The sequence below is a fragment of the Symphalangus syndactylus genome, chromosome 12 (genome assembly GCF_028878055.3).
Source record: "Symphalangus syndactylus isolate Jambi chromosome 12, NHGRI_mSymSyn1-v2.1_pri, whole genome shotgun sequence".
NCBI classification, from domain to species: domain Eukaryota; kingdom Metazoa; phylum Chordata; class Mammalia; order Primates; family Hylobatidae; genus Symphalangus; species Symphalangus syndactylus.
The window spans coordinates 117,261,315-117,405,493 of record NC_072441.2 but is presented as its reverse complement, the minus strand read 5'-3'; positions in this window follow the sequence as shown (position 1 = coordinate 117,405,493).

Genomic DNA, 144,179 nt, shown 5'->3' with positions numbered 1-144,179 from the left:
TATCATGCCTTACCTATGGCGAGGAAATAATAACTTATAATGATTTATCTACGAAAACCTGTTTTTAAAAGCTTTGGTCCTAGTCTATTGATTAAAGTTTTGGTATATTCCAGATAAATTTCATGTCCTTGATGCTAACACATTGTGCACAGTAGATGGCCTTTTTAAAATAGTACTGCATAAAGGAATATTTAAGGTTGTCTGGACAATAGAAAAGGAACTTTAGTTGCTATGCCACAAAAGGCCGGATTTCTGCACATTACACCTCCTACCAGTGCACACATGTGCCAAACTCCTTCCTGAAAGCCTGGTTTATGTTTCCTATGTGCTTAGCAATAGTTTTACTCTCACGACTGTTTATATTAAGTCCTATTTTTTAAAGCATATCCTCATTTGTTTGTTTTCCTGAGCCTCTGAACTGGATTTCATCTGGTATGTATTGCACAGGTTTGCACACTTGATTGTACGCTACCTAAAAGCATCCTCTTGTGTTCTGGACACGGTTATTTTTCTCCATGGTAAGGTGATAAGTGACTTCTCTGAGGACTTGCCACCTTAGAATGCAGTGGTGACATCACCTGCTCAGGCTCTGTCTGCAATGTGGAATTTAGTATTTTCCAACTTCTGGTCTAACTTGAACTTCATAATTAAGCAGAGCCGCCTTTTGAGGGAACAGTAGGGTGTCTGCCCCTAAACGTCTGTGTAAATGCAGAGACACATTTGGGAACATAACTGACTTTTACGTACAGAAGCCAGATGCATATCATGACCATGCATGCTTAGGGAAGCAAGTTCATCTCATCTATCACAATAAGCATCTGTGCCACTAAATTCCACTGCAGGATACTTTTCACACTTAGACAACAAAACATTTAAGGAAATAAAAGCTCTTTCCAATAAAAATGTGCATCAAATACTGTGTGTATGTTTAAAAAAAAACCTTCCTCTATAAGATAAGGCCACAGGAACTACTAAAAAAGCATTCTTGAAATACATTTTCTGATAGGAATCTAGGCCCTTGCCTTATATAAGATTTAAGGAAAGTGATGTGTGTGTCTTTATACTTGAAAGGCTGTTTTCAACAGCAAAGGGTATGCTTTGAGGTATCAATATAGTTTTGAGAATGCAAAAGTTTAAAAGAAATGGAATGCATATTCTCCAGGTATGAATATGCAATTGTCATTATTTTCCTACCATCTACTAGATTAGAAACAGAAGAAAAATTATGGAAATGTCTGTTTTCCCTCAATAGGAGTACCTATTTATTAAAGTTAATTAATTACTATTCTTTAAACATTTTCAAAATAGACTCATAAGTGACAACTTTCAGAGAAAACAAGGGTTTTTGGATGTAAATATTTACTTATAACATGGATAAAATAATTTTGTTAAATATTAACTCCATATTCATAATGTTCTCTATTGTTTTTGCATTTTGTTTAACAATAGAGAATCTAAGACATTTAGTGTTCATGAGTTTCATACAGTTTCCTGTCAATGTACTTTGTCTTTTTTTTATTGGACTACTAATCATTTATTTATGATTTGTTGGAACTACTCATATTTTAAATATGTCAAGTGAACTGCAAGCACTTGTTGCTGATTTGATATTTGCTTTTTACACATATTCATTGTATCCTCTGAAAAAGAAAAGTTTTATATTTTAACAAATTCCAATCCATAATTTTTTTTTTAAATTTTCTGTTATTGGTTAGGGCTATGTTTGGATATTTAATTTTAACCGTAATGTTGCAAGTGATATTTGTCTATGGTATTTTTTCTTTATATTTTGGAAAAGTGTATTTGACATCCACTATGGAATTAATATTTATTAATGACATATTATACCTTTGTGCAACTATAAAATACATATAGCCAATTATCTGAACACCATTTTATGAACTGTTTATCACTTATCCACTGATTTGAAACACTATCTTTATCATATATTGGATTTTAGGTTTATCGAGATTATGTAACATGAAATTATTTAATTATGAAATTATGTGAATTCAAGCATGACAGTCAGCTCTTCTTCCCCACCACTACCCTGTAAAAGGATGGATGGAATAATTGCTTCCCTATGGCTTAAGTGTATGAGAGGTATACAACATGGTCTTGATGAAGTGGGAACTACACAGAAACTGTTTTTGGTCCTGAAATGTACTCCAGCTTTACCAATTTGTTCTACACATATACCATTGAGGGTAGAAGCTGAATTTTGCTAATGATTATATTTACACTACTTAACATTGTGCCAGATACTGAGTAGATGCTTAGAAACATGTTTAATGACTTGTTTTATTGATAGAGACCTAATTATCTGCTGTAGTGGTGCTATCTCATTCAGAATCATTTTGACCAGCCTTTCTCCATCATGAATAAAACACTTATTTACACACTTGTGTACATGCACATGTGCATAGAAACACACACACCCTTTGCAGAGACAAACTGCATCGAAAGCATGTACAAACATTATAGTATTTTTGTTGATTCTGACCTGATTCTGATTCTATTGTATACATTTTCATTCTGATCACAATAACAATAAAAATAGAAAACTATAAGTTGTGAAGCTGGAAGATGCAGAACATGAAAGATCGAATTACCATTTTTTTTTCTATTTTCTTTAGTTGGCTGCTGATAAAATCAGAAAAGAAATGGACACAAAAATGAAAGTATGCAATGTGTGTGCGTGTGTGTGTGTGTGTATCACATGCACTCGTTTCCATGATGTACATATGGAATTTCATAACCAGCCAAACTAAGCTTCATAAGTGAATGAGAAATAAAATCCTTTACAGACAAGCAGATGCTGACAGATTTAGTCACCATCAGACCTGCCTTCCAAGAGCTCCTAAAGGAAGCACTAAACATGGAAAGGAAAAACCAGTACCAGCCTCTGCAAAAACACACCAAAATATATAAACCAATGAAACTAGGAAGAAACTGCTTCAACTAATGTGCAGAATAACCAGCTAACATCATGATGACAGGACCAAATTCACACATAACAATATTAACGGTAAATATAAATGAGCTAAATGCCCCAATTAAAAGACATACACTGGCAAATTGGATAAAGAGTCAATACCCACAGGTGTGCTGTATTCAGGAGACACATCTCACTTGCAAGGTCACACATAGGCTCAAAATAAAGGGATGGAGGAATATTTACCAAGCAAATGGAAAGAAAGAAAAAAAAAGCAGGAGTTGCAATCCTAGTCTCTAATAAAACAGACTTTAAACCAACAAGGATAAAAAAGGACAAAGAAGGGCATTACATAGTAGTAAAGGGATCAATGCAACAAGAAGAGCTAAGTATCCTAAATATATATATATGCCAAATACAGGAGCACCAGGATTCATAAAACGAGTTCCTAGAGACCTACAAGGAGACTTAGACTCCCACACAATAATAGTGGGAAACTTTAACAACCCACTATCAATATTAGACAGATCAACAAGAAAGGAAATTAACAAGGATATTCAGACTTGAACTCAGCTCTGGTCCAAGTGGACCTAATAGATACCTACAGAACTCTCCACCCCAAATCAACAGAATATACATTCTTCTCAGCACCACATAGCACTTATTCTAAAATCAACCACATAATTGGAAGTAAAACACTCCTCAGCAAATGCAAAAGAATGAAAATCATAACAAACAATCTCTCACACCACAGTGTAATCAAATTAGAACTCAGAATTAAGAAGCTCACTCAAAACTGCACAACTACATGGAAACTGAACAACCTGCTTATGAATGACTACTGGGTAAATAGCAAAATTAAGGCAGAAATAAATAAGTTCTTTGAAACCAATGAGAACAAAGACACAACATATCAGAATTTCTGGGATACAGTTAAAACAGTGTTTAGAGGGAAATTTACAGCATTAAATGTCCACATTAGAAAGTGGGAAAGATCTAAAATAGACACCCTAACATCACAATCAAAAGAAGCAATGGAAAACACATTAAAAACCTAGTATAAAACAAGAAATAACTAAGATCACAGCAGAACCGAATGGGAGAGAAACACAAAAAAACCTTCAAAAAAAAAATCAATGAATCTAGGAGTGGGTTTTTTGAAAAGATTAACAAAATAGATAGACCGGTAGCCAGACTAACAAGGAAGAAAAGAGAGAAAGATCAAATAGACACATTAAAAAACGATAAAGGGGATATCACCACTGATCCCACAGAAATACAAACTATTATTAGAGAATACTATAAACACCTCTACACAAATAAACTAGAAAATCTAGAAGAAATGGATAAAGTCCTGGACACATACACCCTCCCAAGACTAAAGCAGGAAGAAGTCAAATCCCTGAATAGACCAATAACAAGTTCTGAAATTGACTCAGTAATTACTAGCCTACCAACCAAAAAAAGCCCAGGACCAGATGTCTTCACAGCCGAGTTCTACCAGAGGTACAAAGAGGAGCTGGTACCATTCCTTCTGAAACTATTCTGAACAATAGAAAAAGAAAGACTCCTCCCTAAATCATTTTATGAGGCCAGCATCACTCTGATTCCAAAACCTGGCGGAGACCCAATAGAAAAAGAAAATTTCAGGCCAATATCACTGATGAACATCGATGCGAAAATCCTGAATAAAATACTGGCAAGAGAATCCAGCAGCACATCAAAAACTTATCCACCACGATCAAGTTGGCTTCATGCCTGGCATGAAAGGCTGGTTCAACATATGCAAATCAATAAACATAATCCATCACATAAACAGAACCAATGACAAAAACCACATGATTATCTCAATAGATGCAGAAAAGGCCTTCAATAAAATTCAACACCCCTCATACTAAAAACTCTCAATAAACTAGGTATTGATGGAACATATCTCACAAAAATAAGAGCTATTTATGACAAATGCATAGCTAATATCATGCTAAATGGCCGAAAGCTGGAAGCATTACCTTTGAAAACTGGCCCAAGAGTAGGATGCCCTCTCTCCCCACTCTTATCAACATAGTATTGGAAGTTCTGGCCAGGGCAATCGAGTAAGAGAAAGAAATAAAAGCATGCAAATAGGAAGAGAGGAAATCAAATTGTCTCTGTCTGCAGATGACATGATTGTATATTTACAAAACGCCACCACCTCAGCCCAAAAATTCCTTAACCTGATAAGCAACTTTGGCAAAGTCTCAGGATATAAAATTAATGTGCAAAAATCACAATCATTCTTATATACCAATAACAGACAAGCAGAGAGCCAAATCATTAGTAAACTCCCATTCACAATTGCTATAAAGAAAACAAAATACCTAGGAATACAACCTACAAGGGATGTGAAGGACCTCTTCAAAGAAAACTACAAACCAGAGCTCAAGGAAATGACAGGACACAAACATATAGAGAAACACTCCATCCTCATGGATAGGAAGACTCAATATCATGAAAATGGCCATATTGCCCAAAGTAATTTATAGATTCAATGCTATTCCCATCAAGCTACCATTGACTTTCTTCACAGAACTAGAAAAAAACTATGTTAAATTTCATATGGAAGCAAAAAAGAGCCTGTGGAGCCAAGGCTAACCTAAGCAAAAAGAACAAAGCTGGAGGCATGACGCTGCCTGACTTCAAACTATATTACAAAGCTAAAGTAACCAAAACAGCATGGTGCTAATACCAAAACAGATATATAGACCAATGAAACAGAATAGAGGCCTCAGAAATAACACCACACATCTACAACAATCTGATCTTCAACAAACCTGACAAAAGCAAGCAATGGGGAAAAGATTCCCTATGTAATTAATGGCGCTGGGAAAACTGGGTAGCCATATGCAGAAAAGAGAAACTAGACCCCTTCATTATACCTTATAAAAGAATTAACTCAAGGTGGATTAAAAACATAAATGTAAAACCTAAAACTATAAAAACCCTAGAAGAAAACCTAGGCAATATGATTCAGGACATAGGTGTGGGCAAAGACTTCATGACTAAATCACCAACAGCACTTGAAACAACAGCCAAAATTGACAGATGGAATCTAATCAAACTAAAGAGCTTCTGCTCAGTAAAATAAACTATCACAAGAGTGAACAGGCAACCTACAAAATATGAGAAAATTTTTGCAATCTATCCATCTGACAAAGGTCTAATATCCAGAATCTAGAAGGAACTTAAACAAATTTACAAGAAAAAAAAAACAAACAACCCCATCAAAAAGTGGGCAAAGGATATGAACAGACACTCCTCAAAAGAAGATATGTATATGGCCAATAAACATATGAAAAAAGCTCATTATCACTGTTCATTAGAGAAATGCAAATCAAAACCACAATGACATACCATCTCACACCAGTTAGAATGGTGATCATTAAAAATTCTGGAAACAGCAGATGCTGGAGAAGATGCAGAGAAATAGGAACACTTTTACACTGTTGGTGGGCTTGTAAAATAGTTCAACCATTGTGGAATACAATGTGGTGATTCCTCAAGGATATAAAACCAGAAATACCATTTGACCCAGCAATCCCATTACTGGGTATATACCAAAGGATTATACATCATTCTACTCTAAAGACACATGTACATATATGTTTATCATGGGACTATTTACAATAGCAAAGACTTGGAACCAACATAATGCCCATCAATGATAGACTGGATGAAGAAAATGTGGCACATATTCACCATGGAATACTACACAGCCATAAAAAAGGATGAGTTCACGTCCTTTGCGGGGATATGGATGAAGCTGGAAACCATCATCCTCAGCAAACTAACACAGGAACAGAAAACCAAACACTGCATGTTCTCACTCATAAGTGGGTGCTGAACAATGAGAACATGTTGACACAGGGAGAGGAACATCACACACTGGGGTCTGTAGGTGGGTGTGGGGAAAGGGGAGGGAGAGCATTAGGACAAATAGCTAATGCATGTGGAGCTTAAAACCTAGATGACGGGTTGATGGGTGCAGCAAATTACCATGGCACAAGTATACCTATGTAACAAACCTGCATGTTCAGCACATGTATCCCAGAACTTAAAGTAAAATTTTAAAAAATGAAAGTATGCAATATGTGTATGTGTGTGTATACATACATATAAAACAAGCACTCATTTTCATTTTGTACATATATGCACATTATGAGTGTGAATATATGTTAAATAATATCCTATCAGTTTTGTATTTGTAACACATATATGTACATGCATATACAACAAATAGAGGTGTTTTGCATAATAATTTCATTTATATTCATTTCATCAGCTAAGAACTAAAAAGAATTTAAATCAAAATCAATTATTCATTTACAGGTGTTTTTAACCATCATCTCCCCCTTTATCTTCAGTTTTATGCCTCTTTGTATTGCCATTTTGTGACTTTTTTGCCATAAATTATACATATTTGGAACAGTCACTTTAAGAAATTCAATCTTTGGATAAGATCTCTAAGATTGATTTAGTATGAATACGTGTGTGGGCACACACTTGACAAAGAAAGGTCAGTTATAAATATATGTGTACACTTATCAAAATAATTCACATAAAATCTCTGAATAAAATTATCTGTATGCTTTTTCTGTCAATAAAAGCAATATAGTATAATTCTTGGTAGTAAACCTGTTTGTTTTCATTCTGTTGCCTACCATGTGAGCTGCCATGTTGGTATAAAACATCGATCATTTGATATTTTACTACAGCAAATAATAGTGATCCCCACGAAATAATAAATAAATCAGTGAGTTTCACGGAAATAAGTTTTTGGATGGATCAGATAATTTGAAGTTGTTAGTTTATTCTCCAGCAAGGTGAAAGAAAAAAGCTGTTAGTTTGTTCTCTATCAGGTGATCGAAGATGAAAACTAAAGTTCTCAAGGCCAGTGCATAATAATGGTGCCGTATTCTGTGCATCAATCACCATTACCAAATACCTATATTGCCAAATATTTCATGTACCGCTTTAGTGGTGATTAATCAATGTGCCATGGCACTGAAACTGAAACGAGACTTTGTAGTACAAGTGATATTCAAAGGGTTTTGAAAATTTATCAGCTCTATAGATATAGATGAAAATTTATCATCATCTATCTAGAAATCCTGTTTTTATAAATGTTACCTAGCCAAATATTGGTTTTATTTACTTAATATTTAGAAAACATGAGTTTAGTAAAAATTGTTCAGATTTTCTTAATGTAGTGTGTGAAATTACTATGTAATTATACAAGAAATATGCTACACAGCTGAATACACAAAGAGGTCAGCAGAGGGAGCAAAAGGTGCCTTTCCCCTATAATCCACAGCAACATCACCCGCTCTTCTCTCTACATCATCGATGTATGTTATCTAAAGTCCTGTGCAAATGCCACCTCAACACAAGTCCTCTAGCCTTGCCTTCTTATCAGAAGCAGCTCGAAAGCCCCGATAATTCTAGAACCACTGAAAAATACACACTTGTTGCAAGGATTGAAAAGCCTCATATTGCAAATTCAGAATTCACAGTACTGAAAAAATTCATAATTTTTTAAAGTTACAATACTGTGAACTATACAAAATGAATTATGCTGGGATCCGATGACTCTCTTCATTCCAGCCTATCTTATATTTTCTCATTCATTTCTCCACATAGTCACAACAACAGACTCACTATTACATTTCATTAATGGCTATTTTATAATAAATGATCTCAATAGCATTTCTGAAACCTCTGCTGTTCTGGTTTTACAGAACTCTTGAATTTTTGAATGAGTTAGTTTTTGATTGAAAAAGACCTGACTCTTATGCTTAGAAAAGCCATCATTTCTTTCTGTAAGCTTTCCGTCTTCTATAAGCTTTACATGTTCCATAAGCAAACATTCGCTGGTTTTGTGATCAAACTAGAGAGGCAAATTCAGTTAATAATAACAACGTCATTTATCATCCTCAAATCTAGTGTTATGGATAATACGATCTCCACAAGGAGACGGTTGCACGAGCGACAAGAGAAAGACAATCAACAGTCTTTTACTCATACCAAGATATGTCCACACACACTTGTTTCAACAGTCAAAGTAACGCCATATGTCCCCAGTGATGTGGGTGGGCAAAAGGAACAGTTGGCCTGCTAATGAGGGCCATATGTACACGCAGCCTATCGTACCATCCTTCTTACTTATGGTTGCTGAAAACTCAGTGGAAGAGCTTGCTCTGAGGAATGGCATGGCTGGAGGAGGAGAGGCTTCCTTAAGAGCAGGAAAGGACCATTTGTTGTACAACTACTGTATCTCTGAAACTGGGAGCTAAAGATATGCATGTACGTTACTCATTCTTATTAAGAGTTACTTACGCATCCGTAGAGTTCTTTACTCCAGTTTCACCTTCTTTCACTAAATTCTTTTGCATTTATGTGCAAAGGGATTTTGGGCCCTTTTCAAAAATTACTTTTCCTAATCAATCTTGTTAATTTGATGTTCATTTACATCGGCTTCTCTTTATTTTTAGCTTGATTTCCAGAAAAATTATACTTTCTTTGACATTGTTAAATGTTACAATATTAAAAGAAATGAAAAAGACTTAAAAACTTAGAATATTTGAATGAGGGTTTCTGGAAGGCAGAGAGAACAATAAGGCAAAAGTACTTACTGCACTACTGTTCCAAAGTAAAAGAAAAACAAAGATTTTAAAAATGATTATAGCAGCTTTGTATCTCAACCAGGGTTTCCTTTGAAATTTCTACAACTGCAAACACTATTCAGCAATTTGCACTGATTATAAAATTTATTGTTTTAAGGTCAATTGTGATACTATGATCAGATAATATAATTTACTTTACTCTTAATGGCTTCATTTTGACAACTGAGGGAGCTTTCAGGAAGGACAACGCTTCCTGCACAACAACCAGTAAAGCAGGTCACATCCATTTTCAATCTAATTTTAAGAAAAATGAAGGACAAACTACTTGTGAGGCAGCAAGAATTCATTTGCATTAAATTAATTTGAACAGGGCATTTCAAGTTCTCTCTGGCAACAATGGAATAAAGGGGAAAATGAATCTATCTTATGCAATGATCCTCTTCTAGGTTACAGAAAGATTTGAAAGGCTGACATGACCATTGCTAAATTTCTTCTAGAAGTCTATGATTAGTGTCATAGATATAACTCATGAGATAAAATATTCACAAAGAATGTCTGTGAACTGCATCAATTGTGATGGAACTACTGTCTAACATCCCTTTGAAAAGTTATATTCTGCAAAGGTTAAAAAAACACCAACCTTTCGATGCTTTCTTATATGGATGAGCTTTTGTCAACAAGAACTAAGCTTCACAATTAAGCACTATGGAAGATAATGTTCTAGGTTAATTTAAACCTAACTAATCCAGGACTTGGCCTTGATAAATAATGGGTTTAATTAATATTTTTGACCCTAGCAGTGCAAATACTTTTACTTATATTTTACTAAAGCTAGTTTTGACAAATCTAAGGGTATTTAATTTATCAGTATCTGTTGTCAGATGAAAACTTCCCCATCAATACCTTCTAATGGTTCAAAAATAAACTGTTACCCCCACAGATACATTGTTTTTCCATGCGTAAGCAAGTACATTAATTTCAGGGTCTCAAGGCATAAAAGTGATATTACCACTTGTGATAGGCTGCATAATAGTCCCAAAAGATGTTCTTCACCTAATCTCCCGGCCCTGGGAATGTGCTGCCTTACACAGCCAAAGGACTTGTAGATACGATTCATTTAAGGATCTGGAGACAAGGTGATTATCCCAGATCATCCACGTGAGTCCAAAGTAATCACAGGAGTCCTTAGATGAAGTGGAGAGAAGGACTCAAAGTTAAAGGAGGAGACAGCGCGGAGACAGAAACAGAAATAAAAGCAACGCACCTTGAAAATGGAGGAATGGGGAAAAGACAATGAAGACAGGTGCCACCAGAAGCAGAAAATGCAAGAGAATGGATTCTCCCCTCAGCACCTCCAGAAGGAACCCACACTGCAGACACATTGACTTAGCCATATTAAAGTGATTTTGGACTTCTGACCTTTGAAACTGCAAGACAATAAATATGTGTTAAGTTATGTAAATGTGTCGTAATTTGTTATAGCAGCAGTAATACAACTAATACACCACTACAATAAGCAAAGGAAATAAAGTGCAATAGTGACAAACTTAAGGGTTTCCAGGAAAGAGAAACGAAGTGGTAAACTCAATCACAGGATTATATTAGTAACTGTAGTATATGTTACTTGCTTACCCTTTCAATCACATTATTGCTGTAATTATCATTATCATCCAATCAATATGATTACACCAGTATGTATAACTTAGACATGAAAATTTTTTTCTATTTCACTCTTCCCATAATTCCATGCAGCTACCCCTAAGCAACTATGTATCTGATGAAGCTAATATTTTCAGGGAAAATCTTCCATGTTAAGCAGAAAATTTACATCTAAAATTAAATTCTTTTAAGCCAGTCTGGGGACAATACCTAGAAAATTCAAACATTACTTCTCAAGAATACCACTAGCAGTGAGTTTGTGACGCTATCTTCCACCAACTGAATCAAAATTAATTTTAAATATTTTCAAAGCAATATTTTAAAAAATCGTGTACACATTTTTTCCTCTTGGTAAAAATAAACCACTTCTCAACCATCCATTATATTTATGTTAGTTACATGAAGTCCATACATGAATTATCATACCACAAATAGAAAACTATTTAAATAGAAAAATCTCACTTGGTGCTGACAGAATGACAGCATAAAACTGTTAAGCATGAGGAGAAAGTTGTTTGCAGTGTAAATAGTTCCCTTTTCCTATCAAAGTGTGTCCTGTGATCTAGCGCTCTTCTCTCCACATGATTAAGTACAGCAAAAGTTATAAAAACACTCATTCTAGTTTTCTATACTTTAATGGTTGTAGAACATCAGAAGAGAATTGGGAGATGGGAATGTTTTGTGCTTGACATTGCATTTGAGGGGAAAATAAAAACTTGGACATAATATGTGGGATGTCTCCACAGTAATACTTGGGAGGGCAAGAAAAAAATGCTATCAAATTTCTACCATGCGCTGAGCCCCTTATATCAACAAATATCCAGCCTTTCTAATGTACTAACAACCACTCTTCATAGCAAGTATTCTATTCCCAGCTTGTAGGTAAGAAACAAAGCTTCAGAAAGGGATCTTCACCAATTTCACACAGTCAATAAAAGGCAGAACTAGGGCAAATATCAATAATAAAAATAGCAATCTAATCCTAATTGGACCTGGCACTGTTCTAAGAAGAAAATCATTAACAAAGGATTTTGAGTTACCACACTCTTAGTCTCCCCGTTTTACAAAAGAAGCAACTGGGGTAAAGTGAAGCTATGCCGTTTCTTTTCAAGCTCATATACCTAACAAGATACCACTTTAATCATGGGTCTCTGATAGATCGTGTACCTCATTTCTAGCGTTTGCTGAGATTTTTCTTATTAACCCTAAGCAAGTATTTGATCCCTGGTAAGTATGCTGTAATTTTTTCACCGCTCATTCTTATCACGGTTCTTCAAGAAAAGTACAGTTCAACACATTTGTCCTATTTGGTTACAAATTTTGAAATTCAAAATATGTATCACACTAAGCTGTTAGCTCCATTTGGAATTTTAAAAAACTAAATTTTTCACTCAGTTAAAAAAAATTGCATTGTTTACTCCCATATCTACAATATAGCTTATAAGTGTATATTTGTATTGAAAACATAATTTTCTACAACTTTTATAATATTTAAATATTATTTAAGGTTTTAATAATATTTAAATATTTAAATAATACATTTAAAAACATAGTTCAACAAGTCCGAATAATCCATCACTTACTTATGACAGAATATTTGTTCAGTATCTTCTGTTTGTTCACTCTTGTGTAATATATCCTATTTTAAGAATCAAAAACTTCTCTTAATGTCAACACTACAGCCTCTTCACAATTCCTACTTATTCCTAATTACCCTTCAGGAGCAAATAAAATGAATTTATCCCAAATTTCTTTGCTTTGAAACAACTTCAGTGAAAATGGTGGTTGTCAACCATATCTACCATTCATATATCCCATTGTTTTCTGCATTAAATTTCATCTAATACTCCTTATGCCATCAGTGTCACTACAAAGGGGGACAGGGGATGAATCTCATCATGAACAAAGGTATATACACTAGATCTTAGGATGTTCAATCATTTCCTTACTCTATTATGTCCCATCTGAACTACTCATATTAAAATGAGCAACTATATGAACATGGTACTTTTAAGAAAGGATGTTCAAAAATTAATTCATATCTTGTACAAATTGGTATCCAAGAAATCATGACCTAATAGGCATCACATATGTGAATGAAAAAATTCACTTTCAGCAATGAATGTTGATGACACTCCTTTAGCAAGAGTTGTACCGAGCTACCCACAACTCCTCAGCACTCACTATTCTCATACATGCGGTCGGACAATGTCCAAGGGTGCAGTGATTCTGTCCAGAGGCTTTTCTGGGCCGTTAGAGCTGTCTCAGCCTGTGTACAGGGTTATACAGACACTCTAGGGCATTCATGACTCTGATCACTGGAGCAGCCCTGTACTAACTGCAAATTTATGGAGGAAACTTTCAAGTCCTCTTGCCCCCCAGTTGGGGTAACTCTGTTACCTATTTCATGTGGTCTCAGTTCTCCAACAAAAATGATCTCGGCCTGCTCATCTTACTTCCATTTCACTACATGGCATAACTAGAAGTTGACTAGGTATTCTGCTTTAATGTATATGCAAAGCCCTCTTGTTCAGGAATGTTTGTAGAATAATATTTCTAAATTAGGAATACAATTGGTCTTGTTCTTTCCTGAGGGATAAAATGTCATCTCTCTTCTTCTCTCCCTCTCTCCTTTCTTCCTAACTCAGCTAACCCTCTATCTGAAAGAATTACAAAGGAAGAAATCTAGGGCATTGTTTAGCATTCTCAGGAGGATTGGAAATGTTGGAATGACAGCGAGTATCACACATACACTGCTTGAAGTATTTTGTAGGATCCAAGGGAAGAGAAAATTTTGACATTCCAGAAAATTTAAGTCATCCTTTTAATATCAGGACCAGAAAGAAACAGGTCACACGGGCAAGAGCCATAAAACTAATTATCTTGACTCTTTCCAGAATACCTGAGCTATAAATGTACAGGGAATCCTGTAATCAGATGCAAAGTTGTGTATAATATACTTAGTTCCCAAATGTAACTAGGAATTTTATGTATATAATGTGAAAAATCGTTCCAAAGTATTTGAGACTCCAAAAACTTTCCTAGCTAGCATTCAATATTCTTGCTTAACTTCTCCTTATACCCCTAACTGTATTGAGCATGCATAGACACACAAAAGCTAGGATCAACTATTACCGCTTAAGAAAGAAAAGGAGGAAAAAGGCTGTATTATAGGGATTTAGTTTTCTTCCTCAACTCTTGAAGAAGCCTATTTGTATCAGCCCGTGTCAGACAACAAAGTACTTATCAATAAAGTTTTATGAATGTGGTCACATATGAAATATAAGAGCATTCAGTTTCTACCTCTCCTTTTCTCATAAATCCTACATCAGATAGACATTAGCTATATCTGCCAATGTTTCCACGGAATCTTAAAGACTATTCACTGCAAAGCTGGCAGTGTAGCCTGAAAGCAAGTTATGTCTGCGTTGCAACTTCACACTAAGTGGTTTAAAAATACAACTAAATGTGGCCTGTCTTTATCTTGATTATAAGACATAAATTATCCCAAGAATATTCTTAGTAAAAATTGGGTCTCCCGGTCAAGCCACTTCTATTAAGAAGGACACAGGTCAGTTTTTAGGAGTTTAGGTGTTATTTGGAAGTTAGGAGCATCTAAATATGGAATATAACTCCATTAAATTATAGTATATTTTATATCAAAGAGAAACGACAAAAATAAGAAATGTTTTAAGTATTTTTTCGTATAGCGTGTTCATATATAATTACTTCAGTAGTCTCAATGTAGTCATGCAATTGTTTGGGTAAAGAACTAAACTTGAAGTTAAATAGCATAGGTCTGAATTCTTATGGTTTATAACATTCATATATTTTATATGTTCCAGAATAATATGTAATTTCTAAGTTTATAACATAATAATTACAGAAATCTAGGTAAAGTAATACTTCTGTGACACAGTCTCTTCATCTACAAAATGGAATATTGCTTTTCTCCTTAAATTTATATTAAAAATTGGAGAAGTAATATATGTGAAAGAACCTTACATTAAATATGCAAGTTTTATTTGTTGAATTCAAACAGTCATTAAAGAACAAAATAAAACATTACATTTGGATTAACAAAGTAGATACATATATCTCAATCTGAGAAACCTTTAAGCTCTCTTGACCATAAAATGACATTGGATCCTATAAGAGAGTTTGGTAAATATTTGAAAGATATTTCAATTTCACACCTAAATGTTGATTCTGACATTTATTTCCTAAACTTATCATTTGTATACTTACCTGCTATTAAATCCACAGGGGTCATGTCACTAACTGTATGCCCACCGATTTTATTGAGAGGTATTCAGCAAGGCCCACAAAGTAAGTATTGAATTTTTTTAAAAAACAGACCCAAAACACCTAAAAGCAAAACACTTAGTAAATTCTTATAATCATGAAGATCACAAATTAGTGCTATTAGTAAGAAAGAAACTTCTAAACCAAATAAAGTCCTAATACCTCCAACGAATTTTGTCTCTCTGATACACACACACACGATTAAAAAAAAAATGAAGGAAATGTAAAAAAATAAATAAATGAAGGAAGTTCTGTGGGAAATGTCCATAATTTCATGCCCAGAATTTCCCTATCAATCTCTTTCCCCAAAGTTCTTCCGAGAAAATAAAGTTGCCTTTCTCTCAACGTTAACTCATCACTTTTCTCATAGCATTTTCAAAAGAAATATTTCCTGTCAGCCGGCCACTTAAACTTTGTGCTGTTAAAGAAATCCAAAAAGGTATCAATTTTGCAACAAAGGATAAAGAGGAGACGAAGTGAACCAACATGGCTTTTAAGCTAAATTGCCGTCACCTGTCACAGGTTGTCTAGCGAGCCTCAAGTTCCCTCTAATAAGCTTATGGAGGGTGCGGAGCAAAGGCACCTCAAGGTGCTCTGCGGGTTTTCCCCTGGTAAATTAGGCTGAAAGGAAAAGAGTCCCACCCCCCACCCCCAAACTTGGAGACCAGGGCTGCCCTGCCGAATGCTGTGCCCAGACCTCCTACTTCCACGCCCTTCCAGTCCTTTCCTCGGCTTGGAAAATTGGGCATGAGGCAAGCAAAAGGAAGGACAGAAGGCCAAAACGGGCATCCGGGAAGCCAAATTTCTGTCTCAAAAGCTCGTCTAGAAACGCGTACATAGCGCGTGCCTTGCGGACATCTCCTAAAACCCCGTTCACTGAAGCTAATTCCTCCCGAACGCCCCCACGCCGGCTGAGGATCGCAACCGCCCATCCGCCCCTCCAGCCTGTGCAGCCGCCCCCAAAACCTCCCGTGAATCGGGAAATATCAAGGCAGCAGCGCTTGGGGAGCCGAGCAGCCTCGCCAGTTCCAAGTCTCTGGTTCGAGACCCCTCGCTTCGCCTCTTTGGGGAACTCACCTGGAGTCAGGTTTAGATGGCAGCCTCCACCCAGGGGACCGGGAAGCGGCCCCGGGAAGCGCCGCCGCGTCCTGTGAATAACGAGCGCAGCGCAGCGGAGCAGCTCCCCCTGGACTGGCCGCTCCCCGATTCCTCCCGCTCTGTCCGGGAACCGTCCCTCCGTTCTTTCCTCTCCCTCCCCTGCCTGCAGCCGCCGCGCTCCCTCCTCCTGCTGGCGGCTCAGGGCTGTGCTTCCGCCTCCCTCCTGCGGGCGCACGAGCTGCCCGCGCTGCTAATGAGCAGGCTCCAGGCTCCGCCCGGCCAGGGGTGCGCACACACCCCACGCCGGAGACGAGCTCCCGGGAGCGGAGCTATGGATACGCCTGGTGCGGCCGCTGGAGAAATGAACTGGAGGAGGCATCCAGCATCTCACACTTTCTGGCCACTCAGCTTAACTAAGCCATAACCCCAGACTTCTTCCTAAATCTCCAGTAATTTACAGGTGCTGAAAAGTCAATGAGGGGTTTGAGCACAATCTGTGTTAACAGTATTGCCAGTATAGACATGCTAATCTGGCTAGATTCTAGGGATGAAATGTTCAAGGGACGGTATATGATTCTTTCTGGTGGTTATTTTGACATATTTTGGCTATACTTACAGATCTGTAAAATAAACCAGCAATCTTCTAATCATGACAACACAGATTCCTAATTGAAGGCAGCTGATACTTATTAAATACCAGGCTCTGTTTAATAGGCTCTTCTTTCCCAGCTGATCTTTACTACAATTCTGTGAGCACTACTAGCACCCCTATTCTATATTTTAAGAATTTGGGTTTAACTTTTAAAACAAGACGGTCTTAAAACAAGACTAAGGATCATGTCCAACCTTGCAGAGATTCTAAGTTTCTGAGCCTAAATAATAACTGAAATCTGTAGCTCCCACAACCCATAGCCTGTGTATAATGTGTTGCAGCATCTTGGATGGTACTGTGTAACTGAACCAACAAAGATAATAGGACCATCAGCAAATACACACCACGAGACTAATGAATACCTAGAATCCTAGTGAGACTTGTAAATAGTCAAGCACCCTAAGTAACAATAGTTCAAGTGCATGCTAAACATGGTGATTACTTATAAAAGAACAGCAACCAGTATGAGTGAAGACAGGCAAATAATGTTCAAAATGTTCAGAATCAATGTCCAGCCACTTATGAGTTGAATTCCCCACTCTAAAAAGGAGGCCAGATGTGATGTATTCTAAGAAGTCTACAATGGGCGTGGTCTTTTCGCAACCAAAAAGGGCTTTTTAAACACTTATTTCCCATTAAGAATATGCAATAGCTAATTAATATTAAATCTGAAAATCAGTGATAATTTATTTCAACTAACCTTACATGAAAAAATCATTACTCATTCAAGCTTTTAGAATTAGATTAAATAGCATTGAGTATCAAATTTACTTCAACCCATAGAAATAATAGACAGTTAATTAATAAAGTAAGTAATTTAATTAACTTTACTTTTGTGTCATGATGTATTTTTCCTTAGGAAAAGGATAAGACATTTTTTCCATGGTATAAAATACTAGAATATGACTTTTATATTTTTCTTCATGAAGATTAAAGAATTAATAAAATAAGTACAGACATATTGTCAACAAATCTATCCAGATCATTCATTCTCCACTCAAGAAATTATGCTAGGCAAGCTTTATTTCTCCATATGTACAAGGCAATTCAGAGGTCAAAAATTTGAAAACACTTCAATGAACATCAACCATTAATTAACTAAGAGTAGATTTTATTTATAAACAACTTTAAAAGACTATAAAAAAGGTATAACAAACTTCTACTTTATCAGTACTGCTACTCCTGTTGAACACAAAGATATATAATTATAGTTTTCTCCCTATTTAAAATATTTATTGATTCTGGCATAATAATGTCATACTCATCCCTCAATAATCAGTGTACATGGAACCAGAAATCTTTTCTTTCACCTAGTCAATTTAAGTATTTCTGTGTTTTGCATGTTAACACTCTATTTATTCTGTGTTTCTAGTGCTTATCCTCAAAATTTTTATAGTTCCGTTCACATATGAATTCTACCAATCAGCACTATATATAAATAATGCAACGTATAAAATGTGTTAAATAAATGGATGTAAGATTTATGCTAAATTTTTCACATAGTAAGTACTTCAAAACCCTTATTATTTTTCCTTAAGCTTTTATGTGCATATATTTTATCTCTCCAACTAAAGAATAAACTTCTAAATAAGAAGAGTTTTGTCTATAAATTTTACGCATTTTAATACATTATTAATCTAAAACCTTGGACTAGAGTTTGGAATTCTTTTATGTATTCATTTATTGATTCAAAAAATAGGTGTCCATGCCATTTTTTCTAAACCTTGTGCAAGATGTAGGGTATACAATGATGTCCAGACTTTAGAGTCCTTGACCTCATGGCGTTTAAAGTGCAGTAATGTACAGTAATTTTAAAATCTATTTATTATTATTTAAAACAATCAATGAATACATTCTTGTCGAAAATAACTGAAAAGTCTGTCTGAATTCCCTGGCCAAGGCCAAAACATGAAAGCAAAAGAGCTGCCTGAAAACAGTGCAAGCCACTCTCCAGAGGGTTTCTCTGTTGAAACAGCACATCGCATTATGGAAATAATGAGAAAAATTAGTAACTGTGCAAACGACAACACATATGCATCTTTGTGGTTTCTGACCTTTTAGCATCGTCGAAGCAAGACCACAAACCTTTCAACACCAGGCGTGGTATTAATCTTGCACAGAATATAATGTTTTCACATATTTTATTCTGATTTCCTACAAAGTAATTTCAATTTCTAGCTAAAGCTAATGGATTTTTCTAGTGAAAACATTGTGTACCGAATGACTTTCCAGTGAGATCCGCGTACCATGCGCCATTTTCATGTTCGTGCTCATTTCTCTGAAGTCTGTTTGCCTTTAATTCACCATAATGAAATTCCTTGTGTACTTTTATTGGCTACCATTGCATAGTGACACTTGCATCCAAATGTAATTCCATTTGAGCTTGGCAGTGTTTGCTTTTTTATCAGAAGAGGAAAGTTAGAGGGAACAAGGGGCAAAGATGTGTGTAAGAATATCTGAGGGACCATCACAGCATCATCACAAATTCAAGATTTTTTTGAAACATTAGACAAGGGACTCACAGCCATGCCCTGGGATGGCTGAAACACTTCACAACCTGCTCATGTTTATGACCAAAATCATCACCTAAAATGAATTCAATGTGTCAATATCATAATATTGTTTGTGTATAAGTAATCATGAAGCAGTTAGGGAAGGGAGTATAATCTAGTAAGAAATTGGAACAAAAAGTGTTAGACAAAATTCAAGAAGATTTAAAAGAAGAAAATTAACCTGTCTGATCTGAACAGAATTGGAAAAGCACATCAATCATAGCTCTATACATTGACCATAGACTTAAAGCATAACATAAAAATAAAGAAGGCAGATAACTCAGGAAAACATTTCTATTAAATCTACTCCGTAAAGTTTTCCCATACTTTTATTTTACTAACAGGAGCATACATTTAAATCTGACAAAATCATATATATTTTGTTGATTCAATTTGTAGCAGATAGAGGAGCATGTCCCAGTGCTATGACAGTGAGTTGTCACTATAACATACCACTGCTTTACATCTTACCCACAGGCTAAAATGTTTACCCCTAGAGTCGTGACTTTGTATATGACAGGAGATTGCTACTAAAAGTAAATATATTTGGCTGAAGGGTAGATACAACTTTAGGCCATTATATCATTCACTAAAATTTAGCTGGCATTTACATATTTACCTGCTTAGTTCATATGACAAATATGTTTGAGAGACTGCCATATACAAAAAAAAAAGATGGAACCATCTTACAAATTTAGAGATTACTTAAAGAAATGGAACTGAAGGGTTAACTGTGATGGCAAGAATGAAGAGAGCAAAACCAGAGGGTACTTCAAGGAGAACAGGCATGAGAGAGGCATTATAATTTGGAGGGTGCTATGATTTGAACCTATGTGCCCATCCAAAGTTTGTATGTTGAAACTAAAATCCCAGGACAATGACATCAAGAGATGGGGCTTTTGGTTAAGTGATTAAATGAAGAAGGATCCACCCTCATGAATGAGATAAACGTCCTCGTAAAAGATGCTTTAGAGGAATGCCGGGCTCCTCAGTCTCTTCTGCCATGTCGTTACATTGTCCGTTTTTGCCCACTTTTGTCACGTGAAGACGAAGCAAGAAGGTGCCACCTCGGGACCAACTGCCAAATCTCCACTGCCTTGATTTCGGACTTCTCAGCCCCAGAACTGTGAGAAATACATTTCTGTTTTTTATGAATTACTCAATCTGTGGCATTTTGTTATAGCAGCATACAGACAAAAACAGGGTAAACAGCCTGGTGAGAGTGGATATTTTAGAAACTTGAGATGATTCAATGTCGCTGATTCTCCATTTTCTCATATGTAAAATGAAGGAAATAATGCTGATTACTTCATAGTTCATTGTACAAATTAAATTAACTATGTAAATAAAGCAATATAGTTCCTTTTATCTAGTATACATTGTTTAAGTGTTGTTGTCATTACATGAGGAAAACAAGAACTTCCCCAAACAGAAGGATGTGGGAACCAAAACTAAGATATAAGAAAGGACCAAAGTTCACTGTGACAATCTGGTCAAGCGCTGGTTAGGGAAGATAGCATAATGTTACGCATAGATATTATTATAGGATAATTTTCCTCCACCCCGAACTCCTCTAGCACTTTCCCTACGTCTTTCATTGCACTTCTTCATTTGTCTCTTTAATTACGGTTATTTATATAAATCTTTTAGCTTCCTACAAAAATAAGCTTGTAGTGGGACAGATTCTTGAGGATCTATGTCAAAGCAATTTTTCTATTTCCTACAGCAAGTAACCCAGTAGTAATCACACAGAATTTGTTAAAAGAATAAACATAGGAAGATTAATTTCCATTTTTTTCTTTGCTAATTTTTAATCAGAATTATACCATTGTTAGGGAGGGAGAAATTATAAATTGAGGACATGAGTATTAACATTTAAATCTGTTATTCTGCTTTATTTTAGAGCTTGCCATGTTTTGTGATTAAAAAAAGAAACAGGACATTCTATATAGCTGTTGCAAAACGTGTGGTCTGTTGGTGAACTAGCAGCACCAGCATTATCAAGATTTCCTTAGTTTGCAGGGCTACTGAGTCAGAATTCGCATTTTGACAAAACTCCAGGTGATTCATGCTCTGCATTTAAGTTGGAGAAGCACTGTTCTATAGTTCTCCTTATGTCCTAAATGCATTGTCAGTGAAAGAAAATACTATACGTATGATAATAATAACGGTAATATTAACAAAAATGTAACTATTAGTAATTTTCTATGCTCTCCCAGATACTAAGTCCTTTATTTAATACTTGTGATATTTCTGCGAAGTTGCAATTGATATCACCTACTAAACTGATACTCAGAAATCTGAAGTAATTCTCCAAGGTCACAAAGCTAGTGAATCACAAACCAGATTTTTAAACTCTTGCTGCTTCATTCCAAAGACTAAACCGTTTCTAACTCACGGTTAATACATTTGCTTCTGCCTTCCATTTCCTAAATATGGTTTCCTTTCTATTTCATTAGCTTTACTTATACATGACTGATTTTTAACCCTCTCTAACATTTGCAGAATATGGTGTACTATGGTTAATAAGGACAATACCAAGTAATATCATGTTGAGAAAGCGTGCAGAAGTAGCATCAAAAAACAGACTTTTTCCAAAATGTTTACTAAAAACTTTCAATAAAAACAAGATTTTCTACTTAGAATTTCTACCTTGCATAACTCAAATGGAGCATGATTATTAAAATGACAAAAAGATTCCGTAATTGCCTAAGAGCTAAGAATAAGAATTGCTATATAAAAAAGCATAAATATGCCATATGAATGACATGTATAAGAATCATGGGAGTGCTATTTGGTATTTAGTATTTAGTTCCATTCTGCAGCATGATCAAAAAGAAGCATCTGTATAGTTCACTGTGCATTATAGCACAATAAATCACCTCATTAGGCTCAGATATATGTAAAGATTTACAGTCTGGGAAAGTCCACTAGATATTCTTAATCACTTCTTAGACTGTACTGTCCCCCATATTTCTCTTTTTCTATAGAAAGGTTGCACATGGAAAGGCTTTATTTGAAATCCAGCAATGAATGGAATGTCTGTGAAGCAAGAAATAGATGGAAATTGACATTTTAAAAGAAAGTTTGGCTTCTGAAGAGATACAGCTGTGACCTTGGTCTTTTTGTTGGAGAGAAGTATTCCCTAGCCTTACTGTACTATTTTTCCCAAAGCACCCTCTCTATTGTTCTCCCTTCATCTCTGGCTCGTATCATATGGCCCCTCCCTCATTCTATCTGGTGAGTTCTGAGAAAAATGCTTAAATTCTGCAGAGAAGATTGAGAACAATGCTAAATATTCCTCAGAGAAGCAAAATATTATGTTAACAGTTTATATTTTCACATGAAATTGTCTATCTCTTCTCTCTGTCTCATGTGTGTATGTGTGTATGTGTGTATGTGTATATATATATCTACATATAATATACAGTAGATATGTATATATAGAGTATAATATTCAGTATATATGTATATATAGTATAATATACCGTATATATGTATATATATACAGTGTGTGTGTGTATATATATATACATATATATATATATATGTATATATATACTACCATTTACCTCCCAGGCTATACGTCCTGACATCTTAAAAGTAGAAAGCCCTCACAGGCCGCGGTTGCTCATGCCTGTAATCCCAGCACTTTGAGAGGCCGAGGCGTGCAGATCACCTGAGGTCGGGAGTTCAAGACCAGCCTGACCAACATGGTGAAACCCCATCTCTACTAAAAATACAAAAAATTAGCTGGGCGTTGTGTTGCGCACCTGTAATCCCAGCTACTCAGGAGGTGGAGGCAGGAGAATCACATGAACCCGGGAGTCAGAGGTTGTGTGAGCCGAGACCATGACATTGCACTGCAGCCTGGGCAATGAGAGCAAAACTCCATCTGAAAAATAAAGGTGGATAGGCCTTAAAAGACTTTTGAAAATGAGATTTGTCAAATATTTATTAGAGATGAAGAAAATAAGTGCGGACCCACACGTAACTTGTCTGAGGTCACAGAAGTAGGGACCCACACGTAACTTGTATGAGGTCACAGAGGTAGTCATGCTGCAGCAGCCTTATTGGTTTTCCTCTATGACATGCATTATTATTGTTTTTGATCATTTCAAGAGGTTTCTAGTCGATAGTGGGACAAAATTTCTAATTTGGGAACCTAATTTTCTCTGCAAATCTTCTTTACATCTCTAGCTTATTAATACACCTCAGAAGTGTTACAGGAATTAATTCGCAGGATTTTGAAGAATATTTTGAGGTATGCTGGGAAAAATCATGTCAAGTATCAATGATTAGAAACTAAACAATCAATATTAGATATTGTAAAATTATATTTAATCTTCCATATGGCATAAATAAGTTATTTTAATGTACAGTCGTTGTACTTTGTAAATTTGCATATAAAATATTTGAAAAAATAACTTTCAATATGTAAAATGTAAATATACAAAGGAAAGGATCGGAAAAAATAGATAAAAATAATGAGGCTAAGAAAACACTACAGTGTCACCCTCAGAAGACTATAGAAGGATTCTCACCCTCGAGAAACAGAGGAACTTGAACATGGAAATGACCCTCTGCTGGCCATACTGATTATGGTACATAATTTTAAAAGGCTTTTAGAGAGAAGGGAAATGTTTTATTATGCATTCAGCACAGTGTTATGGTGATGTTTCTTAACTATCAGCTATTTTTAAAATTCTTATAATCTTTCTATAGATGACAAAGTTACATAAATATGAAGGATAAGAAGGGCCCCTGCAAACCTGATAATACAATTCTCTTTTCAATGATAACGTATTTCTAAGCGCGCATCTCCTAATCATATTGATGTGCATTAAGTGTTCTTTTACCTACACCTGTCAAAGTGGCTAAAGTAATATTTCATGAGGAGAAAATTTTTTCCTTTAGGTGATTTTTTCCGCATAATACTCTAACATTTCCAATTCCATCTTTCTCGAAAAAGTTTACATGATATACATATACAATTACTAAAATTTTGGCGGCATAAATAATTTAAATGGACTTTACTTCAAAGATAATATTTACTTTTAAAGTTGTAAACCTTTGAATCATCAATTAATTAGAATTATCTTTTTCTTTATAAATAAAGTTTTTTGTCCCTACATATTTATGATTTGGAAATTTTCACCTGGAAAATTTCATTTTCAGTTGTATGCCTTGTCTTTAGTATAAAATTCAGTATTTCAATTTCAATATAATTTTTTGATTGATTTTAATGCAGAGAACAGAAAGGAATATCTTCAAATATAAACTACACAGAATCATTCTGTGAAACATCTTTCTGATCTGTGCATTCAGCTAACAGAGTTAAACCGTACTTTTGATTGAGCAGTTCTGAACACTCTTTCTGTAGAAAATGCAACTGGACATTTGCAGCGCTAAGAGGGTAGTAGTGGAAAAAGGAATATATTCAAATATAAAGAAAACAGAAGCATTCTGTGAAATTTCTTTCTGTTCTCTGCAACTTCTTTCTGTTCTCTGCCTTCAACTAACAGAGTTGAGCCTTACTTTTGAAGGAGCAGTTCCGAAACGCTCTTTGTGTAGAAACTGAAATTGGACATTCGGAGAGATAAGAGGATAAAAGTCGAAAAAGGAATATCTTCAGCTAAATACTACACAGAAGCATTCTGTGAAACTTATTTCTGATATGTGCATTCAACTAACAGAGTAAAACCATACTTTTGATTGAGCCATTATGAACACTCTTTCTGAAGAAAATGCAAGTGGACATTCGGAGCACTAAGAAGGTAATACAGGAAAAAGGAATATATTCAAATATAAACTACACAGAAGAATTCTGTGAAACTTCTTTCTGTTCTGTGCATTCAACTAACAGAGTTGAACCTTACTTTTGATTGAGCCGTCCTGAAACACTCATTCTGTAGAAACTGCAATTGGACATTCTGAGCGCTAAGTGGCCTATATTGGGAAAAAGAATATCTCCAAATAAAAACTACTCAGAAGAATTCTGTGAAACTTATTTCTGATCTGTGCATTCAGCTAACAGAGTTAAACCATACTTTTGATTGAGCAGTTATTAAACACTGTTTCTGTAGGAAATGCAAGTGGACATTAGGAGCGCTAAGATTGTAATAGTGGAAAAAGGAATATCCCCAAATAAAAACTACACAGAAGCATTCTCTGAAACTCCTTTCTGTTCTCTGCATTAAATTAACAGAGTTGAGCCTTACTTTTGAAGGAGCTGTTCTGAAACACTCTTTGTGTAGAAACTGCCAGTGGACATTCGGAACGCTAAGAGGGTAATAGTCGAAAAAGGAATATCTTCAACTAAATACTAAACAGAAGCATTCTGTGAAACTTCTTTCTTTTCTGTGCATTCAACTAAAAGAGTTGAACCTTACTTTTTATTGAGCCGTTCTGAAACACTCTTTCTGTAGAAAATGCAAGTGGTGATTCGGAGCGCTAAGAGGGTAATAGAGGAAAAAGGAATATCTTCAAATATAAACTACACAGAAGCATTCTGTAGAACTTCTTTCTGTTCCTTGCATTCAACTAACAATATTGAACCTTACTTTTGATTGACCAGTTCTGAAACTCTCTTTCTGTAGATAATGCAATTGGAAATTCTGAACGCTAAGAGTCCTATATTGGAAAAAGGAATATCTTCAAATAAAAACTAGACAAAAGAATTCTGTGAAACTTCTTTCTGATCTGTGCATTCAACTAACAGAGTTAAACCATACTTTTGATTGAGCAGTTCTGAACACTCTTTCTGTAGAAAATGCAAGTGGACATTCGGAGCTCTAAGAGGGTAATAGTGGAAAAAGTAATATCGTCAAATAAGAACTACAGACAAGCATTCTGTGAAACTACTTTCTGTTCTGTGCATTCAAATAACAGAGTTGAACCTTACTTTTGATAGAGCCATTCTGAAACACTCTTTCTGTAGAAAATTCAATTGGACAATCTGAGCGATAAGAGGCCTATATTGGGAAAAAGAATATCTTCAAATAAAAACTACACAGAAGCATTCTGTGACACTTTTTCTGATCTGTGCATTCAGCTAACAGAGTTAAATCATACATTTGATTGATCAGTTCTGAACACTCTTTCTGTAGAAAATACAACTGGACATTTGGAGCGCTAAGTGGGTAGTAGTGCAAAAAGGAATATATTCAAATATAAACTACACAGAAGCATTCTGTGAAACTTGTTTCTGTTCTGTGCATTCAACTAACATAGTTGAACCTTACTTTTGATTGAGCCTTTCTGAAACACTCTTTCTGTAGAAAATGCAATTGGACATTCTGAGCGCTAAGAGGCCTATATTGGTAAAAAGAATATCTTCATATAAACACTACACAGCAGCATTCTGTGAAACTTCTTTCTGATCTGTGCATTCAGCTAACAGAGTTAAACCATACTTTTGATTGAGCAGTTCTGAAACACTCTTTCTGTAGAAAATGCAACTGGACATTCAGAGCGCTAAGTGGGTAATAGTGGAAAATGGAATATCTTCAAATATAAACTACACAGAAGAATACTGTGAAACTTATTTCTGATCTGTGCATTCTCCTAACACAGTTAAACCATACTTTTGATAGAGCAGTTCTGAACACACTTTCTGTAGAAAATGCAAGTGGACATTCGGAGATCTAAGAGGCCTATATTGGTAAAAAGAATATCTTCATATAAACACTACACAGCAGCATTCTGTGAAGCTTCTTTCTGATCTGTGCATTCAGCTAACAGAGTTAAACCATACTTTTGATTGAGCAGTTCTGAAACACTCTTTCTGTAGAAAATGCAACTGGACATTCAGAGCGCTAAGTGGGTAATAGTGGAAAATGGAATATATTCAAATATAAACTACACAGAAGCATTCTGTGAAACTACATTCTGTTCTGTGCATTCAACTAACAGAGTTGAAACTTAATTTTGATTGAGCAGTTCTGAAACACTCTTTCTGTAGAAAGTGTAATTGGATTTCTGAACGCTAAGAGTCCTATATTGAGAAAAATAATATCTTCAAATAAAAACTACAGAGATGCATTCTCTGAAACTACTTTCTGATCTGTGCATTCAGCTAACAGAATTAAATGATACATTTGATTTAGCAGTTCTGAAACACTCTTTCTGTAGAAAATGCAAGTGGACATTCGGTGCGCTAAGTTGGTAATTGTGGAAAAAGTAATATCTTCAAATAAAAACTACACAGAGGCATTCTCTGAAACTTCTTTCTGTTCTCTGCATTCAACTAACAGAGTTGAGCCTTATTTTTGAAGGAGCAGCCCTGAAACACACTTTCTGTAGAAACTGCAAGTGGACATTCCGAGCGCTACTAGGGTAATATTGGAAAAAGGAATACCTTCAAATAAATACTACACAGAAGCAATCTGTGAAACTACTTTCTGTTCTGTGAATTCAACTAAAAGTGTTGAACCCTACTTTTCATTTTGCCGTTCTGAAACACTCTTTCTGTAGAAACTGCAATTGGATATTCGGAGCGCTAAGAGGCCTATATTTGAAAAAGGACTATCTTCAAATAAAAACTACACAGAAGCATTCTGTGAAACTTCGTACTGATATGTGCATTCAGCTAACAGAGATAAACCATACTTTTGATTGAGCAGTTCTGAACACTCTTTTTGTAGAAAATGCAGGTGGACATTCGGAGCGCTAAGAGGGTAATACTGAAAAAAGGAATATATTCAAATATAAACTACACAGAAGCATTCTGTGAAACTTCTTTCTGTTCTCTGCATTCAACTTACAGTGTTGAGCATGACTTTTGACGGAGCAGTTCTGAAAAACTCTTTGTGTAGAAACTGCCAGTTGACATTCGGAGCGCTAAGAGGTTAATATTCAAAAAAGGAATATCTTCAACTAAATACTACACAGAAGCCTTCTCTGAAACTTATTTCTGATATGTGCATTTAACTAACAGAGTAAAACCATATTTTAGATTGAGCCGTTCTGAACACTCTTTATGTAGAAAATGCAAGTGGACATTCGGAGCGCTAAGAGGGTAATAGTGGAAAAAGGAATATATTCAAATATAAACTACTGAGAAGCATTCTGTGAAACTTCTTTTTGTTCTGTGCATTCAACTAACAGAGTTGAACCTTACTTTTGATTGAGCCGTTCTGAAACACTCTTTCTGTAGAAACTGCAATATAACATACTGAGCGCTATGATGCCTATATTGGGATAAAGAATATCTTAAAATAAAAACTAAACAGATGCATTCTGTGAAACTTCTTCCTTATCTGTGCATTCAGCTAACAGAGTTAAACGATACTTTTGATTTAGCAGTTCTGAAACACTCTTTCTGTAGAAAATGCAAGTGGTCATTCGGTGCGCTAAGATGGTAATTGTGGAAAAAGGAATATCTTCAAATAAAAAATACACAGAGGCATTCTCTGAAACTTGTTTCTGTTCTCTGCTTTCAACTAACAGGGTTGAGCCTTATTTTTGAAGGAGCAGTCCTGAAACACTCTTTCTGTAGAAACTGCAAGTGGACATTCGGAGCGCTAAGAGGGTAATAGTGGAAAAAGGAATATATTCAAATAAATACTACACAGAAGCATTCTGTGAAACAACTTTCTGTTCTGTGCATTCAACTAAAAGAGTTGAACCCTACTTTTGATTGAGCCATTCTGAAACACTCTTTCTGTAGAAACTGCAATTGGATATTCGGAGCGCTAAGAGGCCTATATTGGAAAAAGGACTATCTTCAAATAAAAACTACACAGAAGCATTCCGTGAAACTTCGTACTGATCTGTGCATTCAGCTAACAGAATTAAACCATACTTTTGATTGAGCAGTTCGGAAACACTCTTTCTGTAGAAAATGCAAGTGGACATTCGGAGCGCTTAGAAGGTAATAGTGGAAAAAGGAACATCTTCAAATATAAACTACACAGAAGCATTCTATGAAACTTCTTTCTGTTCCGTTCATTCAACTAACAGAGTTGAACCTTACATTTGATTGAGCAGTTCAGAAACACTCTTTCTGTAGATACTGCAATTGGACATACTGAGCGCTAAGACTCCTATATTGGAGAAAGGAATATCTTCAAATAAAAAGTACACAGAAGCATTCTGTGAAAATTCTTTCTGATCTGTGCATTCAGCTAACAGAGTTAAACCATACTTTTGATTGAGCAGTTCTGAACACTCTTTCTGTAGAAAATGCAAGTGGACATTCGGAGCGCTTAGAGGGTAATACTGAAAAAGGGAATATATTCAAATATAAACTACACAGAGGCATTCTGTGTAACTCCTTTCTGTTCTCTGCATTCAACTAACAGAGTTGAGCCCTACTTTTGAAGGAGCAGTTCTGAAACACTCTTTGTGTAGAAACTGAAATTGGACATTCGGAGAGCTAAGAGGATAATAGTCGAAAAAGGAATATCTTCAACAAAATACTACACGGAAGGATTCTGTGAAACTTATTTCTGATATGTGCATTCAAATAACAGAGTAAAACCATACTTTTGATTGAGCCGTTCTGAACACTCTTTCTGTAGAAAATGCAAGTGGACATTCGGAGCACTAAGAGGGTAATACTGGAAAAAGGAATATATTCAAATATAAACTACACAGAAGCATTCTGTGAAACTTCTTGCTGTTCTGTGCATTCAAGTAACAGAGTTGAACCTTACTTTTGATGGAACCGTTCTGAAACCCTCTTTCTGTAGAAAATGAAAGTGGACATTCAGAGCGCTAAGATGGTAATAGTGGAAAAAGGAATACATTCAAATATAAACTACACAGAAGCATTCTGTGAAACTTCTTTCTGTTCTGTGCATTCAACTAACAGAGTTGAACCTTACTTTTGATTGAGCCTTCTGAAACACTCATTCTGTAGAATCTGCAATTGGACATTCTGAGCTCTAAGTGGCCTATATTGGGAAAAAGAATATCTCCAAATAAAATCTACTGAGAAGCATTCTGTGAAACTTATTTCGGATCTGTGCATTCAGCTAACAGAGTTAAACGATACTTTTGATTGAGAATTTATGAGACACGCTTTCTGTAGAAAATGCAAGTGGACATTCGGAGCGCTAAGATTGTATTAGTGGAAAAAGGAATATCCCCAAATTAAAACTACACAGAAGCATTCTCTGAAACTCTTTTCTGTTCTCTGCATTCAACTAACAGATTTGAGCCTTACTTTGAAGGAGCTGTTCTGAAACACTCATTGTGTAGAAACTGCCAGTGGAAATTCGGAACGCTAAGAGGGTAATAGTTGAAAAAGGAATATCTATAACTAAATACTACACAGAAGAATTATGTGAAACTTCTTTCTGTTCTGTTCATTCAACTAAAAGAGTTGAACCTTACTTATGATTGAGCCGTTCTGAAACACTCTTTCTGTAGAAAATGCAAGTGGTGATTCGGAGCGCTAAGAGGGTAATAGTGAAAAAAGCAATATCTTCAAATACAAACTACACAGAAGCATTCTCTGAAACTTCTTTCTGTTCCGTGCATTCAACTAACAGTATTGAACCTTACTTTTGATTGAGCAGTTCTGAAACTCTCTTTCTGCAGATACTGCAATTGGACATTCTGAGCGCTAAGAGACCTATATTGGAAAAAGGAATATCTTCAAATAAAAACTACACAGAAGAATTCTGTGAAAGTTCTTTCTGATCTGTGCATTCAACTAACAGAGTTAAACCATACTTTTGATTGAGCAGTTCTGAACACTCTTTCTGTAGAAAATGCAAGTGGACATTCGGAGCTCTAAGTGGGTAATAGTGGAAAAAGTAATATCGTCAAATATGAATTACAGAGAAGCATTCTGTGAAACTACTTTCTGTTCTGTGCATTCAAATAACAGAGTTGAGCCCTACTTTTGAAGGAGCAGTTCTGAAACACTCTTTGTGTAGAAACTGCAATTGGACAATCTGAGCGCTAGAGGCCTATATTGGGAAAAAGAATATCTTCAAATAAAAACTACACAGAAGCATTCTGTGCAACTTCTTTCTAATCTGTGCATTCAGCTAAGAGAGTTAAATCATACATTTGATTGAGCAGTTCTGAACACTCTTTCTGTAGAAAATGCAACTGGACATTTGGAGCGCTAAGAGGGTAGTATTGGAAAAAGCAATATATTCAAATATAAACTACACAGAAGCATTCTGTGAAACTTCTTTTTGTTCTGTGCATTCAACTAACATAGTTGAACTTTACTTTTGATTGAGCTTTTCTGAAACACCCTTTCTGTAGAAACTGCAATTGGATATTCTGAGCGCTAAGAGGCCTATATTGGTAAAAACAATATCTTCATATAAACATTACACCGCAGCATTCTGTGAAACTTCTTTCTGTTCTGTGCATTCAGCTAACAGAGTTAAACCATTCTTTTGATTGAGCAGTTCTGAAACAATCTTTCTGTAGATAATGCAACTGGAGATTCAGAGCGCTAAGTGGGTAATAGTGAAAAATGGAATATCTTCAAATATAAACTATGCAGAAGAATTCTGTGAAACTTCTTTCTGATCTGTGCATTCACCTAACAGGGTTAAACCACACTTATGTTTGAGCAGTTCTGAACACTCCTTCTGTAGAAAATGCAACTGGACATTTGGAGCGCTAAGAGGTTAATAGTGGAAAAAGGAATACCTTCAAATAAATACTACACAGAAGCATTCTGTGAAACTTCTTTCTGTTCTGTGAATTCAACTAAAAGAGTTGAACCCTACTTTTCATTGAGCCGTTCTGAAACACTCTTTCTGTAGAAACTGCAATTGGATATTCGGAGCGCTAAGAGGCCTATATATGAGAAAGGACTATCTTCAAATGAAAACTACACAGAAACATTCTGTGAAACTTCGTACTGATCTGTGCATTCAGCTATCAGAGTTAAACCATACTTTTGATTGAGCAGTTCGGAAACACTCTTTCTGTAGAAAATGCAAGGGGACATTCGGAGCGCTTAGAAGGTAATAGTGGAAAAAGGAATATCTTCAAATATAAACTACACAGAATCATTCTCTGAAACTTCTTTCTGTTCTGTTCATTCAACTAACAGAGTTGAACCATACGTTTGATTGAGCCTTTCTGAAACACTCTTTCTGTAGAAACTGCAATTGGACATTCTGTGCGCTAAGAGGCCTATACTGGTAAAAAGAATATCTCCATATAAACACTACACAGCAGCATTCTGTGAAACATCTTTCTGATCTGTGCATTCAGCTAACAGAGCTAAACCATACTTTTGATTGAGCAGTTCTGAAACACTCTTTTTGTAGAAAATGCAACTGGACATTCAGAGAGCTAAGTGGGTAATAGTGGAAAATGGAATATCTTCATATATAAACTACACAGAAGAATTCTGTGAAACTTATTTCTGATCTGTGCATTCACCTAACAGAGTTAAATCATACTTTTGATAGAGCAGTTCTGAACACACTTTCTGTAGAAAATGCAAGTGGACATTCTGAGCTCTAAGAGGGTAACAGTGGAAAAAGGAATATCTTCAAATACAAAATACACAGAAGCAATCTGTGAAACTACATTCTGTTCTGTGCATTCAACTAACAGATTTGAACCTTAGATTTGATTGTGCCGTTCTGAAACACTCTTTCTGTAGAAAATGCAAGTGGAGATTCGGAGCGCTAAGAGGGTAATAGTGGAAAATGGAATGTCTTCAAATATAAACTGCACAGAATGATTCTGTGAAACTTCTTTCTGATCTGTGCATTAAGCTAACTGAGTTAAACCATACTTTTGATTCAGCAGATCTGAACACTCTTTCTGTAGAAAATGCAACTGGACATTTGGAGCGCTAAGAGGGTAGTAGTGGAAAAAGGAATATATTCAAATATAAACTACACAGAAGCATTCTGTGAAACTTCTTTCTGATCTGAGCATTCAGCTAACAGAGTTAAACCATACTTTTGATTGAGCAGTATTGAAACACTCTGTCTGTAGAAAATGCAACTGGTCATTCGTAGTGCTAAGTGGGTAATATTGGAAAAAAGAATATGTTCAAATATAAACTACACAGAAGCATTGTATGAAACTTCTTTCTGTTCTGTGCATTCAACTAAAAGAGTTGAACCTTACTTTTGATTGAGCCGTTCTGAAACACTCTTTCTGTAGAAACTGCAATTGGACATTCTAAGCGCTAATAGGCATACATTGGGAAAAATAATATCTTCAAATAAAAACTACACAGATGCATTCTGTGAAACTTATTTCTGATCTGTAAATTCAGATAACAGAGCTAAACCATATTTTTGATTGAGCAGTTATGAAACACTCTTTTTGTAGAAAATGCAAGTGGACATTCGGAGCGCTAAGATTGTAATAGAGGAAAAAGGAATATCTCCAATTAAAAACTACACAGAAGCATTCTCTGAAACCCCTTTTTGTTCTCCGCATTCAACTAAGAGAGTTGAGCCTTACTTTCGAAGGAGCAGTTCAGAAACACTCTTTGTGTAGAAACTGCCAGTGGATATTCGGAGCGCTAAGTGGGTAATAGTCCAAAAAGGAGTATCTTCAACTAAATACAACAGAGAAGCATTCTGTGAAACTTCTTTCTGTTCTGTGCATTCAACTAAGAGAGTTGAACCTTACATTTGATTGAGCCGTTCTGAAACACTCTTTCTGTAGAAACTGGAATTGGACAATCTGAGTGCTAAGAGGCCTATATTGGGAAAAATAATATCTTCAAATAAAAACTACACAGAAGCATTGTTTGAAACTTATTTCTGATATGTGCATTCAGCTAACAGAGTGAAACCATACTTTTGATTGCGCAGTTCAGAACACTCTTTCTGTGGAAAATGCAAGTGGACATTCGGAGCGCTATGAGGGTAAGAGTGGAAAAAGGAATATATTCAAATATAAACTACACAGTAGCATTCTGTGAAACTTCTTTCTGTTCTGTTCATTCAACTAAAAGAGTTGAACCTTAGTTTTGATTGAGCCGTTCTGAAACACTCTTTCTGTAGAAACTGCAATTGGACATTCTGAGCGCTAAGAGGCCTATATTGGGAAAGAGAATATCTACAAATAAAAACTACACAGAAGCATTCTGTGAAACTTCTTTCTGTTCTGTTCATTCAACTAAAAGAGTTGAACCTTAGTTTTGATTGAGCCGTTCTTAAACACTCTTTCTGTAGAAAATGCAAGTGGAGATCCGGAGCGCTAAGAGGGTAATAGTGGAAAAAGGAATGTCTTCAAATATAAACTACACAGAATCATTCGGTGAAACTTCTTTCTGATCTGTGTATTCAGCTAACAGAGTTAAACCATACTTTTGATTGAGCAGATCTGAACACTCTTTCTGTAGAAAATGCAACTGGATAATTGGAGCGCTAAGAGGGTAGTAGTGGAAAAGGAATATATTCAAATATAAACTACACAGAAGCATTCTGTGAAACTTCTTTCTGATCTGAGCATTCAGCTAACAGAGTTAAACCATACTTTTGATTGAGCAGTTTTGAAACACTCTGTCTGTAGAAAATGCAACTGGACATTCGTAGCGCTAAGTGGGTAATAGTGGAAAAAAGAATATGTTCAAATATAAACTACACAGAAGCATTGTATGAAACTTCTTTCTGTTCTGTGCATTCAACTAACTGAGTTGAACCTTACTTTTGATTGAGCCGTTCTGAAACTCTCTTTCTGTAGAAAATGCAATTGGACATTCTGAGCGCTAAGAGGCCTATATTGGGAAAAATAATATCTTTAAATAAAAACTACACAGAAGCATTGTGTGAGACTTATTTCTGATATGTGCATTCACCTAAAAGAGTTAAACCATACTTTTGATTGCGCAGTTCCGAACACTCTTTCTGTAGAAAATGCAAGTGGACATTCGGAGCGCTAAGAGGTTAATAGTGGAAAAAGGAATATATTCAAATATAAACTACACAGTAGCATTCTGTGAAACTTCTTTCTGTTCTGTGCATTCAACTAACAGAGTTGAACCTTACTTTTGATTGAGCCGTTCTGAAACACTCTTTCTGTAGAAACTGCAATTTTACATTCTAAGGGCTAGGAGGCCTACATTGGGAAAAAGAATATCTTCAAATAAAAACTACACAGATGCATTCTGTGAAACTTATTTCTGATCTGTAAATTCAGTTAAAAGAGCTAAACCATATTTTTCATTGAGCAGTTATGAAGCACTCTTTTTGTAGAAAATGCAAGTGGACATTCGGAGCGCTAAGATTTTAAAGAGGAAAAAGGAATATCTCCAATTAAAAACTACACAGAAGCATTCTCTGAAACCCCATTCTGTTCTCCGCATTCAACTAACAGAGTTGAGCCTTACTTTTGAAGGAGCAGTTCTGAAACACTCTTTGTGTAGAAACTGCCACTGGATATTCGGAACGCTAAGTGGGTAATAGTCCAAAAAGGAGTATTTTCAACTAAATACTACACAGAAGCATTCTGTGAAACTTCTTTCTGTTCTGTGCATTCAACGAAGAGAGTTGAACGTTACATTTGATTGAGCCGTTCTGAAACACTCTTTCTGTAGAAACTGCAATTGGACATTCTGAGCGCTAAGAGGCCTATATTGGGAAAAATAATATCTTCAAATAAAAACTACACAGAAGCATTGTTTGAAACTTATTTCTGATATGTGCATTCAGCTAACAGAGTTAAACCATACTTTTGATTGCGCAGTTCAGAACACTCTTTCTGTAGAAAATGCAAGTGGACATTCAGAGCGCTAAGAGGGTAATAGTGGAAAAAGGAATATATTCAAATATAAACTACACAGAAGCATTCTGTGAAACTTCTTTCTGTTCTATGCATTCAATTTCCAGGGTTGAACCTTACTTATGATTGAGCCGTTCTGAAACACTCTTTCTGTAGAAACTGCAATTGGACATTCTGAGCGCTAAGAGGCCTATATTGGGAAAATGAATATCTACAAATAAAAAGTACACAGAAGAATTCTGTGAAACTTCTTTCTGTTCTGTTCATTCAACTAAAAGAGTTGTACCTTAGTTTTGATTGAGCTGTTCTGAAACACTTTTTCTGTAGAAACTGCAATTGGACATTCTGAGCGCTAAGAGGCCTATATTGGGAAAAAGAATATCTACAAATAAAAACTACACAGAAGCATTCTGTGATACTTATTACTAATCTGTGCATTCAGCTAACAGAGTTAAACCATACTTTTGTTTGTGCAGATCTGAACACTCTTTCTATAGAAAATGCAACTGGACATTTGGGGAGCTAAGAGGGTAGTAGTGGAAAAAGTAATATATTCAAAAATAAACTACACAGAAGCATTCTATGAAAATTCTTTCTGATCTGAGCATTAAGCTAACAGAGTTAAACCATAGTTTTGATTGAGCAGTTTTGAAACACTCTGTCTGTAGAAAATGCAACTGGACATTCGTAGCGCTAAGTGGGTAATAGTGGAAAAAAGAATATGTTCAAATATAAACTACACAGAAGCATTGTATGAAACTTCTTTCTTATCTGTGCATTCAACTAACAGAGTTGAACCTTACTTTTGATTGAGCCGTTCTGAAACACTCTTTCTGTAGGAACTGCAATTGGACATTCTGAGCGCTAAGAGGCCTATATTGGGAAAAAGAATATCTACAAATAAAAACTACACAGAAGCATTCTGTGAAACTTCATTCTGTTCTGTTCATTCAACTAAAAGAGTTGAACCTTACTTTTGATTGAGCCGTTCTGAAACACTCCTTCTGTAGAAACTGCAATTGGACATTCTGAGCGCTAAGAGGCCTATATTGGGAAAAATAATATCTTCAAATAAAAACTACACAGAAGCATTGTGTGAAACTTATTTCTGATATGTGCATTCAGCTAACAGAGTTAAACCATACTTTTGATTGCGCAGTTCCGAACACTATTTCTGTAGAAAATGCAAGTGGACATTCGGAGCGCTAAGGGGGTAATAGTGGTAAAAGGAATATATTCAAATATAAACTACACAGTAGCATTCTGTGAAACTTCTTTCTGTTCTGTGCATTCAACTAACAGAGTTGAACCTTACTTTTGATGGAGCCGTTCTGAAACACTCTTTTTGTAGAAACTGCAATTGGACATTCTAAGCGCTAAGAGGCCTACATTGGGAAAAAGAATATCTTCAAATAAAAACCACACAGATGCATTCTGTGAAACTTATTTATGATCTGTAAATTCAGTTAACAGAGCTTAACCATATTTTTGATTGGGCAGTTATGAAATACTCTTTTTGTTGAAAATGCAAGTGGACATTCGGAGCGCTAAGATTGTAATAGAGGAAAAAGGAATATCTCCAATTAAAAACTACACAGAAGCATTCTCTGAAACCCCCTCTGTTCTCCGCATTCAACTAACAGAGTTGAACCTTTCTTTTGAAGGAGCAGTTCTGAAACACTGTTTTTGTAGAAACTGCCAGTGGATATTCGGAGCGCTAAGTGGGTAATAGTCCAAAAAGGAGTATCTTCAACTAAATACTACACGGAAGCATTCTGTGAAACTTCTTTCTTTTCTGTGCATTCAACTAAGAGAGTTGAACCTTACATTTGATTGAGCCGTTCTGAAACACTCTTTCTGTAGAAACTGCATATGGACATTCTGAGCGCTAAGATGCCTATATTGGGAAAAATAATATCTTCAAATAAAAACTACACAGAAGCATTGTTTGAAACTTATTTCTGATATGTGCATTCAGCTAACAGAGTTAAAACATACTATTGATTGCGCAGTTCAGAACACTCTTTCTGTAGAAAATGCAAGTGGTCATTCGGAGCGCTAAGAGGGTAATTGCGGAAAAAGGGATATATTCAAATATAAACTACACAGAAGCATTCTGTGAAACTTCTTTCTGATCTGAGCATTCAGCTAACAGAGTTAAACCATACTTTTGATTGCGCAGTTCAGAACACACTTTCTGTAGAAAATGCAAGTGGACATTCGGAGCGCTAAGAGGGTAATTGCGGAAAAAGTGATATATTCAAATATAAACTACACAGTAGCATTCTGTGAAACTTCTTTCTGTTCTGTGCATTCAACTAACAGAGTTCAAACTTACTTTTGATTGAGCCGTTCTGAAACACTCTTTCTGTAGAAACTGCAATTGGACATTCTAAGCGCTAAGAGGCCTACATTGGGAAAAAGAATATCTTCAAATAAAAACTACACAGATGCATTCTGTGAAACTTATTTCTGATCTGTAAATTCAGCAAACAGAGCTAAACCATATTTTTGATTGAGCAGTTATGAAACAATCTTTTTGTAGAAAATGCAAGTGGACATTCGGAGCACTAAGATTGTAACAGAGGAAAAAGGGATATCTCCAATTAAAAACTACACAGAAGCATTCTCTGAAACCCCTTTCTGTTCTCCGCATTCAACTAACAGAGTTGAGAATTACTTTTGAAGGAGCAGTTCTGAAACACTCTTTGTGTAGAAACTGCCAGTGGATATTCGGAGCGCTAAGTGTGTAATAGTCCAAAAAGGAGTATCTTCAACTAAATACTACACAGAAGCATTCAGTGAAACTTCTTTCTGTTCTGTGCATTCAACTAAGAGAGTTGAACCTTACATTTGATTCAGCCGTACTGAAACACTCTTTCTGTAGAAACTGCAATTGGACATTCTGAGCGCTAAGAGGCCTATATTGGGAAAAATAATATCTTCAAATAAAAATTACCCAGAAGCATTGTTTGAAACTTATTTCTGATATGTGCATTCAGCTAACAGAGTTAAACCATACTTTTAATTGCGCAGTTCAGAACACTCTTTCTGTAGAAAATGCAAGTTGACATTCGGAGCGCTAAGAGGGTAATAGTGGAAAAAGGGATATATTCAAATATAAACTTCACAGTAGCATTCTGTGAAACTTCTTTCTGTTCTGTGCATTCAACTAACAGAGTTGAACCTTACTTTTGATTGAGCCGTTCTGAAACACTCTTTCTGTAGAAACTGCAATTTTACATTCTAAGGGCTAGGAGGCCTACATTGGGAAAAAGAATATCTTCAAATAAAAACTACACAGATGCATTCTGTGAAACTTATTTCTGATCTGTAAATTCAGTTAAAAGAGCTAAACCATATTTTTCATTGAGCAGTTATGAAGCACTCTTTTTGTAGAAAATGCAAGTGGACATTCGGAGCGCTAAGATTTTAAAGAGGAAAAAGGAATATCTCCAATTAAAAACTACACAGAAGCATTCTCTGAAACCCCATTCTGTTCTCCGCATTCAACTAACAGAGTTGAGCCTTACTTTTGAAGGAGCAGTTCTGAAACACTCTTTGTGTAGAAACTGCCACTGGATATTCGGAACGCTAAGTGGGTAATAGTCCAAAAAGGAGTATTTTCAACTAAATACTACACAGAAGCATTCTGTGAAACTTCTTTCTGTTCTGTGCATTCAACGAAGAGAGTTGAACGTTACATTTGATTGAGCCGTTCTGAAACACTCTTTCTGTAGAAACTGCAATTGGACATTCTGAGCGCTAAGAGGCCTATATTGGGAAAAATAATATCTTCAAATAAAAACTACACAGAAGCATTGTTTGAAACTTATTTCTGATATGTGCATTCAGCTAACAGAGTTAAACCATACTTTTGATTGCGCAGTTCAGAACACTCTTTCTGTAGAAAATGCAAGTGGACATTCAGAGCGCTAAGAGGGTAATAGTGGAAAAAGGAATATATTCAAATATAAACTACACAGAAGCATTCTGTGAAACTTCTTTCTGTTCTATGCATTCAATTTCCAGGGTTGAACCTTACTTATGATTGAGCCGTTCTGAAACACTCTTTCTGTAGAAACTGCAATTGGACATTCTGAGCGCTAAGAGGCCTATATTGGGAAAATGAATATCTACAAATAAAAAGTACACAGAAGAATTCTGTGAAACTTCTTTCTGTTCTGTTCATTCAACTAAAAGAGTTGTACCTTAGTTTTGATTGAGCTGTTCTGAAACACTTTTTCTGTAGAAACTGCAATTGGACATTCTGAGCGCTAAGAGGCCTATATTGGGAAAAAGAATATCTACAAATAAAAACTACACAGAAGCATTCTGTGATACTTATTACTAATCTGTGCATTCAGCTAACAGAGTTAAACCATACTTTTGTTTGTGCAGATCTGAACACTCTTTCTATAGAAAATGCAACTGGACATTTGGGGAGCTAAGAGGGTAGTAGTGGAAAAAGTAATATATTCAAAAATAAACTACACAGAAGCATTCTATGAAAATTCTTTCTGATCTGAGCATTAAGCTAACAGAGTTAAACCATAGTTTTGATTGAGCAGTTTTGAAACACTCTGTCTGTAGAAAATGCAACTGGACATTCGTAGCGCTAAGTGGGTAATAGTGGAAAAAAGAATATGTTCAAATATAAACTACACAGAAGCATTGTATGAAACTTCTTTCTTATCTGTGCATTCAACTAACAGAGTTGAACCTTACTTTTGATTGAGCCGTTCTGAAACACTCTTTCTGTAGGAACTGCAATTGGACATTCTGAGCGCTAAGAGGCCTATATTGGGAAAAAGAATATCTACAAATAAAAACTACACAGAAGCATTCTGTGAAACTTCATTCTGTTCTGTTCATTCAACTAAAAGAGTTGAACCTTACTTTTGATTGAGCCGTTCTGAAACACTCCTTCTGTAGAAACTGCAATTGGACATTCTGAGCGCTAAGAGGCCTATATTGGGAAAAATAATATCTTCAAATAAAAACTACACAGAAGCATTGTGTGAAACTTATTTCTGATATGTGCATTCAGCTAACAGAGTTAAACCATACTTTTGATTGCGCAGTTCCGAACACTATTTCTGTAGAAAATGCAAGTGGACATTCGGAGCGCTAAGGGGGTAATAGTGGTAAAAGGAATATATTCAAATATAAACTACACAGTAGCATTCTGTGAAACTTCTTTCTGTTCTGTGCATTCAACTAACAGAGTTGAACCTTACTTTTGATGGAGCCGTTCTGAAACACTCTTTTTGTAGAAACTGCAATTGGACATTCTAAGCGCTAAGAGGCCTACATTGGGAAAAAGAATATCTTCAAATAAAAACCACACAGATGCATTCTGTGAAACTTATTTATGATCTGTAAATTCAGTTAACAGAGCTTAACCATATTTTTGATTGGGCAGTTATGAAATACTCTTTTTGTTGAAAATGCAAGTGGACATTCGGAGCGCTAAGATTGTAATAGAGGAAAAAGGAATATCTCCAATTAAAAACTACACAGAAGCATTCTCTGAAACCCCCTCTGTTCTCCGCATTCAACTAACAGAGTTGAACCTTTCTTTTGAAGGAGCAGTTCTGAAACACTGTTTTTGTAGAAACTGCCAGTGGATATTCGGAGCGCTAAGTGGGTAATAGTCCAAAAAGGAGTATCTTCAACTAAATACTACACGGAAGCATTCTGTGAAACTTCTTTCTTTTCTGTGCATTCAACTAAGAGAGTTGAACCTTACATTTGATTGAGCCGTTCTGAAACACTCTTTCTGTAGAAACTGCATATGGACATTCTGAGCGCTAAGATGCCTATATTGGGAAAAATAATATCTTCAAATAAAAACTACACAGAAGCATTGTTTGAAACTTATTTCTGATATGTGCATTCAGCTAACAGAGTTAAAACATACTATTGATTGCGCAGTTCAGAACACTCTTTCTGTAGAAAATGCAAGTGGTCATTCGGAGCGCTAAGAGGGTAATTGCGGAAAAAGGGATATATTCAAATATAAACTACACAGAAGCATTCTGTGAAACTTCTTTCTGATCTGAGCATTCAGCTAACAGAGTTAAACCATACTTTTGATTGCGCAGTTCAGAACACACTTTCTGTAGAAAATGCAAGTGGACATTCGGAGCGCTAAGAGGGTAATTGCGGAAAAAGTGATATATTCAAATATAAACTACACAGTAGCATTCTGTGAAACTTCTTTCTGTTCTGTGCATTCAACTAACAGAGTTCAAACTTACTTTTGATTGAGCCGTTCTGAAACACTCTTTCTGTAGAAACTGCAATTGGACATTCTAAGCGCTAAGAGGCCTACATTGGGAAAAAGAATATCTTCAAATAAAAACTACACAGATGCATTCTGTGAAACTTATTTCTGATCTGTAAATTCAGCAAACAGAGCTAAACCATATTTTTGATTGAGCAGTTATGAAACAATCTTTTTGTAGAAAATGCAAGTGGACATTCGGAGCACTAAGATTGTAACAGAGGAAAAAGGGATATCTCCAATTAAAAACTACACAGAAGCATTCTCTGAAACCCCTTTCTGTTCTCCGCATTCAACTAACAGAGTTGAGAATTACTTTTGAAGGAGCAGTTCTGAAACACTCTTTGTGTAGAAACTGCCAGTGGATATTCGGAGCGCTAAGTGTGTAATAGTCCAAAAAGGAGTATCTTCAACTAAATACTACACAGAAGCATTCAGTGAAACTTCTTTCTGTTCTGTGCATTCAACTAAGAGAGTTGAACCTTACATTTGATTCAGCCGTACTGAAACACTCTTTCTGTAGAAACTGCAATTGGACATTCTGAGCGCTAAGAGGCCTATATTGGGAAAAATAATATCTTCAAATAAAAATTACCCAGAAGCATTGTTTGAAACTTATTTCTGATATGTGCATTCAGCTAACAGAGTTAAACCATACTTTTAATTGCGCAGTTCAGAACACTCTTTCTGTAGAAAATGCAAGTTGACATTCGGAGCGCTAAGAGGGTAATAGTGGAAAAAGGGATATATTCAAATATAAACTTCACAGTAGCATTCTGTGAAACTGCTTTCTCTTCTGTGCATTCAACTAACAGCGTTGAACCTTACTTTTGATTGAGCCGTTCTGAAACACTCTTTCTGTAGAAACTGCAATTGGACATTCTAAGCGCTAAGAGGCCTACATTGGGAAAAAGAATATCTTCAAATAAAAACTACACAGATGCATTCTATGAAACTTATTTCTGATCTGTAAATTCAGTTAACAGAGCTAAAACATATTTTTGATTGAGCAGTTATGAAACACTCTTTTTGTAGAAAATGCAAGTGGACATTCGGAGCGCTAAGATTGTAATAGAGGAAAAAGTAATATCTCCAATTAAAAACTACACAGAAGCATTCTCTGAAACCCCTTTCTGTTCTCCGCATTCAACTAACAGAGTTGAGCCTTACTTTTGAAGGAGCAGTTCTGAAACACTCTTTGTCTAGAAACTGCCAGTGGATATTCGGAGCGCTAAGTGGGTAATAGTCCAAAAAGTAGTATCTTCAACTAAATACTACACAGAAGCATTCTGTGAAACTTCTTTCTGTTCTGTGCATTCAACTAAGAAAGTTGAACCTTACATTTGATTGAGCCGTTCTGAAACACTCTTTCTGTAGAAACTGCAATTGGACATTCGGAGCGCTAAGAGGCCTATATTGGGAAAAATAATATCTTCAAATAAAAACTACACAGAAGCATTGTTTGAAACTTATTTCTGATATGTGCATTCAGCTAACAGAGTTAAACCATACTTTTGATTGTGCAGTTCAGAACACTCTTTCTGTAGAAAATGCAAGTGGACATTCGGAGCGCTAAGAGGGTAATAGTGGAAAAAGGAATATATTCAAATATAAACTACACAGAAGCATTCTGTGAAACTTCTTTCTGTTCTGTGCATTCAACTACCAGGGTTGAACCTTACTTTTGATAGAGCCGTTCTGAAACACTCTTTCTGTAGAAACTGCAATTGGACATTCTGAGCGCGAAGAGGCCTATATTGGGAAAAAGAATATCTACAAATAAAAACTACACACAAGCATTCTGTGAAACTTCTTTCTGTTATGTTCATTCAACTAAAAGAGTTGAACCTTAGTTTTGATTGAGCCTTTCTGAAACACTCTTTCTGTAGAAAATGCAAGTGGAGATTCGGAGCGCTAAGAGGGTAATAGTGGAAAAAGGAATGTCTTCAAATATAAACTAAACAGAATCATTCTGTGAAACTTCCTTCTGATCTGTGGATTCAGCTAACAGAGTTAAACCATACTTTTGATTGAGCAGATCTGAACACTCTTTCTGTAAAAAATGCATCTGGACATTTGGAGCGCAAAGAGGGTAGTAGTGGAAAAAGAATATATTCAAATATAAACTACACAGAAGCGTTCTGTGAAACTTCTTTGTGATCTGAGCATTCAGCTAACAGAGTTAAACCATACTTTTGATTGAGCAGTTTTGAAACACTCTGTCTGTAGTAAATGCAACTGGACATTCGTAGCACTAAGTGGGTAATAGTGGAAAAAAGAATATGTTCAAATATAAACTACACAGAAGCATTGTATGAAACTTCTTTCTGTTCTGTGCTTTCAACTAACAGAGTTGAACCTTACTTTTGATTTTTGCCGTTCTGAAACACTCTTTCTGTAGAAACTGCAATTGGACATTCTGAGCGCTAAGAGGCCTATATTGGGAAAAATAATATCTTCAAATAAAAACTACACAGAAGCATTTTGTGAAACTTATTTCTGATATGTGCATTCAGCTAACAGAGTTAAACCATACTTTTGATTGCGCAGTTCCGAACACTCTTTCTGTAGAAAATGCAAGTGGACATTCGGAGCGCTAAGAGGGTAATATTGGAAAAAGGAATATATTCAAATATAAACTACAGAGTAGCATTCTGTGAAACTTCTTTCTGTTCTGTGCATTCAACTAACATCGTTGAACCTTACTTTTGATTGAGCCGTTCTGAAACACTCTTTCTGTAGAAACTGCAATTGGACATTCTAAGCGCTAAGTGGCCTACATTGGGAAAAAGAATATCTTCAAATAAAAACTACACAGATGCATTCTGTGAAACTTATTTCTGATCTGTAAATTCAGTTAACAGAGCTAAACCATATTTTTGATTGAGCAGTTATGAAACACTCTTTTTGTAGAAAATGCAAGTGGACATTCGGAGCACTAAGATTGTAATAGAGGAAAAAGGGATATCTCCAATTAAAAACTACACAGAAGCATTCTCTGAAACCCCTTTCTGTTCTCCGAATTCAACTAACAGAGATGAGCCTTACTTTTGAAGGAGCAGTTCTGAAACACTCTTTGTGTAGAAACTGCCAGTGGATATTCGGAGCGCTAAGTGGGTAATAGTCCAAAAAGGAGTATCTTCAACTAAATACTACACAGAAGCATTCAGTGAAACTTCTTTCTGTTCTGTGCATTCAACTAAGAGAGTTGAACCTTACATTTGATTGAGCCGTTCTGAAACACTCTTTCTGTAGAAACTGCAATTGGACATTCTGAGCGCTAAGAGGCCTATATTGGGAAAAATAATATCTTCAAATAAAAATTACACAGAAGAATTGTTTGAAACTTATTTCTGATATGTGCATTCAGCTAACAGAGTTAAACCATACTTTTGATTGCGCAGTTCAGAACACTCTTTCTGTAAAAAATGCAAGTGGACATTCGGAGCGCTAAGAGGGTAATAGTGGAAAAAGGGATATATTCAAATATAAACTACACAGTAGCATTCTGTGAAACTACTTTCTCTTCTGTGCATTCAACTAACAGTGTTGAACCTTACTTTTGATTGAGCCGTTCTGAAACACTCTTTCTGTAGAAACTGCAATTGGATATTCTAAGCGCTAAGAGGCCTACATTGGGAAAAATAATATCTTCAAATAAAAACTACACAGATGCATTCTGTGAAACTTATTTCTGATCTGTAAATTCAGTTAACAGAGCTAAACCATATTTTTGATTGAGCAGTTGTGAAACACTCTTTTTGTAGAAAATGCAAGTGGACATTCGGAGCGCTAAGATTGTAATAGAGGAAAAAGGAATATCTCCAATTAAAAACTACACAGAAGCATTCTCTGAAACCCCTTTCTATTCTCCGCATTCAACTAACAGATTTGAGCCTTACTTTTGAAGGAGCAGTACTGAAACATTCTTTGTGTAGAAACTGCCAGTGGATATTCGGAGCGTTAAGTGGGTAATAGTCCAAAAAGTAGTATCTTCAACTAAATACTACACAGAAGCATTCTGTGAAACTTCTTTCTGTTCTGTGCATTCAACTAAGAAAGTTGAACCTTACATTTGATTGAGCCGTTCTGAAACACTCTTTCTGTAGAAACTGCAATTGGACATTCTGAGCGCTAAGAGGCCTATATTGGGAAAAATAATATCTTCAAATAAAAATTACACAGAAGCATTGTTTGAAACTTATTTCTGATATGTGCATTCAGCTAACAGAGTTAAACCATACTTTTGATTGCACAGTTCAGAACACTCTTTCTGTAGAAAATGCAAGTGGACATTCGGAGCGCTAAGAGGGTAATAGTGGAAAAAGGGATATATTCAAATATAAACTACACAGTAGCATTCTGTGAAACTTCTTTCTCTTCTGTGCATTCAACTAACAGTGTTGAACCTTACTTTTGATTGAGCCGTTCTGAAACACTCTTTCTGTAGAAACTGCAGTTGGACATTCTAAGCGCTAAGAGGCCTACATGGGGAAAAAGAATATCTTCAAATAAAAACTACACAGATGCATTCTGTGAAACTTATTTCTGATCTGTAAATTCAGTTAACAGAGCTAAACTATATTTTTGATTGAGCAGTTGTGAAATACTCTTTTTGTTGAAAATGCAAGTGGACATTCGGAGCGCTAAGATTGTAATAGAGGAAAAAGGAATATCTCCAATTAAAAACTACACAGAAGCATTCTCTGAAACCCCTTTCTGTTCTCCGCATTCAACTAACAGAGTTGTGCCTTACTTTTGAAGGAGCAGTTATGAAAAACTCTTTGTGTAGAAACTGCCAGTGGATATTCGGAGCGCTAAGTGGGTAATAGTCCAAAAAGGAGTATCTTCAACTAAATACTACACAGAAGCATTCTGTGAAACTACTTTCTGTTCAGTGCATTCAACTAAGAGATTTGAACCTTACATTTGATTGAGCCGTTCTGAAACACTCTTTCTGTAGAAACTGCAATTGGACATTCTGAGCGCTAAGAGGCCTATATTGGGAAAAATAATATCTTCAAATAAAAAGTACACAGAAGCATTGTTTGAAACTTATTTCTGATATGTGCATTCAGCTAACAGAGTTAAACCATACTTTTGATTGCGCAGTTCAGAACACTCTTTCTGTAGATAATGGAAGTGGACATTCGGAGCGCTAAGAGGGTAATAGTGGAAAAAGGAATATATTCAAATATAAACTACACAGAAGCATTCTGTGAAACTTCCTTTTGTTCTGTGCTTTCAACTACCAGGGTTGAACCTTACTTTTGATTGAGCCGTTCTGAAACACTCTTTCTGTAGAAACTGCAATTGGACATTCTGAGCGCTAAGAGGCCTATATTGGGAAAAAGAAAATCTACAATAAAAACTACACAGAAGCATTCTGTGAAAGTTCTTTCTGTTCTGTTCATTCATCTAAAAGATTTGAACCTTAGTTTTGATTGAGCGGTTCTGAAACACTCTTTCTGTAGAAAATGCAAGTGGAGATTCGGAGCGCTAAGAGGGTAATAGTGGAAAAAGGAATGTCTTCAAATATAAACTACACAGAATCATTCTGTGAAACTTCTTTCTGATCTGTGCATTCAGCTAACAGAGTTAAACCATACTTTTGATAGAGCAGATCTGAACACTCTTTCTGTAGAAAATGCAACTGGACATTTGGAGCGCTAAGAGGGTAGTAGTGGAAAAAGGAATATATTCAAATATAAACTACACAGAAGCATTCTGTGAAACATCTTTCTGATCTGAGCATTCAGCTAACAGAGTTAAACCATACTTTTGATTGAGCTGTTTTGAAACACTCTGTCTGTAGAAAATGCAACTGGACATTCGTAGCACTAAGTGGGTAATAGTGGAAAAAAGAATATGTTCAAATATAAACTACACAGAAGCATTGTATGAAACAACTTTCTGTTCTGTGCATTCAGCTAACAGAGATGAACCTTACTTTTGATTGAGCCGTTCGGGAACACTCTTTCTGTAGAAACTGCAATTGGACATTCTGAGCGCTAAGAGGCCTACACTGGGAAAAAGAATATCTTCAAATAAAAACTACACAGATGCATACTGTGAAACTTATTTCTGATCTGTAAATTCAGTTAACAGAGCTAAACCATATTTTTAATTGAGCAGTTATGAAATACTCTTTTTGTTGAAAATGCAAGTGGACATTCGGAGCGCTAAGATTGTAATAGAGGAAAAAGGAATATCTCCAATTAAAAACTACACAGAAACATTCTCTGAAACACCCTCTGTTCTCCGCATTCAAATAACAGAGTTGAGCCTTACTTTTGAAGGAGCAGTTCTGAAACACACTTTGTGTAGAAACTGCCAGTGGATATTCGGAGCGCTAAGTGTGTAATAGTCCAAAAAGGAGTATCTTCAACTAAATACTACACAGAAGCATTCAGTGAAACGTCTCTCTGTTCTGTGCATTCAACTAAGAGAGTTGAAACTTACATTTGATTCAGCCGTTCTGAAACACTCTTTCTGTAGAAATTGCAATTGGACATTCTGAGCGCTAAGAGGCCTATATTGGGAAAAATAATATCTTCAAATAAAAATTACACAGAAGCATTGTTTGAAACTTATTTCTGATATGTGCATTCAGCTAACAGAGTTAAACCAGACTTTTGATTGCGCAGTTCAGAACACTCTTTCTGTAGAAACTGCAATTGGACATTCTGAGCGCTAAGAGGCCTATATTGGGAAAAAGAATAACTTCAAATGAAAACTACACAGAATCATTGTGTGAAACTTATTTCTGATATGTTCATTAAGCTAACAGAGTTAAACCATACTTTTGATTGCGCAGTTCTGAACACTCTTTCTGTAGAAAATGCAAGTGGACATTCGGAGCGCTAAGAGGGTAATAGTGGAAAAAGGAATATATTCAAATATAAACTACACAGTAGCATTCTGTGAAAATTCTTTCTGTTCTGTGCATTCAACTAACAGAGTTGAACCTTACTTTTGATTGAGCCGTTCTGAAACACTCTTTCTGTAGAAACTGCAATTGGACATGCTAAGCGCTAAGAGGCCTACATTGGGAAAAAGAATATCTTCAAATAAAAACTACACAGATGCATTCTGTGAAACTTATTTCTGACCTGCAAATTCAGTTAACAGAGATAAAACATATTTTTGATTGAGCAGTTATGAAACACTCTTTTTGTAGAAAATGCAAGTGGAGATTCGGAGCGCTAAGAGGCTAATAGTGGAAAAAGGAATGTCTTCAAATATAAACTACACAGAATCATTCGGTGAAACTTCTTTCTGATCTGTGAATTCAGCTAACAGAGTTAAACCATAATTTTGATTGAGCAGATCTGAACACTCTTTCTGTAGAAAATGCAACTGGACATTTGGAGCGCTAAGAGCATAGTAGTGGAAAAAGGAATATATTCAAATATAAACTACACAGAAGCATTCTGTGAAACTTCTTTCTGATCTGAGCATTCAGCTAACAGAGTTAAACCATACTTTTGATTGAGCAGTTTTGAAACACTCTGTCTGTAGAAAATGCAACTGGACATTCGTAGCGCTAAGTGGGTAATAGTGGAAAAAAGAATATGTTCAAATATAAACTACACAGAAGCATTGCATGAAACTTCTTTCTGTTCTGTGCATTCAACTAACAGAGTTGAACCTTACATTTGATTGAGCCGTTCTGAAACACTCTTTCTGTAGAAACTGCAATTGGACATTCTGAGCGCTAAGAGGCCTATATTGGGAAAAAGAATGTGTACAAATAAAAACTACACAGAAGAATTGTGTGAAACTTCTTTCTGTTCTGTTTGTTCAACTAAAAGAGTTGAACCTTAGTTTTGATTGAGCTGTTCTGAAACACTCTTTCTGTAGAAAATGCAAGCGGAGATTCGGAGCGCTAGGAGGGTAATAGTGGAAAAAGGAATGTCTCCAAATATAAACTACACAGAATCATTCTGTGAAACTTCTTTCTGATCTGTGCATTCAGCTAACAGAGTTAAACCATACTTTTGATTGAGCAGATCTGAACACTCTTTCTGTAGAAAATGCAACTGGACATTTGGAGCGCTAAGAGAGTAGTAGTGGAAAAAGGAATATATTCAAATATAAACTACACAGAAGCATTCTGTGAAACTTCTTTCTGATCTGAGCATTCAGCTAACAGAGTTAAACCATACTTTTGATTGAGCAGTTTTGAAACACTCTGTCTGTAGAAAATGCAACTGGACATTCGTAGCGCTAAGTGGGTAATAGTGGAAAAAAGAATATGTTCAAATATAAACTACACAAAGCATTGTATGATACTTCTTTCTGTTCTGTGCATTCAACTAACAGAGTTGAACCTTACTTTTGATTGAGCCTTTCTGAAACACTCTTTCTGTAGAAACTGCAATTGGACATTCTGAGCGCTAAGAGGCCTCTATTGGGAAAAATAATATCTTCAAATAAAAACTACACAGAAGCATTGTGTGAAACTTATTTCTGATATGTTCATTAAGCTAACAGAGTAAAACCATACTTTTGATTGCGCAGTTCTGAACACTCTTTCTGTAGAAAATGCAAGTGGACATTCGGAGCGCTAAGAGGGTAATAGTGGAAAAAGGAGTATATTCAAATATAAACTACACAATAGCATTCTGTGAAAATTCTTTCTGTTCTGTGCATTCAACTAACAGAGTTGAACCTTACTTTTGATTGAGCCGTTCTGAAACACTCTTTCTGTAGAAACTGCAATTGGACATGCTAAGCGCTAAGAGGCCTACATTGGGAAAAAGAATATCTTCAAATAAAAACTACACAGATGCATTCTGTGAAACTTATTTCTGATCTGTAAATTCAGTTAACAGAGATAAAACATATTTTTGATTGAGCAGTTATGAAACACTCTTTTTGTAGAAAATGCAAGTGGAGATTCGGAGTGTTAAGAGGGTAATAGTGGAAAAAGGAATGTCTTCAAATATAAACTACACAGAATCGTTCGGTGAAACTTCCTTCTGATGTGTGCATTCAGCTAACAGAGTTAAACCATACTTTTGATTGAGCAGATCTGAACACTCTTTCTGTAGAAAATGCAACTGGACATTTGGAGCGCTAAGAGCGTAGTAGTGGAAAAAGGAATATATTCAAATATAAACTACACAGAAGCATTCTGTGAAACTTCTTTCTGATCTGAGCTTTCAGCTAACAGAGTTAAACCATACTTTTGATTGAGCAGTTTTGAAACACTCTGTCTGTAGAAAATGCAACTGGACATTCGTAGCGCTAAGTGGGTAATAGTGGAAAAAAGAATATGTTCAAATATAAACTACACAGAAGCATTGTATGAAACTTCTTTCTGTTCTGTGCATTCAATTAACAGAGTTGAACCTTACTTTTGATTGAGCCGTTCTGAAACACTCTTTCTGTAGAAACTGCAATTGGACATTCTGAGCGCTAGGAGGCCTATATTGGGAAGAAGAATGTCTACAAATAAAAACTACACAGAATAATTGTGTGAAACTTCTTTTTTTTCTGTTTGTTCAACTAAAAGAGTTGAACCTTAGTTTTGATTGAGCCGTTCTGAAACACTCTTTCTGTAGAAAATGCAAGTGGAGATTCGGAGCGCTAAGAGGGTAATAGTGGAAAAAGGAATGTCTCCAAATATAAACTACACAGAATCATTCTGTGAAACTTCTTTCTGATCTGCGCATTCAGCAAACAGAGTTAAACCATACTTTTGATTGAGCAGATCTGAACACTCTTTCTGTAGAAAATGCAACTGGACATTTGGAGCACTAAGAGAGTAGTAGTGGAAAAAGGAATATATTCAAATGTAAACTACACAGAAGCATTCTGTGAAACTTCTTTCTGCTCTGAGCATTCAGCTAACAGAGTTAAACCATACTTTTGATTGAGCAGTTTTGAAACACTCTGTCTGTAGAAAATGCAACTGGACATTCGTAGCGCTAAGTGGGTAATAGTGGAAAAAAGAATATGTTCAAATATAAAATACACAGAAGCATTGTATGAAACTTCTTTCTGTTCTGTGCATTCAACTAACAGAGTTGAACCTTACTTTTGATTGAGCCGTTCTGAAACACTCTTTCTGTAGAAACTGCAATTGGACATTCTGAGCGCTAAGAGGCCTCTATTGGGAAAAATAATATCTTCAAATAAAAACTACACAGAAGCATTGTGTGAAACTTATTTCTTATATGTTCATTAAGCTAACAGAGTTAAACCATACTTTTGATTGCGCAATTCTGAACACTCTTTCTGTAGAAAATGCAAGTGGACATTCGGAGCGCTAAGAGGGTAATAGCGGAAAAAGGAATATATTCAAATATAAACTACACAGTAGCATTCTGTGAAAATTCTTTCTGTTCTGTGCATTCAACTAACAGAGTTGAACCTTACTTTTGATTGAGCCGTTCTGAAACACTCTTTCTGTAGAAAATGCAATTGGACATGCTAAGTGCTAAGAGGCCTACATTGGGAAAAAGAATATCTTCAAATAAAAACTACACAGATGCATTCTGTGAAACTTATTTCTGATCTGTAAATTCAGTTAACAGAGATAAAACATATTTTTGATTGAGCAGTTATGAAACACTCTTTTTGTAGAAAATGCAAGTGGAGATTCGGAGTGTTAAGGGGGTAATAGTGGAAAAAGGAATGTCTTCAAATATAAACTACACAGAATCGTTCGGTGAAACTTCCTTCTGATCTGTGCATTCAGCTAACAGAGTTAAACCATACTTTTGATTGAGCAGATCTGAACACTCTTTCTGTAGAAAATGCAACTGGACATTTGGAGCGCTAAGAGCGTAGTAGTGGAAAAAGGAATATATTCAAATATAAACTACACAGAAGCATTCTGTGAAACTTCTTTCTGATCTGAGCATTCAGCTAACAGAGTTAAACCATACTTTTGATTGAGCAGTTTTGAAACACTCTGTCTGTAGAAAATGCAACTGGACATTCGTAGCGCTAAGTGGGTAATAGTGGAAAAAAGAATATGTTCAAATATAAACTACACAGAAGCATTGTATGAAACTTCTTTCTGTTCTGTGCATTCAACTAACATAGTTGAACCTTACTTTTGATTGAGCCGTTCTGAAACACTCTTTCTGTAGAAACTGCAATTGGACATTCTGAGCGCTAGGAGGCCTATATTGGGAAAAAGAATGTCTACAAATAAAAACTACACAGAAGAATTGTGTGAAACTTCTTTTTTTTCTGTTTGTTCAACTAAAAGAGTTGAACCTTAGTTTTGATTGAGCCGTTCTGAAACACTCTTTCTGTAGAAAATGCAAGTGGAGATTCGGAGCGCTAAGAGGGTAATAGTGGAAAAAGGAATGTCTCCAAATATAAACTACACAGAATCATTCTGTGAAACTTCTTTCTGATCTGTGCATTCAGCTAACAGAGTTAAACCATACTTTTGATTGAGCAGATCTGAACACTCTTTCTGTAGAAAATGCAACTGGACATTTGGAGCGCTAAGAGAGTAGTAGTGGAAAAAGGAATATATTCAAATGTAAACTACACAGAAGCATTCTGTGAAACTTCTTTCTGCTCTGAGCATTCAGCTAACAGAGTTAAACCATACTTTTGATTGAGCAGTTTTGAAACACTCTGTCTGTAGAAAATGCAACTGGACATTCGTAGCGCTAAGTGGGTAATAGTGGAAAAAAGAATATGTTCAAATATAAACTACACAGAAGCATTGTATGAAACTTCTTTCTGTTCTGTGCATTCAACTAACAGAGTTGAACCTTACTTTTGATTGAGCCGTTCTGAAACACTCTTTCTGTAGAAACTGCAATTGGACATTCTGAGCGCTAAGAGGCCTCTATTGGGAAAAATAATATCTTCAAATAAAAACTACACAGAAGCATTGTGTGAAACTTATTTCTGATATGTTCATTAAGCTAACAGAGTTAAACCATACTTTTGATTGCGCAATTCTGAACACTCTTTCTGTAGAAAATGCAAGTGGACATTCGGAGCGCTAAGAGGGTAATAGTGGAAAAAGGAATATATTCAAATATAAACTACACAGTAGCATTCTGTGAAAATTATTTCTGTTCTGTGCATTCAACTAACAGAGTTGAACCTTACTTTTGATTGAGCCGTTCTGAAACACTCTTTCTGTAGAAAATGCAATTGGCCATGCTAAGTGCTAAGAGGCCTACATTGGGAAAAAGAATATCTTCAAATAAAAACTACACAGATGCATTCTGTGAAACTTATTTCTGATCTGTAAATTCAGTTAACAGAGATAAAACATATTTTTGATTGAGCAGTTATGAAACACTCTTTTTGTAGAAAATGCAAGTGGAGATTCGGAGCGCTAAGAGGGTAATAGTGGAAAAAGGAATGTCTTCAAATATAAACTACACAGAATCATTCGGTGAAACTTCTTTCTGATCTGTGCATTCAGCTAACAGAGTTAAACCATACTTTTGATTCAGCAGATCTGAACACTCTTTCTGTAGAAAATGAAACTGGACATTTGGAGCGCTATGAGCGTAGTAGTGGAAAAAGGAATATATTCAAATATAAACTACACAGAAGCATTCTGTGAAACTTCTTTCTGATCTGAGCATTCAGCTAACAGAGTTAAACCATACTTTTGATTGAGCAGTTTTGAAACACTCTGTCTGTAGAAAATGCAACTGGACATTAGTAGCGCTAAGTGGGTAATAGTGGAAAAAAGAATATGTTCAAATATAAACTACACAGAAGCATTGTATGAAACTTCTTTCTGTTCTGTGCATTCAACTAACAGAGTTGAACCTTACTTTTGATTGAGCCGTTCTGAAACACTCTTTCTGTAGAAACTGCAATTGGACATTCTGAGCGCTAGGAGGCCTATATTGGGAAAAAGCATGTCTACAAATAAAAACTACACAGAAGAATTTTGTGAAACTTCTTTCTGTTCTGTTTGTTCAACTAAAAGAGTTGAACCTTCGTTTTGATTGAGCCGTTCTGAAACACTCTTTCTGTAGAAAATGCAAGTGGAGATTCGGAGCGCTAAGAGGGTAATAGTGGAAAAAGGAATGTCTCCAAATATAAACTACACAGAATCATTCTGTGAAACTTCTTTCTGATCTGTGCATTCAGCTAACAGAGTTAAACCATACTTTTGATTGAGCAGATCTGAACACTCTTTCTGTAGAAAATGCAACTGGACATTTGGAGCGCTAAGAGATTAGTAGTGGAAAAAGGAATATATTCAAATATAAACTACACAGAAGCATTCTGTGAAACTTCTTTCTGATCTGAGCATTCAGCTAACAGAGTTAAACCATACTTTTGATTGAGCAGTTTTGAAACACTCTGTCTGTAGAAAATGCAACTCGACATTCGTAGCGCTAAGTGGGTAATAGTGGAAAAAAGAATATGTTCAAATATAAACTACACAGAAGCATTGTTTGAAACTTCTTTCTGTTCTGTGCATTCAACTAACAGAGTTGAACCTTACATTTGATTGAGCCGTTCTGAAACACTCTTTCTGTAGAAACTGCAATTGGACATTCTGAGCGCTAAGAGCCCTCTATTGGGAAAAATAATATCTTCAAATAAAAACTACACAGAAGCATTGTGTGAAACTTATTTCTGATATGTTCATTAAGCTAACAGAGTTAAACCATACTTTTGATTGCGCAGTTCTGAACACTCTTTCTGTAGAAAATGCAAGTGGACATTCGGAGCGCTAAGAGGGTAATAGTGGAAAAAGGAATATATTCAAATATAAACTACACAGTAGCATTCTGTGAAAATTCTTTCTGTTCTGTGCATTCAACTAACAGAGTTGAACCTTACTTTTGATTGAGCCGTTCTGAAACACTCTTTCTGTATAAACTGCAATTGGACAGGCTAAGCGCTAAGAGGCCTACATTGGGAAAAGGATATCTTCAAATAAAAACTACACAGATGCATTCTGTGAAACTTATTTCTGATCTGTAAATTCAGTTAACAGAGATAAAACATATTTTTGATTGAGCAGTTATGAAACACTCTTTTTGTAGAAAATGCAAGTGGAGATTCGGAGCGCTAAGTGGGTAATAGTGGAAAAAGGAATGTCTTCAAATATAAACTACACAGAATCATTCGGTGAAACTTCTTTCTGATCTGTGCATTCAGCTAAAAGAGTTAATCCATACTTTTGATTGAGCAGATCTGAACACTCTTTCTGTAGAAAATGCAACTGGACATTTGGAGCGCTAAGAGCGTAGTAGTGGAAAAAGGAATATATTCAAATATAAACTACACAGAAGCATTCTGTGAAACTTCTTTCTGATCTGAGCATTCAGCTAACAGAGTTAAACCATACTTTTGATTGAGCAGTTTTGAAACACTCTGTCTGTAGAAAATGCAACTGGACATTCCTAGCGCTAAGTGGGTAAGAGTGGAAAAAAGAATATGTTCAAATATAAACTACACAGAAGCATTGTATGAAACTTCTTTCTGTTCTTTGCATTCAACTAACAGAGTTGAACCTTACTTTTGATTGAGCCGTTCTGAAACACTCTTTCTGTAGAAACTGCAATTGGACATTCTGAGCGCTAGGAGGCCTATATTGGGAAAAAGAATGTCTAAAAATAAAAACTACACAGAAGAATTGTGTGAAACTCCTTTCTGTTCTGTTTGTTCAACTAAAAGAGTTGAACCTTAGTTTTGATTGAGCCGTTCTGAAACACTCTTTCTGTAGAAAATGCAAGTGGAGATTCGGAGCGCTAAGAGGGCAATAGTGGAAAAAGGAATGTCTCCAAATATAAACTACACAGAATCATTCTGTGAAACTTCTTTCTGATCTGTGCATTCAGCTAACAGAGTTAAACCATACATTTGATTGAGCAGATCTGAACACTCTTTCTGTAGAAAATGCAACTGGACATTTGGAGCGCTAAGAGAGTAGTAGTGGAAAAAGGAATATATTCAAATATAAACTACACAGAAGCATTCTGTGAAACTTCTTTCTGATCTGAGCATTCAGCTAACAGAGTTAAACCATACTTTTGATTGAGCAGTTTTGAAACACTCTGTCTGTAGAAAATGCAACTGGACATTCGTAGCGCTAAGTGGGTAATAGTGGAAAAAAGAATATGTTCAAATATAAACTACACAGAAGCATTGTATGATACTTCTTTCTGTTCTGTGCATTCAACTAACAGAGTTGAACCTTACTTTTGATTGAGCCTTTCTGAAACACTCTTTCTGTAGAAACTGCAATTGGACATTCTGAGCGCTAAGAGGCATCTATTGGGAAAAATAATATCTTCAAATAAAAACTACACAGAAGCATTGTGTGAAACTTATTTCTGATATGTTCATTAAGCTAACAGAGTAAAACCATACTTTTGATTGCGCAGTTCTGAACACTCTTTCTGTAGAAAATGCAAGTGGACATTCGGAGCGCTAAGAGGGTAATAGTGGAAAAAGGAGTATATTCAAATATAAACTACACAATAGCATTCTGTGAAAATTCTTTCTGTTCTGTGCATTCAACTAACAGAGTTGAACCTTACTTTTGATTGAGCCGTTCTGAAACACTCTTTCTGTAGAAACTGCAATTGGACATGCTAAGCGCTAAGAGGCCTACATTGTGAAAAAGAATATCTTCAAATAAAAACTACACAGATGCATTCTGTGAAACTTATTTCTGATCTGTAAATTCAGTTAACAGAGATAAAACATATTTTTGATTGAGCAGTTATGAAACACTCTTTTTGTAGAAAATGCAAGTGGAGATTCGGAGTGTTAAGAGGGTAATAGTGGATAAAGGAATGTCTTCAAATATAAACTACACAGAATCGTTCGGTGAAACTTCCTTCTGATCTGTGCATTCAGCTAACAGAGTTAAACCATACTTTTGATTGAGCAGATCTGAACACTCTTTCTGTAGAAAATGCAACTGGACATTTGGAGCGCTAAGAGCGTAGTAGTGGAAAAAGGAATATATTCAAATATAAACTACACAGAAGCATTCTGTGAAACTTCTTTCTGATCTGAGCTTTCAGCTAACAGAGTTAAACCATACTTTTGATTGAGCAGTTTTGAAACACTCTGTCTGTAGAAAATGCAACTGGACATTCGTAGCGCTAAGTGGGTAATAGTGGAAAAAAGAATATGTTCAAATATAAACTACACAGAAGCATTGTATGAAACTTCTTTCTGTTCTGTGCATTCAATTAACAGAGTTGAACCTTACTTTTGATTGAGCCGTTCTGAAACACTCTTTCTGTAGAAACTGCAATTGGACATTCTGAGCGCTAGGAGGCCTATATTGGGAAGAAGAATGTCTACAAATAAAAACTACACAGAAGAATTGTGTGAAACTTCTTTTTTTTCTGTTTGTTCAACTAAAAGAGTTGAACCTTAGTTTTGATTGAGCCGTTCTGAAACACTCTTTCTGTAGAAAATGCAAGTGGAGATTCGGAGCGCTAAGAGGGTAATAGTGGAAAAAGGAATGTCTCCAAATATAAACTACACAGAATCATTCTGTGAAACTTCTTTCTGATCTGTGCATTCAGCTAACAGAGTTAAACCATACTTTTGATTGAGCAGATCTGAACACTCTTTCTGTAGAAAATGCAACTGGACATTTGGAGCGCTAAGAGAGTGGTAGTGGAAAAAGTAATATATTCAAATGTAACCTACACAGAAGCATTCTGTGAAACTTCTTTCTGCTCTGAGCATTCAGCTAACAGAGTTAAACCATACTTTTGATTGAGCAGTTTTGAAACACTCTGTCTGTAGAAAATGCAACTGGACATTCGTAGCGCTAAGTGGGTAATAGTGGAAAAAAGAATATGTTCAAATATAAACTACACAGAAGCATTGTATGAAAATTCTTTCTGTTCTGTGCATTCAACTAACAGAGTTGAACCTTACTTTTGATTGAGCCGTTCTGAAACACTCTTTCTGTAGAAACTGCAATTGGACATTCTGAGCGCTAAGAGGCCTCTATTGGGAAAAATAATATCTTCAAATAAAAACTACACAGAAGCATTGTGTGAAACTTATTTCTGATATGTTCATTAAGCTAACAGAGTTAAACCATACTTTTGATTGCGCAATTCTGAACACTCTTTCTGTAGAAAATGCAAGTGGACATTCGGAGCGCTAAGAGGGTAATAGTGGAAAAAGGAATATATTCAAATATAAACTACACAGTAGCATTCTGTGAAAATTCTTTCTGTTCTGTGCATTCAACTAACAGAGTTGAACCTTACTTTTGATTGAGCCGTTCTGAAACACTCTTTCTGTAGAAAATGCAATTGGCCATGCTAAGTGCTAAGAGGCCTACATTGGGAAAAAGAATATCTTCAAATAAAAACTACACAGATGCATTCTGTGAAACTTATTTCTGATCTGTAAATTCAGTTAACAGAGATAAAACATATTTTTGATTGAGCAGTTATGAAACACTCTTTTTGTAGAAAATGCAAGTGGAGATTCGGAGCGCTTAGAGGGTAATAGTGGAAAAAGGAATGTCTTCAAATATAAACTACACAGAATCATTCGGTGAAACTTCTTTCTGATCTGTGCATTCAGCTAACAGAGTTAAACCATACTTTTGATTGAGCAGATCTGAACACTCTTTCTGTAGAAAATGAAACTGGACATTTGGAGCGCTAAGAGCGTAGTAGTGGAAAAAGGAATATATTCAAATATAAACTACACAGAAGCATTCTGTGAAACTTCTTTCTGATCTGAGCATTCAGCTAACAGAGTTAAACCATACTTTTGATTGAGCAGTTTTGAAACACTCTGTCTGTAGAAAATGCAACTGGACATTAGTAGCGCTAAGTGGGTAATAGTGGAAAAAAGAATATGTTCAAATATAAACTACACAGAAGCATTGTATGAAACTCCTTTCTGTTCTGTGCATTCAACTAACAGAGTTGAACCTTACTTTTGATTGAGCCGTTCGGAAACACTCTTTCTGTAGAAACTGCAATTGGACATTCTGAGCGCTAGGAGGCCTATATTGGGAAAAAGCATGTCTACAAATAAAAACTACACAGAAGAATTGTGTGAAACTTCTTTCTGTTCTGTTTGTTCAACTAAAAGAGTTGAACCTTAGTTTTGATTGAGTCGTTCTGAAACACTCTTTCTGTAGAAAATGCAAGTGGAGATTCGGAGCGCTAAGAGGGTAATAGTGGAAAAAGGAATGTCTCCAAATATAAACTACACAGAATCATTCTGTGAAACTTCTTTCTGATCTGTGCATTCAGCTAACAGAGTTAAACCATACTTTTGATTCAGCAGATCTGAACACTCTTTCTGTAGAAAATGCAACTGGACATTTGGAGCGCTAAGAGAGTAGTAGTGGAAAAAGGAATATATTCAAATATAAACTACACAGAAGCTTTCTGTGAAACTTCTTTCTGATCTGAGCATTCAGCTAACAGAGTTAAACCATACTTTTGATTGAGCAGTTTTGAAACACTCTGTCTGTAGAAAATGCAACTTGACATTCGTAGCGCTAAGTGGGTAATAGTGGAAAAAAGAATATGTTCAAATATAAACTACACAGAAGCATTGTATGAAACTTCTTTCTGTTCTGTGCATTCAACTAACAGAGTTGAACCTTACATTTGATTGAGCCGTTCTGAAACACTCTTTCTGTAGAAACTGCAATTGGACATTCTGAGCGCTAAGAGCCCTCTATTGGGAAAAATAATATCTTCAAATAAAAACTACACAGAAGCATTGTGTGAAACTTATTTCTGATATGTTCATTAAGCTAACAGAGTTAAACCATACTTTTGATTGCGCAGTTCTGAACACTCTTTCTGTAGAAAATGCAAGTGGACATTCGGAGAGCTAAGAGGGTAATAGTGGAAAAAGGAATATATTCAAATATAAACTACACAGTAGCATTCTGTGAAAATTCTTTCTGTTCTGTGCATTCAACTAACAGAGTTGAACCTTACTTTTGATTGAGACGTTCTGAAACACTCTTTCTGTATAAACTGCAATTGGACATGCTAAGCGCTAAGAGGCCTACATTGGGAAAAGGATATCTTCAAATAAAAACTACACAGATGCATTCTGTGAAACTTATTTCTGATCTGTAAATTCAGTTAACAGAGATAAAACATATTTTTGATTGAGCAGTTATGAAACACTCTTTTCGTAGAAAATGCAAGTTGAGATTCGGAGCGCTAAGAGGGTAATAGTGGAAAAAGGAATGTCTTCAAATATAAACTACACAGAATCATTCGGTGAAACTTCTTTCTGATCTGTGCATTCAGCTAAAAGAGTTAAACCATACTTTTGATTGAGCAGATCTGAACACTCTTTCTGTAGAAAATGCAACTGGATATTTGGAGCGCTAAGAGCGTAGTAGTGGAAAAAGGAATATATTCAAATATAAACTACACAGAAGCATTCTGTGAAACTTCTTTCTGATCTGAGCATTCAGCTAACAGAGTTAAACCATACTTTTGATTGAGCAGTTTTGAAACACTCTGTCTGTAGAAAATGCAACTGGACATTCGTAGCGCTAAGTGGGTAATAGTGGAAAAAAGAATATGTTCAAATATAAACTACACAGAAGCATTGTATGAAACTTCTTTCTGTTCTTTGCATTCAACTAACAGAGTTGAACCTTACTTTTGATTGAGCCGTTCTGAAACACTCTTTCTGTAGAAACTGCAATTGGACATTCTGAGCGCTAGGAGGCCTATATTGGGAAAAAGAATGTCTAAAAATAAAAACTACACAGAAGAATTGTGTGAAACTTCTTTCTGTTCTGTTTGTTCAACTAAAAGATTTGAACCTTAGTTTTGATTGAGCCGTTCTGAAACACTCTTTCTGTAGAAAATGCAAGTGGAGATTCGGAGCGCTAAGAGGGCAATAGTGGAAAAAGGAATGTCTCCAAATATAAACTACACAGAATCATTCTGTGAAACTTCTTTCTGATCTGTGCATTCAGCTAACAGAGTTAAACCATACATTTGATTGAGCAGATCTGAACATTCTTTCTGTAGAAAATGCAACTGGACATTTGGAGCTCTAAGAGAGTAGTAGTGGAAAAAGGAATATATTCAAATATAAACTACACAGAAGCATTCTGTGAAACTTCTTTCTGATCTGAGCATTCAGCTAACAGAGTTAAACCATACTTTTGATTGAGCAGTTTTGAAACACTCTGTCTGTAGAAAATGCAACTGGACATTCGTAGCGCTAAGTGGGTAATAGTGGAAAAAAGTATATGTTCAAATATAAACTACACAGAAGCATTGTATGAAACTTCTTTCTGTTCTGTGCATTCAACTAACAGAGTTGAAACTTACTTTTGATTGAGCCGTTCTGAAACCCTCTTTCTGTAGAAACGGCAATTGGACATTCTGAGCACTAAGAGGCCTCTATTGGGAAAAATAATATCTTCAAATAAAAATGACACAGAAACATTGTGTGAAACATATTTCTGATATGTTTATTAAGCTAACAGAGTTAAACCATACTTTTCATTGCGCAGTTCTGAACACTCTTTCTGTAGAAAATGCAAGTGGACATTCGGAGCGCTAAGAGGGTAATAGTGGAAAAAGGAGTATATTCAAATATAAACTACACAATAGCATTCTGTGAAAATTCTTTCTGTTCTGTGCATTCAACTAACAGAGTTGAACCTTACTTTTGATTGAGCCGTTCTGAAACACTCTTTCTGTAGAAACTGCAATTGGACATGCTAAATGCTAAGAGGCCTACATTGGGAAAAAGAATATCTTCAAATAAAAACTACACAAATGCATTCTGTGAAACTTATTTCTGATCTGTAAATTCAGTTAACAGAGATAAAACATATTTTTGATTGAACAGTTATGAAACACTCTTTTTGTAGAAAATGCAAGTGGAGATTCGGAGCGCTAAGAGGGTAATAGTGGAAAAAGGAATGTCTTCTAATATAAACTACACAGAATCATTCGGTGAAACTTCTTTCTGATCTGTGCATTCAGCTAACAGAGTTAAACCATACTTTTGATTGAGCAGATCTGAACACTCTTTCTGTAGAAACTGCAATTGGACATTCTGAGCGCTAAGAGGCCTCTATTGGGAAAAATAATATCTTCAAATAAAAACTACACAGAAGCATTGTGTGAAACTTATTTCTGATATGTTCATTAAGCTAACAGAGTTAAACCATACTTTTGATTACGCAGTTCTGAACACTCTTTCTGTAGAAAATGCAACTGGACATTTGGAGCGCTAAGAGCGTAGTAGTGGAAAAAGGAATATATTCAAATATAAACTACACAGAAGCATTCCGTGAAACTTCTTTCTGATCTGAGCATTCAGCTAACAGAGTTAAACCATACTTTTGATTGAGCAGTTTTGAAACACTCTGTCTGTAGAAAATGCAACTGGACATTCGTAGCGCTAAGTGGGTAATAGTGGACAAAAGAATATGTTCAAATATAAACTACACAGAAGCATTGTATGAAACTTCTTTCTGTTCTGTGCATTCAACTAACAGAGTTGAACCTTACTTTTGATTGAGCCTTTCTGAAACACTCTTTCTGTAGAAACTGCAATTGGACATTCTGAGCGCTAAGAGGCCTCTATTGGGAAAAATAATATCTTCAAATAAAAAGTACACAGAAGCATTGTGTGAAACTTATTTCTGATATGTTCATTAAGCTAACAGAGTTAAACCATACTTTTGATTGCGCAGTTCTGAACACACTTTCTGTAGAAAATGCAAGTGGACATTCGGAGCGCTAAGAGGGTAATAGTGGAAAAAGGAATATATTCAAATATAAACTACACAGTAGCATTCTGTGAAAATTCTTTCTGTTCTGTGCATTCAACTAACAGATTTGAACCTTACTTTTGATTGAGCCGTTCTGAAACACTCTTTCTGTAGAAACTGCAATTGGACATGCTAAGCGCTAAGAGGCCTACATTGGGAAAAAGAATATCTTCAAATAAAAACTACACAGATGCATTCTGTGAAACTTATTTCTGATCTGAAAATTCACTTAACTGAGATAAAATATATTTTTGATTGTGCAGTTATGAAACACTCTTTTTGTAGAAAATGCAAGTGGAGATTCGGAGCGCTAAGAGGGTAATAGTGGAAAAAGGAATGTCTTCAAATATAAACTACACAGAATCATTTGGTGAAACTTATTTCTGATCTGTGCATTCAGCTAACAGAGTTAAACCATACTTTTGATTGAGCAGATCTGAACACTCTTTCTGTAGAAAATGCAACTGGACATTTGGAGCGCTAAGAGCGTAGTAGTGGAAAAAAGAATATATTCAAATATAAACTACACAGAAGCATTCCGTGAAACTTCTTTCTGATCTGAGCATTCAGCTAACAGAGTTAAACCATACTTTTGATTGAGCAGTTTTGAAACACTCTGTCTGTAGAAAATGCAACTGGACATTCGTAGCGCTAAGTGGGTAATAGTGGACAAAAGAATATGTTCAAATATAAACTACACAGAAGCATTGTATGAAACTTCTTTCTGTTCTGTGCATTCAACTAACAGAGTTGAACCTTACTTTTGATTGAGCCTTTCTGAAACACTCTTTCTGTAGAAACTGCAATTGGACATTCTGAGCGCTAAGAGCCCTCTATTGGGAAAAATAATATCTTCAAATAAAAACTACACAGAAGCATTGTGTGAAACTTATTTCTGATATGTTCATTAAGCTAACAGAGTTAAACCATACTTTTGATTGCGCAGTTCTGAACACTCTTTCTGTAGAAAATGCAAGTGGACATTCGGAGAGCTAAGAGGGTAATAGTGGAAAAAGGAATATATTCAAATATAAACTACACAGTAGCATTCTGTGAAAATTATTTCTGTTCTGTGCATTCAACTAACAGAGTTGAACCTTACTTTTGATTGAGACGTTCTGAAACACTCTTTCTGTATAAACTGCAATTGGACTTGCTAAGCGCTAAGAGGCCTACATTGGGAAAAGGATATCTTCAAATAAAAACTACACAGATGCATTCTGTGAAACTTATTTCTGATCTGTAAATTCAGTTAACAGAGATAAAACATATTTTTGATTGAGCAGTTATGAAACACTCTTTTCGTAGAAAATGCAAGTGGAGATTCGGAGCGCTAAGAGGGTAATAGTGGAAAAAGGAATGTCTTCAAATATAAACTACACAGAATCATTCGGTGAAACTTCTTTCTGATCTGTGCATTCAGCTAAAAGAGTTAAACCATACTTTTGATTGAGCAGATCTGAACACTCTTTCTGTAGAAAATGCAACTGGATATTTGGAGCGCTAAGAGCGTAGTAGTGGAAAAAGGAATATATTCAAATATAAACTACACAGAAGCATTCTGTGAAACTTCTTTCTGATCTGAGCATTCAGCTAACAGAATTAAACCATACTTTTGATTGAGCAGTTTTGAAACACTCTGTCTGTAGAAAATGCAACTGGACATTCGTAGCGCTAAGTGGGTAATAGTGGAAAAAAGAATATGTTCAAATATAAACTACACAGAAGCATTGTATGAAACTTCTTTCTGTTCTTTGCATTCAACTAACAGAGTTGAACCTTACTTTTGATTGAGCCGTTCTGAAACACTCTTTCTGTAGAAACTGCAATTGGACATTCTGAGCGCTAGGAGGCCTATATTGGGAAAAAGAATGTCTAAAAATAAAAACTACACAGAAGAATTGTGTGAAACTTCTTTCTGTTATGTTTGTTCAACTAAAAGAGTTGAACCTTAGTTTTGATTGAGCCGTTCTGAAACACTCTTTCTGTAGAAAATGCAAGTGGAGATTCGGAGCGCTAAGAGGGCAATAGTGGAAAAAGGAATGTCTCCAAATATAAACTACACAGAATCATTCTGTGAAACTTCTTTCTGATCTGTGCATTCAGCTAACAGAGTTAAACCATACATTTGATTGAGCAGATCTGAACATTCTTTCTGTAGAAAATGCAACTGGACATTTGGAGCTCTAAGAGAGTAGTAGTGGAAAAAGGAATATATTCAAATATAAACTACACAGAAGCATTCTGTGAAGCTTCTTTCTGATCTGAGCATTCAGCTAACAGAGTTAAACCATACATTTGATTGAGCAGTTTTGAAACACTCTGTCTGTAGAAAATGCAACTGGACATTCGTAGCGCTAAGTGGGTAATAGTGGAAAAAAGTATATGTTCAAATATAAACTACACAGAAGCATTGTATGAAACTTCTTTCTGTTCTGTGCATTCAACTAACAGAGTTGAAACTTACTTTTGATTGAGCCGTTCTGAAACCCTCTTTCTGTAGAAACGGCAATTGGACATTCTGAGCACTAAGAGGCCTCTATTGGGAAAAATAATATCTTCAAATAAAAATTACACAGAAACATTGTGTGAAACATATTTCTGATATGTTTATTAAGCTAACAGAGTTAAACCATACTTTTCATTGCGCAGTTCTGAACACTCTTTCTGTAGAAAATGCAAGTGGACATTCGGAGCGCTAAGAGGGTAATAGTGGAAAAAGGAGTATATTCAAATATAAACTACACAATAGCATTCTGTGAAAATTCTTTCTGTTCTGTGCATTCAACTAACAGAGTTGAGCCTTACTTTTGATTGAGCCGTTCTGAAACACTCTTTCTGTAGAAACTGCAATTGGACATGCTAAATGCTAAGTGGCCTACATTGGGAAAAAGAATATCTTCAAATAAAAACTACACAGATGCATTCTGTGAAACTTATTTCTGATCTGTAAATTCAGTTAACAGAGATAAAACATATTTTTGATTGAACAGTTATGAAACACTCTTTTTGTAGAAAATGCAAGTGGAGATTCGGAGCGCTAAGAGGGTAATAGTGGAAAAAGGAATGTCTTCTAATATAAACTACACAGAATCATTCGGTGAAACTTCTTTCTCATCTGTGCATTCAGCTAACAGAGTTAAACCATACTTTTGATTGAGCAGATCTGAACACTCTTTCTGTAGAAACTGCAATTGGACATTCTGAGCGCTAAGAGGCCTCTATTGGGAAAAATAATATCTTCAAATAAAAACTACACAGAAGCATTGTGTGAAACTTATTTCTGATATGTTCATTAAGCTAACAGAGTTAAACCATACTTTTGATTACGCAGTTCTGAACACTCTTTCTGTAGAAAATGCAACTGGACATTTGGAGCGCTAAGAGCGTAGTAGTGGAAAAAGGAATATATTCAAATATAAACTACACAGAAGCATTCCGTGAAACTTCTTTCTGATCTGAGCATTCAGCTAACAGAGTTAAACCATACTTTTGATTGAGCAGTTTTGAAACACTCTGTCTGTAGAAAATGCAACTGGACATTCGTAGCGCTAAGTGGGTAATAGTGGACAAAAGAATATGTTCAAATATAAACTACACAGAAGCATTGTATGAAACTTCTTTCTGTTCTGTGCATTCAACTAACAGAGTTGAACCTTACTTTTGATTGAGCCTTTCTGAAACACTCTTTCTGTAGAAACTGCAATTGGACATTCTGAGCGCTAAGAGGCCTCTATTGGGAAAAATAATATCTTCAAATAAAAAGTACACAGAAGCATTGTGTGAAACTTATTTCTGATATGTTCATTAAGCTAACAGAGTTAAACCATACTTTTGATTGCGCAGTTCTGAACACACTTTCTGTAGAAAATGCAAGTGGACATTCGGAGCGCTAAGAGGGTAATAGTGGAAAAAGGAATATATTCAAATATAAACTACACAGTAGCATTCTGTGAAAATTCTTTCTGTTCTGTGCATTCAACTAACAGATTTGAACCTTACTTTTGATTGAGCCGTTCTGAAACACTCTTTCTGTAGAAACTGCAATTGGACATGCTAAGCGCTAAGAGGCCTACATTGGGAAAAAGAATATCTTCAAATAAAAACTACACAGATGCATTCTGTGAAACTTATTTCTGATCTGAAAATTCACTTAACAGAGATAAAATATATTTTTGATTGTGCAGTTATGAAACACTCTTTTTGTAGAAAATGCAAGTGGAGATTCGGAGCGCTAAGAGGGTAATAGTGGAAAAAGGAATGTCTTCAAATATAAACTACACAGAATCATTTGGTGAAACTTATTTCTGATCTGTGCATTCAGCTAACAGAGTTAAACCATACTTTTGATTGAGCAGATCTGAACACTCTTTCTGTAGAAAATGCAACTGGACATTTGGAGCGCTAAGAGCGTAGTAGTGGAAAAAGGAATATATTCAAATATAAACTACACAGAAGCATTCCGTGAAACTTCTTTCTGATCTGAGCATTCAGCTAACAGAGTTAAACCATACTTTTGATTGAGCAGTTTTGAAACACTCTGTCTGTAGAAAATGCAACTGGACATTCATAGCGCTAAGTGGGTAATAGTGGACAAAAGAATATGTTCAAATATAAACTACACAGAAGCATTGTATGAAACTTCTTTCTGTTCTGTGCATTCAACTAACAGAGTTGAACCTTACTTTTGATTGAGCCTTTCTGAAACACTCTTTCTGTAGAAACTGCAATTGGACATTCTGAGCGCTAAGAGGCCTCTATTGGGAAAAATAATATCTTCAAATAAAAACTACACAGAAGCATTGTGTGAAACTTATTTCTGATATGTTCATTAAGCTAACAGAGTTAAACCATACTTTTGATTGCGCAGTTCTGAACACACTTTCTGTAGAAAATGCAAGTGGACAATCGGAGCGCTAAGAGGGTAATAGTGGAAAAAGGAATATATTCAAATATAAACTACACAGTAGCATTCTGTGAAAATTCTTTCTGTTCTGTGCATTCAACTAACAGAGTTGAACCTTACTTTTGATTGAGCCGTTCTGAAACACTCTTTCTGTAGAAACTGCAAATGGACCTGCTAAGCGCTAAGAGGCCTACATTGGGAAAAAGAATATCTTCAAATAAAAACTACACAGATGCATTCTGTGAAACTTATTTCTGATCTGTAAATTCAGTTAACAGAGATAAAACCTATTTTTGATTGAGCAGTTATGAAACACTCTTTTTGTAGAAAATGCAAGTGGAAATTCGGAGCGCTAAGAGGGTAATAGTGGAAAAAGGAATTTCTCCAAATATAAACTACACAGAATCATTCTGTGAAACTTCTTTCTGATCTGTGCATTCAGCTAACAGAGTTAAACCATACTTTTGATTGAGCAGATCTGAACACTCTTTCTGTAGAAAATGCAACTGGACATTTGGAGCGCTAAGAGCGTAGTAGTGGAAAAAGGAATATATTCAAATATAAACTACAAAGAAGCATTCTGTGAAACTTCTTTCTGATCTGAGCATTCAGCTAACAGAGTTAAACCATACTTTTGATTGAGCAGTTTTGAAACACTCTGTCTGTAGAAAATGCAACTGGACATTCGTAGCGCTAAGTGGGTAATAGTGGAAAAAAGAATATGTTCAAATATAAACTACACAGAAGCATTGTATGAAACTTCTTTCTGTTCTGTGCATTCAACTAACAGAGTTGAACCTTACTTTTGATTGAGCCTTTCTGAAACACTCTTTCTGTAGAAACTGCAATTGGACATTCTGAGCGCTAAGAGGCCTCTATTGGGAAAAATAATATCTTCAAATAAAAACTACACAGAAGAATTGTGTGAAACTTATTTCTGATATGTTCATTAAGCTAACAGAGTTAAACCATACTTTTGATTGCGCAGTTCTGAACACACTTTCTGTAGAAAATGCAAGTGGACATTCGGAGCGCTAAGAGGGTAATAGTGGAAAAAGGAATATATTCAAATATAAACTACACAGTAGCATTCTGTGAAAATTCTTTCTGTTCTGTGCATTCAACTAACAGATTTGAACCTTACTTTTGATTGAGCCGTTCTGAAACACTCTTTCTGTAGAAACTGCAATTGGACATGCTAAGCGCTAAGGGGCCTACATTGGGAAAAAGAATATCTTCAAATAAAAACTACACAGATGCATTCTGTGAAATTTATTTCTGATCTGTAAATTCAGTTAACAGAGATAAAACATATTTTTGATTGAGCAGTTATGAAACACTCTTTTTGTAGAAAATGCAAGTGGAGATTCGGAGCGCTAAGAGGGTAATAGTGGAAAAAGGAATGTCTTCAAATATAAACTACACAGAATCATTTGGTGAAACTTCTTTCTGATCTGTGCATTCAGCTAACAGAGTTAAACCATACTTTTGATTGAGCAGATCTGAACACTCTTTCTGTAGAAAATGCAACTGGACATTTGGAGCGCTAAGAGCGTAGTAGTGGAAAAAGGAATATATTCAAATATAAACTACACAGAAGCATTCCGTGAAACTTCTTTCTGATCTGAGCATTCAGCTAACAGAGTTAAACCATACTTTTGATTGAGCAGTTTTGAAACACTCTGTCTGTAGAAAATGCAACTGGACATTCGTAGCGCTAAGTGGGTAATAGTGGACAAAAGAATATGTTCAAATATAAACTACACAGAAGCATTGTATGAAACTTCTTTCTGTTCTGTGCATTCAACTAACAGAGTTGAACCTTACTTTTGATTGAGCCGTTATGAAACACTCTTTTTGTAGAAACTGCAATTGGACATTCTGAGCGCTAAGAGGCCTATATTGGGAAAAAGAATGTCTACAAATAAAAACTACACAGAAGAATTGTGTGAAACTTCTTTCTGTTCTGTTTGTTCAACTAAAAGAGTTGAACCTTAGTTTTGATTGAGCCGTTCTGAAACACTCTTTCTGTAGAAAATGCAAGTGGAGATTCGGAGCGCTAAGAGGGTAATAGTGGAAAAAGGAATGTCTCCAAATATAAACTACACAGAATCATTCTGTGAAACTTCTTTCTGATCTGTGCATTCAGCTAACAGAGTTAAACCATACTTTTGATTGAGCAGATCTGAACACTCTTTCTGTAGAAAATGCAACTGGACATTTGGAGGGCTGAGAGAATAGTAGTGGAAAAAGGAATATATTCAAATATAAACTACACAGAAGCATTCTGTGAAACTTCTTTCTGATCTGAGCATTCAGCTAACAGAGTTAAACCATACTTTTGATTGAGCAGTTTTGAAACACTCTGTCTGTAGAAAATGCAACTGGACATTCGTAGCGCTAAGTGGGTAATAGTGGAAATAAGAATATATTCAAATATTAACTACACAGAAGCATTGTATGAAACTTCTTTCTGTTCTGTGCATTCAACTAACAGAGTTGAACCTTACTTTTGATTGAGCCTTTCTGAAACACTCTTTCTGTAGAAACTGCAATTGGACATTCTGAGCGCTAAGAGGCCTATATTGGGAAAAATAATATCTTCAAATAAAAACTACACAGAAGCATTGTGTGAAACTTATTCCTGATATGTTCATTAAGCTAACAGAGTTAAACCATACTTTTGATTGCGCAGTTCTGAACACTCTTTCTGTAGAAAATGCAAGTGGACATTCGGAGCGCTAAGAGGGTAATAGTGGAAAAAGGAATATATTCAAATATAAACTACACAGTAGCATTCTGTGAAAATTCTTTCTGTTCTGTGCATTCAACTAACAGAGTTGAACCTTACTTTTGATTGAGCCGTTCTGAAACACTCTTTCTGTAGAAACTGCAATTGGACATGTTAAGCGCTAAGAGGCCTATATTTTGAAAAAGAATATCTTCAAATAAAAACTACACAGATGCATTCTGTGAAACTTATTTCTGATCTGTAAATTCAGTTAACAGAGATAAAACATATTTTTGATTGAGCAGTTATGAAACACTCTTTTTGTAGAAAATGCAAGTGGAGATTCGGAGCGCTAAGAGGGTAATAGTGGAAAAAGGAATGTCTTCAAATATAAACTACACAGAATCATTCGGTGAAACTTCTTTCTGATCTGTGCATTCAGCTAACAGTGTTAAACCATACTTTTGATTGAGCAGATCTGAACACTCTTTCTGTAGAAAATGCAACTGGACATTTGGAGCGCTAAGAGCGTAGTAGTGGAAAAAGGAATATATTCAAATATAAACTGCACAGAAGCATTCTGTGAAACTTCTTTCTGATCTGAGCATTCAGCTAACAGAGTTAAAACATACTTTTGATTGAGCAGTTTTGAAACACTCTGTCTGTAGAAAATGCAACTGGACATTCGTAGCACTAAGTGGGTAATAGTGGAAAAAAGAATATGTTCAAATATAAACTACACAGAAGCATTGTATGAAACTTCTTTCTGTTCTGTGCATTCAACTAACAGAGTTGAACCTTACTTTTGATTGAGCTGTTCTGAAACACTCTTTCTGTAGAAACTGCAATTGGACATTCTGAGCGCTAAGAGGCCTATATTGGGAAAAAGAATGTCTACAAATAAAAACTACACAGAAGAATTGTGTGAAACTTCTTTCTGTTCTGTTTGTTCACCTAAAAGAGTTGAACCTTAGTTTTGATTGAGCCGTTCTGAAACACTTTTTCTGTAGAAAATGCAAGTGGAGATTCGGAGCGCTAAGAATGTAATAGTGGTAAAAGAATGTCTTCAAATATAAACTACACAGAATCATTTGGTGAAACTTCTTTCTGATCTGTGCATTCAGCTAACAGAGTTAAACCATACTTTTGATTGAGCAGATCTGAACACTCTTTCTGTAGAAAATGCAACTGGACATTTGGAGCGCTAAGAGCGTAGTAGTGGAAAAAGTAATATATTCAAATATAAACTACACAGAAGCATTCTGTGAAACTTCTTTCTGATCTGAGCATTCAGCTAACAGATTTAAACCATACTTTTGATTGAGCAGTTTTGAAACACTCTGTCTGTAGAAAATGCAACTGGACATTCGTAGCGCTAAGTGGGTAATAGTGGAAAAAAGAATATGTTCAAATATAAACTACACAGAAGCATTGTATGAAACTTCTTTCTGTTCTGTGCATTCAACTAACAGAGTTGAACCTTACTTTTGATTGAGCCTTTCTGAAACACTCTTTCTGTAGAAACTGCAATTGGACATTCTGAGCGCTAAGAGGCCTCTATTGGGAAAAATAATATCTTCAAATAAAAACTACACAGAAGCATTGTGTGAAACTTATTTCTGATATGTTCATTAAGCTAACAGAGTTAAACCATACTTTTGATTGCGCAGTTCTGAACACACTTTCTGTAGAAAATGCAAGTGGACATTCGGAGCGCTAAGAGGGTAATAGTGGAAAAAGGAATATATTCAAATATATACTACACAGTAGCATTCTGTGAAAATACTTTCTGTTCTGTGCATTCAACTAACAGAGTTGAACCTTACTTTTGATTGAGCCGTTCTGAAACACTCTTTCTGTAGAAACTGCAAATGGACATGCTAAGCGCTAAGAGGCCTACATTGCGAAAAAGAATATCTTCAAATAAAAACTACACAGATGCATTCTGTGAAACTTATTTCTGATCTGTAAATTCAGTTAACAGAGATAAAACATATTTTTGATTGAGCAGTTATGAAACACTCTTTTTGTAGAAAATGCAAGTGGAGATTCGGAGCGCTAAGAGGGTAATAGTGGACAAAGGAATGTCTTCAATTATAAACTACACAGAATCATTTGGTGAAACTTCTTTCTGATCTGTGCATTCAGCTAACAGAGTTAAACCATACTTTTGATTGAGCAGATCTGAACACTCTTTCTGTAGAAAATGCAACTGGACATTTGGAGCGCTAAGAGCGTAGTAGTAGAAAAAGGAATATATTCAAATATAAACTACACAGAAGCATTCTGTGAAACTTCTTTCTGATCTGAGCATTCAGCTAACAGAGTTAAACCATACTTTTGATTGAGCAGTTTTGAAACACTCTGTCTGTAGAAAATGCAACTGGACATTCGTAGCGCTAAGTGGGTAATAGTGGAAAAAAGAATATGTTCAAATATAAACTACAGAGAATCATTGTATGAAACTTCTTTCTGTTCTGTGCATTCAACTAACAGAGTTGAACCTTACTTTTGATTGAGCCTTTCTGAAACACTCTTTCTGTAGAAACTGCAATTGGACATTCTGAGCGCTAAGAGGCCTCTATTGGGAAAAAAAATATCTTCAAATAAAAACTACACAGAAGCATTTTGTGAAACTTATTTCTGATATATTCATTAAGCTAACAGAGTTAAACCATACTTTTGATTGCGCAGTTCTGAACACACTTTCTGTAGAAAATGCAAGTGGACATTCGGAGCGCTAAGAGGGTAATAGTGGAAAAAGGAATATATTCAAATATAAACTACACAGTAGCATTCTGTGAAAATTCTTTCTGTTCTGTGCATTCAACTAACAGAGTTGAACCTTACTTTTGATTGAGCCGTTCTGAAACACTCTTTCTGTAGAAACTGCAATTGGACATGCTAAGCGCTAAGAGGCCTATATTGGGAAAAAGAATATCTTCAAATAAAAACTACACAGATGCATACTGTGAAACTTATTTCCGATCTGTAAATTCAGTTAACAGAGATAAAACATATTTTTGATTGAGCAGTTATGAAACACTCTTTTTGTGGAAAATGCAAGTGGAGATTCGGAGCGCTAAGTGGGTAATAGTGGAAAAAGGAATGTCTTCAAATATAAACTACAGAGAATATTTCGGTGAAACTTCTTTCTGATCTGTGCATTCAGCTAACAGAGTTAAACCATACTTTTGATTGAGCAGATCTGAACACTCTTTCTGTAGATAATGCAACTGGACATTTGGAGGGCTAAGAGCGTAGTAGTGGAAAAAGGAATATATTCAAATATAAACTACACAGAAGCATTCTGTGAAACTTCTTTCTGATCTGAGCATTCAGCTAACAGAGTTAAACCATACTTTTGATTGAGCAGTTTTGAAACACTCTGTCTGTAGAAAATGCAACTGGACATTCGTAGCACTAAGTGGGTAATAGTGGAAAAAAGAATATGTTCAAATATAAACTACACAGAAGCATTGTATGAAACTTCTTTCTGTTCTGTGCATTCAACTAACAGAGTTGAACCTTACTTTTGATTGAGCCGTTCTGAAACACTCTTTCTGTAGAAACTGCAATTGGACATTCTGAGCGCTAAGAGGCCTATATTGGGAAAAAGAATGTCTACAAATAAAAACTACACAGAAGACTTGTGTGAAACGTCTTTCTGTTCTGTTTGTTCAACTAAAAGAGTTGAACCTTAGTTTTGATTGAGCCGTTCTGAAACACTCTTTCTGTAGAAAATGCAGGTGGAGATTCGGAGCGCTAAGAGGGTAATAGTGGAAAAAGGAATGTCTCCAAATATAAACTACACAGAATCATTCTGTGAAACTTTTTTCTGATCTGTGCATTCAGCTAACAGAGTTAAACCATACTTTTGATTGAGCAGATCTGAACACTCTTTCTGTAGAAAATGCAACTGGACATTTGGAGCGCTAAGAGTGTAGTAGTGGAAAAAGGAATATATTCAAATATAAACTACACAGAAGCATTCTGTGAAACTTCTTTCTGATCTGAGCATTCAGCTAACAGAGTTAAACCATACTTTTGATTGAGCAGTTTTGAAACACTCTGTCTGTAGAAAATGCAATTGGACATTCGTAGCGCTAATTGGGTAATAGTGGAAAAAAGAATATGTTCAAATATAAACTACACAGAAGCATTGTATGAAACTTCTTTCTGTTCTGTACATTCAACTAACAGAGTTGAACCTTAATTTTGATTGAGCCGTTCTGAAACACTCTTTCTGTAGAAACTGCAATTGGACATTCTGAGCGCTAAGAGGCCTATATTGGGAAAAAGAATGTCTACAAATAAAAACTACACAGAAGAATTGTGTGAAACGTCTTTCTGTTCTGTTTGTTCAACTAAAAGAGTTGAACCTTAGTTTTGATTGAGCCGTTCTGAAACACTCTTTCTGTAGAAAATGCAGGTGGAGATTCGGAGCGCTAAGTGGGTAATAGTGGAAAAAGGAATGTCTCCAAATATAAACTACACAGAATCATTCTGTGAAACTTCTTTCTGATCTGTGCATTCAGCTGACAGAATTAAACCATACTTTTGATTGAGCAGATCTGAACACTCTTTCTGTAGAAAATGCAACTGGACATTTTGAGCGCTAAGAGAGTAGTAGTGGAAAAAGGAATATATTCAAATATAAACTACACAGAAGCATTCTGTGAAACTTATTTCTGATCTGAGCATACAGCTAACAGAGTTAAACCATACTTTTGATTGAGCAGTTTTGAAACACTCTGTCTGTAGAAAATGCAACTGGACATTCGAGGCGCTAAGTGGGTAATAGTGGAAAAAAGAATATGTTCAAATATAAACTACACAGAAGCATTGTATGAAACTTCTTTCTGTTCTGTGCATTCAACTAACACAGTTGAACCTTACTTTTGATTGAGCCTTTCTGAAACACTCTTTCTGTAGAAACTGCAATTGGACATTCTGAGCGCTAAGAGGTCTATATTGGGAAAAATAATATCTTCAAATAAAAACTACACAGAAGCATTGTTTGAAACTTATTTCTGATATGTTCATTAAGCTAACAGAGTTAAACCATACCTTTGATTGCGCAGTTCTGAACACTCTTTCTGTAGAAAATGCAAGTGGACATTCGGAGCGCTAAGAGGGTAATAGTGGAAAAAGGAATATATTCAAATATAAACTACACAGTAGCATTCTGTGAAAATACTTTCTGTTCTGTGCATTCAACTAACAGAGTTGAACCTTACTTTTGATTGAGCCGTTCTGAAACACTCTTTCTGTAGAAACTGCAATTGGACATGCTAAGCGCTAAGAGGCCTACATTGGGAAAAAGAATACCTTCAAATAAAAACTACACAGATGCATTCTGTAAAACTTATTTCTGATCTGTAAATTCAGTTAACAGAGATAAACCATATTTTTGATTGAGCAGTTATGAAACATTCTTTTTGTAGAAAATGCAAGTGGAAATTCGGAGTGCTAATAGGGTATTAGTGGAAAAAGGAATGTCTTCAAATATAAACTACACAGAATCATTCGGTGAAACTTCTTTCTGATCTGTGCATTCAGCTAACAGAGTTAAACCATACTTTTGATTGAGCAGATCTGAACAGTCTTTCTGTAGAAAATGCAACTGGACATTTGGAGCGCTAATAGCGCAGTAGTGGAAAAAGTAATATATTCAAATATAAACTACACAGAAGCATTCTGTGAAACTTCTTTCTGATCTGAGCATTCAGCTACCAGAGTTAAACCATACTTTTGATTGAGCAGTTTTGAAACACTCTGTCTGTAGAAAATGCAACTGGACATTCGTAGCGCTAAGGGGGTAATAGTGGAAAAAAGAATATGTTCAAATATAAACTACACAGAAGCATTGTATGAAACTACTTTCTGTTCTGTGCATTCAAATAACAGAGTTGAACCTTACTTTTGATTGAGCCTTTCTGAAACACTCTTTCTGTAGAAACTGCAATTGGACATTCTGAGCGCTAAGAGGCCTCTATTGGGAAAAATAATATCTTCAAATAAAAACTACACAGAAGCATTGTGTGAAACTTATTTCTGATATGTTCATTAAGCTAACAGAGTTAAACCATACTTTTGATTGCGCAGTTCTGAACACTCTTTCTGTAGAAAATGCAAGTGGACATTCGGAGCGCTAAGAGATTAATAGTGGAAAAAGGAATATATTCAAATATAAACTACACAGTAGCATTCTGTGAAACTTCTTTCTGTTCTGTGCATTCAACTAACAGAGTTGAACCTTACTTTTGATTGAGCCTTTCTGAAACACTCTTTCTGTAGAAACTGCAATTGGACATTCTGAGCGCTAAGAGGCCTCTATTGGGAAAAATAATATCTTCAAATAAAAACTACACAGAAGCATTGTGTGAAACTTATTTCTGATATGTTCATTAAGCTAACAGAGTTAAACCATACTTTTGATTGCGCAGTTCTGAACACACTTTCTGTAGAAAATGCAAGTGGACATTCGGAGCGCTAAGAGGGTAATAGTGGAAAAAGGAATATATTCAAATATATACTACACAGTAGCATTCTGTGAAAATACTTTCTGTTCTGTGCATTCAACTAACAGTGTTGAACCTTACTTTTGATTGAGCCGTTCTGAAACACTCTTTCTGTAGAAACTGCAAATGGACATGCTAAGCGCTAAGAGGCCTACATTGGGAAAAAGAATATCTTCAAATAAAAACTACACAGATGCATTCTGTGAAACTTATTTCTGATCTGTAAATTCAGTTAACAGAGATAAAACCTATTTTTGATTGAGCAGTTATGAAACACTCTTTTTGTAGAAAATGCAAGTGGAGATTCGGAGCGCTAAGAGGGTAATAGTGGACAAAGGAATGTCTTCAATTATAAACTACACAGAATCATTTGGTGAAACTTCTTTCTGATATGTGCATTCAGCTAACAGAGTTAAACCATACTTTTGATTGAGCAGATCTGAACACTCTTTCTGTAGAAAATGCAACTGGACATTTGGAGAGCTAAGAGCGTAGTAGTAGAAAAAGGAATATATTCAAATATAAACTACACAGAAGCATTCTGTGAAACTTCTTTCTGATCTGAGCATTCAGCTAACAGAGTTAAACCATACTTTTGATTGAGCAGTTTTGAAACACTCTGTCTGTAGAAAATGCAACTGGACATTCGTAGCGCTAAGTGGGTAATAGTGGAAAAAAGAATATGTTCAAATATAAACTACAGAGAATCATTGTATGAAACTTCTTTCTGTTCTGTGCATTCAACTAACAGAGTTGAACCTTACTTTTGATTGAGCCTTTCTGAAACACTCTTTCTGTAGAAACTGCAATTGGACATTCTGAGCGCTAAGAGGCCTCTATTGGGAAAAAAAATATCTTCAAATAAAAACTACACAGAAGCATTTTGTGAAACTTATTTCTGATATATTCATTAAGCTAACAGAGTTAAACCATACTTTTGATTGCGCAGTTCTGAACACACTTTCTGTAGAAAATGCAAGTGGACATTCGGAGCGCTAAGAGGGTAATAGTGGAAAAAGGAATATATTCAAATATAAACTACACAGTAGCATTCTGTGAAAATTCTTTCTGTTCTGTGCATTCAACTAACAGAGTTGAACCTTACTTTTGATTGAGCCGTTCTGAAACACTCTTTCTGTAGAAACTGCAATTGGACATGCTAAGCGCTAAGAGGCCTATATTGGGAAAAAGAATATCTTCAAATAAAAACTACACAGATGCATACTGTGAAACTTATTTCTGATCTGTAAATTCAGTTAACAGAGATAAAACATATTTTTGATTGAACAGTTATGAAACACTCTTTTTGTGGAAAATGCAAGTGGAGATTCGGAGCGCTAAGAGGGTAATAGTGGAAAAAGGAATGTCTTCAAATATAAACTACAGAGAATATTTCGGTGAAACTTCTTTCTGATCTGTGCATTCAGCTAACAGAGTTAAACCATACTTTTGATTGAGCAGGTCTGAACACTCTTTCTGTAGAAAATGCAACTGGGCATTTGGAGGGCTAAGAGCGTAGTAGTGGAAAAAGGAATATATTCAAATATAAACTACACAGAAGCATTCTGTGAAACTTCTTTCTGATCTGAGCATTCAGCTAACAGAGTTAAACCATACTTTTGATTGAGCAGTTTTGAAACACTCTGTCTGTAGAAAATGCAACTGGACATTCGTAGCACTAAGTGGGTAATAGTGGAAAAAAGAATATGTTCAAATATAAACTACACAGAAGCATTGTATGAAACTTCTTTCTGTTCTGTGCATTCAACTAACAGAGTTGAACCTTACTTTTGATTGAGCCGTTCTGAAACACTCTTTCTGTAGAAACTGCAATTGGACATTCTGAGCGCTAAGAGGCCTATATTGGGAAAAAGAATGTCTACAAATAAAAACTACACAGAAGACTTGTGTGAAACGTCTTTCTGTTCTGTTTGTTCAACTAAAAGAGTTGAACCTTAGTTTTGATTGAGCCGTTCTGAAACACTCTTTCTGTAGAAAATGCAGGTGGAGATTCGGAGCGCTAAGAGGGTAATAGTGGAAAAAGGAATGTCTCCAAATATAAACTACACAGAATCATTCTGTGAAACTTTTTTCTGATCTGTGCATTCAGCTAACAGAGTTAAACCATACTTTTGATTGAGCAGATCTGGACACTCTTTCTGTAGAAAATGCAACTGGACATTTGGAGCGCTAAGAGTGTAGTAGTGGAAAAAGGAATATATTCAAATATAAACTACACAGAAGCATTCTGTGAAACTTCTTTCTGATCTGAGCATTCAGCTAACAGAGTTAAACCATACTTTTGATTGAGCAGTTTTGAAACACTCTGTCTGTAGAAAATGCAACTGGACATTCGTAGCGCTAATTGGGTAATAGTGGAAAAAAGAATATGTTCAAATATAAACTACACAGAAGCATTGTATGAAACTTCTTTCTGTTCTGTACATTCAACTAACAGAGTTGAACCTTACTTTTGATTGAGCCGTTCTGAAACACTCTTTCTGTAGAAACTGCAATTGGACATTCTGAGCGCTAAGAGGCCTATATTGGGAAAAGGAATGTCTACAAATAAAAACTACACAGAAGAATTGTGTGAAACGTCTTTCTGTTCTGTTTGTTCAACTAAAAGAGTTGAACCTTAGTTTTGATTGAGCCGTTCTGAAACACTCTTTCTGTAGAAAATGCAGGTGGAGATTCGGAGCGCTAAGTGGGTAATAGTGGAAAAAGGAATGTCTCCAAATATAAACTACACAGAATCATTCTGTGAAACTTCTTTCTGATCTGTGCATTCAGCTGACAGAATTAAACCATACTTTTGATTGAGCAGATCTGAACACTCTTTCTGTAGAAAATGCAACTGGACATTTTGAGCGCTAAGAGAGTAGTAGTGGAAAAAGGAATATATTCAAATATAAACTACACAGAAGCATTCTGTGAAACTTATTTCTGATCTGAGCATACAGCTAACAGAGTTAAACCATACTTTTGATTGAGCAGTTTTGAAACACTCTGTCTGTAGAAAATGCAACTGGACATTCGAGGCGCTAAGTGGGTAATAGTGGAAAAAAGAATATGTTCAAATATAAACTACACAGAAGCATTGTATGAAACTTCTTTCTGTTCTGTGCATTCAACTAACAGAGTTGAACCTTACTTTTGATTGAGCCTTTCTGAAACACTCTTTCTGTAGAAACTGCAATTGGACATTCTGAGCGCTAAGAGGTCTATATTGGGAAAAATAATATCTTCAAATAAAAACTACACAGAAGCATTGTTTGAAACTTATTTCTGATATGTTCATTAAGCTAACAGAGTTAAACCATACCTTTGATTGCGCAGTTCTGAACACTCTTTCTGTAGAAAATGCAAGTGGACATTCGGAGCGCTAAGAGGGTAATAGTGGAAAAAGGAATATATTCAAATATAAACTACACAGTAGCATTCTGTGAAAATTCTTTCTGTTCTGTGCATTCAACTAACAGAGTTGAACCTTACTTTTGATTGAGCCGTTCTGAAACACTCTTTCTGTAGAAACTGCAATTGGACATGCTAAGCGCTAAGAGGCCTACATTGGGAAAAAGAATACCTTCAAATAAAAACTACACAGATGCATTCTGTAAAACTTATTTCTGATCTGTAAATTCAGTTAACAGAGATAAACCATATTTTTGATTGAGCAGTTATGAAACATTCTTTTTGTAGAAAATGCAAGTGGAAATTCGGAGCGCTAATAGGGTATTAGTGGAAAAAGGAATGTCTTCAAATATAAACTACACAGAATCATTCGGTGAAACTTCTTTCTGATCTGTGCATTCAGCTAACAGAGTTAAACCATACTTTTGATTGAGCAGATCTGAACAGTCTTTCTGTAGAAAATGCAACTGGACATTTGGAGCGCTAATAGCGTAGTAGTGGAAAAAGTAATATATTCAAATATAAACTACACAGAAGCATTCTGTGAAACTTCTTTCTGATCTGAGCATTCAGCTACCAGAGTTAAACCATACTTTTGATTGAGCAGTTTTGAAACACTCTGTCTGTAGAAAATGCAACTGGACATTCGTAGCGCTAAGGGGGTAATAGTGGAAAAAAGAATATGTTCAAATATAAACTACACAGAAGCATTGTATGAAACTACTTTCTGTTCTGTGCATTCAAATAACAGAGTTGAACCTTACATTTGATTGAGCCTTTCTGAAACACTCTTTCTGTAGAAACTGCAATTGGACATTCTGAGCGCTAAGAGGCCTCTATTGGGAAAAATAATATCTTCAAATAAAAACTACACAGAAGCATTGTGTGAAACTTATTTCTGATATGTTCATTAAGCTAACAGAGTTAAACCATACTTTTGATTGCGCAGTTCTGAACACTCTTTCTGTAGAAAATGCAAGTGGACATTCGGAGCGCTAAGAGATTAATAGTGGAAAAAGGAATATATTCAAATATAAACTACACAGTAGCATTCTTTGAAAATTCTTTCTGTTCTGTGCATTCAACTAACAGAGTTGAACCTTACTTTTGATTGAGCCGTTCTGAAACACTCTTTCTGTAGAAACTGCAATTGGACATGCTAAGCGCTAAGAGGCCTACATTGGGAAAAAGAATATCTTCAAATAAAAACTACACAGATGCATTCTCTGAAACTTATTTCTGATCGGTAAATTCAGTTAACAGAAATAAAACATATTTTTGATTGAGCAGTTATGAAACACTCTTTTTGTGGAAAATGCAAGTGGAGATTCGGAGCGCTAAGAGGGTAATAGTGGAAAAAGGAATGTCTTCAAATATAAACTACAGAGAATATTTCGGTGAAACTTCTTTCTGATCTGTGCATTCAGCTAACAGAGTTAAACCATACTTTTGATTGAGCAGATCTGAACACTCTTTCTGTAGAAAATGCAACTGGACATTTGGAGCGCTAAGAGCCTAGTAGTGGAAAAATGAATATATTCAAATATAAACTACACAGAAGCATTCTGTGAAACTTCTTTCTGATCTGAGCATTCAGCTAACAGAGTTAAACCATACTTTTGATTGAGCAGTTTTGAAACACTCTGTCTGTAGAAAATGCAACTGGACATTCGTAGCACTAAGTGGGTAATAGTGGAAAAAAGAATATGTTCAAATATAAACTACACAGAAGCATTGTATGAAACTTCTTTCTGTTCTGTGCATTCAACTAACAGAGTTGAACCTTACTTTTGATTGAGCCGTTCTGAAACACTCTTTCTGTAGAAACTGCAATTGGACATTCTGAGCGCTAAGAGGCCTATATTGGGAAAAAGAATGTCTACAAATAAAAACTACACAGAAGACTTGTGTGAAACGTCTTTCTGTTCTGTTTGTTCAACTAAAAGAGTTGAACCTTAGTTTTGATTGAGCCGTTCTGAAACACTCTTTCTGTAGAAAATGCAGGTGGAGATTCGGAGCGCTAAGAGGGTAATAGTGGAAAAAGGAATGTCTCCAAATATAAACTACACAGAATCATTCTGTGAAACTTTTTTCTGATCTGTGCATTCAGCTAACAGAGTTAAACCATACTTTTGATTGAGCAGATCTGAACACTCTTTCTGTAGAAAATGCAACTGGACATTTGGAGCGCTAAGAGTGTAGTAGTGGAAAAAGGAATATATTCAAATATAAACTACACAGAAGCATTCTGTGAAAATTCTTTCTGATCTGAGCATTCAGCTAACAGAGTTAAACCATACTTTTGATTGAGCAGTTTTGAAACACTCTGTCTGTAGAAAATGCAACTGGACATTCGTAGCGCTAATTGGGTAATAGTGGAAAAAAGAATATGTTCAAATATAAACTACACAGAAGCATTGTATGAAACTTCTTTCTGTTCTGTGCATTCAACTAACAGAGTTGAACCTTACTTTTGATTGAGCCTTTCTGAAACACTCTTTCTGTAGAAACTGCAATTGGACATTCTGAGCGCTAAGAGGTCTATATTGGGAAAAATAATATCTTCAAATAAAAACTACACAGAAGCATTGTTTGAAACTTATTTCTGATATGTTCATTAAGCTAACAGAGTTAAACCATACCTTTGATTGCGCAGTTCTGAACACTCTTTCTGTAGAAAATGCAAGTGGACATTCGGAGCGCTAAGAGGGTAATAGTGGAAAAAGGAATATATTCAAATATAAACTACACAGTAGCATTCTGTGAAAATTCTTTCTGTTCTGTGCATTCAACTAACAGAGTTGAACCTTACTTTTGATTGAGCCGTTCTGAAACACTCTTTCTGTAGAAACTGCAATTGGACATGCTAAGCGCTAAGAGGCCTACATTGGGAAAAAGAATACCTTCAAATAAAAACTACACAGATGCATTCTGTAAAACTTATTTCTGATCTGTAAATTCAGTTAACAGAGATAAACCATATTTTTGATTGAGCAGTTATGAAACATTCTTTTTGTAGAAAATGCAAGTGGAAATTCGGAGCGCTAATAGGGTATTAGTGGAAAAAGGAATGTCTTCAAATATAAACTACACAGAATCATTCGGTGAAACTTCTTTCTGATCTGTGCATTCAGCTAACAGAGTTAAACCATACTTTTGATTGAGCAGATCTGAACAGTCTTTCTGTAGAAAATGCAACTGGACATTTGGAGCGCTAATAGCGTAGTAGTGGAAAAAGTAATATATTCAAATATAAACTACACAGAAGCATTCTGTGAAACTTCTTTCTGATCTGAGCATTCAGCTACCAGAGTTAAACCATACTTTTGATTGAGCAGTTTTGAAACACTCTGTCTGTAGAAAATGCAACTGGACATTCGTAGCGCTAAGGGGGTAATAGTGGAAAAAAGAATATGTTCAAATATAAACTACACAGAAGCATTGTATGAAACTACTTTCTGTTCTGTGCATTCAAATAACAGAGTTGAACCTTACATTTGATTGAGCCTTTCTGAAACACTCTTTCTGTAGAAACTGCAATTGGACATTCTGAGCGCTAAGAGGCCTCTATTGGGAAAAATAATATCTTCAAATAAAAACTACACAGAAGCATTGTGTGAAACTTATTTCTGATATGTTCATTAAGCTAACAGAGTTAAACCATACTTTTGATTGCGCAGTTCTGAACACTCTTTCTGTAGAAAATGCAAGTGGACATTCGGAGCGCTAAGAGATTAATAGTGGAAAAAGGAATATATTCAAATATAAACTACACAGTAGCATTCTTTGAAAATTCTTTCTGTTCTGTGCATTCAACTAACAGAGTTGAACCTTACTTTTGATTGAGCCGTTCTGAAACACTCTTTCTGTAGAAACTGCAATTGGACATGCTAAGCGCTAAGAGGCCTACATTGGGAAAAAGAATATCTTCAAATAAAAACTACACAGATGCATTCTCTGAAACTTATTTCTGATCGGTAAATTCAGTTAACAGAAATAAAACATATTTTTGATTGAGCAGTTATGAAACACTCTTTTTGTGGAAAATGCAAGTGGAGATTCGGAGCGCTAAGAGGGTAATAGTGGAAAAAGGAATGTCTTCAAATATAAACTACAGAGAATATTTCGGTGAAACTTCTTTCTGATCTGTGCATTCAGCTAACAGAGTTAAACCATACTTTTGATTGAGCAGATCTGAACACTCTTTCTGTAGAAAATGCAACTGGACATTTGGAGCGCTAAGAGCGTAGTAGTGGAAAAAGGAATATATTCAAATATAAACTACACAGAAGCATTCTGTGAAACTTCTTTCTGATCTGAGCATTCAGCTAACAGAGTTAAACCATACTTTTGATTGAGCAGTTTTGAAACACTCTGTCTGTAGAAAATGCAACTGGACATTCGTAGCACTAAGTGGGTAATAGTGGAAAAAAGAATATGTTCAAATATAAACTACACAGAAGCATTGTATGAAACTTCTTTCTGTTCTGTGCATTCAACTAACAGAGTTGAACCTTACTTTTGATTGAGCCGTTCTGAAACACTCTTTCTGTAGAAACTGCAATTGGACATTCTGAGCGCTAAGAGGCCTATATTGGGAAAAAGAATGTCTACAAATAAAAACTACACAGAAGACTTGTGTGAAACGTCTTTCTGTTCTGTTTGTTCAACTAAAAGAGTTGAACCTTAGTTTTGATTGAGCCGTTCTGAAACACTCTTTCTGTAGAAAATGCAGGTGGAGATTCGGAGCGCTAAGAGGGTAATAGTGGAAAAAGGAATGTCTCCAAATATAAACTACACAGAATCATTCTGTGAAACTTTTTTCTGATCTGTGCATTCAGCTAACAGAGTTAAACCATACTTTTGATTGAGCAGATCTGAACACTCTTTCTGTAGAAAATGCAACTGGACATTTGGAGCGCTAAGAGTGTAGTAGTGGAAAAAGGAATATATTCAAATATAAACTACACAGAAGCATTCTGTGAAACTTCTTTCTGATCTGAGCATTCAGCTAACAGAGTTAAACCATACTTTTGATTGAGCAGTTTTGAAACACTCTGTCTGTAGAAAATGCAACTGGACATTCGTAGCGCTAATTGGGTAATAGTGGAAAAAAGAATATGTTCAAATATAAACTACACAGAAGCATTGTATGAAACTTCTTTCTGTTCTGTGCATTCAACTAACAGAGTTGAACCTTACTTTTGATTGAGCCTTTCTGAAACACTCTTTCTGTAGAAACTGCAATTGGACATTCTGAGCGCTAAGAGGTCTATATTGGGAAAAATAATATCTTCAAATAAAAACTACACAGAAGCATTGTGTGAAACTTATTTTTGATATGTTCATTAAGCTAACAGAGTTAAACCATACTTTTGATTGCGCAGTTCTGAACACTCTTTCTGTAGAAATTGCAAGTGGACATTCGGAGCGCTAAGAGGGTAATAGTGGAAAAGGGAATATATTCAAATATAAACTACACAGTAGCATTCTGTGAAAATTCTTTCTGTTCTGTGCATTCAACTAACAGAGTTGAACCTTACTTTTGATTGAGCCGTTCTGAAACACTCTTTCTGTAGAAACTGCAATTGGACATGCTAAGCGCTCAGAGGCCTATATTGGGAAAAAGAATACCTTCAAATAAAAACTACACAGATGCATTCTGTGAAACTTATTTCTGATCTGTAAATTCAGTTAACAGAGATAAAACATATTTTTGATTGAGCAGTTATGAAACACTCTTTTTGTAGAAAATGCAAGTGGAGATTCGGAGCGCTAAGAGGGTAATAGTGGAAAAAGGAATGTCTTCAAATATAAACTACACAGAATCATTCGGTGAAACTTCTTTCTGATCTGTGCATTCAGCTAACAGGGTTAAACCAAACTTTTGATTGAGCAGATCTGAACACTCTTTCTGTAGAAAATGCAAATGGACATTTGGAGCGCTAAGAGCGTAGTAGTGGAAAAAGGAGTATATTCAAATATAAACTACACAGAAGCATTCTGTGAAACTTCTTTCTGATCTGAGCATTCAGCTAACAGAGTTAAACCATACTTTTGATTGAGCAGTTTTGAAACACTCTGTCTGTAGAAAATGCAACTGGACATTCGTAGCACTAAGTGGGTAATAGTGGAAAAAAGAATATGTTCAAATATAAACTACGCAGAAGCATTGTATGAAACTTCTTTCTGTTCTGTGCATTCAACTAACAGAGTTGAACCTTACTTTTGATTGAGCCGTTCTGAAACACTCTTTCTGTAGAAACTGCAATTGGACATTCTGAGCGCTAAGAGGCCTATATTGGGAAAAAGAATGTCTACAAATAAAAACTACACAGAAGAATTGTGTGAAACGTCTTTCTGTTCTGTTTGTTCAACTAAAAGAGTTGAACCTTAGTTTTGATTGAGCCGTTCTGAAACACTCTTTCTGTAGAAAATGCAGGTGGAGATTCGGAGCGCTAAGTGGGTAATAGTGGAAAAAGGAATGTCTCCAAATATAAACTACACAGAATCATTCTGTGAAACTTCTTTCTGATCTGTGCATTCAGCTGACAGAATTAAACCATACTTTTGATTGAGCAGATCTGAACACTCTTTCTGTAGAAAATGCAACTGGACATTTTGAGCGCTAAGAGAGTAGTAGTGGAAAAAGGAATATATTCAAATATAAACTACACAGAAGCATTCTGTGAAACTTATTTCTGATCTGAGCATACAGCTAACAGAGTTAAACCATACTTTTGATTGAGCAGTTTTGAAACACTCTGTCTGTAGAAAATGCAACTGGACATTCGAGGCGCTAAGTGGGTAATAGTGGAAAAAAGAATATGTTCAAATATAAACTACACAGAAGCATTGTATGAAACTTCTTTCTGTTCTGTGCATTCAACTAACAGAGTTGAACCTTACTTTTGATTGAGCCTTTCTGAAACACTCTTTCTGTAGAAACTGCAATTGGACATTCTGAGCGCTAAGAGGTCTATATTGGGAAAAATAATATCTTCAAATAAAAACTACACAGAAGCATTGTTTGAAACTTATTTCTGATATGTTCATTAAGCTAACAGAGTTAAACCATACCTTTGATTGCGCAGTTCTGAACACTCTTTCTGTAGAAAATGCAAGTGGACATTCGGAGCGCTAAGAGGGTAATAGTGGAAAAAGGAATATATTCAAATATAAACTACACAGTAGCATTCTGTGAAAATTCTTTCTGTTCTGTGCATTCAACTAACAGAGTTGAACCTTACTTTTGATTGAGCCGTTCTGAAACACTCTTTCTGTAGAAACTGCAATTGGACATGCTAAGCGCTAAGAGGCCTACATTGGGAAAAAGAATACCTTCAAATAAAAACTACACAGATGCATTCTGTAAAACTTATTTCTGATCTGTAAATTCAGTTAACAGAGATAAACCATATTTTTGATTGAGCAGTTATGAAACATTCTTTTTGTAGAAAATGCAAGTGGAAATTCGGAGCGCTAATAGGGTATTAGTGGAAAAAGGAATGTCTTCAAATATAAACTACACAGAATCATTCGGTGAAACTTCTTTCTGATCTGTGCATTCAGCTAACAGAGTTAAACCATACTTTTGATTGAGCAGATCTGAACAGTCTTTCTGTAGAAAATGCAACTGGACATTTGGAGCGCTAATAGCGTAGTAGTGGAAAAAGTAATATATTCAAATATAAACTACACAGAAGCATTCTGTGAAACTTCTTTCTGATCTGAGCATTCAGCTACCAGAGTTAAACCATACTTTTGATTGAGCAGTTTTGAAACACTCTGTCTGTAGAAAATGCAACTGGACATTCGTAGCGCTAAGGGGGTAATAGTGGAAAAAAGAATATGTTCAAATATAAACTACACAGAAGCATTGTATGAAACTACTTTCTGTTCTGTGCATTCAAATAACAGAGTTGAACCTTACTTTTGATTGAGCCTTTCTGAAACACTCTTTCTGTAGAAACTGCAATTGGACATTCTGAGCGCTAAGAGGCCTCTATTGGGAAAAATAATATCTTCAAATAAAAACTACACAGAAGCATTGTGTGAAACTTATTTCTGATATGTTCATTAAGCTAACAGAGTTAAACCATACTTTTGATTGCGCAGTTCTGAACACTCTTTCTGTAGAAAATGCAAGTGGACATTCGGAGCGCTAAGAGATTAATAGTGGAAAAAGGAATATATTCAAATATAAACTACACAGTAGCATTCTTTGAAAATTCTTTCTGTTCTGTGCATTCAACTAACAGAGTTGAACCTTACTTTTGATTGAGCCGTTCTGAAACACTCTTTCTGTAGAAACTGCAATTGGACATGCTAAGCGCTAAGAGGCCTACATTGGGAAAAAGAATATCTTCAAATAAAAACTACACAGATGCATTCTCTGAAACTTATTTCTGATCGGTAAATTCAGTTAACAGAAATAAAACATATTTTTGATTGAGCAGTTATGAAACACTCTTTTTGTGGAAAATGCAAGTGGAGATTCGGAGCGCTAAGAGGGTAATAGTGGAAAAAGGAATGTCTTCAAATATAAACTACAGAGAATATTTCGGTGAAACTTCTTTCTGATCTGTGCATTCAGCTAACAGAGTTAAACCATACTTTTGATTGAGCAGATCTGAACACTCTTTCTGTAGAAAATGCAACTGGACATTTGGAGCGCTAAGAGCGTAGTAGTGGAAAAAGGAATATATTCAAATATAAACTACACAGAAGCATTCTGTGAAACTTCTTTCTGATCTGAGCATTCAGCTAACAGAGTTAAACCATACTTTTGATTGAGCAGTTTTGAAACACTCTGTCTGTAGAAAATGCAACTGGACATTCGTAGCACTAAGTGGGTAATAGTGGAAAAAAGAATATGTTCAAATATAAACTACACAGAAGCATTGTATGAAACTTCTTTCTGTTCTGTGCATTCAACTAACAGAGTTGAACCTTACTTTTGATTGAGCCGTTCTGAAACACTCTTTCTGTAGAAACTGCAATTGGACATTCTGAGCGCTAAGAGGCCTATATTGGGAAAAAGAATGTCTACAAATAAAAACTACACAGAAGACTTGTGTGAAACGTCTTTCTGTTCTGTTTGTTCAACTAAAAGAGTTGAACCTTAGTTTTGATTGAGCCGTTCTGAAACACTCTTTCTGTAGAAAATGCAGGTGGAGATTCGGAGCGCTAAGAGGGTAATAGTGGAAAAAGGAATGTCTCCAAATATAAACTACACAGAATCATTCTGTGAAACTTTTTTCTGATCTGTGCATTCAGCTAACAGAGTTAAACCATACTTTTGATTGAGCAGATCTGAACACTCTTTCTGTAGAAAATGCAACTGGACATTTGGAGCGCTAAGAGTGTAGTAGTGGAAAAAGGAATATATTCAAATATAAACTACACAGAAGCATTCTGTGAAACTTCTTTCTGATCTGAGCATTCAGCTAACAGAGTTAAACCATACTTTTGATTGAGCAGTTTTGAAACACTCTGTCTGTAGAAAATGCAACTGGACATTCGTAGCGCTAATTGGGTAATAGTGGAAAAAAGAATATGTTCAAATATAAACTACACAGAAGCATTGTATGAAACTTCTTTCTGTTCTGTGCATTCAACTAACAGAGTTGAACCTTACTTTTGATTGAGCCTTTCTGAAACACTCTTTCTGTAGAAACTGCAATTGGACATTCTGAGCGCTAAGAGGTCTATATTGGGAAAAATAATATCTTCAAATAAAAACTACACAGAAGCATTGTGTGAAACTTATTTTTGATATGTTCATTAAGCTAACAGAGTTAAACCATACTTTTGATTGCGCAGTTCTGAACACTCTTTCTGTAGAAATTGCAAGTGGACATTCGGAGCGCTAAGAGGGTAATAGTGGAAAAGGGAATATATTCAAATATAAACTACACAGTAGCATTCTGTGAAAATTCTTTCTGTTCTGTGCATTCAACTAACAGAGTTGAACCTTACTTTTGATTGAGCCGTTCTGAAACACTCTTTCTGTAGAAACTGCAATTGGACATGCTAAGCGCTCAGAGGCCTATATTGGGAAAAAGAATACCTTCAAATAAAAACTACACAGATGCATTCTGTGAAACTTATTTCTGATCTGTAAATTCAGTTAACAGAGATAAAACATATTTTTGATTGAGCAGTTATGAAACACTCTTTTTGTAGAAAATGCAAGTGGAGATTCGGAGCGCTAAGAGGGTAATAGTGGAAAAAGGAATGTCTTCAAATATAAACTACACAGAATCATTCGGTGAAACTTCTTTCTGATCTGTGCATTCAGCTAACAGGGTTAAACCATACTTTTGATTGAGCAGATCTGAACACTCTTTCTGTAGAAAATGCAAATGGACATTTGGAGCGCTAAGAGCGTAGTAGTGGAAAAAGGAGTATATTCAAATATAAACTACACAGAAGCATTCTGTGAAACTTCTTTCTGATCTGAGCATTCAGCTAACAGAGTTAAACCATACTTTTTATTGAGCAGTTTTGAAACACTCTGTCTGTAGAAAATGCAACTGGACATTCGTAGCACTAAGTGGGTAATAGTGGAAAAAAGAATATGTTCAAATATAAACTACACAGAAGCATTGTATGAAACTTCTTTCTGTTCTGTGCATTCAACTAACAGAGTTGAACCTTACTTTTGATTGAGCCGTTCTGAAACACTCTTTCTGTAGAAACTGCAATTGGACATTCTGAGCGCTAAGAGGCCTATATTGGGAAAAAGAATGTCTACAAATAAAAACTACACAGAAGAATTGTGTGAAACTACTTTCTGTTCTGTTGGTTCAACTAAAAGAGTTGAACCTTAGTTTTGATTGAGCCGTTCTGAAACACTCTTTCTGTAGAAAATGCAAGTGGAGATTCGGAGCGCTAAGAGGGTAATAGTGGAAAAAGGAATGTCTCCAAATATAAACTACACAGAATCATTCTGTGAAACTTCTTTCTGATCTGTGCATTCAGCTAACAGAGTTAAACCATACTTTTGATTGAGCAGATCTGAACACTCTTTCTGTAGAAATTGCAACTGGACATTTGGAGCGCTAAGAGAGTAGTAGTGGAAAAAGGAATATATTCAAATATAAACTACACAGAAGCATTCTGTGAAACTTCTTTCTGATCTGAGCATTCAGCTAACAGAGTTAAACCATACTTTTGATTGAGCAGTTTTGAAACACTCTGTCTGTAGAAAATGCAACTGGATATTCGTAGCGCTAAGTGGGTAATAGTGGAAAAAGGAATATGTTCAAATATAAACTACACAGAAGCATTTTATGAAACTTCTTTCTATTCTGTGCATTCAACTAACAGAGTTGAACCTGACTTTTGATTGAGCCTTTCTGAAACACTCTTTCTGTAGAATCTGCAATTGGACATTCTGAGCGCTAAGAGGCCTATATTGGGAAAAATAATATCTTCAAATAAAAACTACACAGAAGCATTGTGTGAAACTTATTTCTGATATGTTCATTAAGCTAACAGAGTTAAACCATACTTTTGTTTGCGCAGTTCTGAACACTCTTTCTGTAGAAAATGCAAGTGGACATTCGGAGCGCTTATAGGTTAATATTGGAAAAAGAATATATTTAAATATAAACTACACAGTAGCATTCTGTGAAAATTCTTTCTGTTCTGTGCATTCAACTAACAGAGTTGAACCTTACTTTTGATTGAGCCGTTCTGAAACACTCTTTCTGTAGAAACTGCAACTGGACATGCTAAGCGCTAAGAGGCCTACATTGGGAAAAAGAATATCTTCAAATAAAAACTACACAGATGCATTCTGTGAAACTTATTTCTGATCTGTAAATTCAGTTCACAGAGATAAAACATATTTTTGATTGAGCAGTTATGAAACACTCTTTTTGTAGAAAATGCAAGTGGAGATTCGGAGCGCTAAGAGGGTAATAGTGGAAAAAGGAATGTCTTCAAATATAAACTACACAGAATCATTCGGTGAAACTTCTTTCTGATCTGTGCATTCAGCTAACAGAGTTAAACCATACTTTTGATTGAGCAGATCTGAACACTCTGTAGAAAATGCAACTGGACATTTGGAGCGCTAAGAGCGTAGTAGTGGAAAAAGGAATATATTCAAATATAAACTACACAGAAGCATTCTGTGAAACTTCTTTCTGATCTGAGCATTCAGCTAACAGAGTTAAACCATACTTTTGATTGAGCAGTTTTGAAACACTCTGTCTGTAGAAAATGCAACTGGACATTCGTAGCGCTAAGTGGGTAATAGTGGAAAAAAGATTATGTTCAAATATAAACTACACAGAAGCATTGTATGAAACTTCTTTCTGTTCTGTGCATTCAACTAACAGAGTTGAACCTTACTTTTGATTGAGCCGTTCTGAAACACTCTTTCTGTAGAAACTGCAATTGGACATCCTGAGCGCTAAGAGGCCTATATTGGGAAAAGGAATGTCTACAAATAAAACCTACACAGAAGAATAGTGTGAAACTTCTTTCTGTTCTGTTTGTTCAACTAAAAAGATGAACCTTGGTTTTGATTGAGCCGTTCTGAAACACTCTTTCTGTAGAAAATGCAAGTGGAGATTCGGAACGCTAAGAGGGTAATAGTGGAAAAAGGAATGTCTCCAAATATAAACTACACAGAATCATTCTGTGAAACTTCTTTCTGATCTGTGCATTCAGCTAACAGAGTTAAACCATACTTTTGATTGAGCAGATCTGAACACTCTTTCTGTAGAAAATGCAACTGGACATTTGGAGCGCTAAGAGAGTAGTAGTGGAAAAAGGAATATATTCAAATATAAACTACACAGAAGCATTCTGTGAAACTTCTTTCTGATCTGAGCATTCAGCTAACAGAGTTAAAACATACTTTTGATTGAGCAGTTTTGAAACACTCTGTCTGTAGAAAATGCAACTGGACATTCGTAGCGCTAAGTGGGTAATAGTGGAAAAAAGAATATGTTCAAATATAAACTACACAGAAGCATTGTATGAAACTTCTTTCTGTTCTGTGCATTCAACTAACAGAGTTGAACCTTACTTTTGATTGAGCCTTTCTGAAACACTCTTTCTGTAGAAACTGCAATTGGACATCCTGAGCGCTAAGAGGCTTCTATTGGGAAAAATAATATCTTCAAATAAAAAGTACACAGAAGCATTGTGTGAAACTTATTTCTGATATGTTCATTAAGCTAACAGAGTTAAACCATACTTTTGATTGCGCAGTTCTGAACACACTTTCTGTAGAAAATGCAAGTGGACATTCGGAGCGCTAAGAGGGTAATAGTGGAAAAAGGAATATATTCAAATATAAACTACACAGTAGCATTCTGTGAAAATTCTTTCTGTTCTGTGCATTCAACTAACAGATTTGAACCTTACTTTTGATTGAGCCGTTCTGAAACACTCTTTCTGTAGAAACTGCAATTGGACATGCTAAGCGCTAAGAGGCCTACATTGGGAAAAAGAATATCTTAAAATAAAAACTACACAGATGCATTCTGTGAAACTTATTTCTGATCTGTAAATTCAGTTAACAGAGATAAAACATACTTTTGATTGAGCAGATCTGAACACTCTTTCTGTAGAAAATGCAACTGGACATTTGGAGCGCTAAGAGCGTAGTAGTGGAAAAAGGAATATATTCAAATATAAACTACACAGAAGCATTCTGTGAAACTTCTTTCTGATCTGAGCATTCAGCTAACAGAGTTAAACCATACTTTTGATTGAGCAGTTTTGAAACACTCTGTCTGTAGAAAATGCAACTGGACATTCGTAGCGCTAAGTGGGTAATAGTGGAAAAAAGAATATGTTCAAATATAAACTACACAGAAGCATTGTATGAAACTACTTTCTGTTCTGTGCATTCAACTAACAGAGTTGAACCTTACTTTTGATTGAGCCGTTCTGAAACACTCTTTCTGTAGAAACTGCAATTGGACATTCTGAGCGCTAAGAGGCCTATATTGGGAAAAGGAATGTCTACAAATAAAAACTACACAGAAGAATTGTGTGAAACTTCCTTCTGTTCTGTTTGTTCAACTAAAAGAGTTGAACCTTAGTTTTGATTGAGCCGTTCTGAAACACTCTTTCTGTAGAAAATGCAAGTGGAGATTCGGAGCGCTAAGAGGGTAATAGTGGAAAAAGGAATGTCTCCAAATATAAACTACACAGAATCATTCTGTGAAACTTCTTTCTGATCTGTGCATTCAGCTAACAGAGTTAAACCATACTTTTGATTGAGCAGATCTGAACACTCTTTCTGTAGAAAATGCAACTGGACATTTGGAGCGCTAAGAGAGTAGTAGTGGAAAAAGGAATATATTCAAATATAAACTACACAGAAGCATTCTGTGAAACTTCTTTCTGATCTGAGCATTCAGCTAACAGAGTTAAACCATACTTTTGATTGAGCAGTTTTGAAACACTCTGTCTGTAGAAAATACAACTGGACATTCGTAGCGCTAAGTGGGTAATAGTGGAAAAAAGAATATGTTCAAATATAAACTACACAGAAGCATTGTATGAAACTTCTTTCTGTTCTGTGCATTCAACTAACAGAGTTGAACCTTACTTTTGATTGAGCCTTTCTGAAACACTCTTTCTGTAGAAACTGCAATTGGACATTCTGAGCGCTAAGAGGCCTATATTGGGAAAAATTATATCTTCAAATAAAAACTACACAGAAGCATTGTGTGAAACTTATTTCTGATATGTTCATTAAGCTAACAGGGTTAAACCATACTTTTGATTGCGCAGTTCTGAACACTCTTTATGTAGAAAATGCAAGTGGACATTCGGAGCGCTAAGAGGGTAATAGTGGAAAAAGGAATATATGCAAATATAAACTAAACAGTAGCATTCTGTGAAACTTCTTTCTTTTCTGTGCATTCAACTAACAGAGTTGAACCTTACTTTTGATTGAGCCGTTCTGAAACACTCTTTCTGTAGAAACTGCAATTGGACTTGCTAAGCGCTAAGAGGCCTACATTGGGAAAAAGAATATCTTCAAATAAAAACTACACAGATGCATTCTGTGAAACTTATTTCTGATCTGTAAATTCAGTTAACAGAGATAAAACATATTTTTGATTGAGCAGTTATGAAACACTCTTTTTGTAGAAAATGCAAGTGGAGATTCCGAGCGCTAAGAGGGTAATAGTGGAAAAAGGTATGTCTTCAAATATAAACTACACAGAATCATTCGGTGAAACTTCTTTCTGATCTGTGCATTCAGCTAACAGAGTTAAACCATACTTTTGATTGAGCAGATCTGAACACTCTTTCTGTAGAAAATGCAACTGGACATTTGGAGCGCTAAGAGCGTAGTAGTGGAAAAAGGAATATATTCAAATATAAACTACACAGAAGCATTCTGCGAAACTTCTTTCTGATCTGAGCATTCAGATAACAGAGTTAAACCATACTTTTGATTGAGCAGTTTTGAAACACTCTGTAGAAAATGCAACTGGACATTCGTAGCGCTAAGTGGGTAATAGTGGAAAAAAGAATATGTTCAAATATAAACTACACAGAAGCATTGTATGAAACTTCTTTCTGTTCTGTGCATTCAACTAACAGAGTTGAACCTTACTTTTGATTGAGCCGTTCTGAAACACTCTTTCTGTAGAAACTGCAATTAGACATTCTGAGCGCTAAGAGGCCTGTATTGGGAAAAGGAATGTCTACAAATAAAAACTACACAGAAGAATTGTGTGAAACTTCTTTCTGTTCTGTTTGTTCAACTAAAAGAGTTGAACCTTAGTTTTGATTGAGCCGTTCTGAAACACTCTTTCTGTAGAAAATGCAAGTGGAGATTCGGAGCGCTAAGAGGGTAATAGTGGAAAAAGGAATGTCTCCAAATATAAACTACACAGAATCTTCTGTGAAACTTCTTTCTGATCTGTGCATTCAGCTAACAGATTTAAACCATACTTTTGATTGAGCAGATCTGAACACTCTTTCTTTAGAAAATGCAACTGGACATTTGGAGCGCTAAGAGAGTAGTAGTGGAAAAAGGAATATATTCAAATATAAACTACACAGAAGCATTCTGTGAAACTTCTTTCTGATCTGAGCATTCAGCTAACAGAGTTAAACCATACTTTTGATTGAGCAGTTTTGAAACACTCTGTCTGTAGAAAATGCAACTGGACATTCGTAGCGCTAAGTGGGTAATAGTGGAAAAAAGAATATGTTCAATTATAAACTACACAGAAGCATTGTATGAAACTTCTTTCTGTTCTGTGCATTCAACTAACAGAGTTGAACCTTACTTTTGATTGAGCCTTTCTGAAACACTCTTTCTGTAGAAACTGCAATTGGACATTCTGAGCGCTAAGAGGCCTATATTGGGAAAAATAATATCTTCAAATAAAAACTACACAGAAGCATTGTGTGAAACTTATTTCTGATATGTTCATTAAGCTAACAGGGTTAAACCATACTTTTGATTGCGCAGTTCTGAACACTCTTTCTGTAGAAAATGCAAGTGGACATTCGGAGCGCTAAGAGGGTAATAGTGGAAAAAGGAATATATGCAAATATAAACTACACAGTAGCATTCTGTGAAACTTCTTTCTTTTGTGTGCATTCAACTAACAGAGTTGAACCTTACTTTTCATTGAGCCGTTCTGAAACACTCTTTCTGTAGAAACTGCAATTGGACATGCTAAGCGCTAAGAGGCCTACATTGGGAAAAAGATTATCTTCAAATAAAAACTACACAGATGCATTCTGTGAAACTTATTTCTGATCTGTAAATTCAGTTAACAGAGATAAAACATATTTTTGATTGAGCAGTTATGAAACACTCTTTTTGTAGAAAACGCAAGTGGAGATTCGGAGCGCTAAGGGGGTAATAGTCGAAAAAGGAATGTCTTCATATATAAACTACACAGAATCATTCGGTGAAACTTCTTTCTGATCTGTGCATTCAGCTAACAGAGTTAAACCATACTTTTGATTGAGCAGATCTGAACACTCTTTCTGTAGAAAATGCAACTGGACATTTGGAGCGCTAAGAGCGTAGTAGTGGAAAAAGGAATATATTCAAATATAAACTACACAGAAGCATTCTGTGAAACTTCTTTCTGATCTGAGCATTCAGCTAACAGAGTTAAACCATACTTTTGATTGAGCAGTTTTGAAACACTCTGTCTGTAGAAAATGCAACTGGACATTCGTAGCGCTAAGTGGGTAATAGTGGAAAAAAGAATATGTTCAAATATAAACTACACAGAAGCATTGTATGAAACTTCTTTCTGTTCTGTGCATTCAACTAACAGAGTTGAACCTTACTTTTGATTGAGCCGTTCTGAAAAACTCTTTCTGTAGAAACTGCAATTGGACATTCTGAGCGCTAAGAGGCCTAAATTGGGAAAAGGAATCTCTACAAATAAAAACTACACAGAAGAATTGTGTGAAACTTCTTTCTGTTCTGTGTGTTCAACTAAAAGAGTTGAACCTTAGTTTTGATTGAGCCGTTCTGAAACACTCTTTCTGTAGAAAATGCAAGTGGAGATTCAGAGCGCTAAGAGGGTAATAATGGAAAAAGGAATGTCTTCAAATATAAACTGCACAGAATCATTCGGTGAAACTTCTTTCTGATCTGTGCATTCAGCTAACAGAGTTAAACCATACTTTTGATTGAGCAGTTCTGAACACTCTTTCTTTAGAAAATGCAACTGGACATTTTGAGCGCTAAGAGCGTAGTAGTGGAAAAAGGAATATATTCAAATATAAACTACACAGAAGCATTCTGTGAAACTTCTTTCTGATCTGAGCATTCAGCTAACAGAATTAAACCATACTTTTGATTGAGCAGTTTTGAAACACTCTGTCTGTAGAAAATGCAACTGGACATTCGTAGCGCTAAGTGGCTAATAGTGGAAAAAAGAATATGTTCAAATATAAACTACACAGAAGCATTGTATGAAACTTCTTTCTGTTCTGTGCATTCAACTAACAGAGTTGAACCTTAATTTTGATTGAGCCTTTCTGAAACACTTTTTCTGTAGAAACTGCAATTGGACATTCTGAGCGCTAAGAGGCCTCTGTTGGGAAAAATAATATCTTCAAATAAAAACTACACAGAAGAATTGTGTGAAACTTATTTCTGATATGTTCATTAAGCTAACAGAGTTAAACCATACTTTTGATTGCGCAGTTCTGAACACTCTTTCTGTAGAAAATGCAAGTGGACATTCGGAGCGCTAAGAGGGTAATAGTGGAAAAAGGAATGTCTCCAAATATAAACTACACAGAATCATTCTGTGAAACTTCTTTCTGATCTGTGCATTCAGCTAACAGAGTTAAACCATACTTTTGATTGAGCAGATCTGAACACTCTTTCTGTAGAAAATGCAACTGGACATTTGGAGCGCTAAGAGAGTAGTAGTGGAAAAAGGAATATATTCAAATATAAACTACACAGAAGCATTCTGTGAAACTTCTTTCTGATCTGAGCATTCAGCTAACAGAGTTAAACCATACTTTTGATTGAGCAGTTTTGAAACACTCTGTCTGTAGAAAATGCAACTGGACATTCGTAGCGCTAAGTGGGTAATAGTGGAAAAAAGAATATGTTCAAATATAAACTACACAGAAGCATTGTATGAAACTACTTTCTGTTCTGTGCATTCAATTAACAGAGTTGAACCTTACCTTTGATTGAGCCTTTCTGAAACACTCTTTCTGTAGAAACTGCAATTGGACATTCTGAGCGCTAAGAGGCCTATATTGGGAAAAATAATATCTTCAAATAAAAACTACACAGAAGCATTGTGTGAAACATATTTCTGATATGTTCATTAAGCTAACAGAGTTAAACCATACTTTTGATTGCGCAGTTCTGAACACTCTTTCTGTAGAAAATGCAAGTGGACATTCGGAGCGCTAAGAGGGTAATAGTGGAAAAAGGAATATCTCCAAATATAAACTACACAGAATCATTCTGTGAAACTTCTTTCTGATCTGTGCATTCAGCTAACAGAGTTAAACCATACTTTTGATTGAGCAGATCTGAACTCTCTTTCTGTAGAAAATGCAACTGTTCATTTGGAGCGCTAAGAGAGTAGTAGTGGAAAAAGGAATATATTCAAATATAAACTACACAGAAGCATTCTGTGAAACTTCTTTCTGATCTGAGCATTCAGCTAACAGAGTTAAACCATACTTTTGATTGAGCAGTTTTGAAACACTCTGTCTGTAGAAAATGCAACTGGACATTCGTAGCGCTAAGTGGGTAATAGTGGAAAAAAGAATATGTTCAAATATAAACTACACAGAAGCATTGTATAAAACTTCTTTCTGTTCTGTGCATTCAACTAACAGAGTTGAACCTTTCTTTTGATTGAGCCTTTCTGAAACACTCTTTCTGTAGAAACTGCAATTGGACATTCTGAGCGCTAAGAGGCCTATATTGGGAAAAGGAATGTCTACAAATAAAAACTACACAGAAGAATTGTGTGAAACTTCTTTCTGTTCTGTTTGTTCAACTAAAAGTGTTGAACCTTAGTTTTGATTGAGCCGTTCTGAAACACTCTTTCTGTAGAAAATGCACGTGGAGATTCGGAGCGCTAAGAGGGTAATAGTGGAAAAAGGAATGTCTCCAAATATAAACTACACAGAATCATTCTGTGAAACTTCTTTCTGATCTGTGCATTCAGCTAACAGATTTAAACCATACTTTTGATTGAGCAGATCTGAACACTCTTTCTGTAGAAAATGCAACTGGACATTTGGAGCGCTAAGAGAGTAGTAGTGGAAAAAGGAATATATTCAAATATAAACTACACAGAAGCATTCTGTGAAACTTCTTTCTGATCTGAGCATTCAGCTAACAGAGTTAAACCATACTTTTGATTGAGCAGTTTTGAAACACTCTGTCTGTAGAAAATGCAACTGGACATTCGTAGCGCTAAGTGGGTAATAGTGGAAAAAAGAATATGTTCAAAAATAAACTACACAGAAGCATTGTATGAAACTTCTTTCTGTTCTGTGCATTCAACTAACAGAGTTGAACCTTACTTTTGATTGAGCCTTTCTGAAACACTCTTTCTGTAGAAACTGCAATTGGACATTCTGAGCGCTAAGAGGCCTATATTGGGAAAAATAATACCTTCAAATAAAAACTACACAGAAGCATTGTGTGAAACTTATTTCTGATATGTTCATTAAGCTAACAGGGTTAAACCATACTTTTGATTGCGCAGTTCTGAACACTCTTTCTGTAGAAAATGCAAGTGGACATTCGGAGCGCTAAGAGGGTAATAGTGGAAAAAGGAATATATGCAAATATAAACTACACAGTAGCATTCTGTGAAACTTCTTTCTTTTGTGAGCATTCAACTAACAGAGTTGAACCTTACTTTTCATTGAGCCGTTCTGAAACACTCTTTCTGTAGAAACTGCAATTGGACATGCTAAGCGCTAAGAGGCCTACATTGGGAAAAAGAATATCTTCAAATAAAAACTACACAGATGCATTCTGTGAAACTTATTTCTGATCTGTAAATTCAGTTAACAGAGATAAAACATATTTTTGATTGAGCAGTTATGAAACACTCTTTTTGTAGAAAACGCAAGTGGAGATTCGGAGCGCTAAGATGGTAATAGTGGAAAAAGGAATGTCTTCATATATAAACTACACAGAATCATTCGGTGAAACTTCTTTCTGATCTGTGCATTCAGCTAACAGAGTTAAACCATACTTTTGATTGAGCAGATCTGAACACTCTTTCTGTAGAAAATGCAACTGGACATTTGGAGCGCTAAGAGCGTAGTAGTGGAAAAAGGAATATATTCAAATATAAACTACACAGAAGCATTCTGTGAAACTTCTTTCTGATCTGAGCATTCAGCTAACAGAGTTAAACCATACTTTTGATTGAGCAGTTTTGAAACACTCTGTCTGTAGAAAATGCAACTGGACATTCGTAGCGCTAAGTGGGTAATAGTGGAAAAAAGAATATGTTCAAATATAAACTACACAGAAGCATTGTATGAAACTTATTTCTGTTCTGTGCATTCAACTAACAGAGTTGAACCTTACTTTTGATTGAGCCTTTCTGAAAAACTTTTTCTGTAGAAACTGCAATTGGACATTCTGAGCGCTAAGAGGCCTCTGTTGGGAAAAATAATATCTTCAAATAAAAACTACACAGAAGAATTGTGTGAAACTTATTTCTGATATGTTCATTAAGCTAACAGAGTTAAACCATACTTTTGATTGCGCAGTTCTGAACACTCTTTCTGTAGAAAATGCAAGTGGACATTCGGAGCGCTAAGAGGGTAATAGTGGAAAAAGGAATGTCTCCAAATATAAACTACACAGAATCATTCTGTGAAACTTCTTTCTGATCTGTGCATTCAGCTAACAGAGTTAAACCATACTTTTGATTGAGCAGATCTGAACACTCTTTCTGTAGAAAATGCAACTGGACATTTGGAGCGCTAAGAGAGTAGTAGTGGAAAAAGGAATATATTCAAATATAAACTACACAGAAGCATTCTGTGAAACTTCTTTCTGATCTGAGCATTCAGCTAACAGAGTTAAACCATAATTTTGATTGAGCAGTTTTGAAACACTCTTTCTGTAGAAAATGCAACTGGACATTCGTAGCGCTAAGTGGGTAATACTGGAAAAAAGAATATGTTCAAATATAAACTACACAGAAGCATTGTATGAAACTACTTTCTGTTCTGTGCATTCAATTAACAGAGTTGAACCTTACTTTTGATTGAGCCTTTCTGAAACACTCTTTCTGTAGAAACTGCAATTGGACATTCTGAGCGCTAAGAGGCCTATATTGGGAAAAATAATATCTTCAAATAAAAACTACACAGAAGCATTGTGTGAAACATATTTCTGATATGTTCATTAAGCTAACAGAGTTAAACCATACTTTTGATTGCGCAGTTCTGAACACTCTTTCTGTAGAAAATGCAAGTGGACATTCGGAGCGCTAAGAGGGTAATAGTGGAAAAAGGAATATCTCCAAATATAAACTACACAGAATCATTCTGTGAAACTTCTTTCTGATCTGTGCATTCAGCTAAGAGAGTTAAACCATACTTTTGATTGAGCAGATCTGAACTCTCTTTCTGTAGAAAATGCAACTGTTCATTTGGAGCGCTAAGAGAGTAGTAGTGGAAAAAGGAATATATTCAAATATAAACTACACAGAAGCATTCTGTGAAACTTCTTTCTGATCTGAGCATTCAGCTAACAGAGTTAAACCATACTTTTGATTGAGCAGTTTTGAAACACTCTGTCTGTAGAAAATGCAACTGGACATTCGTAGCGCTAAGTGGGTAATAGTGGAAAAAAGAATATGTTCAAATATAAACTACACAGAAGCATTGTATGAAACTTCTTTCTGTTCTGTGCATTCAACTAACAGAGTTGAACCTTTCTTTTGATTGAGCCTTTCTGAAACGCTCTTTCTGTAGAAACTGCAATTGGACATTCTGAGCGCTAAGAGGCCTATATTGGGAAAAGGAATGTCTACAAATAAAAACTACACAGAAGAATTGTGTGAAACTTCTTTCTGTTCTGTTTGTTCAACTAAAAGTTTTGAACCTTAGTTTTGATTGAGCCGTTCTGAAACACTCTTTCTGTAGAAAATGCAAGTGGAGATTCGGAGCGCTAAGAGGGTAACAGTGGAAAAAGGAATGTCTCCAAATATAAACTACACAGAATCATTCTGTGAAACTTCTTTCTGATCTGTGCATTCAGCTAACAGATTTAAACCATACTTTTGATTGAGCAGATCTGAACACTCTTTCTGTAGAAAATGCAACTGGACATTTGGAGCGCTAAGAGAGTAGTAGTGGAAAAAGGAATATATTCAAATATAAACTACACAGAAGCATTCTGTGAAACTTCTTTCTGATCTGAGCATTCAGCTAACAGAGTTAAACCATACTTTTGATTGAGCAGTTTTGAAACACTCTGTCTGTAGAAAATGCAACTGGACATTCGTAGCGCTAAGTGGGTAATAGTGGAAAAAAGAATATGTTCAAAAATAAACTACACAGAAGCATTGTATGAAACTTCTTTCTGTTCTGTGCATTCAACTAACAGAGTTGAACCTTACTTTTGATTGAGCCTTTCTGAAACACTCTTTCTGTAGAAACTGCAATTGGACATTCTGAGCGCTAAGAGGCCTATATTGGGAAAAATAATATCTTCAAATAAAAACTACACAGAAGCATTGTGTGAAACTTATTTCTGATATGTTCATTAAGCTAACAGGGTTAAACCATACTTTTGATTGCGCAGTTCTGAACACTCTTTCTGTAGAAAATGCAAGTGGACATTCGGAGCGCTAAGAGGGTAATAGTGGAAAAAGGAATATATGCAAATATAAACTACACAGTAGCATTCTGTGAAACTTCTTTCTTTTGTGTGCATTCAACTAACAGAGTTGAACCTTACTTTTCATTGAGCCGTTCTGAAACACTCTTTCTTTAGAAACTGCAATTGGACATGCTAAGCGCTAAGAGGCCTACATTGGGAAAAAGAATATCTTCAAATAAAAACTACACAGATGCATTCTGTGAAACTTATTTCTGATCTGTAAATTCAGTTAACAGAGATAAAACATATTTTTGATTGAGCAGTTATGAAACACTCTTTTTGTAGAAAACGCAAGTGGAGATTCGGAGCGCTAAGAGGGTAATAGTGGAAAAAGGAATGTCTTCATATATAAACTACACAGAATCATTCGGTGAAACTTCTTTCTGATCTGTGCATTCAGCTAACAGAGTTAAACCATACTTTTGATTGAGCAGATCTGAACACTCTTTCTGTAGAAAATGCAACTGGACATTTGGAGCGCTAAGAGCGTAGTAGTGGAAAAAGGAATATATTCAAATATAAACTACACAGAAGCATTCTGTGAAACTTCTTTCTGATCTGAGCATTCAGCTAACAGAGTTAAACCATACTTTTGATTGAGCAGTTTTGAAACACTCTGTCTGTAGAAAATGCAACTGGACATTCGTAGCGCTAAGTGGGTAATAGTGGAAAAAAGAATATGTTCAAATATAAACTACACAGAAGCATTGTATGAAACTTCTTTCTGTTCTGTGCATTCAACTAACAGAGTTGAACCTTACTTTTGATTGAGCCGTTCTGAAAAACTCTTTCTGTAGAAACTGCAATTGGACATTCTGAGCGCTAAGAGGCCTATATTGGGAAAAGGAATCTCTACAAATAAAAACTACACAGAAGAATTGTGTGAAACTTCTTTCTGTTCTGTGTGTTCAACTAAAAGAGTTGAACCTTAGTTTTGATTGAGCCGTTCTGAAACACTCTTTCTGTAGAAAATGCAAGTGGAGATTCAGAGCGCTAAGAGGGTAATAGTGGAAAAAGGAATGTCTTCAAATATAAACTACACAGAATCATTCGGTGAAACTTCTTTCTGATCTGTGCATTCAGCTAACAGAGTTAAACCATACTTTTGATTCAGCAGTTCTGAACACTCTTTCTTTAGAAAATGCAACTGGACATTTGGAGCGCTAAGAGCGTAGTAGTGGAAAAAGGAATATATTCAAATATAAACTACACAGAAGCATTCTGTGAAACTTCTTTCTGATCTGAGCATTCAGCTAACAGAATTAAACCATACTTTTGATTGAGCAGTTTTGAAACACTCTGTCTGTAGAAAATGCAACTGGACATTCGTAGCGCTAAGTGGCTAATAGTGGAAAAAAGAATATGTTCAAATATAAACTACACAGAAGCATTGTATGAAACTTCTTTCTGTTCTGTGCATTCAACTAACAGAGTTGAACCTTACTTTTGATTGAGCCTTTCTGAAACACTTTTTCTGTAGAAACTGCAATTGGACATTCTGAGCGCTAAGAGGCCTCTGTTGGGAAAAATAATATCTTCAAATAAAAACTACACAGAAGAATTGTGTGAAACTTATTTCTGATATGTTCATTAAGCTAACAGAGTTAAACCATACTTTTGATTGCGCAGTTCTGAACACTCTTTCTGCAGAAAATGCAAGTGGACATTCGGTGCGCTAAGAGGGTAATAGTGGAAAAAGGAATGTCTCCAAATATAAACTACACAGAATCATTCTGTGAAACTTCTTTCTGATCTGTGCATTCAGCTAACAGAGTTAAACCATACTTTTGATTGAGCAGATCTGAACTCTCTTTCTGTAGAAAATGCAACTGTTCATTTGGAGCGCTAAGAGAGTAGTAGTGGAAAAAGGAATATATTCAAATATAAACTACACAGAAGCATTCTGTGAAACTTCTTTCTGATCTGAGCATTCAGCTAACAGAGTTAAACCATACTTTTGATTGAGCAGTTTTGAAACACTCTGTCTGTAGAAAATGCAACTGGACATTCGTAGCGCTAAGTGGGTAATAGTGGAAAAAAGAATATGTTCAAATATAAACTACACAGAAGCATTGTATGAAACTTCTTTCTGTTCTGTGCATTCAACTAACAGAGTTGAACCTTACTTTTGATTGAGCCTTTCTGAAACACTCTTTCTGTAGAAAGTGCAATTGGACATTCTGAGCGCTAAGAGGCCTATATTGGGAAAAATAATATCTTCAAATAAAAACTACACAGAAGCATTGTGTTAAACTTATTTCTGATATGTTCATTAAGCTAACAGGGTTAAACCATACTTTTGATTGCGCAGTTCTGAACACTCTTTCTGTAGAAAATGCAAGTGGACATTCGGAGCGCTAAGAGGGTAATAGTGGAAAAAGGAATGTCTCCAAATATAAACTACACAGAATCATTCTGTGAAACTTCTTTCTGATCTGTGCATTCAGCTAACAGAGTTAAACCATACTTTTGATTGAGCAGATCTGAACACTCTTTCTGTAGAAAATGCAACTGGACATTTGGAGCGCTAAGAGAGTAGTAGTGGAAAAAGGAATATATTCAAATATAAACTACACAGAAGCATTCTGTGAAACTTCTTTCTGATCTGAGCATTCAGCTAACAGAGTTAAACCATACTTTTGATTGAGCAGTTTTGAAACACTCTGTCTGTAGAAAATGCAACCGGACATTCGTAGCGCTAAGTGGGTAATAGTGGAAAAAAGAATATGTTCAAATATAAACTACACAGAAGCATTGTATGAAACTACTTTCTGTTCTGTGCATTCAATTAACAGAGTTGAACCTTACTTTTGATTGAGCCTTTCTGAAACACTCTTTCTGTAGAAACTGCAATTGGACATTCTGAGCGCTAAGAGGCCTATATTGGGAAAAATAATATCTTCAAATAAAAACTACACAGAAGCATTGTGTGAAACATATTTCTGATATGTTCATTAAGCTAACAGAGTTAAACCATACTTTTGATTGCGCAGTTCTGAACACTCTTTCTGTAGAAAATGCAAGTGGACATTCGGAGCGCTAAGAGGGTAATAGTGGAAAAAGGAATATCTCCAAATATAAACTACACAGAATCATTCTGTGAAACTTCTTTCTGATCTGTGCATTCAGCTAACAGAGTTAAACCATACTTTTGATTGAGCAGATCTGAACACTCTTTCTGTAGAAAATGCAACTGTTCATTTGGAGCGCTAAGAGAGTAGTAGTGGAAAAAGGAATATATTCAAATATAAACTACACAGAAGCATTCTGTGAAACTTCTTTCTGATCTGAGCATTCAGCTAACAGAGTTAAACCATACTTTTGATTGAGCAGTTTTGAAACACTCTGTCTGTAGAAAATGCAACTGGACATTCGTAGCGCTAAGTGGGTAATAGTGGAAAAAAGAATATGTTCAAATATAAACTACACAGAAGCATTGTATGAAACTTCTTTCTGTTCTGTGCATTCAACTAACAGAGTTGAACCTTTCTTTTGATTGAGCCTTTCTGAAACACTCTTTCTGTAGAAACTGCAATTGGACATTCTGAGCGCTAAGAGGCCTATATTGGGAAAAGGAATGTCTACAAATAAAAACTACACAGAAGAATTGTGTGAAACTTCTTTCTGTTCTGTTTGTTCAACTAAAAGTGTTGAACCTTAGTTTTGATTGAGCCGTTCTGAAACACTCTTTCTGTAGAAAATGCAAGTGGAGATTCGGAGCGCTAAGAGGGTAATAGTGGAAAATGGAATGTCTCCAAATATAAACTACACAGAATCATTCTGTGAAACTTCTTTCTGATCTGTGCATTCAGCTAACAGATTTAAACCATACTTTTGATTGAGCAGATCTGAACACTCTTTCTGTAGAAAATGCAACTGGACATTTGGAGCGCTAAGAGAGTAGTAGTGGAAAAAGGAATATATTCAAATATAAACTACACAGAAGCATTCTGTGAAACTTCTTTCTGATCTGAGCATTCAGCTAACAGAGTTAAACCATACTTTTGATTGAGCAGTTTTGAAACACTCTGTCTGTAGAAAATGCAACTGGACATTCGTAGCGCTAAGTGGGTAATAGTGGAAAAAAGAATATGTTCAAAAATAAACTACACAGAAGCATTGTATGAAACTTCTTTCTGTTCTGTGCATTCAACTAACAGAGTTGAACCTTACTTTTGATTGAGCCTTTCTGAAACACTCTTTCTGTAGAAACTGCAATTGGACATTCTGAGCGCTAAGAGGCCTATATTGGGAAAAATAATATCTTCAAATAAAAACTACACAGAAGCATTGTGTGAAACTTATTTCTGATATGTTCATTAAGCTAACAGGGTTAAACCATACTTTTGATTGCGCAGTTCTGAACACTCTTTCTGTAGAAAATGCAAGTGGACATTCGGAGCGCTAAGAGGGTAATAGTGGAAAAAGGAATATATGCAAATATAAACTACACAGTAGCATTCTGTGAAACTTCTTTCTTTTGTGTGCATTCAACTAACAGAGTTGAACCTTACTTTTCATTGAGCCGTTCTGAAACACTCTTTCTGTAGAAACTGCAATTGGACATGCTAAGCGCTAAGAGGCCTACATTGGGAAAAAGAATATCTTCAAATAAAAACTACACAGATGCATTCTGTGAAACTTATTTCTGATCTGTAAATTCAGTTAACAGAGATAAAACATATTTTTGATTGAGCAGTTATGAAACACTCTTTTTGTTGAAAACGCAAGTGGAGATTCGGAGCGCTAAGAGGGTAATAGTGGAAAAAGGAATGTCTTCATATATAAACTACACAGAATCATTCGGTGAAACTTCTTTCTGATCTGTGCATTCAGCTAACAGAGTTAAACCATACTTTTGATTGAGCAGATCTGAACACTCTTTCTGTAGAAAATGCAACTGGACATTTGGAGCGCTAAGAGCGTAGTAGTGGAAAAAGGAATATATTCAAATATAAACTACACAGAAGCATTCTGTGAAACTTCTTTCTGATCTGAGCATTCAGCTAACAGAGTTAAACCATACTTTTGATTGAGCAGTTTTGAAACACTCTGTCTGTAGAAAATGCAACTGGACATTCGTAGCGCTAAGTGGGTAATAGTGGAAAAAAGAATATGTTCAAATATAAACTACACAGAAGCATTGTATGAAACTTCTTTCTGTTCTGTGCATTCAACTAACAGAGTTGAACCTTACTTTTGATTGAGCCTTTCTGAAACACTTTTTCTGTAGAAACTGCAATTGGACATTCTGAGCGCTAAGAGGCCTCTGTTGGGAAAAATAATATCTTCAAATAAAAACTACACAGAAGAATTGTGTGAAACTTATTTCTGATATGTTCATTAAGCTAACAGAGTTAAACCATACTTTTGATTGCGCAGTTCTGAACACTCTTTCTGTAGAAAATGCAAGTGGACATTCGGAGCGCTAAGAGGGTAATAGTGGAAAAAGGAATGTCTCCAAATATAAACTACACAGAATCATTCTGTGAAACTTCTTTCTGATCTGTGCATTCAGCTAACAGAGTTAAACCATACTTTTGATTGAGCAGATCTGAACACTCTTTCTGTAGAAAATGCAACTGGACATTTGGAGCGCTAAGAGAGTAGTAGTGGAAAAAGGAATATATTCAAATATAAACTACACTGAAGCATTCTGTGAAACTTCTTTCTGATCTGAGCATTCAGCTAACAGAGTTAAACCATACTTTTGATTGAGCAGTTTTGAAACACTCTGTCTGTAGAAAATGCAACTGGACATTCGTAGCGCTAAGTGGGTAATAGTGGAAAAAAGAATATGTTCAAATATAAACTACACAGAAGCATTGTATGAAACTACTTTCTGTTCTGTGCATTCAATTAACAGAGTTGAACCTTACTTTTGATTGAGCTTTTCTGAAACACTCTTTCTGTAGAAACTGCAATTGGACATTCTGAGCGCTAAGAGGCCTATATTGGGAAAAATAATATCTTCAAATAAAAACTACACAGAAGCATTGTGTGAAACGTATTTCTGATATGTTCATTTAGCTAACAGAGTTAAACCATACTTTTGATTGCGCAGTTCTGAACACTCTTTCTGTAGAAAATGCAAGTGGACATTCGGAGCGCTAAGAGGGTAATAGTGGAAAAAGGAATATCTCCAAATATAAACTACACAGAATCATTCTGTGAAACTTCTTTCTGATCTGTGCATTCAGCTAACAGAGTTAAACCATACTTTTGATTGAGCAGATCTGAACTCTCTTTCTGTAGAAAATGCAACTGTTCATTTGGAGCGCTAAGAGAGTAGTAGTGGAAAAAGGAATATATTCAAATATAAACTACACAGAAGCATTCTGTGAAACTTCTTTCTGATCTGAGCATTCAGCTAACAGAGTTAAACCATACTTTTGATTGAGCAGTTTTGAAACACTCTGTCTGTAGAAAATGCAACTGGACATTCGTAGCGCTAAGTGGGTAATAGTGGAAAAAAGAATATGTTCAAATATAAACTACACAGAAGCATTGTATGAAACTTCTTTCTGTTCTGTGCATTCAACTAACAGAGTTGAACCTTTCTTTTGATTGAGCCTTTCTGAAACACTCTTTCTGTAGAAAATGCAATTGGACATTCTGAGCGCTAAGAGGCCTATATTGGGAAAAGGAATGTCTACAAATAAAAACTACACAGAAGAATTGTGTGAAACTTCTTTCTGTTCTGTTTGTTCAACTAAAAGTGTTGAACCTTAGTTTTGATTGAGCCGTTCTGAAACACTCTTTCTGTAGAAAATGCAAGTGGAGATTCGGAGCGCTAAGAGGGTAATAGTGGAAAAAGGAATGTCTCCAAATATAAACTACACAGAATCATTCTGTGAAACTTCTTTCTGATCTGTGCATTCAGCTAACAGATTTAAACCATACTTTTGATTGAGCAGATCTGAACACTCTTTCTGTAGAAAATGCAACTGGACATTTGGAGCGCTAAGAGAGTAGTAGTGGAAAAAGGAATATATTCAAATATAAACTACACAGAAGCATTCTGTGAAACTTCTTTCTGATCTGAGCATTCAGCTAACAGAGTTAAACCATACTTTTGATTGAGCAGTTTTGAAACACTCTGTCTGTAGAAAATGCAACTGGACATTCGTAGCGCTAAGTGGGTAATAGTGGAAAAAAGAATATGTTCAAAAATAAACTACACAGAAGCATTGTATGAAACTTCTTTCTGTTCTGTGCATTCAACTAACAGAGTTGAACCTTACTTTTGATTGAGCCTTTCTGAAACACTCTTTCTGTAGAAACTGCAATTGGACATTCTGAGCGCTAAGAGGCCTATATTGGGAAAAATAATATCTTCAAATAAAAACTACACAGAAGCATTGTGTGAAACTTATTTCTGATATGTTCATTAAGCTAACAGGGTTAAACCAAACTTTTGATTGCGCAGTTCTGAACACTCTTTCTGTAGAAAATGCAAGTGGACATTCGGAGCGCTAAGAGGGTAATAGTGGAAAAAGGAATATATGCAAATATAAACTACACAGTAGCATTCTGTGAAACTTCTTTCTTTTGTGTGCATTCAACTAACAGAGTTGAACCTTACTTTTCATTGAGCCGTTCTGAAACACTCTTTCTGTAGAAACTGCAATTGGACATGCTAAGCGCTAAGAGGCCTTCATTGGGAAAAAGAATATCTTCAAATAAAAACTACACAGATGCATTCTGTGAAACTTATTTCTGATCTGTAAATTCAGTTAACAGAGATAAAACATATTTTTGATTGAGCAGTTATGAAACACTCTTTTTGTAGAAAACGCAAGTGGAGATTCGGAGCGCTAAGATGGTAATAGTGGAAAAAGGAATGTCTTCATATATAAACTACAAAGAATCATTCAGTGAAACTTCTTTCTGATCTGTGCATTCAGCTAACAGAGTTAAACCATACTTTTGATTGAGCAGATCTGAACACTCTTTCTGTAGAAAATGCAACTGGACATTTGGAGCGCTAAGAGCGTAGTAGTGGAAAAAGGAATATATTCAAATATAAACTACACAGAAGCATTCTGTGAAACTTCTTTCTGATCTGAGCATTCAGCTAACAGAGTTAAACCATACTTTTGATTGAGCAGTTTTGAAACACTCTGTCTGTAGAAAATGCAACTGGACATTCGTAGCGCTAAGTGGGTAATAGTGGAAAAAAGAATATGTTCAAATATAAACTACACAGAAGCATTGTATGAAACTTCTTTCTGTTCTGTGCATTCAACTAACAGAGTTGAACCTTACTTTTGATTGAGCCGTTCTGAAAAACTCTTTCTGTAGAAACTGCAATTGGACATTCTGAGCGCTAAGAGGCCTATATTGGGAAAAGGAATCTCTACAAATAAAAACTACACAGAAGAATTGTGTGAAACTTCTTTCTGTTCTGTGTGTTCAACTAAAAGAGTTGAACCTTAGTTTTGATTGAGCCGTTCTGAAACACTCTTTCTGTAGAAAATGCAAGTGGAGATTCAGAGCGCTAAGAGGGTAATAGTGGAAAAAGGAATGTCTTCAAATATAAACTACACAGAATCATTTGGTGAAACTTCTTTCTGATCTGTGCATTCAGCTAACAGAGTTAAACCATACTTTTGATTGAGCAGTTCTGAACACTCTTTCTTTAGAAAATGCAACTGGACATTTGGAGCGCTAAGAGCGTAGTAGTGGAAAAAGGAATATATTCAAATATAAACTACACAGAAGCATTCTGTGAAACTTCTTTCTGATCTGAGCATTCAGCTAACAGAATTAAACCATACTTTTGATTGAGCAGTTTTGAAACACTCTGTCTGTAGAAAATGCAACTGGACATTCGTAGCGCTAAGTGGCTAATAGTGGAAAAAAGAATATGTTCAAATATAAACTACACAGAAGCATTGTATGAAACTTCTTTCTGTTCTGTGCATTCAACTAACAGAGTTGAACCTTACTTTTGATTGAGCCTTTCTGAAACACTTTTTCTGTAGAAACTGCAATTGGACATTCTGAGCGCTAAGAGGCCTCTGTTGTGAAAAATAATATCTTCAAATAAAAACTACACAGAAGAATTGTGTGAAACTTATTTCTGATATGTTCATTAAGCTAACAGAGTTAAACCATACTTTTGATTGCGCAGTTCTGAACACTCTTTCTGTAGAAAATGCAAGTGGACATTCGGAGCGCTAAGAGGGTAATAGTGGAAAAAGGAATGTCTCCAAATATAAACTACACAGAATCATTCTGTGAAACTTCTTTCTGATCTGTGCATTCAGCTAACAGAGTTAAACCATACTTTTGATTGAGCAGATCTGAACACTCTTTCTGTAGAAAATGCAACTGGACATTTGGAGCGCTAAGAGAGTAGTAGTGGAAAAAGGAATATATTCAAATATAAACTACACCGAAGCATTCTGTGAAACTTCTTTCTGATCTGAGCATTCAGCTAACAGAGTTAAACCATACTATTGATTGAGCAGTTTTGAAACACTCTGTCTGTAGAAAATGCAGCTGGACATTCGTAGCGCTAAGTGGGTAATAGTGGAAAAAAGAATATGTTCAAATATAAACTACACAGAAGCATTGTATGAAACTACTTTCTGTTCTGTGCATTCAACTAACAGAGTTGAACCTTACTTTTGATTGAGCCTTTCTGAAACACTCTTTCTGTAGAAACTGCAATTGGACATTCTGAGCGCTAAGAGGCCTATATTGGGAAAAATAATATCTTCAAATAAAAACTACACAGAAGCATTGTGTGAAACATATTTCTGATATGTTCATTAAGCTAACAGAGTTAAACCATACTTTTGATTGCGCAGTTCTGAACACTCTTTCTGTAGAAAATGCAAGTGGACATTCGGAGCGCTAAGAGGGTAATAGTGGAAAAAGGAATGTCTCCAAATATAAACTACACAGAATCATTCTGTGAAACTTCTTTCTGATCTGTGCATTCAGCTAACAGAGTTAAACCATACTTTTGATTGAGCAGATCTGAACTCTCTTTCTGTAGAAAATGCAACTGTTCATTTGGAGCGCTAAGAGAGTAGTAGTGGAAAAAGGAATATATTCAAATATAAACTACACAGAAGCATTCTGTGAAACTTCTTTCTGATCTGAGCATTCAGCTAACAGAGTTAAACCATACTTTTGATTGAGCAGTTTTGAAACACTCTGTCTGTAGAAAATGCAACTGGACATTCGTAGCGCTAAGTGGGTAATAGTGGAAAAAAGAATATGTTCAAATATAAACTACACAGAAGCATTGTATGAAACTTCTTTCTGTTCTGTGCATTCAACTAACAGAGTTGAACCTTACTTTTGATTGAGCCTTTCTGAAACACTCTTTCTGTAGAAACTGCAATTGGACATTCTGAGCGCTAAGAGGCCTATATTGGGAAAAATAATATCTTCAAATAAAAACTACACAGAAGCATTGTGTTAAACTTATTTCTGATATGTTCATTAAGCTAACAGGGTTAAACCATACTTTTGATTGCGCAGTTCTGAACACTCTTTCTGTAGAAAATGCAAGTGGACATTCGGAGCGCTAAGAGGGTAATAGTGGAAAAAGGAATATATGCAAATGTAAACTACACAGTAGCATTCTGTGAAACTTCTTTCTTTTCTGTGCATTCAACTAACAGTGTTGAACCTTACTTTTGATTGAGCCGTTCTGAAACACTCTTTCTGTAGAAACTGCAATTGGACATGCTAAGCGCTAAGAGGCCTACATTGGGAAAAAGAATATCTTCAAATAAAAACTACACAGATGCATTCTGTGAAACTTATTTCTGATCTGTAAATTCAGTTAACAGAGATAAAACATATTTTTGATTGAGCAGTTATGAAACACTCTTTTTGTAGAAAACGCAAGTGGTGATTCGGAGCGCTAAGAGGGTAATAGTGGAAAAAGGAATGTCTTCAAATATAAACTACACAGAATCATTCGGTGAAACTTATTTCTGATCTGTGCATTCAGCTAACAGAGTTAAACCATACTTTTGATTGAGCAGATCTGAACACTCTTTCTGTAGAAAATGCAACTGGACATTTGGAGCGCTAAGAGCGTAGTAGTGGAAAAAGGAATATATTCAAATATAAACTACACAGAAGCATTCTGTGAAACTTCTTTCTGATCTGAGCATTCAGCTAACAGAGTTAAACCATACTTTTGATTGAGCAGTTTTGAAACACTCTGTCTGTAGAAAATGCAACTGGACATTCGTAGCGCTAAGTGGGTAATAGTGGAAAAAAGAATATGTTCAAATATAAACTACACAGAAGCATTGTATGAAACTTCTTTCTGTTCTGTGCATTCAACTAACAGAGTTGAACCTTACTTTTGATTGAGCCTTTCTGAAACACTTTTTCTGTAGAAACTGCAATTGGACATTCTGAGCGCTAAGAGGCCTCTGTTGGGAAAAATAATATCTTCAAATAAAAACTACACAGAAGAATTGTGTGAAACTTATTTCTGATATGTTCATTAAGCTAACAGAGTTAAACCATACTTTTGATTGCGCAGTTCTGAACACTCTTTCTGTAGAAAATGCAAGTGGACATTCGGAGCGCTAAGAGGGTAATAGTGGAAAAAGGAAAGTCTCCAAATATAAACTACACAGAATCATTCTGTGAAACTTCTTTCTGATCTGTGCATTCAGCTAACAGAGTTAAACCATACTTTTGATTGAGCAGATCTGAACACTCTTTCTGTAGAAAATGCAACTGGACATTTGGAGCGCTAAGAGAGTAGTAGTGGAAAAAGGAATATATTCAAATATAAACTACACTGAAGCATTCTGTGAAACTTCTTTCTGATCTGAGCATTCAGCTAACAGAGTTAAACCATACTTTTGATTGAGCAGTTTTGAAACACTCTGTCTGTAGAAAATGCAACTGGACATTCGTAGCGCTAAGTGGGTAATAGTGGAAAAAAGAATATGTTCAAATATAAACTACACAGAAGCATTGTATGAAACTACTTTCTGTTCTGTGCATTCAATTAACAGAGTTGAACCTTACTTTTGATTGAGCCTTTCTGAAACACTCTTTCTGTAGAAACTGCAATTGGACATTCTGAGCGCTAAGAGGCCTATATTGGGAAAAATAATATCTTCAAATAAAAACTACACAGAAGCATTGTGTGAAACGTATTTCTGATATGTTCATTTAGCTAACAGAGTTAAACCATACTTTTGATTGCGCAGTTCTGAACACTCTTTCTGTAGAAAATGCAAGTGGACATTCGGAGCGCTAAGAGGGTAATAGTGGAAAAAGGAATGTCTCCAAATATAAACTACACAGAATCATTCTGTGAAACTTCTTTCTGATCTGTGCATTCAGCTAACAGAGTTAAACCATACTTTTGATTGAGCAGATCTGAACTCTCTTTCTGTAGAAAATGCAACTGTTCATTTGGAGCGCTAAGAGAGTAGTAGTGGAAAAAGGAATATATTCAAATATAAACTACACAGAAGCATTCTGTGAAACTTCTTTCTGATCTGAGCATTCAGCTAACAGAGTTAAACCATACTTTTGATTGAGCAGTTTTGAAACACTCTGTCTGTAGAAAATGCAACTGGACATTCGTAGCGCTAAGTGGGTAATAGTGGAAAAAAGAATATGTTCAAATATAAACTACACAGAAGCATTGTATGAAACTTCTTTCTGTTCTGTGCATTCAACTAACAGAGTTGAACCTTACTTTTGATTGAGCCTTTCTGAAACACTCTTTCTGTAGAAACTGCAATTGGACATTCTGAGCGCTAAGAGGCCTATATTGGGAAAAATAATATCTTCAAATAAAAACTACACAGAAGCATTGTGTTAAACTTATTTCTGATATGTTCATTAAGCTAACAGGGTTAAACCATACTTTTGATTGCGCAGTTCTGAACACTCTTTCTGTAGAAAATGCAAGTGGACATTCGGAGCGCTAAGAGGGTAATAGTGGAAAAAGGAATATATGCAAATGTAAACTACACAGTAGCATTCTGTGAAACTTCTTTCTTTTCTGTGCATTCAACTAACAGTGTTGAACCTTACTTTTGATTGAGCCGTTCTGAAACACTCTTTCTGTAGAAACTGCAATTGGACATGCTAAGCGCTAAGAGGCCTACATTGGGAAAAAGAATATCTTCAAATAAAAACTACACAGATGCATTCTGTGAAACTTATTTCTGATCTGTAAATTCAGTTAACAGAGATAAAACATATTTTTGATTGAGCAGTTATGAAACACTCTTTTTGTAGAAAACGCAAGTGGTGATTCGGAGCGCTAAGAGGGTAATAGTGGAAAAAGGAATGTCTTCAAATATAAACTACACAGAATCATTCGGTGAAACTTATTTCTGATCTGTGCATTCAGCTAACAGAGTTAAACCATACTTTTGATTGAGCAGATCTGAACACTCTTTCTGTAGAAAATGCAACTGGACATTTGGAGCGCTAAGAGCGTAGTAGTGGAAAAAGGAATATATTCAAATATAAACTACACAGAAGCATTCTGTGAAACTTCTTTCTGATCTGAGCATTCAGCTAACAGAGTTAAACCATACTTTTGATTGAGCAGTTTTGAAACACTCTGTCTGTAGAAAATGCAACTGGACATTCGTAGCGCTAAGTGGGTAATAGTGGAAAAAAGAATATGTTCAAATATAAACTACACAGAAGCATTGTATGAAACTTCTTTCTGTTCTGTGCATTCAACTAACAGAGTTGAACCTTACTTTTGATTGAGCCTTTCTGAAACACTTTTTCTGTAGAAACTGCAATTGGACATTCTGAGCGCTAAGAGGCCTCTGTTGGGAAAAATAATATCTTCAAATAAAAACTACACAGAAGAATTGTGTGAAACTTATTTCTGATATGTTCATTAAGCTAACAGAGTTAAACCATACTTTTGATTGCGCAGTTCTGAACACTCTTTCTGTAGAAAATGCAAGTGGACATTCGGAGCGCTAAGAGGGTAATAGTGGAAAAAGGAATGTCTCCAAATATAAACTACACAGAATCATTCTGTGAAACTTCTTTCTGATCTGTGCATTCAGCTAACAGAGTTAAACCATACTTTTGATTGAGCAGATCTGAACACTCTTTCTGTAGAAAATGCAACTGGACATTTGGAGCGCTAAGAGAGTAGTAGTGGAAAAAGGAATATATTCAAATATAAACTACACTGAAGCATTCTGTGAAACTTCTTTCTGATCTGAGCATTCAGCTAACAGAGTTAAACCATACTTTTGATTGAGCAGTTTTGAAACACTCTGTCTGTAGAAAATGCAACTGGACATTCGTAGCGCTAAGTGGGTAATAGTGGAAAAAAGAATATGTTCAAATATAAACTACACAGAAGCATTGTATGAAACTACTTTCTGTTCTGTGCATTCAATTAACAGAGTTGAACCTTACTTTTGATTGAGCCTTTCTGAAACACTCTTTCTGTAGAAACTGCAATTGGACATTCTGAGCGCTAAGAGGCCTATATTGGGAAAAATAATATCTTCAAATAAAAACTACACAGAAGCATTGTGTGAAACGTATTTCTGATATGTTCATTTAGCTAACAGAGTTAAACCATACTTTTGATTGCGCAGTTCTGAACACTCTTTCTGTAGAAAATGCAAGTGGACATTCGGAGCGCTAAGAGGGTAATAGTGGAAAAAGGAATATCTCCAAATATAAACTACACAGAATCATTCTGTGAAACTTCTTTCTGATCTGTGCATTCAGCTAACAGAGTTAAACCATACTTTTGATTGAGCAGATCTGAACTCTCTTTCTGTAGAAAATGCAACTGTTCATTTGGAGCGCTAAGAGAGTAGTAGTGGAAAAAGGAATATATTCAAATATAAACTACACAGAAGCATTCTGTGAAACTTCTTTCTGATCTGAGCATTCAGCTAACAGAGTTAAACCATACTTTTGATTGAGCAGTTTTGAAACACTCTGTCTGTAGAAAATGCAACTGGACATTCGTAGCGCTAAGTGGGTAATAGTGGAAAAAAGAATATGTTCAAATATAAACTACACAGAAGCATTGTATGAAACTTCTTTCTGTTCTGTGCATTCAACTAACAGAGTTGAACCTTTCTTTTGATTGAGCCTTTCTGAAACACTCTTTCTGTAGAAAATGCAATTGGACATTCTGAGCGCTAAGAGGCCTATATTGGGAAAAGGAATGTCTACAAATAAAAACTACACAGAAGAATTGTGTGAAACTTCTTTCTGTTCTGTTTGTTCAACTAAAAGTGTTGAACCTTAGTTTTGATTGAGCCGTTCTGAAACACTCTTTCTGTAGAAAATGCAAGTGGAGATTCGGAGCGCTAAGAGGGTAATAGTGGAAAAAGGAATGTCTCCAAATATAAACTACACAGAATCATTCTGTGAAACTTCTTTCTGATCTGTGCATTCAGCTAACAGATTTAAACCATACTTTTGATTGAGCAGATCTGAACACTCTTTCTGTAGAAAATGCAACTGGACATTTGGAGCGCTAAGAGAGTAGTAGTGGAAAAAGGAATATATTCAAATATAAACTACACAGAAGCATTCTGTGAAACTTCTTTCTGATCTGAGCATTCAGCTAACAGAGTTAAACCATACTTTTGATTGAGCAGTTTTGAAACACTCTGTCTGTAGAAAATGCAACTGGACATTCGTAGCGCTAAGTGGGTAATAGTGGAAAAAAGAATATGTTCAAAAATAAACTACACAGAAGCATTGTATGAAACTTCTTTCTGTTCTGTGCATTCAACTAACAGAGTTGAACCTTACTTTTGATTGAGCCTTTCTGAAACACTCTTTCTGTAGAAACTGCAATTGGACATTCTGAGCGCTAAGAGGCCTATATTGGGAAAAATAATATCTTCAAATAAAAACTACACAGAAGCATTGTGTGAAACTTATTTCTGATATGTTCATTAAGCTAACAGGGTTAAACCAAACTTTTGATTGCGCAGTTCTGAACACTCTTTCTGTAGAAAATGCAAGTGGACATTCGGAGCGCTAAGAGGGTAATAGTGGAAAAAGGAATATATGCAAATATAAACTACACAGTAGCATTCTGTGAAACTTCTTTCTTTTGTGTGCATTCAACTAACAGAGTTGAACCTTACTTTTCATTGAGCCGTTCTGAAACACTCTTTCTGTAGAAACTGCAATTGGACATGCTAAGCGCTAAGAGGCCTTCATTGGGAAAAAGAATATCTTCAAATAAAAACTACACAGATGCATTCTGTGAAACTTATTTCTGATCTGTAAATTCAGTTAACAGAGATAAAACATATTTTTGATTGAGCAGTTATGAAACACTCTTTTTGTAGAAAACGCAAGTGGAGATTCGGAGCGCTAAGATGGTAATAGTGGAAAAAGGAATGTCTTCATATATAAACTACAAAGAATCATTCAGTGAAACTTCTTTCTGATCTGTGCATTCAGCTAACAGAGTTAAACCATACTTTTGATTGAGCAGATCTGAACACTCTTTCTGTAGAAAATGCAACTGGACATTTGGAGCGCTAAGAGCGTAGTAGTGGAAAAAGGAATATATTCAAATATAAACTACACAGAAGCATTCTGTGAAACTTCTTTCTGATCTGAGCATTCAGCTAACAGAGTTAAACCATACTTTTGATTGAGCAGTTTTGAAACACTCTGTCTGTAGAAAATGCAACTGGACATTCGTAGCGCTAAGTGGGTAATAGTGGAAAAAAGAATATGTTCAAATATAAACTACACAGAAGCATTGTATGAAACTTCTTTCTGTCCTGTGCATTCAACTAACAGAGTTGAACCTTACTTTTGATTGAGCCGTTCTGAAAAACTCTTTCTGTAGAAACTGCAATTGGACATTCTGAGCGCTAAGAGGCCTATATTGGGAAAAGGAATCTCTACAAATAAAAACTACACAGAAGAATTGTGTGAAACTTCTTTCTGTTCTGTGTGTTCAACTAAAAGAGTTGAACCTTAGTTTTGATTGAGCCGTTCTGAAACACTCTTTCTGTAGAAAATGCAAGTGGAGATTCAGAGCGCTAAGAGGGTAATAGTGGAAAAAGGAATGTCTTCAAATATAAACTACACAGAATCATTTGGTGAAACTTCTTTCTGATCTGTGCATTCAGCTAACAGAGTTAAACCATACTTTTGATTGAGCAGTTCTGAACACTCTTTCTTTAGAAAATGCAACTGGACATTTGGAGCGCTAAGAGCGTAGTAGTGGAAAAAGGAATATATTCAAATATAAACTACACAGAAGCATTCTGTGAAACTTCTTTCTGATCTGAGCATTCAGCTAACAGAATTAAACCATACTTTTGATTGAGCAGTTTTGAAACACTCTGTCTGTAGAAAATGCAACTGGACATTCGTAGCGCTAAGTGGCTAATAGTGGAAAAAAGAATATGTTCAAATATAAACTACACAGAAGCATTGTATGAAACTTCTTTCTGTTCTGTGCATTCAACTAACAGAGTTGAACCTTACTTTTGATTGAGCCTTTCTGAAACACTTTTTCTGTAGAAACTGCAATTGGACATTCTGAGCGCTAAGAGGCCTCTGTTGTGAAAAATAATATCTTCAAATAAAAACTACACAGAAGAATTGTGTGAAACTTATTTCTGATATGTTCATTAAGCTAACAGAGTTAAACCATACTTTTGATTGCGCAGTTCTGAACACTCTTTCTGTAGAAAATGCAAGTGGACATTCGGAGCGCTAAGAGGGTAATAGTGGAAAAAGGAATGTCTCCAAATACAAACTACACAGAATCATTCTGTGAAACTTCTTTCTGATCTGTGCATTCAGCTAACAGAGTTAAACCATACTTTTGATTGAGCAGATCTGAACACTCTTTCTGTAGAAAATGCAACTGGACATTTGGAGCGCTAAGAGAGTAGTAGTGGAAAAAGGAATATATTCAAATATAAACTACACCGAAGCATTCTGTGAAACTTCTTTCTGATCTGAGCATTCAGCTAACAGAGTTAAACCATACTATTGATTGAGCAGTTTTGAAACACTCTGTCTGTAGAAAATGCAGCTGGACATTCGTAGCGCTAAGTGGGTAATAGTGGAAAAAAGAATATGTTCAAATATAAACTACACAGAAGCATTGTATGAAACTACTTTCTGTTCTGTGCATTCAACTAACAGAGTTGAACCTTACTTTTGATTGAGCCTTTCTGAAACACTCTTTCTGTAGAAACTGCAATTGGACATTCTGAGCGCTAAGAGGCCTATATTGGGAAAAATAATATCTTCAAATAAAAACTACACAGAAGCATTGTGTGAAACATATTTCTGATATGTTCATTAAGCTAACAGAGTTAAACCATACTTTTGATTGCGCAGTTCTGAACACTCTTTCTGTAGAAAATGCAAGTGGACATTCGGAGCGCTAAGAGGGTAATAGTGGAAAAAGGAATGTCTCCAAATATAAACTACACAGAATCATTCTGTGAAACTTCTTTCTGATCTGTGCATTCAGCTAACAGAGTTAAACCATACTTTTGATTGAGCAGATCTGAACTCTCTTTCTGTAGAAAATGCAACTGTTCATTTGGAGCGCTAAGAGAGTAGTAGTGGAAAAAGGAATATATTCAAATATAAACTACACAGAAGCATTCTGTGAAACTTCTTTCTGATCTGAGCATTCAGCTAACAGAGTTAAACCATACTTTTGATTGAGCAGTTTTGAAACACTCTGTCTGTAGAAAATGCAACTGGACATTCGTAGCGCTAAGTGGGTAATAGTGGAAAAAAGAATATGTTCAAATATAAACTACACAGAAGCATTGTATGAAACTTCTTTCTGTTCTGTGCATTCAACTAACAGAGTTGAACCTTACTTTTGATTGAGCCTTTCTGAAACACTCTTTCTGTAGAAACTGCAATTGGACATTCTGAGCGCTAAGAGGCCTATATTGGGAAAAATAATATCTTCAAATAAAAACTACACAGAAGCATTGTGTTAAACTTATTTCTGATATGTTCATTAAGCTAACAGGGTTAAACCATACTTTTGATTGCGCAGTTCTGAACACTCTTTCTGTAGAAAATGCAAGTGGACATTCGGAGCGCTAAGAGGGTAATAGTGGAAAAAGGAATATATGCAAATGTAAACTACACAGTAGCATTCTGTGAAACTTCTTTCTTTTCTGTGCATTCAACTAACAGTGTTGAACCTTACTTTTGATTGAGCCGTTCTGAAACACTCTTTCTGTAGAAACTGCAATTGGACATGCTAAGCGCTAAGAGGCCTACATTGGGAAAAAGAATATCTTCAAATAAAAACTACACAGATGCATTCTGTGAAACTTATTTCTGATCTGTAAATTCAGTTAACAGAGATAAAACATATTTTTGATTGAGCAGTTATGAAACACTCTTTTTGTAGAAAACGCAAGTGGTGATTCCGAGCGCTAAGAGGGTAATAGTGGAAAAAGGAATGTCTTCAAATATAAACTACACAGAATAATTCGGTGAAACTTATTTCTGATCTGTGCATTCAGCTAACAGAGTTAAACCATACTTTTGATTGAGCAGATCTGAACACTCTTTCTGTAGAAAATGCAACTGGACATTTGGAGCGCTAAGAGCGTAGTAGTGGAAAAAGGAATATATTCAAATATAAACTACACAGAAGCATTCTGTGAAACTTCTTTCTGATCTGAGCATTCAGCTAACAGAGTTAAACCATACTTTTGATTGAGCAGTTTTGAAACACTCTGTCTGTAGAAAATGCAACTGGACATTCGTAGCGGTAAGTGGGTAATAGTGGAAAAAAGAATATGTTCAAATATAAACTACACAGAAGCATTGTATGAAACTTCTTTCTGTTCTGTGCATTCAACTAACAGAGTTGAACCTTACATTTGATTGAGCCGTTCTGAAACACTCTTTCTGTAGAAACTGCAATTGGACATTCTGAGCGCTAAGAGGCCTATATTGGGAAAAGGAATGTCTACAAATAAAAACTACACAGAAGAATTGTGTGAAACTACTTTCTGTTCTGTGTGTTCAACTAAAAGAGTTGAACCTTAGTTTTGATTGAGCCGTTCTGAAACAGTCTTTCTGTAGAAAATGCAAGTGGAGATTCGGAGCACTAAGAGGGTAATAGTGGAAAAAGGAATGTCTCCAAATATAAACTACACAGAATCATTCTGTGAAACTTATTTCTGATCTGTGCATTCAGCTAACAGAGTTAAACCATACTTTTGATTGAGCAGATCTGAACACTCTTTCTGTAGAAAATGCAACTGGACATTTGGAGCGCTAAGAGAGTAGTAGTGGAAAAAGGAATATATTCAAATATAAACTACACAGAAGCATTCTGTGAAACTTCTTTCTGATCTGAGAATTCAGCTAACAGAGTTAAACCATACTTTTGATTGAGCAGTTTTGAAACACTCTGTCTGTAGAAAATGCAACTGGACATTCGTAGCGCTAAGTGGGTAATAGTGGAAAAAAGAATATGTTCAAATATAAACTACACAGAAGCATTGTATGAAACTTCTTTCTGTTCTGTGCATTCAACTAACAGAGTTGAACCTTACTTTTGATTGAGCCTTTCTGAAACACTCTTTCTGTAGAAACTGTAATTGGACATTCTGAGCGCTAAGAGGCATATATTGGGAAAAAAAATATCTTCAAATAAAAACTACACAGAAGCATTGTGTGAAACTTATTTCTGATATGTTCATTAAGCTAACAGAGTTAAACCATAATTTTGATTGCGCAGTTCTGAACACTCTTTCTGTAGAAAATGCAAGTGGACATTCGGAGCGCTAAGAGGGTAATAGTGGAAAAAGGAATATATGCAAATATAAACTACACAGAAGCATTCTGTGAAACTTCTTTCTTTTCTGTGCATTCAACTAACAGAGTTGAACCTTACTTTTGATTGAGCCGTTCTGAAACACTCTTTCTGTAGAAACTGCAATTGGACATGCTAAGGGCTAAGAGGCCTACATTGGGAAAAAGAATATCTTCAAATAAAAACTACACAGATGCATTCTGTGAAACTTATTTCTGATCGGTAAATTCAGTTAACAGAGATAAAACATATTTTTGATTGAGCAGTTATGAAACACTCTTTTTGTAGAAAATGCAAGTGGAGATTCGGAGCGCTAAGAGGGTAATAGTGGAAAAAGGAATGTCTCCAAATGTAAACTACACAGAATCATTCTGAGAAACTTCTTTCTGATCTGTGCATTCAGCTAACAGAGTTAAACTATACTTTTGATTGAGCCGTTCTGAAACACTCTTTCTGTAGAAACTGCAATTGGACATTCTGAGCGCTAAGAGGCCTATATTGGGAAAAGGAATGTCTACAAATAAAAACTACACAGAAGAATTGTGTGAAACTTCTTTCTGTTCTGTTTGTTCAACTAAAAGAGTTGAACCTTAGTTTTGATTGAGCCGTTCTGAAACACTCTTTCTGTAGAAAATGCAAGAGGAGATTCGGAGCGCTAAGAGGGTAATAGTGGAAAAAGGAATGTCTCCAAATATAAACTACACAGAATCATTCTGTGAAACTTCTTTCTGATCTGTGCATTCAGCTAACAGAGTTAAACCATACTTTTGATTGAGCAGATCTGAACACTCTTTCTGTAGAAAATGCAACTGGACATTTGGAGCGCTAAGAGAGTAGTAGTGGAAAAAGGAATATATTCAAATATAAACTACACAGAAGCATTCTGTGAAACTTCTTTCTGATCTGAGCATTCAGCTAACAGAGTTAAACCATACTTTTGAATGAGCAGTTTTGAAACACTCTGTCTGTAGAAAATGCAACTGGACATTCGTAGCGCTAAGTGGGTAATAGTGGAAAAAAGAATATGTTCAAATATAAACTACACAGAAGCATTGTATGAAACTTCTTTCTGTTCTGTGCATTCAACTAACAGAGTTGAACCTTACTTTTGATTGAGCCGTTCTGAAACACTCTTTTGTAGAAACTGCAATTGGACATTCTGAGCGCTAAGAGGCCTCTATTGGGAAAAATAATATCTTCAAATAAAAACTACACAGAAGCATTTTGTGAAACTTATTTCTGATATGTTCATTAAGCTAACAGAGTTAAACCATACTTTTGATTGCGCAGTTCTGAACACTGTTTCTGTAGAAAATGCAAGTGGACATTCGGAGCGCTAAGAGGGTAATAGTGGAAAAAGGAATATATGCAATTATAAACTACACAGTAGCATTCTGTGAAAATTCTTTCTGTTCTGTGCATTCAACTAACAGAGTTGAACCTTACTTTTGATTGAGCCGTTCTGAAACACTCTTTCTGTAGAAACTGCAATTGGACATGCTAAGCGCTAAGAGGCCTACATTGGGAAAAAGAATATCTTCAAATAAAAACTACACAGATGCATTCTGTGAAACTTATTTCTGATCTGTAAATTCAGTTAACAGAGATAAAACATACTTTTGATTGAGCAGTTATGAAACACTCTTTTTGTAGAAAATGCAAGTGGAGATTCGGAGCGCTAAGAGGGTAATAGTGGAAAAAGTAATGTCTTCAAATATAAACTACACAGAATCATTCGGTGAAACTTCTTTCTGATCTGTGCATTCAGCTAACAGAGTTAAACCATACTTTTGATTGATCAGATCTGAACACTCTTTCTGTAGAAAATGCAACTGGACATTTGGAGCGCTAAGAGCGTAGTAGTGGAAAAAGGAATATATTCAAATATAAACTACACAGAAGCATTCTGTGAAACTTCTTTCTGATCTGAGCATTCAGCTAACAGAGTTAACCCATACTTTTGATTGAGCAGTTTTGAAACACTCTGTCTGTAGAAAATGCAACTGGACATTCGTAGCGCTAAGTGTGTAATAGTGGAAAAAAGAATATGTTCAAATATAAACTACACAGAAGCATTGTATGAAACTTATTTCTGTTCTGTGCATTCAACTAACAGAGTTGAACCTTACTTTTGATTGAGCCGTTCTGAAACACTGTTTCTGTAGAAACTGCAATTGGACATTCTGAGCGCTAAGAGGCCTATATTGGGAAAAGGAATGTCTACAAATAAAAACTACACAGAAGAATTGTGTGAAACTTCTTTCTGTTCTGTTTGTTCAACTAAAAGAGTTGAACCTTAGTTTTGATTGAGCCGTTCTGAAACACTCTTTCTGTAGAAAATGCAAGAGGAGATTCGGAGCGCTAAGAGGGTAATAGTGGAAAAAGGAATGTCTCCTAATATAAACTACACAGAATCATTCTGTGAAACTTCTTTCTGATCTGTGCATTCAGCTAACAGAGATAAACCATACTTTTGATTGAGCAGATCTGAACACTCTTTCTGTAGAAAATGCAACTGGACATTTGGAGCGCTAAGAGAGTAGTAGTGGAAAAAGGAATATATTCAAATATAAACTACACAGAAGCATTCTGTGAAACTTCTTTCTGATCTGAGCATTCAGCTAACAGAGTTAAAACATACTTTTGATTGAGCAGTTTTGAAACACTCTGTCTGTAGAAAATGCAACTGGACATTCGTAGCGCTAAGTGGGTAATAGTGGAAAAAAGAATATGTTCAAATATAAACTACACAGAAGCATTGTATGAAACTACTTTCTGTTCTGTGCATTCAACTAACAGAGTTGAACCTTACTTTTGATTGAGCCTTTCTGAAACACTCTTTCTGTAGAAACTGCAATTGGACATTCTGAGCGCTAAGAGGCATATATTGGGAAAAATAATATCTTCAAATAAAAACTACACAGAAGCATTGTGTGAAACTTATTTCTGATATGTTCATTAAGCTAACAGGGTTAAACCATACTTTTGATTGCGCAGTTCTGAACACTCTTTCTGTAGAAAATGCAAGTGGACATTCGGAGCGCTAAGAGGGTAATAGTGGAAAAAGGAATATATGCAAATATAAACTACACAGTAGCATTCTGTGAAACTTCTTTCTTTTCTGTGCATTCAACTAACAGAGTTGAACCTTACTTTTGATTGAGCCGTTCTGAAACACTCTTTCTGTAGAAACTGCAATTGGACATGCTAAGCGCTAAGAGGCCTACATTGGGAAAAAGAATATCTTCAAATAAAAACTACACAGATGCATTCTGTGAAACTTATTTCTGATCTGTAAATTCAGTTAACAGAGATAAAACATATTTTTGATTGAGCAGTTATGAAACACTCTTTTTGTAGAAAATGCAAGTGGAGATTCGGAGCGCTAAGAGGGTAATAGTGGAAAAAGGAATGTCTTCAAATAAAAACTACACAGAATCATTCGGTGAAACTTCTTTCTGATCTGTGTATTCAGCTAACAGAGTTAAAACATACTTTTGATTGAGCAGATCTGAACACTCTTTCTGTAGAAAATGCAACTGGACATTTGGAGCGCTAAGAGCGTAGTAGTGGAAAAAGGAATATATTCAAATATAAACTACACAGAAGCATTCTGTGAAACTTCTTTCTGATCTGAGCATTCAGATAACAGAGTTAAACCATACTTTTGATTGAGCAGTTTTGAAACACTCTGTCTGTAGAAAATGCAACTGGACATTCGTAGCGCTAAGTGGGTAATAGTGGAAAAAAGAATATGTTCAAATATAAACTACACAGAAGCATTGTATGAAACTTCTTTCTGTTCTGTGCATTCAACTAACAGAGTTGAACCTTACTTTTGATTGAGCCATTCTGAAACACTCTTTCTGTAGAAACTGCAATTGGACATTCTGAGCGCTAAGAGGCCTATATTGGGAAAAGGAATGTCTACAAATAAAAACTACACAGAAGAATTGTGTGAAACTTCTTTCTGTTCTGTTTGTTCAACTAAAAGAGTTGAACCTTAGTTTTGATTGAGCCGTTCTGAAACACTCTTTCTGTAGAAAATGCAAGTGGAGATTCGGAGCGCTAAGAGGGTAATAGTGGAAAAAGGAATGTCTCCAAATATAAACTACACAGAATCATTCTGTGAAACTTCTTTCTGATCTGTGCATTCAGCTAACAGAGTTAAACCATACTTTTGATTGAGCAGATCTGAACACTCTTTCTGTAGAAAATGCAACTGGACATTTGGAGCGCTAAGAGAGTAGTAGTGGAAAAAGGAATATATTCAAATATAAACTACACAGAAGCATTCTGTGAAACTTCTTTCTGATCTGAGCATTCAGCTAACAGAGTTAAACCATACTTTTGATTGAGCAGTTTTGAAACACTCTGTCTGTAGAAAATGCAACTGGACATTCGTAGCGCTAAGTGGGTAATAGTGGAAAAAAGAATATGTTCAAATATAAACTACACAGAAGCATTGTATGAAACTTCTTTCTGTTCTGTGCATTCAACTAACAGAGTTGAACCTTACTTTTGATTGAGCCGTTCTGAAACACTCTTTCTGTAGAAACTGCAATTGGACATTCTGAGCGCTAAGAGGCCTATATTGGGAAAAGGAATGTCTACAAATAAAAACTACACAGAAGAATTGTGTGAAACTTCTTTCTGTTCTGTGTGTTCAACTAAAAGAGTTGAACCTTAGTTTTGATTGAGCCGTTCTGAAACACTCTTTCTGTAGAAAATGCAACTGGAGATTCAGAGCGCGAAGAGGGTAATAGTGGAAAAAGGAATGTCTTCAAATATAAACTACACAGAATCATTCGGTGAAACTTCTTTCTGATCTGTGCATTCAGCTAACAGAGTTAAACCATACTTTTGATTGAGCAGATCTGAACACTCTTTCTGTAGAAAATGCAACTGGACATTTGGAGCGCTAAGAGCTTAGTAGTGGAAAAAGGAATATATTCAAATATAAACTACACAGAAGCATTCTGTGAAACTTCTTTCTGATCTGAGCATTCAGCTAACAGTGTTAAACCATACTTCTGATTGAGCAGTTTTGAAACACTCTGTCTGTAGAAAATGCAACTGGACATTCGTAGCGCTAAGTGGGTAATAGTGGAAAAAAGAATATGTTCAAATATAAACTACACAGAAGCATTGTATGAAACTTCTTTCTGTTCTGTGCATTCAACTAACAGGGTTGAACCTTACTTTTGATTGAGCCTTTCTGAAACACTTTTTCTGTAGAAACTGCAATTGGACATTCTGAGCGCTAAGAGGCCTCTGTTGGGAAAAATAATATCTTCAAATAAAAACTACACAGAAGCATTGTGTGAAAATTATTTCTGATATGTTCATTAAGCTAACAGAGTTAAACCATACTTTTGATTGCACAGTTCTGAAAAATCTTTCTGTAGAAAATGCAAGTGGACATTCGGAGCGCTAAGAGGGTAATAGTGGAAAAAGGAATATATGCAAATATAAACTACACAGTAGCATTCTGTGAAAATTCTTTCTGTTCTGTGCATTCAACTAACAGAGTTGAACCTTACTTTTGATTGAGCCGTTCTGAAACACTCTTTCTGTAGAAACTGCAATTGGACATGCTAAGGGCTTAGAGGCCTACATTGGGAAAAAGAATATCTTCAAATAAAAACTACACAGATGCATTCTGTGAAACTTATTTCTGATCTGTAAATTCAGTTAACAGAGATAAAACATATTTTTGATTGAGCAGTTATGAAACACTCTTTTTGTAGAAAATGCAAGTGGAGATTCGGAGCGCTAAGAGGGTAATAGTGGAAAAAGGAATGCCTTCAAATATAAACTACACAGAAATATTCAGTGAAACTTCTTTCTGATCTGTGCATTCAGCTAACAGAGTTAAAACATACTTTTGATTGAGCAGATCTGAACACTCTTTCTGTAGAAAATGCAACTGGACATTTGGAGCGCTAAGAGCGTACTAGTGGAAAATGGAATATATTCAAATATAAACTACACAGAAGCATTCTGTGAAACTTCTTTCTGATCTGAGCACTCAGATAACAGAGTTAAACCATACTTTTGATTGAGCAGTTTTGAAACACTCTGTCTGTAGAAAATGCAACTGGACATTCGTAGCGCTAAGTGGGTAATAGTGGAAAAAAGAATATGTTCAAATATAAACTACACAGAAGCATTGTATGAAACTTCTTTCTGTTCTGTGCATTCAACTAACAGAGTTGAACCTTACTTTTGATTGAGCCTTTCTGAAACACTCTTTCTGTAGAAACTGCAATTGGACATTCTGAGCGCTAAGAGGCCTATATTGGGAAAAATAATATCTTCAAATAAAAACTACACAGAAGCATTGTGTGAAACTTATTTCTGATATGTTCATTAAGCTAACAGAGTTAAACCATACTTTTGATTGCGCAGTTCTGAACACTCTTTCTGTAGAAAATGCAAGTGGACATTCGGAGCGCTAAGAGGGTAATAGTGGAAAAAGGAATATATTCAAATATAAACTACACAGTAGCATTCAGTGAAAATTCTTTCTGTTCTGTGCATTCAACTAACAGAGTTGAACCTTACTTTTGATTGAGCCGTTCTGAAACACTCTTTCTGTAGAAACTGCAATTGGACATGCTAAGCGCTAAGAGGCCTACATTGGGAAAAAGAATATCTTCAAATAAAAACTACACAAATGCATTCTGTGAAACTTATTTCTGATCTGTAAATTCAGTTAACAGAGATAAAACATATTTTTGATTGAGCAGTTATGAAACACTCTTTTTGTAAAAAACGCAAGTGGAGATTCGGAGCGCTAAGAGGGTAATAGTGGAAAAAGGAATGTCTTCAAATATAAACTACACAGAAACATTCGGTGAAACTTCTTTCTGATCTGTGCATTCAGCTAACAGAGTTAAACCATACTTTTGTTTTAGCAGATCTGAACACTCTTTCTGTAGAAAATGCAACTGGACATTTGGAGCGCTAAGAGCGTAGTAGTGGAAAAAGGAATATATTCAAATATAAACTACACAGAAGCATTCTGTGAAACTTCTTTCTGATCTGAGCATTCAGCTAACAGAGTTAAACCATACTTTTGATTGAGCAGTTTTGAAACACTCTGTCTGTAGAAAATGCAACTGGACATTCGTAGCGCTAAGTGGGTAATAGTGGAAAAAAGAATATGTTCAAATATAAACTACACAGAAGCATTGTATGAAACTTCTTTCTGTTCTGTGCATTCAACTAACAGAGTTGAACCTTACTTTTGATTGAGCCGTTCTGAAACACTCTTTCTGTAGAAACTGCAATTGGACATTCTGAGTGCTGAGAGGCCTATATTGGGAAAAGGAATGTCTACAAATAAAAACTACACAGAAGAATTGTGTGAAACTTCTTTCTGTTCTGTGTGTTCAACTAAAAGAGTTGAACCTTAGTTTTGATTGAGCCGTTCTGAAACAGTCTTTCTGTAGAAAATGCAAGTGGAGATTCGGAGCGCTAAGAGGGTACTAGTGGAAAAAGGAATGTCTCCAAATATAAACTACACAGAATCATTTTGTGAAACTTCTTTCTGATCTGTGCATTCAGCTAACAGATTTAAACCATACTTTTGATTGAGCAGATCTGAACACTCTTTCTGTAGAAAATGCAACTGGACATTTGGAGCGCTAAGAGAGTAGTAGTGGAAAAAGGAATATATTCAAATATAAACTACACAGAAGCATTCTGTGAAACTTCTTTCTGATCTGAGCATTCAGCTAACAGAGTTAAACCATAATTTTGATTGAGCAGTTTTGAAACACTCTGTCTGTAGAAAATGCAACTGGACATTCGTAGCGCTAAGTGGGTAATAGTGGAAAAAAGAATATGTTCAAATATAAACTACACAGAAGCATTGTATGAAACTTCTTTCTGTTCTGTGCATTCAACTAACAGAGTTGAACCTTACTTTTGATTGAGCCTTTCTGAAACACTCTTTCTGTAGAAACTGTAATTGGACATTCTGAGCGCTAAGAGGCCTATATTGGGCAAAATAATATCTTCAAATAAAAACTACACAGAAGCATTGTGTGAAACTTATTTCTGATATGTTCATTAAGCTAACAGAGTTAAACCATACTTTTGATTGCGCAGTTCTGAAAAATCTTTCTGTAGAAAATGCAAGTGGACATTCGGAGCGCTAAGAGGGTAATAGTGGAAAAAGGAATATATGCAAATATAAACTACACAGTAGCATTCTGTGAAAATTCTTTCTGTTCTGTGCATTCAACTAACAGAGTTGAACCTTACTTTTGATTGAGCCGTTCTGAAACACTCTTTCTGTAGAAACTGCAATTGGACATGCTAAGGGCTTAGAGGCCTACATTGGGAAAAAGAATATCTTCAAATAAAAACTACACAGATGCATTCTGTGAAACTTATTTCTGATCTGTAAATTCAGTTAACAGAGATAAAACATATTTTTGATTGAGCAGTTATGAAACACTCTTTTTGTAGAAAATGCAAGTGGAGATTCGGAGCGCTAAGAGGGTAATAGTGGAAAAAGGAATGCCTTCAAATATAAACTACACAGAAATATTCAGTGAAACTTCTTTCTGATCTGTGCATTCAGCTAACAGAGTTAAAACATACTTTTGATTGAGCAGATCTGAACACTCTTTCTGTAGAAAATGCAACTGGACATTTGGAGCGCTAAGAGCGTACTAGTGGAAAATGGAATATATTCAAATATAAACTACACAGAAGCATTCTGTGAAACTTCTTTCTGATCTGAGCACTCAGATAACAGAGTTAAACCATACTTTTGATTGAGCAGTTTTGAAACACTCTGTCTGTAGAAAATGCAACTGGACATTCGTAGCGCTAAGTGGGTAATAGTGGAAAAAAGAATATGTTCAAATATAAACTACACAGAAGCATTGTATGAAACTTCTTTCTGTTCTGTGCATTCAACTAACAGAGTTGAACCTTACTTTTGATTGAGCCTTTCTGAAACACTCTTTCTGTAGAAACTGCAATTGGACATTCTGAGCGCTAAGAGGCCTATATTGGGAAAAATAATATCTTCAAATAAAAACTACACAGAAGCATTGTGTGAAACTTATTTCTGATATGTTCATTAAGCTAACAGAGTTAAACCATACTTTTGATTGCGCAGTTCTGAACACTCTTTCTGTAGAAAATGCAAGTGGACATTCGGAGCGCTAAGAGGGTAATAGTGGAAAAAGGAATATATTCAAATATAAACTACACAGTAGCATTCAGTGAAAATTCTTTCTGTTCTGTGCATTCAACTAACAGAGTTGAACCTTACTTTTGATTGAGCCGTTCTGAAACACTCTTTCTGTAGAAACTGCAATTGGACATGCTAAGCGCTAAGAGGCCTACATTGGGAAAAAGAATATCTTCAAATAAAAACTACACAAATGCATTCTGTGAAACTTATTTCTGATCTGTAAATTCAGTTAACAGAGATAAAACATATTTTTGATTGAGCAGTTATGAAACACTCTTTTTGTAGAAAACGCAAGTGGAGATTCGGAGCGCTAAGAGGGTAATAGTGGAAAAAGGAATGTCTTCAAATATAAACTACACAGAAACATTCGGTGAAACTTCTTTCTGATCTGTGCATTCAGCTAACAGAGTTAAACCATACTTTTGATTGAGCAGATCTGAACACTCTTTCTGTAGAAAATGCAACTGGACATTTGGAGCGCTAAGAGCGTAGTAGTGGAAAAAGGAATATATTCAAATATAAACTACACAGAAGCATTCTGTGAAACTTTTTTCTGATCTGAGCATTCAGCTAACAGAGTTAAACCATACTTTTGATTGAGCAGTTTTGAAACACTCTGTCTGTAGAAAATGCAACTGGACATTCGTAGCGCTAAGTGGGTAATAGTGGAAAAAAGAATATGTTCAAATATAAACTACACAGAAGCATTGTATGAAACTTCTTTCTGTTCTGTGCATTCAACTAACAGAGTTGAACCTTACTTTTGATTGAGCTGTTCTGAAACACTCTTTCTGTAGAAACTGCGATTGGACATTCTGAGCCCTAAGAGGCCTATATTGGGAAAAAGAATGTCTACAAATAAAAACCACACAGAAGAATTGTGTGAAACTTCTTTCTGTTCTGTTTGTTCAACTAAAAGAGTTTAACCTTAGTTTTGATTGAGCCGTTCTGAAACACTCTTTCTGTAGAAAATGCAAGTGGAGATTCGGAGCGCTAAGAGGGTAATAGTGGAAAAAGAAATTTCTCCAAATATAAACTACACAGAATCATCCTGTGAAACTTCTTTCTGATCTGGGCATTCAGCTAACAGTGTTAAACCATACTTTTGATTGAGCAGATCTGAACACTCTTTCTGTAGAAAATGCAACTGGACATTTGGAGTGCTAAGAGAGTAGTAGTGGAAAAAGGAATATATTCAAATATAAACTACACAGAAGCATTCTGTGAAACTTCTTTCTGATCTGAGCATTCAGCTAACAGAGTTAAACCATACTTTTGATTGAGCAATTTTGAAACACTCTGTCTGTAGAAAATGCAACTGGACATTCGTAGCGCTAAGTGGGTAATAGTGGAAAAAAGAATATGTTCAAATATAAACTACACAGAAGCATTGTATGAAACTTCTTTCTGTTCTGTGCATTCAACTAACAGAGTTGAACCTTACATTTGATTGAGCCTTTCTGAAACACTCTTTCTGTAGAACTGCAATTGGACATTCTGAGCGCTAAGAGGCCTATATTGGGAAAAATAATATCTTCAAATAAAAACTACACAGAAGCATTGTGTGAAACTTATTTCTGATATCTTCATTAAGCTAACAGAGTTAAACCATACTTTTGATTGCGCAGTTCTGAACACTCTTTCTGTAGAAAATGCAAGTGGACATTCGGAGCGCTAAGAGGGTAATAGTGGAAAAAGGAATATATTCAAATATAAACTACACAGTAGCATTCTGTGAAAATCCTTTCTGTTCTGTGCATTCAACTAACAGAGTTGAACCTTACTTTTGATTGAGCCGTTCTGAAACACTCTTTCTGTAGAAACTGCAATTGGACATGCTAAGCGCTAAGAGGCCTACATTGGGAAAAAGAATATCTTCAAATAAAAACTACACAGATGCATTCTGTGAAACTTATTTCTGATCTGTAAATTCAGTTAACAGAGATAAAACATATTTTTGATTGAGCAGTTATGAAACACTCTTTTTGTAGAAAATGCAAGTGGAGATTCGGAGCGCTAAGAGGGTAATAGTGGAAAAAGGAATGTCTTCAAATATAAACTACACAGAATCATTCGGTGAAACTTCTTTCTGATCTGTGCATTCAGCTAACAGAGTTAAACCATACTTTTGATTGAGCAGATCTGAACACTCTTTCTGTAGAAAATGCAACTGGACATTTGGAGCGCTAAGAGCGTAGTAGTGGAAAAAGGAATATATTCAAATATAAACTACACAGAAGCATTCTGTGAAACTTCTTTCTGATCTGAGCATGCAGCTAACAGAGTTAAACCATACTTTTGATTGAGCAGTTTTGAAACACTCTGTCTGTAGAAAATGCAACTGGACATTCGTAGCGCTAAGTGGGTAATAGTGGAAAAAAGAATATGTTCAAATATAAACTACACAGAAGCATTGTATGAAACTTCTTTCTGTTCTGTGCATTCAACTAACAGAGTTGAACCTTACTTTTGATTGAGCCGTTCTGAAACACTCTTTCTGTAGAAACTGCAATTGGACATTCTGAGCGCTAAGAGGCCTATATTGGGAAAAAGAATGTCTACAAATAAAAACTACACAGAAGCATTGTGTGAAACTTCTTTCTGTTCTGTTTGTTCAACTAAAAGAGTTGAACCTTAGTTTTGATTGAGCCGTTCTGAAACACTCTTTCTGTAGAAAATGCAAGTGGAGATTCGGAGCGTTAAGAGGGTAATAGTGGAAAAAGGAATGTCTCCAAATATAAACTACACAGAATCATTCTGTGAAACTTCTTTCTGATCTGAGCATTCAGCTAACAGAGTTAAACCATAATTTTGATTGAGCAGATCTGAACACTCTTTCTGTAGAAAATGCAACTGGACATTTGGAGCGCTAAGAGAGTAGTAGTGGAAAAAGGAATATATTCAAATATAAACTACACAGAAGCATTCTGTGAAACTTCTTTCTGATCTGAGCATTCAGCTAACAGAGTTAAACCATACTTTTGATTGAGCAGTTTTGAAACACTCTGTCTGTAGAAAATGCAACTGGACATTCGTAGCGCTAAGTGGGTAATAGTGGAAAAAAGAATATGTTCAAATATAAACTACACAGAAGCATTGTATGAAACTTCTTTCTGTTCTGTGCATTCAACTAACAGAGTTGAACCTTACTTTTGATTGAGCCTTTCTGAAACACTCTTTCTGTAGAAACTGCAATTGGACATTCTGAGCGCTAAGAGGCCTATATTGGGAAAAATAATATCTTCAAATAAAAACTACACAGAAGCATTGTGTGAAACTTATTTCTGATATGTTCATTAAGCTAACAGAGTTAAACCATACTTTTGAATGCGCAGTTCTGAACACTCTTTCTGTAGAAAATGCAAGTGGACATTCGGAGCGCTAAGAGGGTAATAGTGGAAAAAGGAATATATTCAAATATAAACTACACAGTAGCATTCAGTGAAAATTCTTTCTGTTCTGTGCATTCAACTAACAGAGTTGAACCTTACTTTTGATTGAGCCGTTCTGAAACACTCTTTCTGTAGAAACTGCAATTGGACATGCTAAGCGCTAAGAGGCCTACATTGGGAAAAAGAATATCTTCAAATAAAAACTACACAAATGCATTCTGTGAAACTTATTTCTGATCTGTAAATTCAGTTAACAGAGATAAAACATATTTTTGATTGAGCAGTTATGAAACACTCTTTTTGTAGAAAACGCAAGTGGAGATTCGGAGCGCTAAGAGGGTAATAGTGGAAAAAGGAATGTCTTCAAATATAAACTACACAGAAACATTCGGTGAAACTTCTTTCTGATCTGTGCATTCAGCTAACAGAGTTAAACAATACTTTTGATTGAGCAGATCTGAACACTCTTTCTGTAGAAAATGCAACTGGACATTTGGAGCGCTAAGAGCGTAGTAGTGGAAAAAGGAATATATTCAAATATAAACTACACAGAAGCATTCTGTGAAACTTCTTTCTGATCTGAGCATTCAGCTAACAGAGTTAAACCATACTTTTGATTGAGCAGTTTTGAAACACTCTGTCTGTAGAAAATGCAACTGGACATTCGTAGCGCTAAGTGGGTAATAGTGGAAAAAAGAATATGTTCAAATATAAACTACACAGAAGCATTGTATGAAACTTCTTTCTGTTCTGTGCATTCAACTAACAGAGTTGAACCTTACTTTTGATTGAGCCGTTCTGAAACACTCTTTCTGTAGAAACTGCAATTGGACATTCTGAGCGCTAAGAGGCCTATATTGGGAAAAGGAATGTCTACAAATAAAAACTACACAGAAGAATTGTGTGAAACTTCTTTCTGTTCTGTGTGTTCAACTAATAGAGTTGAACCTTAGTTTTGTTTGAGCCGTTCTGAAACACTCTTTCTGTAGAAAATGCAAGTGGAGATTCGGAGCGCTAAGAGGGTAATAGTGGAAAAAGGAATGTCTCCAAATATAAACTACACAGAATCATTCTGTGAAACTTCTTTCTGATCTGTGCGTTCAGCTAACAGAGTTAAAACATACTTTTGATTGAGCAGATCTGAACACTCTTTCTGTAGAAAATGCAACTGGACATTTGGAGCGCTAAGAGAGTAGTAGTGGAAAAAGGAATATATTCAAATATAAACTACACAGAAACATTCTGTGAAACTTCATTCTGATCTGAGCATTCAGCTAACAGAGTTAAACCATACTTTTGATTGAGCAGTTTTGAAACACTCTGTCTGTAGAAAATGCAACTGGATATTCGTAGCGCTAAGTGGGTAATAGTGGAAAAAAGAATATGTTCAAATATAAACTACACAGAAGCATTGTATGAAACTTCTTTCTGTTCTGTGCATTCAACTAACAGAGTTGAACCTTACTTTTGATTGAGCCTTTCTGAAACACTCTTTCTGTAGAAACTGCAATTGGACATTCTGAGCGCTAAGAGGCCTATATTGGGAAAAATAATATCTTCAAATAAAAACTACACAGAAGCATTGTGTGAAACTTATTTCTGATATGTTCATTAAGCTAACAGAGTTAAACCATACTTTTGATTGCGCAGTTCTGAACACTCTTTCTGTAGAAAATGCAAGTGGACATTCGGAGAGCTAAGAGGGTAATAGTGGAAAAAGGAATATATTCAAATATAAACTACACAGTAGCATTCAGTGAAAATTCTTTCTGTTCTGTGCATTCAACTAACAGAGTTGAACCTTACTTTTGATTGAGCCGTTCTGAAACACTCTTTCTGTAGAAATTGCAATTGGACATGCTAAGTGCTAAGAGGCCTACATTGGGAAAAAGAATATCTTCAAATAAAAACTACACGGATGCATTCTGTGAAACTTATTTCTGATCTGTAAATTCAGTTAACAGAGATAAAACATATTTTTGATTGAGCAGTTATGAAACACTCTTTTTGTAGAAAATGCAAGTGGAGATTCGGAGCGCTAAGAGTGTAATAGTGGAAAAAGGAATGTCTTCAAATACAAACTACACAGAATCATTCGCTGAAACTTCTTTCTGATCTGTGCATTCAGCTAACAGTGTTAAAGCATACTTTTGATTGAGCAGATCTGAACACTCTTTCTGTAGAGAATGCAACTGGACATTTGGAGCGCTAAGAGCGTAGTAGTGGAAAAAGGAATATATTCAAATATAAACTACACAGAAGCATTCTGTGAAACTTCTTTCTGATCTGAGCATTCAGCTAACAGAGTTAAACCATACTTTTGATTGAGCAGTTTTGAAACACTCTGTCTGTAGAAAATGCAACTGGACATTCGTAGCGCTAAGTGGGTAATAGTGGAAAAAAGAATATGTTCAAATATAAACTACACAGAAGCATTGTATGAAACTTCTTTCTGTTCTGTGCATTCAACTAACAGAGTTGAACCTTACTTTTGATTGAGCTGTTCTGAAACACTCTTTCTGTAGAAACTGCGATTGGACATTCTGAGCCCTAAGAGGCCTATATTGGGAAAAAGAATGTCTACAAATAAAAACCACACAGAAGAATTGTGTGAAACTTCTTTCTGTTCTGTTTGTTCAACTAAAAGAGTTTAACCTTAGTTTTGATTGAGCCGTTCTGAAACACTCTTTCTGTAGAAAATGCAAGTGGAGATTCGGAGCGCTAAGAGGGTAATAGTGGAAAAAGAAATTTCTCCAAATATAAACTACACAGAATCATCCTGTGAAACTTCTTTCTGATCTGGGCATTCAGCTAACAGTGTTAAACCATACTTTTGATTGAGCAGATCTGAACACTCTTTCTGTAGAAAATGCAACTGGACATTTGGAGTGCTAAGAGAGTAGTAGTGGAAAAAGGAATATATTCAAATATAAACTACACAGAAGCATTCTGTGAAACTTCTTTCTGATCTGAGCATTCAGCTAACAGAGTTAAACCATACTTTTGATTGAGCAGTTTTGAAACACTCTGTCTGTAGAAAATGCAACTGGACATTCGTAGCGCTAAGTGGGTAATAGTGGAAAAAAGAATATGTTCAAATATAAACTACACAGAAGCATTGTATGAAACTTCTTTCTGTTCTGTGCATTCAACTAACAGAGTTGAACCTTACATTTGATTGAGCCTTTCTGAAACACTCTTTCTGTAGAAACTGCAATTGGACATTCTGAGCGCTAAGAGGCCTATATTGGGAAAAATAATATCTTCAAATAAAAACTACACAGAAGCATTGTGTGAAACTTATTTCTGATATCTTCATTAAGCTAACAGAGTTAAACCATACTTTTGATTGCGCAGTTCTGAACACTCTTTCTGTAGAAAATGCAAGTGGACATTCGGAGCGCTAAGAGGGTAATAGTGGAAAAAGGAATATATTCAAATATAAACTACACAGTAGCATTCTGTGAAAATCCTTTCTGTTCTGTGCATTCAACTAACAGAGTTGAACCTTACTTTTGATTGAGCCGTTCTGAAACACTCTTTCTGTAGAAACTGCAATTGGACATGCTAAGCGCTAAGAGGCCTACATTGGGAAAAAGAATATCTTCAAATAAAAACTACACAGATGCATTCTGTGAAACTTATTTCTGATCTGTAAATTCAGTTAACAGAGATAAAACATATTTTTGATTGAGCAGTTATGAAACACTCTTTTTGTAGAAAATGCAAGTGGAGATTCGGAGCGCTAAGAGGGTAATAGTGGAAAAAGGAATGTCTTCAAATATAAACTACACAGAATCATTCGGTGAAACTTCTTTCTGATCTGTGCATTCAGCTAACAGAGTTAAACCATACTTTTGATTGAGCAGATCTGAACACTCTTTCTGTAGAAAATGCAACTGGACATTTGGAGCGCTAAGAGCGTAGTAGTGGAAAAAGGAATATATTCAAATATAAACTACACAGAAGCATTCTGTGAAACTTCTTTCTGATCTGAGCATGCAGCTAACAGAGTTAAACCATACTTTTGATTGAGCAGTTTTGAAACACTCTGTCTGTAGAAAATGCAACTGGACATTCGTAGCGCTAAGTGGGTAATAGTGGAAAAAAGAATATGTTCAAATATAAACTACACAGAAGCATTGTATGAAACTTCTTTCTGTTCTGTGCATTCAACTAACAGAGTTGAACCTTACTTTTGATTGAGCCGTTCTGAAACACTCTTTCTGTAGAAACTGCAATTGGACATTCTGAGCGCTAAGAGGCCTATATTGGGAAAAAGAATGTCTACAAATAAAAACTACACAGAAGCATTGTGTGAAACTTCTTTCTGTTCTGTTTGTTCAACTAAAAGAGTTGAACCTTAGTTTTGATTGAGCCGTTCTGAAACACTCTTTCTGTAGAAAATGCAAGTGGAGATTCGGAGCGTTAAGAGGGTAATAGTGGAAAAAGGAATGTCTCCAAATATAAACTACACAGAATCATTCTGTGAAACTTCTTTCTGATCTGAGCATTCAGCTAACAGAGTTAAACCATAATTTTGATTGAGCAGATCTGAACACTCTTTCTGTAGAAAATGCAACTGGACATTTGGAGCGCTAAGAGAGTAGTAGTGGAAAAAGGAATATATTCAAATATAAACTACACAGAAGCATTCTGTGAAACTTCTTTCTGATCTGAGCATTCAGCTAACAGAGTTAAACCATACTTTTGATTGAGCAGTTTTGAAACACTCTGTCTGTAGAAAATGCAACTGGACATTCGTAGCGCTAAGTGGGTAATAGTGGAAAAAAGAATATGTTCAAATATAAACTACACAGAAGCATTGTATGTAACTTCTTTCTGTTCTGTGCATTCAACTAACAGAGTTGAACCTTACTTTTGATTGAGCCTTTCTGAAACACTCTTTCTGTAGAAACTGCAATTGGACATTCTGAGCGCTAAGAGGCCTCTGTTTGGAAAAATTATATCTTCAAATAAAAACTACACAGAAGCATTGTGTGAAACTTATTTCTGATATGTTCATTAAGCTAACAGAGTTAAACCATACTTTTGATTGCGCAGTTCTGAACACTCTTTCTGTAGAAAATGCAAGTGGACATTCGGAGCGCTAAGGGGGTAATAGTGGAAAAAGGAATATATTCAAATATAAACTACACAGTAGCATTCTGTGAAAATTCTTTCTGTTCTGTGCATTCAACTAACAGAGTTGAACCTTACTTTTGATTGAGCCGT